The sequence below is a fragment of the Molothrus ater genome, chromosome 20 (genome assembly GCF_012460135.2).
Source record: "Molothrus ater isolate BHLD 08-10-18 breed brown headed cowbird chromosome 20, BPBGC_Mater_1.1, whole genome shotgun sequence".
In the NCBI taxonomy this organism is placed as follows: domain Eukaryota; kingdom Metazoa; phylum Chordata; class Aves; order Passeriformes; family Icteridae; genus Molothrus; species Molothrus ater.
The window spans coordinates 214,990-334,222 of record NC_050497.2 but is presented as its reverse complement, the minus strand read 5'-3'; the positions used below and the strand labels follow the sequence as shown (position 1 = coordinate 334,222).

The 119,233-nt window shown below is 56.9% G+C and overlaps 8 protein-coding genes across 14 annotated transcripts; 5 read left to right on the top strand and 3 right to left on the bottom strand.

Annotated features, from left to right (window-relative positions):
• The first annotated feature begins 13,727 nt into the window (after positions 1 to 13,727).
• On the top strand, positions 13,728 to 36,579 carry NPDC1 (neural proliferation, differentiation and control 1). 2 transcript variants are annotated; one of them, XM_036394131.2, is made up of 9 exons: positions 13,728 to 13,890; positions 26,788 to 26,931; positions 32,048 to 32,155; positions 32,272 to 32,445; positions 32,561 to 32,627; positions 33,584 to 33,668; positions 33,819 to 33,898; positions 33,999 to 34,095; positions 35,046 to 36,579. In XM_036394131.2, the coding sequence occupies exons 1-9, from the start codon at positions 13,797 to 13,799 to the stop codon at positions 35,121 to 35,123; spliced, it is 927 nt and encodes a 308-aa protein (XP_036250024.1). In that variant the 5' UTR covers positions 13,728 to 13,796; the 3' UTR covers positions 35,124 to 36,579. The 2 variants fall into 2 exon arrangements, with proteins under 2 accessions (XP_036250024.1, XP_036250025.1); XM_036394132.2 differs by lacking the exon at positions 26,788 to 26,931.
• A 4,018-nt stretch (positions 36,580 to 40,597) lies between these two features.
• On the top strand, positions 40,598 to 44,957 carry LOC118693457 (POU domain, class 5, transcription factor 3-like). Its single transcript, XM_036394060.1, has 5 exons — positions 40,598 to 41,095; positions 42,639 to 42,750; positions 43,152 to 43,282; positions 43,792 to 43,956; positions 44,706 to 44,957. Exons 1-5 carry the CDS (start codon positions 40,598 to 40,600, stop codon positions 44,955 to 44,957), a joined length of 1,158 nt encoding a protein of 385 aa, XP_036249953.1.
• Positions 44,958 to 48,020: 3,063 nt separating this feature from the next.
• FUT7 (fucosyltransferase 7) lies at positions 48,021 to 49,291 on the bottom strand. Its single transcript, XM_036394111.1, is given in 2 exon segments — positions 48,021 to 48,388; positions 48,391 to 49,291. Coding segments are annotated over 2 exon segments (1,041 nt in total). The 5' UTR covers positions 49,262 to 49,291; the 3' UTR covers positions 48,021 to 48,218.
• A 4,794-nt stretch (positions 49,292 to 54,085) lies between these two features.
• Positions 54,086 to 88,526, top strand: ABCA2 (ATP binding cassette subfamily A member 2). Its single transcript, XM_036393709.1, is given in 50 exon segments — positions 54,086 to 54,268; positions 61,542 to 61,563; positions 61,566 to 61,634; positions 63,901 to 64,012; positions 64,435 to 64,601; positions 64,804 to 64,931; positions 65,100 to 65,204; positions 65,671 to 65,856; positions 65,938 to 66,156; positions 66,786 to 67,120; positions 67,367 to 67,526; positions 67,738 to 67,866; positions 68,148 to 68,315; positions 69,048 to 69,144; positions 69,494 to 69,667; positions 69,748 to 69,850; positions 70,401 to 70,515; positions 70,864 to 71,054; positions 71,294 to 71,444; positions 71,743 to 71,947; positions 72,404 to 72,568; positions 72,880 to 73,060; positions 73,329 to 73,541; positions 73,857 to 74,053; positions 74,134 to 74,316; positions 74,734 to 74,912; positions 75,001 to 75,121; positions 75,862 to 76,149; positions 77,178 to 77,396; positions 77,549 to 77,651; positions 77,995 to 78,320; positions 78,776 to 78,989; positions 79,168 to 79,273; positions 79,569 to 79,680; positions 80,100 to 80,160; positions 80,417 to 80,591; positions 80,677 to 80,792; positions 81,246 to 81,393; positions 81,604 to 81,727; positions 82,556 to 82,688; positions 82,850 to 82,967; positions 83,081 to 83,259; positions 83,566 to 83,707; positions 84,037 to 84,171; positions 84,348 to 84,451; positions 84,718 to 84,810; positions 85,105 to 85,207; positions 85,343 to 85,480; positions 85,690 to 85,896; positions 86,127 to 88,526. Coding segments are annotated over 50 exon segments (7,521 nt in total). The 5' UTR covers positions 54,086 to 54,202; the 3' UTR covers positions 86,163 to 88,526.
• A 406-nt stretch (positions 88,527 to 88,932) lies between these two features.
• On the top strand, positions 88,933 to 91,683 carry CLIC3 (chloride intracellular channel 3). The gene is made up of 6 exons (XM_036394038.1): positions 88,933 to 88,977; positions 89,880 to 89,989; positions 90,340 to 90,465; positions 90,605 to 90,711; positions 91,017 to 91,192; positions 91,522 to 91,683. The coding sequence occupies exons 1-6, from the start codon at positions 88,942 to 88,944 to the stop codon at positions 91,681 to 91,683; spliced, it is 717 nt and encodes a 238-aa protein (XP_036249931.1). The 5' UTR covers positions 88,933 to 88,941.
• Positions 91,684 to 92,559: 876 nt separating this feature from the next.
• On the bottom strand, positions 92,560 to 96,250 carry PAXX (PAXX non-homologous end joining factor). Of its 4 annotated transcripts, none has more exons than XM_036393715.1 (5): positions 96,116 to 96,250; positions 94,468 to 94,502; positions 94,150 to 94,340; positions 93,606 to 93,677; positions 92,560 to 93,149 (listed from the first exon to the last, which is right to left on the bottom strand). In XM_036393715.1, exons 2-5 carry the CDS (start codon positions 94,473 to 94,475, stop codon positions 92,854 to 92,856), a joined length of 567 nt encoding a protein of 188 aa, XP_036249608.1. In that variant the 5' UTR covers positions 94,476 to 94,502; positions 96,116 to 96,250; the 3' UTR covers positions 92,560 to 92,853. The 4 variants fall into 4 exon arrangements, with proteins under 4 accessions (XP_036249608.1, XP_036249605.1, XP_036249606.1 ...); XM_036393712.2 differs by lacking the exon at positions 96,116 to 96,250 and adding an exon at positions 94,749 to 94,948; XM_036393713.2 differs by lacking the exon at positions 96,116 to 96,250 and adding an exon at positions 94,776 to 94,948.
• Positions 94,834 to 96,556, top strand: TMEM141 (transmembrane protein 141). 3 transcript variants are annotated; one of them, XM_036393718.2, is made up of 5 exons: positions 94,834 to 94,982; positions 95,087 to 95,153; positions 95,264 to 95,347; positions 95,507 to 95,638; positions 96,248 to 96,556. In XM_036393718.2, exons 1-5 carry the CDS (start codon positions 94,929 to 94,931, stop codon positions 96,325 to 96,327), a joined length of 417 nt encoding a protein of 138 aa, XP_036249611.1. In that variant the 5' UTR covers positions 94,834 to 94,928; the 3' UTR covers positions 96,328 to 96,556. The 3 variants fall into 3 exon arrangements, with proteins under 3 accessions (XP_036249611.1, XP_036249612.1, XP_036249610.1); XM_036393719.2 differs by lacking the exon at positions 95,087 to 95,153 and having other exon boundaries at positions 94,898 to 94,982; positions 95,154 to 95,347; positions 95,507 to 95,587; XM_036393717.2 differs by lacking the exon at positions 95,087 to 95,153 and having other exon boundaries at positions 94,898 to 94,982; positions 95,154 to 95,347.
• A 1,504-nt stretch (positions 96,557 to 98,060) lies between these two features.
• On the bottom strand, positions 98,061 to 109,708 carry ENTPD2 (ectonucleoside triphosphate diphosphohydrolase 2). Its single transcript, XM_036393710.2, has 9 exons — positions 109,107 to 109,708; positions 103,269 to 103,386; positions 102,628 to 102,778; positions 101,844 to 102,003; positions 101,524 to 101,751; positions 100,940 to 101,206; positions 100,630 to 100,749; positions 100,218 to 100,352; positions 98,061 to 99,221 (listed from the first exon to the last, which is right to left on the bottom strand). Exons 1-9 carry the CDS (start codon positions 109,215 to 109,217, stop codon positions 99,021 to 99,023), a joined length of 1,491 nt encoding a protein of 496 aa, XP_036249603.1. The 5' UTR covers positions 109,218 to 109,708; the 3' UTR covers positions 98,061 to 99,020.
• Between the last annotated feature and the right edge of the window lie 9,525 nt (positions 109,709 to 119,233).

The following is a 119,233-nucleotide window of genomic DNA, read 5'->3' as shown; positions in this document are numbered from 1 at the left end:
CCACAAATCTGGCCAGATGTCATCATATATCTGATAAAAAGGGACTTTTCTTCCCTGAATGTTCATAAGGGCTTCCTGGGTTTAGGCACCTATTCTGCAAAGGTGGCATCCTGCAGCAAGGAGCTTCACTTGCCTCTGCTCTCCCTTTTGCTTGTCATGCTGATTCCATCTTCAGCTGCACAGCCAAGGGCCATGGAAACATACCAGGGCTGGTGGGGACCAGGCTGGTGCAGTGAGGATCAGCCCAGACACAGGGTGCCAAAAACTGATGGAGACAGCAGAAGGGTGTTGGGGCAAAGGAAGTGCTGGGACAGCTTTTGATGGCTGAGGAGCAGTTTGAGACCAGCAGCTGATGGCTGCTGGTGATGCAAGATCATCTCCTCTATTTGTGCTCCTTATGCTGTTCCAGATCTTAAATCTTTGACAAGCCTCCTTGTCCTCCCAGCCTCCCCTCTCACCCTTCTCTCTCCTTCCCCTGTTAAGGACATGTCCCTGCTGGGGCTGCCTGGCCAGACCTGGACCTCCACCTCCCTGAAAAGGTGGGGGTACAACTGAGATTTACATGGAGCTTTGTCCTATTCTCTGGTCTTCTAATATCTCCTCGTGCTGCCCCCTCTGGCACTCACTGCATGTGGATGAGATGTTTTACCAGATATCTGTCAGTCAGCACAGTGACCCCTCTGGGCGACTTTCTTCCCTTTCAGCCACTCTTTACTGGGTGGGTGACCAAGCACTGGGACAGGCTGCCCCGAGAGGGTCTGGAGTCATGTCTGGAGGAGCTCAAAACCATCTGGACACAATCCTGAGTGACTGCTCTGGGGGACTCTGCTTGAGAAAGGAGGTTGGACTGGATGACCTTCCAGTCTAAATCATTCTGTGATTTATCTTAGTGAGATCTTCTTCCCTAACCTATGCCAGCTTGTCCCCTGCGAGCTTTGATAGACTTGCCAGGTGACATGGGGATGTCCAACACTTATGTCTTGTTGACTCCTCCAGAGAGGTGTATTTCTGAGGTGTGATTTTCCTGTGCAAAAGTTCCATTCAGTCTGCCCTGTGTCATAGTTTGCCAAGACATCAATGAAATCTGGCATTTATTGCAGCTTTTGTGAGTATCTCCTACACTGTGAGGGGACCTACTTATCTGTTGTCTCTCTGACCACCTCTGCAGAGCCTGGCACATTCTTCTCATTGTCTGGTGAAAACTAGAAGGCACCAAAGGGATTGTAAGTGGCAGATGGGGTGCTGGAGTGATGTTCGAGTTATTTTGTCTGGAAATGTCATCTCCTCCGTCTTATTACTCACTTGCCCTTCTCCATTGGCAGGACAGAACTCCTGAAGTGTTTGCAGAGGAGATTGTCCATTCTGAGGATCCACCAAAGCTCCTTCTTGGCCAAAGTGGATGCAGGGTTTCTTCACTTTTCTATCCGCTTCTTTTCTTTGAATTTAACCAGCTACTTTCAAATATTTTCTAGTATAAATTCCTGCTGCCAGAGCCTTGAAGAAATTGCAGCTGTCATTTCTCAAAGCAGAGGAGCAAGGCGCCAGATGCTGGCGTCTTCGTTGTCTTACATTGTTGCCTTCAGCTGTCTTCAATAAGTTAAAGAATGTTTATGCTATTTCTAATCAGATTCTTTAAATTGATGCAATCATGCTGGGTTCCATTTAGGCTTCCCAATGTTGTTTAGGGCTTGTATTTGCTAATATCAGCTTAAGCACTCAGAGGAAAGCTAAGCTGGTCTTTCCAGAGAATCTCTGTGCCATATGTGATAGTTAATCCTCTTGACTTCTCATTTTTTCCTTTTTTTTTAAAAAATAAAATGTGACTGTATGGTATCATCTCAGGTTGTAAAAGTAGCACCAGCTAGCACAAGGATGACACTTTAATTTCAGCCTCTGACCCAGGTCCCAGTTGCTGCTTGGGACCTGTGGGCACTTGGCAATCCCAAAAAAACTGAGTGCAAGGGTGCCCAACCAACCTGCCTGGAGCAGTCTTGTGTTAGAGGCTCCTGGATGATCCTTTGCATGTGACGGGTGCAGCACCAGTCACCAGCTGGTGGTGTAGTCACCACAGCAGGAGTCACTCAGGCAGCATGCAGACATCAGGACCAGGCTTATCCATCTGCCTTGGATGGTGCAGAGTAAGACCACAGGGTTCCCCAAGTGCTGCTGGGGTCTGATGGGTGTGAGCCCAGAACAGCCCTTCCTCTTTCAATACACACCCAGGGGTCTGTTGAAATCACAGTGGTGTCCCAAAGCACTGAAGCTGCCAGACATATCTGTTGTGAAGGGAGGTGCAGGAGAGGAGCAGCAGCCCCTCTGGGATCTGTGTCCCGGGCTGTTCCCTGCCCCTCCTGCACAGCCAGCAGTCAGGGCTGTCCTCCTTGTCTCTCTCCTGGCCTGGCAGCCAGAGGAGCACTTGCCTGAGGAGCACTCCATGCCAGCACAGGGTGTCTGGCTGTAGTGAGGTGACCCTGGCTGGACCCCAGGCACCCACTAAAGCCTCTCTATCTCTCCCCTCTGCAGCTGGATGGGGAAGAGAAAATATGACAAAGGATTTAGGAGTTGAGATAAGGACTGGGATAGTTCACTCATCAAATATCATCACAGGCAAAACAGGCTCTAATTAGAGATACTAATTTATTGCTAACAAAATCAGAGCAGGATAATGAAAAATAAAATAAGACCTTAAAAACACCTTCCCCCCCACCCCTCCCTCTTTACCAGCTCTACCTTCTTCCCCACAGTGGTGCAGGGAGACAGGAATGGGACACTGCTCAGGGACAGAAGTCATTCTGCTGCTCCAGCATAGGGTCCCTCCCATGGGGGGATAGTTTTCCATGAACTTCTGAAATGTGAGTCCAGTTCACAAGCAACAGTCCTAGCCAAACTGCTGCAATGTGAGTCACTTTTCCATGGGGTCAGTCCTTCAAGGAACAGGCTGCTCCAGTATAGGTCCCCCACAGGGTCACAGCTCCTATGAGTAAACCTGCTCTAGTGTGGCCTCCTCTCTCCACAGGTCTGCAGGTCCCTGCCAGAATCCTGCTCCACCATGGGCTTGCCACAGGGTCACAGCCTCCTCTCAGGCATCTCCCTGCTCCAGCATAGGCTCCTCTAGGAGCTGCAGGTGGATCTCTGCACTCCCATGGCATCCTTGGGCTGCAGGGGCACCATGGTCTTCACCACAGGCTCAGGGGAATCTCAGCTCCAACACCTGGAGCAGCTCCTTCCCCTCATTGTCCACTGACCTTCGTGTCCGCAGAGCTTTCCTCTCACATATTCTCACCTCGCTCTTATCTGCCACAATTCCAACTGCAAAAAAACCTCTTTCTTTCCTTCTTAAATATGTAATCTCAGAGGCATTACCACTCCTAACTGGCCTAGCCTTGGCCAGTGACATGTCCATCTTTGAGCCACCAGGGATTGGCTCTGCTGGACATGGTGGAAGCTTCTGGCAGCTTCTTGCAGAAGCCATTCCTAGAGCTCCCCCTGCCAAAGCCTGGCCATGCCAACCCAATGCACTGTCTCAAAGCCCACAGCTTCACAGGTCACCTGCTAGCAGCAGGGCAGGAGCCCTGTCCCTGCCACAAACACAGCCTTGCTCAGCTTGCAGACATATGCCTCATTGCCCTATGCCAGGGCCATTCCTGGCAGTGTCCCTGGGATGTGGCTCCTTATGAACATCAAGGCTGTGGAGCTGGCCTGTGCTTCCGTTGAGCCTACCTCAAGCTCACTCGATTCATTAGATTTGATTGTAAATCAAATGCAACTTCATTAGCAGAAAGGCAAACAGTCCCTGCCAATGACTGGCTGATCATTCCCTAATGACTATCAGATCAGCACATGTAATTGCAAAGCCCTAGAGTTATCGAAGAATGAAATGAAGATGCCACTTGCATCCCACTCACACAGCACCTCTGATGGTTTCTCCTGCCCTGGCTCACAAGCAGAGGAGTTTCACGGTGGCAGGACACACAATCTGCTGTACTTCATGACTCTGCACTCTCCAACTTCCAGTAAGGCAACTGGTGCCAGAGAACCCAACCTGAGGAGGCCCATGAGCCCACTGGGGAGAGGGCAATGACAATGCCCTGGAAAGATGCACTGTAGGCTCCAGACACTACTCACAGGGCAAGGAAAGAGGCTTCCCACGCAGCGCTCTGCAACACTACACCAGTTTATCCCAGTTCTGTCCTCCCCATTGGCCTTCCCCACCCCTTTTACCCTTATGTTCATGTTCTAGAGAGTTCTTCCTTCCCTGTTTTCCCATTGGTGTGTGTAACCCCGTCCATCCACCCTGGCATTCTCTGTTGGTCCCTTCCCAGTGTACCACCCCTGAGCCCTCAGACCATTGGATCCCTGATGCTCTCCTCCACCCCCTCTTTCCTGTATTTATACCCTGGACCCTCCTTTGTCTTTGAATTCCTTTAGTATTGCTGCATTATAGGGTGTGTGGGAAGTCTATGCTTGGACCCTCCTGTGTCTTCACTACCAAGCATCTGTGTGTGTCTGTCTGTCTGTCTCTGTCTGTGTGCTGGTGCTCTCATGGCTCCTACCTGCTGGCCCAAGATGCTCTTGGGGGAGGTTGTGTCCACCACCTCCAGAGACCACAACACCAAGCTGATTTTCAGGTAGCCCAGATTGTGGTGCTGTCCTGGAGATACCAGCTCTTTGGTGTGCCCTTGTGTATTGGTTTGACAGGTAATGTGTTTTTTGGGATGCTGTGTTTTTGGCCAATGGATATTCAGACTTTAATATTGGCATTTAACCTGGCCATTGGGACATGGACACGCCTCTGAGAACACGGGGTTAAAAGCAGAGCTCTCCCCTGGGAGGGTTCTCTTGGGTTTCCGGCGGGAAAGAGTTCGGGTCTCTGCCCCGGCCCAGCTGCTGGCTGGGCAGGGGGAGGGGAAAGCCATGTGGCCGAGAGAGGTAGGCCTGAGCCCCGGGGTGGAAGGGTGGAAGAGAGAGAGAGAGACAGCGGGAGCCATCGGGCAGCCCCCCCTGAGAGACACACAGAGAGAGAGAGAGAGAGCCGCTGCCTGGGACTGTAACCTTGAAGCTTGATAAACATGGGCCTGCGCCGGCAGCACGGCTGGGACGGAGAAGAGGGGGGGTTCAGCCGGCCGCTTGTAGGAGCTTTTAACCCCTTTTTGGAGAATGAGAACTTTACAGAACATTGACCTTTCCTAGAAGATAGAGTGGAAGATGAGGAAGGAAATGGGCCAGTGTGAGAGAGGTCTGGGCGAGTGAGAGATAGTAGAAGAATAGAGAAGAATCCTAGTGGGAAGAGATGACGGAGTAGCTTTTGCTGGACTCTTTTTGTATAGCCATGGACAGAACCATGTTCCTTGTGATACAGAGACTGCATTCTAGGGGGAGGCAATGCCTCAGAACCAAGAGAGTTCAGTGTTGATGCCCCTCGGCCCCAGGGGATGAAAAAATATGGGGGGGACAGGTGTCCCAAAGGAGAGATTGTGGGGACAGGTGTCCCAAAGGAGAGACTGTGCCTTTTTTAGATCGGGACAGAGCATCCTTAAAAGACAACCCTAGAAGCAGTTCTGGTCCGTGTTCAGTGGTGAGAGCACTGGACATGAAAAGGAAGAAGTCACGATGGCAGATGTACTCCGGGCAGTGCCACGAGTGACACAGAAACACACGAGGCTTCAGCTGTGTTTCCAGGGGAAGCCCATGGCACAAGAAGGACTCCTCTCCTCTTGATGAACTGAGGATTGATTGTCTAAAAGGTGGTGCTAGACCGAGAGTTGGTGATTTGAGGAACCAAATGTATTGTGTTGGAAATTTGGTGGGGGGAGGAGGAAATGCACTTGTGAAGTTTTCATTTTCCCTGTGTGTGTGTTCCTTTTTATCTGTAGTTGTAGAGTAGTTTAAATAAAGTTCTGGTTCTTTTTCCCTAAGTAAGAGCCTGCTTTGCTTATTCCTGGTCACATCTCACAGCAGAAACCAGGGAGAAGGTATCTTCATGGGGGCACTGGCATTGTGCCAGTGTCAAACCATGACACCTTGGTTATGGAGAGATCACAGGGTACGGGGAGGGAGCTGGGGGTGGGTGGTCTCCCTAGGGGTCTTGTTATGGGTGTGTCTGTGTGATACCTTCCCAGTGGACCAGCCATGTAGTTTTCTATGTCTGCTTCATCAAATCAACTTGAAGGCTCTGTGAACATGGAATTGTAGCTAAAATAAGTTTATACTAGGTAAAGGGAAAAGTTTTCAGTGATGACAAATGGGTTGAGGATCCCAAACACCTCCTGTATTTGCCCCATTAAGTGAGAACTTTGGGCCTCAAATCTCCTGGGAAGGCACCGTGTAAGACCTCAGAGTTTTCCAAGTGCCACTGGCCATGGGATCTGGCAGTTGTGAGCCCAGAAGAGCATTTCCCCTTTCAATATAGACCCAGGAGTATATTGAAACCACACAGATGTCCAAACCCTTGTGCATTAGATCTAAGGAGCTGATTCCTGGGTCAAAGTAAATTTTTGGCACTGAGTTTCAGCTTCCAGCTCTTGCAGGCTTGCCGCTCCAGGATGGCCAACAGCAGCATGCTCGAACAAAGGGCTCTCCTTTCTAATGCAGCCATCTCCCAGCTGGGATTTGCTTCTCCAGGCTGACCATGTTGCACCATATCTTCTCTAATGGACTCTCCACTCTTCAGGCATCCTGACAGCCCAGCTAAGCTTCCTCCTCAAGTGGGTTCCCTGTGCAACATCCAGAAAGGTCTCGCTAACCTAACACAGCATCAATATTTTCCCACATAGTCTGGAACCCTTTTGTCCCCATGGCCACTTTGGCATCCTGTGCCATACTGGTGGCTCCAGATTCCCCTGACTCTCCAGTCAAGGATCCTGCAGGCAGGCAGACTGCTCTGCAGACACAGAGCTCTTGTACCCTCCAAGTTTTCTTTCTTTCCCCTGAAGCTTTGCAAATGTCTGGGATCAGATTCCTCTTCTCCCTCATCACAAAAACACTTTGCACCCTCACTGCTGGAGACACAACGTTCATTCTTCCTGAGTCCAGGTGCAGCCACATTTCCCTCCCTCAGCAAATCTCTGAAGACTCTCCTCCCTCCCTAATGCTTCTGTCCCAGTTGCCTTCATGTTGTCACTGGCCATAAGTTGTCATTGTCCTCTTGGAACATTGGGAGCAGGAGATATCTGACCTCCAGGGTGCTGTACTGAGGACACAGCAGGACTGTCTGTCCCCATCTACATGGCTGAAAGGCAAATACCCCATATAATCTGCAAGCCATTCTCACAGGCTCCCTGCACTCCTTCATCTTCCAGCACAGGATCTTTTCTTTCCTTGCAGACATTCCACTCTTTCCAGAGTCCCTCCTTGGTGTCTGTATGTTGCTTGTTTGCTAAGGGAGAAGCTGTTTCACCAGCCTCTCCCTTGTGCTTAGAAGGGATTTTTTGGTGCCTATTCTTTCTCTTTTATGTTTGAATGCTCAGCTTTCCAAACCTGCTCAGCTGCAGGAACCAGCTCACCTCACTTCTCCTGATTTGTGCTTGTTCTCAGCAACAGCCACCAATCTGCCCCTATTAATCTTCCGATTTCTGCCAAATGGCATCAACTCATGCCTACTGGAGCTCTGAAGTTATTTTCCCAAATAGCTCTTCTAAAAACAACCAAAAGGAACAGGTACAAAAAAAAAAAAAAAAAACCCAAAAAAAACCCCAAAAACAAAACAAAACAAAACAAAACAAAACAAAAAAAAAAAAAACCAAAAAAAAAAAAAAACCCCAAACAACACAAAACAAGCAAAACAACCCCATCAGCTCACTTTACACTGGTTATGTTGTCCTCATATCCAAGGATAACTAGAGTAACTGTTGCAGACAGGTGATTACAGCACCTCTGCCCCTCCAAAGAGCTATTCTTCCTGGAAGGAAGAAACTCCAGCCTAAGCCTAAAGGATTTCTCTCCTGGTAATTTGTCCTCACCCCAAACTGGCTGGGGGATCTGTGACGGGCTCCTAACATCACTTAGGCAGAAATTCCTTTCCTTCCTTACAAAGTCAGTTTAGGTCCAGGAAGATCTTTTGATCCGTCTTTCAATGTCTTGTGCTGGCCTCTTTCCTCATCACACGCTCCTGTCCCTCCTCCTGAGAGCTCCATCACCTCTGCCCAGCTCATACCACCTGCTTCCGTGACTCTGGGAAGATCTGCTCCCATCGGCAGCTCCATGTACTGCTCTGAGTTTCTCTACAGCAGCATTGCACTAGGCTACCATTGCTTGTGATCTTTCCCATGAGCCAGATGTGAAGACACCAGCCCACGCTGCTCTCCCAGCTGCTCTTATCCCTCGAGTTCTTTCCTTCCATCTGTGGTTGCACACTTGTTTACCAGCTCCTATTCCTCATCACAACCCAAACCAGTATGTAAAGTACATGCCTCTCCTTCAGTCTCTATTCCCTTCCTAGTTCAGAGCCTGGCATCACATCACTGCAGGTGTCTCCCATCCCACTGGCATGCTTCCTTGCATTGAAGAGTGTGTCCATGAATGCCATGGCATCCATGCTCAGGTGCCCCAGCCTTGGACTGGCTGCTCACGCACCCCCCACCCAACTGCTGGCCACCAAGACAAATCCACAGCCCCCAATCCTCTGCCTTGTAGAGCGCATCCACAGTTGCCCTGTTCCCTCTTGGAGGGCCCTTGCAACGTTGTTTGAGGGTGCTCAATCCTCTCAGCCTGGCACCCACCTTCTCTTCACTCCTGGCAGATGTTCCCGCTCTTCTCTCTGGAAGGACCTGAAGACAACTCTGTCAGCACCAGTAGGTTCTTACAGACTTGTGTGAATCACTGATCATCTCCTGGCCTGCTCCTCTTGCAAATTCAGTAGCTTTAGTTTCACACTCAAAATATTCTGTATCTCATCTTCATTTATCCTTAGGCTCCAGTTTCTTGTTATACCCAGAGCCTTTCCTGCAGGCCAATGTCTCTGCTTTCCCTTGCCACACTCAAGCCTGCTGGAACCACAGTCACCTTTGGATGCCATTCTGGTCCTCCACACTCTCAGAGGTACCTGCCTCATGTTGTTTTCTCAGTGCAAACATGAGGTGACATCCCCAGTGAAGTATTGGCCAGCAGGCACTTTGTAACATTTAAAGATTCTTTTTTTTTTTTTTTTAATGTCTGCTTCCACAATCTGTGATGGAGAGGGCAAGCCAGACACCTTTCTGTATCTTCACTAAAGGTGTAAAAACAATTTGTTCCCATGAAGGGAAGCAGCTTTTCAGGTAGTGTCTGGCCTGTCACGTTTTGTGGGATCTTTAGACCAATCTCCAGTTGCAGGCCAGGAAACCTGGAAGGAGGAGAGGAGCTACTGCATCTGTTCCCTGATCTTCTCCTACTACTGTGTCTGTTCTTGTTTAACAGTGTTTGGGACCATCAGGAGAGCCCTGTCTATGTCCACAATACAGTCCTGCTATGTTCTCAGATGTTAGAGATGTCCCTGAGGAAGCAGTTGAGTGACCTGAGACACTGAGTGACCCCCACCCTCCCAGCAGCAGGGACAGGTCTCTCAGTGACCTGACACAGAGGAAGAGCCTGGGGGTGCTGGTCAGGCAGTGCTGGTGGGGGCACAGCTGGCAGCTTCTCACTCCCCCTCACCAGCACATCCAGACCTCTTACTGCCTGGGGGGACCCAGGGGCTGGGTCCCTAATTCACAGAATCCTCTCCCTCTGTGACTGAAAGCTCCCCACTGCTGGGTTGGACTCACAGTGCCAGCTCGAGAGAGCCCAGCTCTGCAGGTACAGCCCTCGATGGGTGAGGTGGGTCTCATCCCATCCATAAAGCTGGGTATCAGTGTGGAGCACTGCACAGTTCCTCATCCTCTCAGAGGGATGGCAGAAGGATGGCATGTAGCATCCTCTGGGATAGACTAGGAGGGGATTCTTTAACACTGCTAATTCTTTGGCCACAGGAGGTCTCCCAATAAACAATTCTGGGAACTCTTTCCATAAGAAATAAATACTGCCCAGATGGACAAACTGTGCCGGCTGTCCACACATTGCTTTGGCACGCTGATGCCCTTGGTTAAGCCTTTTTTCTTTAATCATTTATCTACATGAGGACTTTGTCAGGCTCCCTGGGAAGAGCTTTTCTTCCCAAGCAGAGCCCTTTCTGAGGTGAAACAGTGCAAAGCACAGCAGTAATACTCAGCTGTTTGCACTTCTGGTAAGTGCTGGATAATCTTGTCTGGGCTCAACTTGCAGACACTGCAGAGCCGGATGTCTTTCCCTTAATGCAATAAAATATGTATAAGTAGAAAAACCATTGTCAGTGGACTGATCTTCATAGTTTTTGGAGTCGAAAGTTAATCCTGGGAACACGAAGCTGCTTCCACATGTGAAATGGCAATGAAGCAGGAGTGCAAGTGGGAGAGCAGATGGATCTGGTTCATGATGTGCCTTCAGGAGGGTTCAGGGACTCTCAACACATGGAGCCAAGAGGGTACCTGGTGACTGTAAATAAAGGGGTGGAAATGGATGTTTTGCTCTGTGTGTGCAGGGAGATCCAGCCACAGATAAAGTGAAATCTGTCCTCCCCAGACCTCAGCCCAGTGGGGATCACTTTACGAGCAAAACTCTGTAAGAATCCTACTGAGGGAAAATTATGGAAACTGGTGTTTTCTGATTGATGGAGCCAAGATTTCCCAGTGGGAACACAATGTGCTTTATCCCACTCAGGTTAGGCTGCACTACATCCTCCCAGAAGACATGGACAAGGCAAGGTTAGGTAAGGAACCCAGATTTTAAGACACCTACAAAATCAGCAGCTCCTTTGGAAATAAAATGGGAATTTCCCATCCCTTTTTACCCATGATTCCCAGGGCAGGGGTGAGTCAGAGCAATCTGGAACCCCTTTGCTCTCCTACTGCCAGGGAAACATGAGAGTTCATTGGGCATTCCTGCCATGTGTAGCAGCTTTAGTACTGGCTGGGAATGCAACTCTGGAGCTTATGGGTAGAGGGGGAGGATGGAGAATCCTCGTGGCAGGGAAGGGCTGGGTACCATGAGTCCCAGCTGTGTCTGTGCTTAGCCTTCATCAACTCAAGACACTGATGGATGAGACCACACCACAATACAGACCGGTGGAGCTTGCTGAAAGGACCAGCAGTGTCATCAGGGATAAAATAATCATGAATTCCTGTTCTGAGAGTTCAGGGGAGACACCTGCTTCCTCCAGAGAAGCCAGGGTGCATGCAGCTCCAGGGGTACACAGGGCAACCCATCAGGGTGCAGGAGGAAAGTATATTTGGGCAAATATACTTTGGTGTTATATATTTAGTGCAAATATGTACAAATTAATGAACAAAATAAAATAATATTTTGAATGAGTGTTATTAAATCTTTATCTTATCCTTTTACAATGTCTATTCATGTGTATGTTTTACAATCTACATGTATATAACTTATGAATAAAGGGAGATATCCCTGCCAGAGGGCAGGAAGTGCCTGCAGTCAGGGTAGAGGCACGGGTGGTTTCCCAAGCTTTCATCCACCAGGATCTTGCAGGCCCCAGGGTGGTGACCATGGCTTTCGGGGGTCCTGTCTAGCTCTCCCAGGAGATCAGGTCCCACCTTGCTGCCAGCCCTGTTTATCCTTGATGGATCAGTGCTGGAGGATCAGTGCTGGAGGATCCAACTCAGCCCCACTGTGGTTGGGGCACCCATGGCCCCATCCATCTCCCCACCCACCACTTGCTCCCAGATGAAGAAATAGTGCCCCTACCCCATGACTGAGCGTGATGCTGGGGAGTGCTGAGGTCCCTTCCCTAAATTCCTCCCATGTCAAGCTATGACAGGTCTCTACAAAAGTGCTGTGTCCAGTAAATGGTTTTTATCTCAACTCACATTTTTGTGAGTTCTCCAGTTCTCAACTCCATTTCCATAGCAGGAAGAAGGTCATAGAAGGGGGGAGGGGGAGGGGGGCGGGGGAGGAGCAGGATCTGGCTTGGGAGAGTCTTGGGCAGGGGGCACTAAATTGAGGAGTGCCATTCCTAAACCATGACAGCAGCTTTTTCTTGGGGAAGTAAAATCCCAGACAGGGATTTTTTTTTTCACAGTCCCTTTCACAGGAGCAAAGGGCCAAGGAAATTAAGGAATAAAGAAAATTTAAGAGGTAACAATTCTGCTGGGAGCAGATCACATGGCTGGCCCCATGGCATGCTGTCACCCACCTCTACCTGGCACCTTCCTGCTCAGCCATGGTGGCAGGGGGAACCATGAGCAGGTAGCAATTCCTTCCAGAGCCAGGCCTGACATCCCTGTCACACCACACCATGGCAACTCGCTCTCAGCATTCCTTGGACAGGCTTGGAGTGGGCTGACAGCCTGCCAGGGCACCACTGAGGCTCTAATGGGGCTCCCACTGTGAGCGCGTCAGCTGGGGCTGAGCCCAGCCAGGCAGCAGGGCACAGCCACGGCAATCCCTACACTGAGCCCAGCCAGGCAGCAGGGCACAGCCACGGCAATCCCTACACTGAGCCCAGCCAGGCAGCAGGGCACAGCCACGGCAGTCCCTACACTGAGCCCAGCCAGGCAGCACATGCTGGCCAGCAAGATCCCAGACAGCAGGTCCCATTCAGCATCATGTCATTTGTGTTTGAGTCAAGGCCTTCGGTCTGTGCCCAGAGCATGGGGCCAGAGACTGGATGCCAGGATTTTGAAGAGCATCCCCTGACTGCATGGGGGAAAACCTTGGGTGGCCTGGGAGCTCTGCAGCAAACAGGGACAACCTGGCATCCCTGTTGGACATGGCTGTTGGTGTGACTGCGGTGTCCATGTGGAATCTCTGGGCCTTGTGGCTGTGGAGGCAAATCACCACCAAGCACCCACTGTCCTGCAGCCAGATGGGACATTTGTACTCAAAGGGGACATAGGGGTTGAAAAGCAAATCCTAGAGATATGAGACTAATCCAGGATATGGAAAGAGGTTTTGCAAGGGAGTGACCCAGGAATGTGGCTCTGACTGGGAAGGGAGGGGGTGCTTTGGCAGTGCACTCCTCTATCCAAAGTCAACGGCAGATAAGGTCTGACAAACCCAGCACTCAAAGCCATGTGCCACAGCTGCAGAGCAAGCAGGGATGAGATATCTCCAGCCATCAGCCTAAACATTACCCCAGCAGCCACCAGCCACATGACTGACAGATGACATTCCCCAGCTCATCACTCCCAGTGTATGCCATTCATGTGGGACTGGGGGAATAACCAGATCCCAATGTAGCATTACAGACTGCAGTGGGGTGGAAGGGACCTTTCAAGGTCATATAGTCCAACACCCCTATCATGGCAGAGACACCTGCCACTTGCTCAGAGCCCTGTCCAACCTGGCTTTGAACGCTTCCAGGGATGGGACAGCCACAGCTTCTTTGGGCAACCTCTGCCAGGGCCTTTCCCCTCTCATAGGGAAAAACTTCTTCCCAATATCCCATGTAACCCTGCCCTCTGGCAGTGGGAAGCCATTCCCCCTTGTTCTGTCACTGCAGGCCCCTGTCCAAGGTCCCTGTCCAGCTCTCTGGAGCCACCCTGGGCCCTGGGCCGGGCTCTGCGGTGCAGCACTCGGGGAGCCGCCGGCTCCCTGATGCCAGAGCGCTCCCGCCGGGGGCTGCGGAGGCCGGGCCTTGGCGGCGGGGGTGGAGCCCAAACGCGCTGGAGCCCCGCCCTCCGCCTGGCCCCGCCCCGCCCCGGCGCCCGCAGCCGCCGCGGCCCCGCGTCCGCTCGTGTCCGTGTCCGTGTCCGTGTCCGTGTCCGTGGACGTGGACGTGGACGTGGACGATGGTGGCGGCCCGGGGCGCTGCCGCCCGCCGCGGAGCGCTGCTGCTGCTGCTCACCGCCCTCGGATCCTTCCGTCTGCGCCTCGCCCGTGCCGGTGAGTGCCTCCTCGTTCCCCCCACTCCCGTCTCCGTGTCCTCTCCCTTCCCCCGCGGATGCTCATGTCCTCTCCTACGACGAACCCTGGTGCAGTTGCTCCCCTTCTTCTCCCTCATTATCCCCATCCCCACCAGGGATCAGCATCCGTGGGTGTTCGTGTTCTTGGGTGGAGCAAGATAGGAGGTGCCCCCGTCACAAAGCCCCACGGGGGTTTCTCCCACCCCGCAGCGCTCCCCGGGGACGGGCAGCGCCTCCCCGTCACTCTCCTGCCCGCTGCTGCAGGCAGGGGCCTGGCAGCGGGTGGTAGCGCCGCAGGGCCGGTCCCCAGCAGCTGTTTGAGGGGGCTGGAGGGACCCACAGATGTGGATCCTGGAGTGGGGAAGGAGCACGTAGTCATGGGAGCGGCCTCATGAAGCACCTTTATTGGTAGGAAAAAATTAAAACAACATCAAAAACCACAAAGAAAAAAATAAGGGCGCTGCAGTGACCGAGCCATCCCGGGGAGCCTCCGGGGGCTGCGCTGGAGGGAGCCCTGTTTGCCCAGCTGTCTTATTGCCCCGGGAGCGGCCGCAGCACCGCCCCGGTACACCAGTGACGGTGACATTTCTGCTCTCCGCCGTGGCAGAAGGAATGGGTGGCCTTCGCGCCTTCCCGTGCAACACCGCCCTAAGCTGCCCTGCTGTCTGCCTAAGGGTTGTTTCGGGGCGTTCAGGTTTGATGTGTTTGAGTTTCAGGGTCTGGGTTAGGACATTTCCCCTCCTGGGGCGTCTGGCACTGGACATGCTCCGTGTCCTCTTGCGCTGTGCCCACTGCTGGGGCGCGCAGAGCTGTGATGGGCACAAACAGCGGCCCCAAAACCCCGGCCAGCCCCAGGCCCCGTTGCTGCCTGCGGGGAAGGCTGTGGCTGCCCGCCCCGGGGAGGTGCCGTGTTCCTGCCTAGGTACGGCCTGTCTCGGGCAGGTGCTTTCCGCCTGGCTGCCGCAGGAGCCGGGAAGGGCCTCCTGGCTCCCAGCATTGTTTGCGAATCCGATATTGTTTCCCTTCTCGGGCTCCCGGCAGGGCAGACGCCGGGCCGGCGGACGCCGGGCAGGCAGCCTGCTGTCACCGGGGGCCGGGTGGCCTCTCCGTGCTTCTGAGGGACGGCGGGAAGCTGCAATATCAAAACGTCTGTGTGTTTCCACGTCGGAGGGTTGGAGGCAGAGGTGGGGATGCTCCTGCGCTCCCTCTCTTTCCACGAGCCAAGGCTGGGGTAGCCCAGCCAGAGGTATTCCTAACACAGGCTGAGATGAGAGGAAGGAGATCCAGGCTCAGATGAGCCACCAGTGATCCAGCATAATCTCTGCTCCTCCTGAATTTAGGGGTTAGTGTGGGATCATCTGGCTTGGCAGTGCTGGTTGGGCTGGGTCACTTGAGGGGCTGCTGGGGTGATTGTGCCCGGGTGCTGTCAGGGAGTGGTGACAATTTCCCCTTTCCTTCCCCTCCCTTCCCAGCACTAGGAGGATGCTGGAGATGAGGTGAGCATGAGGGGCCTGGCACGACATCAGCAGCCTGTTCCAGTGCTGAGATATTGCATGCTCTTGGCAGATGTGGGATTGGATTTTCAGCTCAACCTCTTTTCCCTGAGAGAAGCTAGGGATGGTGTCTTTGCGCTGTTCCCGACAGCAGCATCCCATTGCCAGGAGTTTGAGGTTGTATGGCATGTGGCAGTGGGGAGCTCCAGGTAGGTTTCTCCTGGGGATGGCGGAAGAAAATATCCCTGGGATGCTGGGCAGGCAAAGGAGTCTCTGTCCCAGCCCTACCACCTTTCTCTGAGTGCACTGGGGCACAGGAAGCATTGGCTGTTTCTTCTCACTTTATAATTGTCTTTCCTGGGCAGATGGGGCCAAGCTTGGCTTTCTCTGGGGGTGACTGCAAGGTGGAGGTGGCAAGCCCAGGAGCAGCTTCTGTTCTGTGGTATGCTGGTGAAACTGGCTCCTGGCAAGGAGGGAGCCAGGGAAAAGGTCCTGCACTACCATACCCATGTCCTCCTGCCTCTGCAGCTCCATCAAAGCTTCTTCAGAAAGCTTCAGGGGGTTGGCATCTCCTTCTCCTCCTCCTCCTCCTCCTCACTTTCCTTGGCTGGCGCTGCGACCCAGAGCCCCTGCAGCAGATGCCATCTCCCGGGATGCAGCTGCACGTGGCTCAGTAACATCCTCATCTTGCTGTGAGCCTGATCCAAGCTGGAGGAAGGGCAGCAGTGCTTTGGAGGTGCTGCAGGTGGTTTAGGTTCGCTTGCTACTCCTCAGCTGGGCTTTTTTCTCCCACGTGTCTCTATGCATCACACCAGGCTTTGGGCAGAGGGCCTGCCTTGCTTCGTTTTCTGGCTTCATTTCCTGGAACATGAGTGACAGCCATATTTCTCCCCGCTTCTTGAGTAACTAGATTGCCAAATTTCATCTATTATTATCCTTGTTATTATTGTAAACAAAAAACCCAGTTTTCCAAATGGGATGACAGGCTAGAACCCCATTTTTTAATAATCCTGAACCCCACTGCCACAGCCATCAGTCCACATCCCAGACATCTGGAGAAGATACTCAGCAAAATCTGAATTTTGTTTCCAGTCCAAGTGACCCATTTGGCCATGTTTGACCTGCTGGCTCTGCACTGCTGCTCCTCCTCATGCCGCTCTGCAGGGACGTGGGTGGGAGCACAGATGCTGGTGTTGATACTGGCTGCCCCTGCTCTGCAGTGATGCAGGTACTGCTCAAACTTCCCAGCTGGGCATGGCTAGGCAGGAGCCATCCCCTGGGAAGTTCCCAGGCTCAGCCTGTGGTGGGACTGTCCATCTCTTAGCTTTTCCTCCTTGCCTGCTTGTCCATCGCTGCACTGGGAACAGGCTTGGGACACAGTGGGTGCAGTAGCCCCAGGGACCCCCATGCTGACCCCTGAAGCTGCTGCAGCTCCAAGCCACTCTTGGGAGCAAGACATTGGGACTGGTGCTGCACCTGTGGTGCTTGCAGGGGCCTGGCTGCCTTGCCAAGTGAAGGGAGTGATCTCAGCCCTGCAGCATTCTCTGATTTGGTCTGTAGGTAGCAGCCCCAGTTTTTTCTTGAGGCACAGGAAAGGTTGTCTGGGTCCCCCTTGGGAGTGGTGGCGGTGGTGGGCAGTGATCCCATTCAGTCACTCCATCCTTTCAAGCCTCCTGCGGTGGGGGGTCCTCTGCTACACTGGTGCAGACCAGGTGTTTCTCCAGGCAGCAGCTAGGGTGCTGCCTATGTAGTTTTATTCTTGGAAATAATGTCTCCACCTTGTTATCTGGGGTTACTTGTGCTCAGCTGGTTCTCCCTGTGGGAAAGGAGCCCTTGTGGGCATGAGGTGTGGAGGAGCTGGGATGTGCAGCACAGGCATCCCACAGGGCTCCAAGGAGCTGGTACCCATGCCAGGGACATGGGCAGGGCTCCGTCTGCAGGCCTGAGGAGGGGAAATGGGTGAAAAGATGTCTGATAATTCCAATTACAGAATCAGCATCAAGGAAGAGTTTATGGAAGAGACAGGGTGAAAATCCCTCATCCCTTTTGCTGTAGCTTTGTGGGGACTCACAAATCCATGTGCACCCCAGCAATACCCTGGGGATGCTGATGCGTGGGGAGCTGGAGCTCAGGGTGGGGAGACTGGGATTCTGGATCCAGGGGCCTGCTTGCACTGTGCAGGGTCAGGTCCTTTGGATCTGCAATTTCCTGGCAGCTCTGGAGACTGTTCCCCCACCCCAGGGATCCCTCAGTTCTCAGAGAGCCTGAGTCTTCCCACAGCTCAGGGGAAGGTGCATCAGTGTTTGCCTGAAATGTCTCTTCTGGGCCATGGGGGTATTAAGGGAGGTAATCGGCTTAGCCCTGCCGGGTGCTTCCGGGGGGGCACAGCATCAGGGGGTGACAGTGTGGTCAGGGCACTGGGGACACGGAGGTTGGTGGTAGATGCTGGAGACTAGAGGAGTGATGGGGGCTATCAGGGGTGACAGTGTGGCAGGGGGAACAGAAGGGGTCACGGGATGGACAGTGTGCTGAGGACAGGAGAGGTGTGGCGATGCTGGAGACAGGAGGGGTGATAGCACAGTGGGGACTCTAGGAACGAGAAAGTTAATGGGTGCTGCTGCAGACAAGAGCGATGGGCATGTTGTGAACAGGATGGATGGTTTGGTGCCCAGGGACAAGAGGGCTGATGGGATGGCCTCTCCCCATGTGCAAGGTGCTGGGTCCCTGGGCACAGGGTACAGAAGCTGCCATCAGTTCCACCCCTGCATTAAATCCATAAACACTATGCCCTGGTGCTTGGGCCCCACCAAGAGCTCTGGGTCTGGTCCCCAAGGGGGGTAGTGGCTCCCCTGGGCCGGCTGGTCCCAAAACACTTGGGCCTGACCCCAATGCTACTGCCAGCACTGAGGTATCTCTCTCCTGTGCCTAGGCATAACCCAGCACTGCTGCTGCTCCAAATGGCAGCTGCAGGCCTGTAATTAGCCACTTTGTGAGCTAACGAGAATTGCAACAGGAAGAAACTGGCCGTTAAGTGCCTGGAGTGAAATTTGAATTGGTGGAAGGAAACGCAGCCAGAGCAGGTCCTGGTCCCTGCCTTATCGTGCCCTGGAGCACCATGGGCTGCAACCGCCCATGTTAACCCATGCACACTGTGGCACATGCTGGGGTACTACTTCCTGCACAGACAGAGGATGGCAAAGCTTTTGAGAGGTATTCCCTGTTTGAGTGGGAACCCATTGCACTAGGTGGGTGACATGAGAAGTGACGTGTCAGTTGAGTGCTGTCAGGGACCCTGACTCATCATGATACAGGGGTTCCCTGGGCTCCTGGCCTCTGTTCCGTTCCTACAGAAAGGAGATTGTGGTGGGGTTGGAGACAGGAGGTGTGGAAGGTGCAGGTCTCCAGTGCACCCATAGCACCCATGGCTGCTCTTGTAGGCAAGGAGCTGCTCTGCCTTGGGGACTTCATCATCTCGCACCTGTCAGAGGGAGTGAGAGGGCCCTAAATCAGAAGAGAGGGCAGCCTGGTGAGCTGCTGTAATGTGACCAATCCTGCAGCAATCATTCCTGGCTTCCTGGCTAGGAAGGAGAGGGTTTCCCTGAGCTGACTCTTCCTATGCAGCATATACCCCAAAATCTCTGGGTCCAGCTCTTTTGGCACCATCTGCAGCCCTTTATCAAGAGCCCTTGGATGCTGCATGCACCAGCACCCCTAGGATGCAGCTGTGCATCCCATGGACACCCAGTTTCTGTGTTGATGGGGCCTCTCAGTTGCTGGGTTCTGCTCCATGGGACACAATGGCCCTGCAGGTCTTTATCACTGGTGGTGGCTGAATCAGTGCAGGCATACCTGTGGGTGCAGCCACAGCAGGGTGGATGCTGCAACCCCCGCATTTCTGCCTGCCTCTGCTCTTGCATGTCCACCAGCATGGAGGGTGCCCACCTGGAGTCCCCTTGATAGCCCTTGTTCCAAAGGCTGTTGTTCCAAAGACTCTTCTTTGAATGGCTGTTCCAACAGCTATAAAGGTTGGCCCCTATTGCTCCAGCACTCGTGGGTGAGGAGCTATGTCCCCAGGCATCTGTTTCAGGGTCATGGGCTGGTGGGAGTACCAGGGCTGGTGCCAGGCAATGACTAGACAAAGGGAGCTGGACAGACAGAATCCCCACCTTGAACAATGCTCCACCTGGAACAGCAGCTCCACTCTGAGCTGCTGGAGGCATCAGCAAAATTTTGCTCTTTCCCAAAGGCTACAGGATGTCTCTGGTGGTGGTGTGGGATGCTTTGGCTTTGCTAAAGGGCATCTTGGCCCTAGCAGGTGCAGTGGTACTGCTGCTCCAGATGGATATTTCCAGCCCAGTGGTGAGAGTGCATGGGAGCCTGTGTCTGCTTTCACATGACTGAGCTATGGTGGCCCCCGGCCTGGCAGCTCCTTGGGTGCTGAGCTGTGGGGTGGGCTGCCCTCTCCCACCTCCCTGCCATCACACAGAGAGAGTTAACCCAGGGCTGTGGCTCTGCTGTGGCTCAGTGGGCAAGTGTGTACCTGTGGGGTGCTCTCCTGCTCCTGGGTCAGTGCCCAGGAATGCCCTTAGGAGAGAGCTGGACCCCACTCCCTTCCTTCCAGACTGCTCAGTGTTTCAGGTGGTGTGCTTGCTGTGCACCACAGCCCTGGCCACCACCTGCTTCACTTGTGATGTGGTGCAAAACTTGCCCAATAAGAAGGGAATTAAAGAACCCAACCCCAGCCCCAGCAGGCTCAGTGCATGTGCAAAGTTCATTGGTATTTACTTGAGAAAAACCTGATAAACAAGTCTCCAAGTGGGTGGTTCAGGCTGCAAAGAGCAGCCAGATGCACTGGGATGAGGTGGCACATTGGTGGCAGCCTGGGGTCCCCAGCGTAGGTGTGCAGGCAGCGAAGCAAAGCCAGCACCAGGTTTGGGTGGGTAGGCCTGGGGAAATGGCATATGGCACCTGGTTTGCCTTTGGATTTTTTTTTATTATTTCTTCTCTTCCTGAATATCTGAAGCCACTTGTGGCTGGAGACCCCCTGGCACAGCAGGGACACAGGGTGGGATGCAGTTGTGCACATCCTGGGTGTGGCAGCCTCTGCAGGGCTGCAGTTGGGGCTGTCAGCATTCAGGGTTGTTGAGGCTGGGATACCCCTCGCTGGCTTGATGCCTTCCACACCAGCCACAGGCAAGGAGAGCAATGTTCTCTACTACCTCCTGGCTCTGCCCAGTCTCTGCTGGGGTCTGGATTTGTGGTTTGCTGGAGCGGTTTCCAACCATCCTGGTGCTATCTCCTGTTCCTATGGCCCTGCCAATCCAGCTGTTTTGTTTGCACAGCAGGCAGGCTGCTAGGGCAAGGAACAGGGATGTTTCTGGCCTAGTTAAGTGCTTTGAGTAGTGATACAAAATTCCATTCCCTCAGCCTGCTGGAAATTGCCTGGTTCTGCCCCAGCCTGGAATCACAGGAGCAACTTGGAATTTTGGGGTGCTTGTAGATGGGGTCTCCTCTAGAGCAGGGACAGACTCTGGAGGAACACTGATGTTTGGGAGGCAATGTGTTTGGGGATGCCGAGGGCTTGGCATCTCCCCACCTCTGCAGGAACCTGGCTCAGCTCCTCCTGGCCCTCCCTTTCCCCCTTGGCATTGAACGTGGAGCAGGACAAGGCTCTGGAAGCCCATCCTGATGGCCTCAGGGCTGCACCATGGGTGCCCACCACACTGTCTGTGCTGCCTAGCCCAGGGCTCTGGGTTGGTGGCCCCAAAGCAGCAGCAGCTAGGTGAGGATGGGGGTGGGAGGTGGGAGTGGGGGGAGTCGTGAGGATGAGGCCTTTTTCCATTCTTCCTGGGGGTGGGGCTGTGTCTGGTGGGACTGTCCCATCAGTGGGACTGTCTCCTCGGTGGGAGCAGGGTGCAGTAGAGGTGTTTGCTGTGCAGGGATGGGGAATGCTCCCAGGGGTTCCCTACAGGTGTTCCCTGTCCCGAGTCTGTGGCACAAGGCTGCTGGCACTGTTTCTTGGCCATGACAGAAACTGTGCTGGAGATCATCTCTGCCAGCTGGGCCAGACTTCAGCACCCACCAGCCGAAGCTGGGAGTCAGGACACAAGCCTGGTGGCTTCAGGGATGGGAGCTGGTGACATGTTGCATCTGCCTGACCAAATCTGCTGAAGCACAAAGAAGCATTTCCAGCTGCTCCCTTACTGGTGGACTAGCATACACCGGTGCTGCTGCAGGATATGGGGTCAGACTGGTGGCTGTGGCTGTGCCACATGCTCTGTCCCCAGCGGTGACGTGATGTGACCAGCATCCCCCCAGTCCTGGTTTGTGGGGTCAGCGCTGCTCCACTGTCTCTGGGGGAGAGGGGGCTTGGCTGCTGCATTTTCAGGGGCAGGGGCAGGAGCACGGCAATGACATGAGCAGCTGCTGGCAGTGGCACAGGGACTGCCCCAGCAGCAGTGCCAGCTGTGTCCAGGAGTGGGCATTGCTCCAGGGGTTCAGCCCAGTCCCCATCCACCTGCTTCCTAGTGCAAGAGATAGCAGGGCAGGTGGATGCAGGCGGGTCAGGAAGCCCACCAAGTTGTGGCCACCAGTGGAGTGTCCATCCTGCAGTCACTCTGTGTGTCACTTGTGACTGGTGTGTGTCACCTCTGCTTGGTGTGTGTCACCCGTGGCTGGTGTGTACAGCATCCAGCCTGGCATTGCTACTGCAGCTGCTGGCAGTCACTACCGCTGACTCACTTCAGGAGCCACATCCCTGGGTGTGGGGCAGTGCAGGTGAGGTGCTGAGGGGGTACCTCAGCAACCCCTGCTCCTGCCTGCTGCGGAACAGCAGCACTGCCCCTGCCCAGGGAGGCTCTGGACAGGGGGAAGTGAGACCTCGAGGACTGAGGTCTGATGGGGGCATCATGCCAGCCTGCCTGCCTGATGCCTGCCCGCCAGCCTGCCCTGGGCCTGCTCCAGAGTCCTCCTTCAGAGCCAGGAGCACTTTACAGAGCTGCGAGGGAGCCACGGCCAGTGCCAGCTGGCAGTGGAAGTACTGGGAGGGCAGGCTGCAGGCAGGGCCCTCAGCAGTTCCCACATTATCTGGCTGGAGGAGGAGAATGAGGAAGAAGAGGAGAAGGAATGACCTTGGAGAGGAGCTGGCAGAGACCACACCACTGCAGGCCCTGCGGGGGCTGCCACCGCTGCTGGGGTTGTGTCATGGCCTTGCTATGGTCTTCCCTCAGCCTCAGCCAGCATGCAGGGGCCCAACGTGGGAGTGAGACCTGCACCCTGTTCCCCAGACACCCCGATATACCCCCTCAGTTGCCCATGTCCCACCAGGGGCCATGTCCTGCTGCCATAGAGGGGCCAGACCCAGTGGTCCTGGGCAGGCTGCTCTGTGCCCACGTGGCTGTGCAGCCAGAGCCCTGTGGGCTCAGCCCATGCCCAGTGGGCTCTGCCAGCTCCCACTGTTGGCACTGGGGCTGGCAGCTGAGAGGGAGGCTGGGTGTTGGTGTTGCCAGGACCTTAAACATTCACAGCAGTACTTGGTGCTAATTAATTATCCTCTTACGTTCACTTTTATCTCTCTATCTGCAGCAGTGACGCAGCGGGGGCAGTCCCTGCCTCCCTGGCCACACAAATGTCCTCCTTGGGTTTATTTTTGTTTCTTTTTCACCTGTATGTTTTGGCATGAGTATGGAAGAGCTGCTCCATCCAGTCTGAGACTGCCAGTGGCTCTATGCCCTGCCTGGGCACCCCCTGTCACAAGCACTCTGCTGAGTGCCACCCTGGATGCCTGGCACAGCTCTCCCCAGGGTGAGTCCTTGGGGATGGAGCTTTGTGCTCAGCTTTTCCCCATGGATAACACATCCAGAGGCCTTGCTGCTCACATGACTGTGTTTCTTCCTGGGCACAGGTCTGTTCCTGCTTACGTGTGTCCCCAGCTCATGCCCACCTGCTGTGTCTGTGCCAACTGCTGTGTCCGGTGCACCCGCTGGTCTTGGGCTGGGGTCCTGCCTGCAGGGAGTCACTCAGCTCCTCTGGCACCAGCAGCTCAGCCCAGGCTTGAGCTCGGTTTAAGGGGTTACCCCAGTTGTGCTGTTCTGGGCTCCCTGCCCACCTGCACAGGAGTTGAGCACCATGGCAGGGCAGTATCAGCAATTGGAGCATCCCCTTCCTCTGAACACCCCTGGCACATCTGGACAGCAGCATCCTGGCTGGGCTGTGTCTGGTGCTGGCTGCACATTCCATATCATCCATTGCTTGCTCCTCTGGTCTGTACTGTCCTGCTGGCAGGGCCATGCAGGGGTAGGGTCCTTGCAGGACCCCAGCTGGACCCCAGCTTGGGTCCCTCTGCCCATCCCACTTGTGGCCAGGCCATGCTGGGCTGCACTGGTGCTAAGCAGGGACCGTGGTTGGGGTGGGGGGATCCCAGACTCCCCAGATTCAACAGCAGCCCTGCAGCTGCAGAGGCAAGACAGGGAGCTGCAGCAGGCATCCTGGCACTGTTAACAGGTGGGTGGCATGGTGGTGACATGGCTACAGCTGGGTGGAATTGGGACCCACATACTGTGCCAGCCCAAGTACTCTGCCTCAAGGTGAGTGTTCATGAGGGGGGTATCCATGGCCAAAGTGTTGGGGAACCCAACGTCTGCCTGCTCGAGCACTGGACTGGTGGCACCAGCCACAGGAATGTGTGAGTGTGCAAGGGTGGGGCAGCATTGGGGCAGTGTAGTTTGACATCACCACAGGGTGGCAGCAGTCAGGGCTGGATGTGCCCATGTGGCACCTGGGTGGTGGCACACTAACCCTAACCCTAACCCATCACCTAGCATGGCACTGAGGTGCCCACTCCCACCAGCAAAGGTGGGCTTTGAGTTGGGCTTTGAGTTGGGCTCAGGGAGTAAAGCCCCTGTGGGCCCCCTCAATCCACAGGGTGCCCACGCAGTAATGCCAGCTCACCAGTCACTGGCTGGTGACACATGGGGAGCTCTGAATTGCAGCCGGTGACAGCTGGGCAAGCACAACTCATTCCTCAAACAGAGATAACAGCCTTCACTGGAATCCAGCCTGGGCTTTATGTACCCAATTGCTGGACTCTGGCTCGGGGCTCTGCACCCATCACTCATCACAAGGTGGCTCTGAGGCTCTTGTCGATGTCTGGCTCTGTTGGGGTGACCCACACTGGGGTGACTTCCTCCGCCAGTGATCAGCTTCTGGCAGCACCTGTTTTTTTGGGAGGAAGTGTTTCCATGAGCCTGTGGCACAGACAGGGGCCCCTACAGGTGTGTTCCCCACTGCCCCACGGGGCTGTAACATGTCCCCAGCCTGAAGCTGCACAGTGCCACGACCTCCTCCTGCCCTGTTTTTTAAAACAGAGTGGCCTTGAGAGTAACCCTGGGGAGGTGAAGCCAGGAGCCAAGTCCAATTTCTGTGCTTAGACATCTGATTATTTGCCCATTAAGCACTAATTGCCCCCTAGCCACATGGCCAAGCCCCACACTATCCCCAGGGAACAAACAGTCCAGCAAAAAACCCAGCTCCCATGGGCACAGTGGACACTTTCCCCCCCTCCGAGCGCACCCCCTCCAGGCAGCTGTGCCTGCTGTGGGGGTCAGCCAGCACTAAAATTGCAGTTGGTGCATCCTTGCCAGTGGCAGCCGAGGTGGGGAAGGTGATGACTTCCTCGTGGAGTGGAGCGGAGTGGAGTGGAGTGGAGTGGAGTGGAGTGGAGTGGAGTGGAGTGGAGTGGAGTGGAGTGGAGTGGAGTGGAGTGGAAAGTTGCCTGGGCACAGGCTGGAGGTTCTTAGTAGCAGCTGCACCCTCTGGGGAGCAGTTTGATGGTGAAATATGGCCATGGAAAAGCAGGGGGTTGCATATCCCACTTGTGTGGCTTTGGGGTGATATCTTTCCTGCACCCTTGCTGGGGGAGCAGAACTGTCATGATTTCATGATTCATCCTCTGCCGGTTCTATCCTGTTTAGGACTCTCAGCTGTGTACTTGGTGCTGCCCCCATCAGTGCTGGAGTGCGCCAGGGCTGTGCCGGGTGTTGCCGTCCCCCGCGGCAGGGACAGGCAGGTGGCCCGTGCATTGCTGGTGCCGGTGTGGGCAGCGAGGGCTAGCAGGGACTGCTCGGGGTGCGTGGGCAGGTGCTGGGAGCCTGTTCCTGCTATGATTCATTGCCAGCCTGGCCCTGCTCCCAGTGCAGCCCCACAGTCCTGCTCCCTGCCTGCTGCTGCCTGCGGGAATGCTGCGGGCGTGGTGAGGGACAAGGTGAGGGGCAGAGTAGGGCAGATATGTGCCACATCCTCAGCCAGCTATGCAACCCCATCCAGCTGTGGCCCCATCCAGCTCTTCCTCCCACGCACAGTTGTGCCCAGCCTGAGTGCTGGGTGCACTGAAGGGCACCTGATTCCACAGCGCCACCACTTGTGAGGGAAAGACACTCCAAGCTGCAGCAGGACCAGCAGTGTCACCATCAAAGCCGGGACCCCATTGTGCCCCAAACAGCCTCCTGCCACAGGTGGTACTGAGTGCTGGCCCTTTGTGTCACAGTTCCAGTCTGTCTCCAGCTCTGCACATGGTTTGCCACCATCACCTGGCCCAGGACTCAGCTTTGTGTAGGACATGGGGACCTTGTGCCTTGTGTTCCCCAGAGAGGTTCACTTCCTGGGATGAAGACCCAGCCATGATGGCACTGCCATGGCACAATGGGTTGGTGAGGCTGGACCTGGGGGACTCATGCCTGTATCCAGGGAGTGGCGTGAGATGCCCCATGAAACTGTGAATGAGGTTTGGGGTGCAGTTCAGTGCCAGGGAGGGCTGGCTCCCACTGCTTCCTGCAGGGAATCCTGAAGGGATGGGAGCCTAAGTCACAGCACTGTCACATCCCGCTGAGGCTTTGGGGGAGTTTGTGACTTTTGATTTAACAGTCACCACACCAGCAGCAGTCTGTGCTGGTTGGATTTCATCTCCCCATGCAGGGCAGGCAGCAGCAGGTGATCCTGGTGCTGCAGCACTCCCACATTGTGTCCCACAGGATGGTGGCACCCTGGGGCTGGGGACCCTTGGGGGGTATGGGCACTGCATGCATGCTCATCACTGCAACTGCCTTGTGAATGTCATGGAGTCACAGACTACCTCAAGTTGAAAGGGACCCATGAAGATCATCGAGTCCAACTCCTCGGTAATTAAGCTCGTGATTAATTCCAGGTGGTAATGGCCTTGTGGAGGCAAAGTGGGGCCTTGGGGCAGCTGTGGTGAAGCCCATTGATAGCCGGGAGCTGCAGCAGGGCAGCCTGGGGCAGCTGGGTCCCACTCCAAAAAGCTGTGAACAGACCTAGGGGTGTGTTTGACCCCTCTCCTCCTCCTGAGCTGTTTTGTCCTGTCCCCACAGCAGCATCGTGTCCCCGGAGCCTGGACTGTGCCCTGCAGCGCCGGGAGTTCTGCCCGCCAGGCTCAGGTGCCTGTGGGCCCTGCCTGCCCCCATTCCAGGAGGACGACCACGGGCGCTGTGTCCAGAGGCAGCTCTCACCCAGTGGTAGGTGCACCCGCCCTCTGCCCCTCTGCCTGCACACCTACCCTGCATCTCTGCAGCTCTGGGAGGTTCTGTGCCTCAGGACAGCCCCCCCACCCCAGCAGCACCCCATGCTCTTCCTTTTTTCCATGGCAGCTGTATCTCTGTGGGGACAGCTGCTCTTCTCCCTCTCACCCCACTCACCTCAGCTGAGGGGGTGGTTTTGGGCTGGCAAGCCCATCCTGCTCTACGTGCATCCTGCTCTGGTGATTGGCCCCGTCAGCACTGTGGGGAGCCTAGGACCTCCAAGGACTGGAGAAGGACAGGCAGCTTCTGGGGATCTCCAGGATATTCATGGTGTGCCTGGCTCTTCCAGGGTTCAGGCTTTGCAGGAGCAGAAAAGCCATCTTCAGCACACAGAGCAGTGACTCATGCTGCCCATGGCCTCACCCATCCCAGGGTGCCAGTGGGATTTTAGTGCCTGATTCCCTTTGGTTTGAGATATTGGTCGGTGGTTCAGGACTGATGTTTCCTCCTTGGGTGATGCCCAGCATCCATGCTGGGAGGACTTGAGTCAGCTGTGACGGGAGGACCACTCCCTGGCTGCACACCAGGGCACCGAGGGCCGTACTGGGTGTTATTCCTGGCTCTGTCCCCTAGGGATCTAAGGGGCTGTGGCAGCCTGGGTGCAGCAGCCTATGGTCAGCCATCCCACTGCTACTGCAGTACTTGAAGGGTGCTCCCAGTGCAGCTTTGGCACCTGTGCCCCTGGTTCAGCTGCAAATACAGTGCTGGGAGCCAGTCATAGGCATATTTTAGCCTGACAGTCAACTCTTCATGCAGCTTGGAAAGCTGTGGCAGAGTTATTTTTGTGCCCCCTTATCATGGGCTCACCTCACAGGTAAGTTAAGACCATAATTATGGCTTCACACAATTATTTATTGCTATAAAGTGGAGTGGCCTCTGTGGCTGGGGAAGAGGCCAGGACTGGCCACACCCTCAGGCTGTTCCTGGTAGGTTCTGCTGGGGACTGCCTGGATGCAAGGTACTCTGGAGCACCTCTGAGTCACCTCCTGATGCAGAACGTATTGGTATCTCCCCCAGCCCACCCTTCTCCACCTGCTCTTCACTCCCGCTGCCCCCAAAAGTCTCCTGCTAAGGGGTTCCCAACTCCTGGGGAGCTTCTAAAAACATGCAGGATGGACAAGCACTGGTCATTGAACCAGGGAAGCAGGTTCCCCTGCATCTGAACTCGATGCAGACATGGAGAGGTCCTCTGAGTTTTAGGGGATTGCTTTGTGTTGTTGAGCATGTTCAGGGTCTTGTTGGGGTGCAGTTGGAGATATCCTTCACCCATGGCTCTGCCCAGGTGGGCACATGGAAGATGTCAGAACCCAGCATGCCTTCAGTGCCATTCCTCCTAACAGGAGAATTACCCTGTAAATCAGAGGGGAGACCCCCAAAGCAAGACCCTTCGGCTGAAATGAGAGGGATGGCTGGGGGGATAAGAGGGATTGGCACAGGAATATGGTCTAGACTTGATGTTTGACAGCAGTCAGTGCCCCTGCCACGGGTTCTTCATTCACTGGCACTGAATGGCTTTAGCAGTTGTTTATAGTTCATTTTTTAATGTGGAGTCTTGAGAGCAAATTCCCCTCTCGCAAGGGCTGCACATGCGCTGGCATCTCCATAGCAACCCAGCTCCTTTCTGAAGGATGTGGCCACAGTTGCATCCTTATGCAGAGAGATGCAGGACCATGGTACCATCCTCTAAGGACCCACCATTGCAGGATGGTGACACCAAAGTCTCTCCCAGTCCTATCCTGTTGTCCCAAGCAATGCTGCTAGCTTGTGGCAGCAAAAGTGTGGGGCTGTGTTAAAAAAAAAAAAGGGGATCTCCTTCCAAATCCTTTGTTTTAGCATTCTGAGGATGGCCAGCTACTCTTGGCAGGGAGGCACCATTTATTTTTCAATGGGGGCTTTCTTTCTCATCCTGCCTGTACCTTTATCTGGTAGCAGCACTGGAGAGGGCTGTGAGGATGAAGAGGGGCTGTGATAGCTGCATTTAGGGGGAGATGCAAAGCAAACAGGGGGCTGCTGTAGCCCAAGGATGCCTTAGCCTTTGAAGGGGATACCCATGCAGCCCTTTTGCTATGTAGGCAGACCCTTTAAAGGGTTACACATCCTTGAACCACTTGTGACTGCTGGTGATGCCAGTCCTGGGATCCTGCCACTGTGCCATTCCCACTGCTTCTGGCAGGAGCCAAGGATCCTCTCCCAAAAGCAGCTTTTTGAGGTGAAAAGCACCATTTGGGGTCTCAGGAGGGCATGTGAGTGTTCCTGCCATTATGTGTAGGTCTTTCGGCTTACCTGGCACAGAGGTGAGATGGGATGTATGGAATCTGGGTACACTGCATCGCACAGCTGGCTGTCTGCACCTGGCTGCTACTGTCTTGCACAGGGCTCTGAGCTCCCCAAAATCCCATTCACTCCATGGTGCTGCATGTGTCTGTGCTGTGATGGGTTTGAGTGATGTGCTTTGAGATAGTTGGTCTTATCCTGCTTCTGCTTGACCAGCATGGAGCCCCACTGGGCTGCAGGAAGCACTTTGGGAAAAGGGGCCTCAGCTCACAGACATGGATGTTCCTCATTCCCTGCCCGCTGTGCTGCCAGCATCAAAGAGGACATCAGCCATCCTGGGCAGGACTATAGAAATTAGTGGATGTATAAGAATTTTGTGCCCTCGTGTGGACACTGTCAGTTACAGGTTTCCTCAGCCCAGGGAAGAAGCCTCATGTGTCTCTTCTTGGTCCCTGTTTCCCCAAACTGTCAGGGTAGGTGTGTGTCCCAAGGTTGAGCCCTGAGGAGAGGCCAGGGGCAGAGCAGAGGGACTGGGGGGCTGTGTGCCAGCCTGGCCATGACATCCTGCTGCAGCACTGGTGGCAACTACCATGAGGGGGCACCCACACCCTACACAAGCCCTGCCTGCACCCCTGAGTGCCCCTGTGCATGGCCTGAGTGCCCTGTCCCTATCCCGTCCATGCCTGGTGTGCCCTCCCTGGACACTGTTCCTCCCCCACATCTCTGCTCCTGCTCCTGGGGCAGTCAGGCAGGAACTGGGGCTCACCTCAGCCCCCTGTTCCCTGGAGCAGCTCAGGGCCAGCATCTCACACACCCACAGTGCCTGGCAGGACCCAGCCCTCAGTGCCCTCAAATGCGTGGTGGAAACTGTGGCATCACTGGGGGAGGTTTAGCTGCCACACAGAATGGGAGGTGGGCAGCTTTTAGCCACTTGAAGACAATGTGCTGATAAAGCTGGTTAGTGCAGGTAAGTGGCACAACCCAGGCCCTGCAGCAACACCGGAACCCCAAACCACTGCCTCAGTTTCCAATGTTCCACTTGACACACCCCCACAGGGTGGGAGACTGAGGGACCTGGCAGCTGCTCTGGCTGCTTTTTCAACTTTATTTTCCTTTTTCCAGCCACATCACATCCAACACCAGCACAGCCTGGTGGTGGCACACATGGGATGGACAGGGTTGTCCCCTATGGAGACAGACTTTTCCCAGAGTGCAGAGGTGAGCTAGAGCCAAATGTCCCCATCCCAGGCATTAGGATGTCCTCTGGCACAGGGCTATCCCAATCCTGGGCACAAGGATGTCCCCCTAAGGCACAGGGCTGTCACACTGGGTCCCATGCAACTCCCTTGCCCATTGGGAGACGTTGGCCCTGTGCTAGCACCTTGTCACCATGGCACTCACCTATTGGGCACAGCACTGGCACAGCCCCATCCTGGCGCTACTTGACCATGGCACTGCTCTGGGATGCAAATAACAGGGTGCAAAGAGCCAGGGAAACCCAGGGCTCTAGCTAAGGGTAGGAGGCTGGAGGCAGTTTGGGGACAGCAGGGCATGGAGGATGTAGGGACAGTGACTCTTGGTGCTTTTGTTTAAAGCAAGAGTGTCCCCCTTTTCAATTGTTTTTTGGCTCATGTGATTCTGAGTCATGGGGCAGCAAGGTGGCAGTTGTGCATGGCTCCAGAGGGAATCAGGGTTTATTTCCAAACACTGGATGTGAGGACAGATTCCAGAGGAGATGTAATTCTTATGACCTTGAATTATGTGCCAGTACCACCTTGCCTTAGTATGTCTGGATTTAGGCCCAAGGGCTTCTCTTAGGGGACAGTCTGAATATGGGCAAAAGAAGCAGGGATAGGATGGGGATTGAGATGGGGACAGGGATGTCTACTGCCTTTGATGTTTGAGTTTAATCCTGTTAAAAGCAGTGGTGAGTGTCAGAGCTGGACTCTGCTTGATGAGCCTGAGAAGAGCGACTCCACTCTTGCTGCAATGCTGTCACCTCAGGCCAGAGTGGGAGTCCTGCCTGTGCCTGATGCTGCAAGAGCCCCCTGAAGAGCAGATGTGTCTGGTGGCCACTGTGCTGGGACATGGGCTTGGACAGCCACCTGTGAGATGCTGCTGGGGCCTGCCCCTGGGGGTACATCCCTTGCTGAATGGGGCTCCCAAAGGAGCTGCATCCCACCAGGCGCTGGGCAAGAACCAACCCCTCTACTGGAGCAAGGGCTCCCATGCTCTGCTGAACAACCAAGCTGAGCTCTGCTCTGGGGTGGCTCCAGCCACTCTGCTCTATAAAGGACCCTGATCTATTTTTGAGGTGAAAACCAGTGTTTGGGGTGTCCCCTGACTGTAACTGTGCTGAAGCTACCCCTCACCCCTGAGGCAGGAAGGCAGATGGGGAGTATCTGTCCTGGTCAGCTCCCATCCTTCCTTCCTTGGAGCTGCTGTGTAACCCCAGGGGCAGGTGCTGCACACTGGGTGCTGGCACCCTGCCCTCTCTCACAGAGTCTGCAGGACCTGCTGCCTCTGGCATGAAGGCAGATGCTGTTGCTCCTGATCCTCCAGAATTTGTGGGGTGAAAATCGCACTGAACGCAGCAAGGATACCCGTGGGTCTCGGGGCCCAGCTTTCAGAGAGCTGCATCTGAGGGGCCTCAGACTGAACTCCACCCGTGTTTGCTGGAGCTGGGACAGGAGCTCCTTCTTGGGGGTACTGGTCTTGCCCTGGGGGTGGGCACACACCTGCACCCCACAGTGCCCATCTCACACCTGTTCTCCCATAGGACGGACCTCTGTTCCCAGCTTGGAGGCAGAAATTGATTTTCTTGCGGATGTGCTGGCCCGGCAGGAGGCTCCTCGCCACCACCCACTACAGGATGGCAGACCCAGGAGTAAGTGCTCATCCCTGTTCCTAGCAGTTCCTTGCAGCCAGACCCTGCACCCCAGGCAGGTTTGCCTTCTGGAGCTGCCTGGACACCACTCACCACTGCTCTGTCTTCTCCTGCAGCCACCCTGGTGCCCAACAGTGGCAGACAGCGTGTGGCCAGTTGGCTGAGAGATGGGCATCTGCAGCAGGGTCCCGCCAGCACCATGGCAGCCACCACCCTCCCTACCACTGCCACTGTCCAGAAGTACCCGGTGGAGGCGTCCCCCATCCCTGAAAATGACAACATGGTGCTCGGTGAGACCCTGGGACTCAGAGGAAGAGGTTTCACATCCTCACCAGGGAAGCATGGGCTGGTGTCACCATGCTGCCAGCTCACCTGCTGTCCCTTGCTGTCCTCTCCACCTGGCAGGGCTGATCGTGGTGTGCACGGTGGCCGGGATCTCCGCGCTGATCGTGGCAGCCATCTGCTGGTACAGGTGAGCTGGGGCTGCGGACAGTCCCTCAGTGACCCTGTGCCCAGGGCAGTGTATCCCCATGCTTCCCAGGCATGAGGGGTTGCAAGAGAGGCACTAGTCCTCCCAAGGAGCAGCATCAGCTGGCTGGAGCAGGAGGACAGTAGTGAGACACCTCTGTGCCAGATGCAGGCTCCTGGGAGCAGATGGCACCTGGTGTGGGCATCACTGTGGTGCTGGGTGCTGACACTGCCAGCACGTTGGTGCCTTGTGCCCAGGCCCCATGGGATGGAGGTGGTTATGCCTGTCATGGTTGCCATCACAGGGAACAGGGCTGACCCTCCAAGGGTCACTGGCTCCTCAATGGAGTCGTCTGCTTCTATGGCTCCCCATATCCTCTAGGATGAACTAGAGAAGTCATTGTGCCTACAGTGGGCACTGGTGAGGCACCTCAAATCCTGGGTTCAGTTTTGGGTCCCTCATGGCAGGAAAGACATTGCAGGTCAGGAGCATGTCCAGAGAAGGGAATGGAGCTGGCGAAGGGTCTGGAGCACAAGTCTTATGAGGAGCAGCTGAGTGAGCTGGGAGGGCTCAGCCTGGAGAATGTCCCCCTGAGCCTGCCTATCATGCTCTGCACAACTCCCTGACAGGAGGGGGCAGCCAAGGGAGGGTCAGCTCTGCTCCCAGGGAACAAGGGACAGGATGAGAAGAAATGGCCTCAAGCTGTCTCAGGGGAGATTTAGGTTGGATATTAGGGAAGATTCATGTAAAGGGTGGTCGGGCATTAGGCTTCAGGAAGGACTGCCCAGGGAGGTGGTGGAGTCACCATCCCTGAAAGTGTTCAAAAAACATGTGGGTGTGGCACCTGGGGATGTGGTTTCGTTGTGGGCTTCGGCAGCGCTGGGTTAATGGTTGGGCTTGATCTTAGAAAACTTTTCCAAACTTTGTGATTCCCTGATTCCAATGCCCCTTCCTGGCAGGCTGCAGAAGGAGGTCAGGCTGGCACAGAAAGCAGACTATTCAGCCCAGCGAGTAGCCAGCCCCCTGCCCTATGACAAGATCTCGGTAAGGCGCCCATATCCCTCCCTGTGAGGTGTTTGGCACACGGGCCTCAGTGCTCTGCTGGAGGTATTCCCACATGGTGGAGGCCCTCCACCAGCCAGTCTGGGGCCCTCCACAGCCCAGTCTCCACAGTTTTTCCTGCTCTCTCCACAGCCTGGGGACAAGACGCTGGCTCAGAGTGCCCAAATGTACCACTACCAGCACCAAAAGCAGCAGATGCTCTCCCTGGAGAAGTAAGCAGCCTGGTAGCAAACAACGTGTCCTGCCATTAACTGGGATGGTCCTCATCATCCCACTGGGTTTCACCGCCTCTCTACATCTTCTTCCCACCAGGCATAAAGAGGAGCCCAAGCTGCCAGACTCAGCATCATCCGATGAGGAGAATGAGGATGGAGACTTCACCGTGTATGAGTGCCCTGGGCTGGCTCCGGTATGTGGGTGCAGGAGAGCCAGGGGTCCCTGTGCCTGTGGGGGTGTCCAATAAGTGCCTGGGACGTGCCCTTCAGTGTGAGGAGCCTTTTCCACATGTACTTCATCAAACTTAGAGGTGGTCCAACCTCTGCCCCTCTGTTGCCCCCATGTCCCTGGCCAGCTCCCACTGAAGCTCTCCAGTGGGCAGGAATGCATGTCCTGGCACAAGGATTTCCTTGGGAGCAGATAATTAGAGCAGCCCTTGGCCCACCTGACCCACCATCCCTCTGGCGACGGGGGCATGGTCACCGCTCCTAGGCATCGGGGCTGGGGGGACTCGTCCTTGTGCCCTCCCAACGTCTGGAGCGCAGTCATGCGACCCCTCACAGCCAGAGGGTGTTCTTGGCTAGCAGGGGACTTTGGGGACGGGCATAACAGCCCTGGCTACAAAGAGCACAAAGGGACGAAGAGGAGCCTTTTACATGGTAATAGCTGCGGAGCGCGGCCATCAGGGCCCAGATCGAGGGTCATCAGTGGGTCTTTACAGGCCCATTAAAGGGCACTTGATCGCAGGCAGGCAGTCTGGACAGGGCATCCCATTCCTGCCAGCCGTGCTGAGGGGCCCATCCTGGGGTCCCCAGCCTGATCAAGAAACTGTTCCTGCCAGCCAGGCTGGGATTGCTGTCCTGGGGTCCCCAGCCTAACTGTGGGGTCCCATCCCACCCAAGACCTTGAGTTTTACACATCACCCCACCTCATTCCCTCCTGCCAGGGAGGCAGCACCTTTCCAGGGTGACGGAAGTCCTGGTGTTTGTCATCCATTGCAGCCCACTTGGTAGCCCACTTCCCCTCCTCCCTGCCGGTCTGAGGTTGAGACCCAAACCCCTTGGGCTGGGGCAACTGAATCCCAACCTGCTTTCTGACCTCCCGCCTTTTCTTTCCCCCATCCCTCCCCCGCCACCACGGCAGACCGGAGAAATGGAAGTGAGAAACCCGCTGTTTGACGACTCCTCCCTACACCCCTCCAGCCCCAAGTCGCAGCAGTAACCGCCCCGTCTCCTGCGCTCCAGCTTGCTGCAGACTGGGCCCAGTGGGGTGGCCGTGCTGGAGGAGCACCCACAGCTGGGTCGAAGGACGCTGCCAGACTGTTCGACGCCTGCCCAATAAACACCCACTAACAGCTATGGGGGGGATCGCCCCCGTTTCCAGCGTCCTTGTCCTCTTTGCTGCTGTGATCGCGTCCCTGCATTGCCGTTTGCTCACAGCTCTCGTGGGCGCAGGGGGGCGGCTGCTTTGGCATAGAAATTGGTGGGGGACGGGGGGGGGGGGGGCTGCGGCACTGTCCCCTGGCTGAAGCTACATAGCAGCTGGGAAGGAGCCAGAGAGAAGGTCAGAAAGCAGAAGAGAGCCAGGAGGGCTGGGCACGCTCATGCCTGGCATCAGGGCTGCCAGCCTGCCCAGAGCACCTCTGCCAGGGATGGAGCCTTTTCCTGGAGCAGGTGGCATCACTAAGGGCTTCAGTCCCCATTCTCCTCCGCCCCAGCCTGGGCAGCTCCTGGCAGCAGGATAGTGCTCCAGGAGCCAACAGCAGGAGCAGCTCAAGCAGGCACTGGCATCACTCCCCAGGCTGCTCCTTCAGATGCTGTCCTGTGTTCTGACCCCATTAAGAGTGCTGGGCTTCAGGACAGTCCCAGTGCTACTGTGGCCTGGGAGCCCACATCAGTCTGAGCGGGCAGAGGATGGGCTCTATCTTACCCCAGGCCTCAGCAGGGTAAAAGCTCAGAAAAAGTGTTCAAGGTTTTGTTCTTAAGCTTATGTGGCTGTGGGGGAGGAAGGAATAGGACTGGAGGGGGCTGGGGTGGCTTGAGAGGGGTAGCCAAGGCATGGGGGCTTTGCTGTGCTGCTTCAAACCCCACAGAGCCCATGCCGGGGCAGCATACCTGTGGAGCCTGACACTGTGCATTCTCTGAGCATCCCTCTGTGGCAGGTGACAGTCTCCACTGCTCCATCCCAGGCACCTCTTGGGCCCCAGACACTCCCTGCACCCCTACGTTGCCCACATCCAGCCTGACAACATGTTCTTGCTTGGAGCCCAGTGCTGCTCCTCCAACCCTCCCAGGTACATAGGCCATGAACCCCTCCAGTGGAAGGTCCAGAACAGGGTTTGGGTTACTTTGCACAGATGTGGCTTCATGTCCAGACCCTGTTGTGGACTGTCACAGGCACAGGTCACCGGTTGTGCTCACTGGAGCCATTGCACACTCAGGCAGGCATGGGCAGGGCAGGCAGCAGTGGCAGAGATGTGCTGGTGAGTGGTGGTGGCATGGGACCGTCCCTGTCCCTGGCGGGGTGGCTGAGAGAGGCCATCACGGCACAGATTCTGTCCCCATGTCCTGCGCTCCCCCTCCCCTGGGCTGCTGCCACTCTTCCCACACCTCTCGTTGTTGTTGTATGAATTGTAGTTCTTTTAAAAGGAGATTTTATTAAACGACCATGTTTGAGACCCATGCGAGTGTGTGGTGTGGGGCCCGAGGCTTGGGGGGCTCCTCTCGACAGCAGGGTGGGACAAGGGGACAAGAAAGGAGGATGCTGTGGTCCCCAAACCTTCCCTAGGGAACAGTGAGCAGCCATTCTGCTTCTGCAGCTGGAATAGTGTTCAAATCCTTCCCAAGGGTTTTCCCAGGCACATAAAGAACCGGGGATAATTTTCTTGTCTTTCAGTATTTGCCAGGTTTCAGCAGGGAAAGGTCGGTGGGAGCCCCCGCACCCAGCCCTGCAGCACCCACCACCCACCCCCCCTCCGCCCCTTGCCCCCAGGGCCCTTAGCACCTCGGGGATGACAGATAAGGGCTATCGAGTCCCCGCATTGTGTGCAGCCCAGTTCCTTTGATCACGCCAGCCCCCCCATCAAGCTGATACCATCTCTCCAGGTTTCAGCAGCCGGAGGTGGGTGCTGACTCACCGCCAAAGCACCCACCCAGGATGCTCCTCTCATGGGAGTCTCCAGCTGCACCCCTGGGCAATGCACACCCCAAATAACCCGAGATGCCCCCAGGGCTCAGTCCTGGGAAAACCCAGCCTAGAACCCACTCCTCTCTGCCGAGGTCCCCAAATTTGTCCTTCCTTTGCTCCCACAATCCAGCAATCTCTCTTGGAGCACATCCAGACATTTTGGGAAGCTCTAGCTTAGAGTAAAATTTGACTGTTCTGCTGGGAAGACCCCCTTGCTCAAGGCATGGAGGCCACAGGAGCCCTGTGTGCCCTGGGAATCCCTGTCCCTACCACACATCCGGGCATGGAAGAGTCATTTGTCCAGGACCAAGGGCCCCTGATGCAGACATCCAAGGCCTTCAGCCCCCACCTCACTTCCCACAGCTGTAACACAATAGGGTGAACTTACTGGTGTGTTCAGGCACTGTGATGGTGTGGGTGACACTCACATTATAGCCCAGGGCCTTCATAATAAGGGGACAGAACTGGACCAAAACACCCTCTGTGATTTTCCCCAGGGCTAGGTGGGAAGCACTGACTCCATACTGTCCTCCTAGGCCAGCTGCAGCCCAGCAAGCTGTGCTGACAGGGACCAGATCAGCGTTCCTCCAGGCATGGGGTTTCTGGAGATGAACCCCCTGTCCAGCCCTCCTTAGATGGTCCTGGAGTGGCCCCCCTCACCACAAGACCCTGGCCCACCACATGCAGGACTGCAGCCCCCCTTCGATGGGCACTCAGGGGTATCCAGCACAACCTCCCTAATGGCCCTTCCATCACGGGCTACAGAAAAGGGTGACCTGACCATGAATAAAACATCATACATGCTCATCCACTCTCTTAAAATCCCAAGCAGCTGGAGCCACACCAGCACACTCAGCAAAGGAAGGATGGGCAGATGTACATCTCAGCCTACTCCAGCCTGCTGCCATCTCAGCGAGCCAGTAAAGCAGATGCATTTCTTTCTGCTCTCATTTTCTTAGTGGGATCCCTGGCTGCCTTAGACAGAGCCAGGCCAAGCCTGGAACACTAGCAGGTTCCAGATATGGGCTAATGGAAGGATGCATCTATCAATCTCCTCTGGAGCAGGCAGAAGAGATGTGGTCACTGGTGCTCGAAGACTCTACACAATAACTTCACACAGCCCCCCCCCTCCAAATCACCCAAAATCATTGAAATGTATGGGGGGGACACACACACTGAGAAACCCCACTGACTCCTTCCACATCCCCCAGCTAAAACCATCACTGCCACAATGGGCCCCCGTGCCTACAAAGGGGCCGGTTCAAAGTCAACGTCTCCCTTCCCCTCCGTCTGTATATGAAAGGACAAGGAATGCGTTTGAGGGCCGGGGGGGGGGGGGGGTGTGGAGGGGGGGGGGGGAAGGGGGGGTGGGGATGGGGGGGAGGGGGGCCTGGGAGGCTTCCCGGGGGATGGAGAGAAAAAGTAGGTTGGCAGGAGGAGGGGTCAAGCCCGGGAACAATAAATCAAAGGGAAGGGGAGTTACTGCCTAGCCAAGGAGCTTCTGAAACCCTGGGCCGCAGCAGGAGCTCGGGAGGAGCAGGGCTGATGGCTGCCATCGGGGTCCCGCAGAGAGATTTCCTCTGCCCGCTGGCAGTGGGGCAGGCAGTAGCATAACAGGCAGTGGGCAGGTCTGCCCGCACAGCACTGGGTTCAGCCTCCTCTGCAGCACGGTAAAGTTAGTCCCTTGGCAGATTGAATCCAGCCCCTGCTGGGGAAGGTGCTTCACCATTCTGGGCATGGGACACCCGAGGTCCAGAAGCCACAGGGCTTACTCAGGGCTGCCCACGTCCGCACTAACAGGGTTTTGGATCCTCAGTTCATTTTCCTGGGGCTGCCCTCCCTCCTGGAGTAGTCTGGCACAGCCAGGATGGGCAGCCTGGTACATGTCCTGCCAGGCATCAGGAACAGACTTTAATTTCAGCTCATCTATCGGGCCATTTTTTTTCCTAAGAGGAATATCATCAGGAAGCTTAGTTGTACCACTTCCCCTGACATGCAGCAGTGCCATGTGCTGGGCCAGGGACTGCTGCTGGCATTGTGGATACCAGTCCCTAGATGCCAGTCCCTGGATGCCAGCTGTGGGTATAAGTCTTTGTCTGCCAGCCCTTGGGTGCCTGTCCTAGGGCATCGCTCCCCGGGTTCCAGCCGCCTCAGCAGCCAAAGCAACTGCTTCATAAACAGCATTAAGCACCTTCCCTGAGTTCCCCCGCCCACAGCCCCATTCCCATCCCGTCGCGGGGGAGGCTGCTCCAGCCTATCTCCTGGCCATATCTTCAGTGCGAGACGGCTGCAGCTCCCGGTAATCCGGGTTAATAAACAGGCAGCAGTGTCGGCAGCGGGATAACTCCCTGCCTTGCTCCGGCTGGGATCACGGGGTGCTGGCAGAAAAAGCACTCCTCGCGTTGCTCCAGCTGAAGTCAGGGGGTGCCCACCCATGCTCTTGGTACCCGCCAGTATGCAGGAAGTGGCATCGGGCAGTGCCAAGCAGAGGCTGATGCCATGGCAGTGTTAAGATGGGGAAGCTGAGCCAGGAGGGAAGGAAAGAGGAAATGACTGGAGCCGAGCCAGCCCTGGTGAAGGCCCATTGTGAAGGGCAGTGTGAAGGGAAAGTCTTTAAGACAGAAAATATGGAGCGTGCTTTAATGTGGAGCCAATGGACACAATAGTTGGGGCTGCAATTCCTTCCCCGGCAGCACACTTTGAGCTCTGAGGTCCCAGGGACAGACATGCTTCTGCAAGCCACAACCCTTCTCTGCAGAGTGAGAAAGAGGAGAGGAATGGTGAGACTGTAAGGGGCCTCGAGAGCCTCAGCTCTGTCCATGCTCCCCAAGAAGCTAAGGCTCAGTAAAGAAGACCAGGCATTAAGAGGAGCAAGAGGTGATGGTCAAGCCCTGGACCACCCCTGCTGCTGCACGATGACACTGGCATCTCGCGGCTTGTCCTCTGTACCGGGGACAAGTGGCTGCCAAAGCTGGATGGGCTGCCCTCACACAGCCCTGGCTCCAGTTCATGCCTCCAATATCTCCCCAAAGCCATCCAGTTTCTTGTCTAGACTCCGCAGCTCTGGGGGTTGCCAGGTGTGAAGACCCGTGGCTGCTGCTGTCCTAACACGGGCGCGGTGCCCTCCGAACAGCATGGGGCCGGAGAGGTTGCGGGGGACGTGGGTGTCCTCGAGTCCTCCGGGATTGGAGAGGGTTGTGAGGCCCCGCGGCAAGATCGGTGTCCTCCCCCTCCCAGTCTCATCGGGGCCGCCCCGTCCACCTCTCCGCCGGCGCTGGGTGCGGGCCGGCGCAGCCCCCTCCCATAGCACCTTCTCTCCGTGCCCCCCGCCCCCCTGGGGGATCAAGTTCACGCCCGACCCACCGATGCGGGGCCCAATGGGGCCGGGGCCCATCTCCATCCGACCAGGCCCGTCCCCTCCACTCTCAGAGGCCCCAGCGGCGCCCCAGGAGTGAGGCAGCGGCCGGCAGCCCCCGCATGGAGCCCTAGGGCAGCGGGCGGCGGGCAGCATGTTCAGCCCGGACGGGGGGCTGCCGGCCGCCCCCTTCGGCCTTCTGACCGATGCCGGACCTCCCTTCCCCCGCGGCAGCTTCGACGGAGCGCCCGCTCAGCCGCTCTTCTTCCCCTTCGCCGCCACCGCCGAGCCCGAGCCCGCCCGCGACCCGCCGCCGGCCCGCGCCTGGCTGCCCCCGCCCGTCCCCGCGCCGCCCGCCAAGGTGGAGGCGCGCCCGGGCCGGCCCTGCAGCCAGCCCGAGCCCGAGCCCCGCGCCGCCGCTTGCTGCGGCCCGGCCTGGCCCCCCCCGCCCTGGGCCGGCCCGGCGCCCTCCGGCCCCGCCGCCCTGCCCGGGCCGCCCTTCCCTGGCCCGGCTGCCCCTGCCTTCCCTGGCCCCCAGCTCTGCCCCTCCGCGCTGCAGCCGGGCTCCGGCGGCCCGTCGGGGCTGGGCAGCAGCGGCAGCTCCAGCGGCGCCGCCAGCGAGGGCGGACACTCCAGCGACAGCGGTGAGGAGGTGAGACCCGACGGGCCGGGGACGGGGCGGGTTGCCCTGCCCCGCTCCCGCCGTCTGCACACGGTGTGCCCCTGGGGCTTTCCTTCCCGTCTGGAGCCGCGGTTCACCGCCCCGTCGGCAGGAGCTGCCCGGCTGCTCTCGTGTACCGCCGAGACCTGCCGGTGCCACCTGTCGGGGCCCGCCGTCGGGAGCCCCCGGTAGAAGCCCTGACCCAGCGCTGGGGCTCGTCCCGCATGTGTCAGAGTCTCCGCAGGGGGAGAGCCTTGGGGAGGCTGCTTTGGGGTAAGATAGGGAGTTTTAGGAACTTGGGAGAGAAGCTTTCCGTACGCGATGCGGCGGGGTCGTCCCGGGTAGCGATGTAGAAGGTCGGCTCCGGCGTGATACTCGGGGCAGCGCAGCGAGGTCACCGAGGGCTCCTGGCCACCCCCCTCAGTCCCCTTCGGTCGTCTGCGTCCCCGGCCGCGGCTCCCGGAGCTCCACGGGCACTGAAGTTTGCTGGGGCAGAGACAGCCCGGAGATGAGGGCGGGAGGAAGACGGGGGCAGCAGGGCTGGTTCCCGGCACGACTAATTTTGTGGTTTGGGCTAGTTTTAATATTTAATATTTTTCAATGTTGACGTGTCACGATCCCGCCCCGGGGAGAGCAGCGGCGGCCGATGACGGGGACTGGCCCCTGACGGGGTTGGGGAGGATTCGCACTACCGCCAGCGGGTCGCAGCTGCGGGAGGTCCCACGCCACGATCGATACGTGTGTGTCCTCGGGCCGCAACCGGCCGCTCTGGATGGGAAGTGGTCATGAATGGCATTTTCTAGCTGCGGGACGGTGATTTGGGACGGCATCCCTCCTCCACGGGAGGGATGCTCTTGAGTTTACCGGTGCTGATTATACGCCAGAAACTACTAGCCGTGGCTCGGTGATAGGAAAAACTCCTGAAGAACCCGAAACCCCGCTGAAAACGTAAATTGGGTAAAAAGCTTCATAATGACCCCGTTGACGCTGTAGGCTGTTTGGCAGGAAGGTGGGAAGCGCCTGGGTAGCCTCTTGCCAGAACCAAAGAGCTGCCTGGTAGCAAAGAGGCGCTTAAATTTAACACGGCTCAGGGGCGCGTTTTGTCTCTCTCTTCACGGGAGTCTTTTCCCTGCTCCGTACGCAGGCGGGAGAGAGACTGGTGAGGGGCTGCCTCAGCCCGAGAGCCATGGGGAAGTAAATCGGACAAACCTGGGACTCGGCCAACGTGATCATTGGTGCTGCCTCTGGCCAGGTCAAGGAGGAGCGAGCCAGAGGAATAAAGGAACATTTCCAAGGCGGGTTGAGGCAGAGCAGGAGCTCTTGGTGTCCTTGTGCTACCCTTGTCCGCCGCCGCGCCAGATTGGGTGGAGCCGAGCAGTGTGCGTGGTCGGGATGGGTCCTGTGTGAGCTCGGTCGGTGTCAGTGCTCGAGGGCTCAGCCGAACCCTCTTCTGCCGCTGTCCTTCGGGAACCCAAACAGACCCCGGACCCTGGGCACGACTTGTCCCTTCTCAGTGTCTTTCTGCCCTTGCCAGGATGCGCCAACCTCAGGAGAGCTGGAGCAGTTCGCCAAGGACCTCAAGCACAAGCGCATCATGCTGGGCTTCACCCAGGCTGACGTGGGACTGGCACTGGGCACCCTCTACGGTGAGGGGTCGGGGGTGGCGGGGGGTGGAAAGGCCCTTGTGTTACCCCACAGCCAGTGGGAAGGGAGAGGCCCGCGAGGGATTTGAAATCACTTGGGATAATGATTTCTGCTCCTTAACGACCTGCAAAGGAGGCATCAATCTCCAGTCCTGGGCTGGGGCTCCCAGAGGGGTATCTCCAGATCTACGGTGAGAAGCTTCGAGCTCACAGGAACTGGTTTAAAATAGCTACAGTGGCTTATTGAGACGTATTTCAGGGCTTTAAATCCCTGTTGAAGGAACAGGGAGAATGCCGTTCCTGGTCTCCCAGGAACAGGGCAAGCTTGGGGGTGGTGATCCTGGGATGCTGCTGGCGAGGGAAGCTATGTGGTGTGTAATGCCCTGCCTGCCTTGGCCGTGCAGGGAAGATGTTCAGCCAGACAACCATCTGCCGCTTCGAAGCGCTCCAGCTCAGCTTCAAGAACATGTGCAAGCTAAAGCCGCTGCTGCAGCGCTGGCTCAATGAGGCGGAGAACACGGACAACATGCAAGAGGTGCAGGGCTGAGGGGGCTGGGAGCCGGGTACCTGCAAGCCCTGAGCCACAGATTCTCCTTCCTCTCCCACGTGCTTTCAGGGAGAACAGAGAGGAACAGAAAGCATCTTGTGGCACAGCACCATCTTGCTGCATGGCTTAAGTCTGGCTTGAGGGCAAACCACTGGGTATCACCTCCTGTCAGGCCTGGGGGGAGGAAGCCCAATCCCCCTGCAGACATGTTGTGGTTGTGACAGCTCCCATTTTGAGTAGCCAGGTCCTGCTGGAATCTCAGATAGACAGATTGTGCGGCTTGCGCTCCCTGGGGGGGATGCAGAAAGATATGTCCAGCCTCACTGCTGGCAGTGCTGGGACACTGGGAATGGCCCCAGTCACAGTGGAATGATGCTCAGTGGAGAGTCACAGGGACACAGTCTGTGCCCCAAGCTCTGCAGCCAGCTACATGTGTTCCAAGCCTGGTGGAGACTCTTCCACCTGGTAACTAAACATATTCCCTCTCTCATTCCCAGATGTGCAATGCAGAGCAAGTACTAGCCCAAGCCCGGAAGAGAAAACGCAGGACCAGCATCGAGACCAACGTGAAAGGGACGCTGGAGAGCTTCTTCCGCAAGTGTGTGAAGCCCAGTCCCCAGGAAATCTCTCAGATTGCTGAGGACCTCAACCTGGACAAAGATGTAGGTTGGGAGGGTGGGGAGGATGGATGCCCTAATGATGCCAGCTCCTGAGAGTTTGATACTTTAGCTCAGAGCAAAAATGAAATACACATGAAGAGATGTAAAAAAACTGCCCTTTAGCTGTGCCAGACAGTTAGGATATATATGGCTCATCAATATGAAAAAGAAAAATCCACTTGGTTCCACAGAAGACTTTGGTTCACAGATTTAACATTTAAAACTTCAGAGAGACAAAAATAGTTCCCAGACCCAACTACAGGCATCTGTGTTTGTGTGTATGTACATAAATATGTCAAAGTAATCGATAAAAGTAATCATTTGATACTAATTTATCTCCTAAGAAGTTGATTTTTGATCCCAAGAACCTACATGGATAGTTACAATGTTTTTCTTCTGAAATGGAAATGTACCAGAAGAGACAAACCACAACCCACTAACAATGCACAAGTTTGCACACTGGCTTCATCTGGCTATGCTACCAGCCTTTGGAGAGCAGCCTTTCTTTTGATTTGTTATCTTCTTTCCTATTTAACATTTGCCATTTTTGTCATCTCTCAACTCTGGAAGCAGTGGGAAAATGGTCATGGCTGAAGTTTGTTTCAGCTGAGCCTAGCTAGGAGTTGTGACAGGGAGGGGGCTACACTGGCAGGTTGGGGTGCTGTGGAGATGCCACCAGCAGAAGGGTCTCCTTGTCACCCACATGGTGTGCCTGGGTCAGCCCTTATCCTTCTCTGTCTCCCTTCCCACAGGTGGTCCGGGTCTGGTTCTGCAACCGGCGTCAAAAAGGCAAACGGCTGCTGCTGCCCTATGGCAACGAGGCAGAGGGGATGATGTATGACATGAACCAGCCCCTGGTGCCCTCCACTCTGCCCATCCCAGTGACGTCCCAGGGCTACAGCCTGGCACCCTCCCCTCCTGTCTACATGCCGACCTTCCACAAAGCTGAGATGTTCCCACAAGCGCTGCAGCCTGGGCTCTCCATGAGTAACAGTGGCCACTGAACCAGGGGCTGTGGGCTCACTGCAGGTGGGCTGGTGCTCTGAAGCAGCCCCCCTTGCCTTTGGCTCACACAGGCATAGCCCTGCTTCTGCTTGCTGGGCTGATGTGTGCGGCTTTTGGGGTACAAGGGGCTGAGAGCCTGACCCAGGGATGGTGCCTGCTCTCTGCAGATGCTCCCAGCCCTTCCCTGTTATATGAGCTTACTGGTCCCAGCAGCGTTGGCCCTCGCCCCGACTTCTCCTGGGGCCAGCTCCTCCTGCCCTACTGCACCCTCTGAAGCCACATGTGCCCAGTGCTCTTGAGCCCGTACCTGGCCCCAGCCCAGCCGCTCTCCTGCAAGACGCAGAAAAAAATATTTTTTAGATTTTGGGAAGGGTGGGGGGAGGTGGCGGTTTTATTATTTTTTAAAAGGTTTTTGGTTGTAGTTTTTAAAAAGCAAAAATTTTTGTAGTGATCTAGTTTCCCAGGTGTCTCCTTCCACCCTGTCATTTAGAGAAGGGCTGGGGTGCCATGCCCAGGGCCAATGGTTCTGGTGGCTCTGCCCACCCTCCTGGGCGGCCAGGATGAGCCAAGGGCTGGGGCAAGGGGAGAAGGGGAGCCCCCTACCACCCCTCACCCTGTGGCACAAGAGAGCTTCGCTGCTCTGTGGGGCAGCTGATAAAGCTTGTTTGGGATAGGGGGTCCTCCCCAGTGCTTTGTGCCCAGCATCACCCCCAGGCCCCCCCCCCCCCCCACTCTCCAGCCGCTGTCCCCCAGCCCAGCTGCCCAGAGATCACCTTTCCCTGGAGGGCCCAGCCCAGGGGGCCTACACCACCCTTTCCATGCTGCTAGCACCCCACGCCTTCCAGCCTGCTGTAGTTAATGATGATTTTTATATTTTTTGTTCTGAATCACATTCCCTCTGGCAGTGAAATAAACCTCAGAGCTCTTTGAGGCAAGAATGAGTTAAACATTTCCTAGCCTTCCTCGCATCCCTGCTCCTGCAGCCCAGCAGTTGAGGGTTGGCTGCATGCAGGGGCACAACAGGGCTGGAGCAAGGCACCCTAAGAAGGTGGACATGTCCCTATCATTGCCAGCAACATTCAGCTCTTGGCTGCCTGCAGCTTGGCCTTCCTCCATGACTGGTGGCAGCTTGGCCCTGGAGTGGTACCAACTTGTCCGGGCTGTTGCCCCTCAAAGCAGAGGGGGTCAAAAGTGAAGGGAGGGGGTCATCTTCCACTCAGTTCAAGCTACTGGTTTGCTGTAACTGCTTCTGGGAAGGTTGGAAGCAGTGTGAGCTTACTTATAGACTGCTCCAGCAGCTGTCAGGGACAGAGAAGGACTGTGGGTGCAATGTAGCAGGGTAGGAAGTGAAGAGGTCTGGAAAGCTGGGGCTGTCCTCATTGTAGTATGGTGCTGACAGGGGAGGGATGGATGTTCCCATATGTGAGGTCCAGCTGAGGCAGTCTCTGGTGGGGTGATAACAACCCAGCCATGCAGGTCCATTGGGCACTGGGAGCTGAACTGGTGAGAGCGGAGATGTCTGGGGCATGACCCTTCACTTTTTCCCACCACACTCTCTCTGTTGGCTTGCTCCCAGTCCATTCTCTCAAAGCCCCTTCCCCAACCAAACCTGTAGGGAAATTTGGAAAGCTCTGTTTTTTCAGCTTGATGGGTGATAGCTGGGGTTTTGCTCTCTAGGGCTACCTGGAATACGGGCAATGAAGGCAGCTGCTCACAGGGCACCTTGGGACCCTGCAAAGGGCTGGGCTGGGCTAGATTCCAGCCTTATGGGGCAGGGCCCCTCTGCATCCCTGCTTGCTCCCCAGAGCCTCCTAGTTGCCTGCCCACAGGGTAGGGGCACAGCCACGTGTGGCATCCATTGGAAACTGCCCCCTGTTGCTGCTGCCCAGTGCTGCCTGGCACTTTAGGGGTGCAGGAAGCTGGCAGGGTCAGGAGCAGAAATCTGAGACAGATGTAATCTCTCAAAGGTTTGCTTCTCTATCTGGTTTTCTGCATGCAGCCACACAAGAGCTGCAGCCCACCATGGGACCCCCACATCCTGCTACCCTGGCACCCCCTGCCCATGAGTACCCAGCATCTGTCTGTGGGCACTCGCAGCCCCTCCCGTTCCGCTTCTGGTTGACCCAGAAAACAAAGCGGAAATCGGAAGCCACAGAAGTCAGAAGAGCACAGTGTGCCCATCCAGCTGTCACCTCACTGAGGCTGTGCCAGGGAAGGGAAGTCCCCTCTGCTGACTCTGGGTGCTGCCAGTCCTGGGCGCCCAGCAGCTGGCAGGGTGGTAGAGATGGGGTTTGGTAACTTAAGGGCCACAGGAAAGAAAACTGGAAAGGAAGCTTGTGACAAAAAGAATTGTTTACATCAAGGGAGTTAAAGGCACTGAGTAGGGGCAAAGAGCAAGGGATGGAGCAGTAATGTCTTGCCCCTTGTCCTGGCGCTCAGCCCTGACAGCACCACCGATCTCAGATGGGTACTTGGGATGCTTGTGGTGCAGGGTGCCCTCTGTGTCGGGTGTGCAGGGTTTCCCCAGTGCAATGTGTGCATGTGCAAGTTGCCCATGAGACTGGCTTTGCTTCAGGGTTGTGCAAGCCTCCGGAGGCTGTCAGCTCACCGGCTTCCTGTCACAGCAGGGAGGGAGTGACAAACCACAGTGTCCCTCTGCCTGCCTGGCAGCACTGAGATTGCTCTGAGAGCATCCGCTGTCCTGTGGCTCCTCACTGGCACAGTGGCACCCATGGCTCAGGGGTGGGGGACAGGAAATGGGTGTTACCAGGAAGAGGGGGATCAGATGCTGTCCTTCCTCCCTGGCCATGGGGTAATGGACCCTCCTGGGTTGATGCCCACTCCTCCAGCCTAGCCACAAATGTCACCACAGGGCCTCTGCTGCCATGACTTTGGCACTCAGCAGGTGCTGGCAGGGACATTGAGGATCACAGGAGAAGGCTAGGGAGCCCTGAACCACCCACCACCCTCCTGACCTGCCCACACCACAAGCACAGCCTCAGCAGCACTATGCCATTTATTTCCAAAGCACCTTCTGGTCCTGCCAGCACCCTGGCAATGCGTTCGGTGTTAGGTTGGGGTGATAAGTCCTGTTTCACAAGAACTGAAGTCATAGGGAGTTGCTTGAGGTCGCAGTGTGACAACAGCTGGGTTAGGAGGAGAGTGGGGGTTCCTGTCCTTGTTTCACATCCTGTGTGCAGGTGAGTGCCTCACACACCTCCCACCCTTGCCTGCATTCATCCCAAGGGTCCCAGCACACACTAGGAGTTGAACCAGCTCTGCAGGTCAGGATAGAGGTGGCCATGGGGCAGGTGGGGGTAGGCCGTGCAGATGGCACAGATCCGCTCCCTCCAGTCAGTGTAGAGTTTCACACTGAACCTCCTCTGCCAGGCAAAGAACTGCTGGTAGCGGCTGGAGTTCATGGTCTTCAGAAAGTGGCCAGCTCCTCCAGGGAGCCAAAGTCGTTGACATGGATGAAGGAGTCTGCAGGAACAAACTGCTCATAGTTGGCCCTGGATGGCCTCAGCACCACAGGCACGGTGCCGGCCAGCAGTGAGTTCCTCCAGAGTTTCTCTGTGATGTAGTCCCGGTGGATGGAGTTCTCAAAGGCCAGGTAGAACTTGGACTTGGATATTGTTGACAAGAGGCAGTCCTTGCAGAGGGGCTTGTTGTTTGCTTTCCCATATATATTCACATGGAGGTACCTGGAGAGGTTTTTGTAGACTTCGGCTCTTTTCTGCGTCCTGTGGTAGTTGCTGATAACCCAGGACACCAAGTTGGTTTTTGCAGGGATGTTCACAGTGGCTGACCGGTTGGGCACAAGCTTGCCATAGGGGATGAAGATGTCCGAATCCTGTCTGTAGGTCATTACCCAGTTGAAGGTCTTGTTCCATGCTGCTAGAGCTCTAGTGTTGGAGGGAGACTCCAGGGACACCCATACCCAGTTCTGCCCTGGTAGCCTCTCCTTGGGTAGTTTGTCCCGGCCAGGCTGGAGCCTGGAATGGGGGAACACCACCACATCGGCCTGGTGCAGGAGCTGCCGCTCTGTGGTGAGCTGGCAGCCTGTGATGCTGTACAGCTCACGGCACACGTCTCTGCTGACATTGGGGACCTGCTTGGAGGGCCATTCCCACACGAGGATCATCAATGGCTCCCTGTGTTTAGACTCTTCTCCAGAGCCCTTGGAGGGGTCGAGGAAGAACCTCAAGATCCAGAGGGTGGTTACAAACACGCCAGCAGTGACCAAGGCTTTCACACCAGGCCGTCCCCATGGTGACCATCGCAACGGCAATGCCCAGGGCATGCTGGTGGGTTGGCTATCGCGTCATCGAGTGACAGAGCTGACACCTGTGAGAGAGGAGAGGCCCCTGAGGACCATCAGCTTGGCTTGCCAGGGACGAGGGGTGATGGGGAGGCACTGTGGCCAGAGGGGGCGGAGAAAGGGCTTCTTCATGAAGCCTGGGTCTCAGCATCACCCCAGGACCCTCTGCTTCCCTGTGCCACAAAGTTCCCCATGTATGTGCTTTCACCCCAGGGCGGCCTTTGATAATGCTTTTGTAGTCCCTTGTGACCTTTGGGGGAGCACAAATGCTGCTGGGAGGTGCAGAGTTGATGGGAAGTAGCCACCTGTGCCCCTCTGCCCTGCCTGGCTGGCCCCACTACAGACAGTCTTTGCTTGCTCTGTGCCTCAGCTTCCCCACTGGACACACAACCACAGTCTCAGTCCTTCTTGCTTTGCCCAGAATAGGTCAAACCTGATATGCAGCCAGACTTGCCTCTGCTGTGCACCAAAGGACAAGAGGGAATGTCCCAGTCCCACCTGAATAGCCCCATGGTGACGCCTTAGCTGCGAAATGGGGTGACTGACTCTGAAGTCCAAAATTCTGACGAGGGCCAAGTTTGGCAGCGCCCTGCCCAAGAAGTGCCCACTCACCCCAGCATTCTCCTGTGACAATGGCAAGGAAATTGCCAAGCTCGAGGTGCCCTCCCCAGGTCAGGATGCACTCCCCAGTCCCTAAGGGCATCAGGAGCCCCAGCAGGCTGGGGCCCAAACACTCATACTTAGGATGTCAGAGATACCCAGTACCCCACTGTGTAAGCACAGAGGAGAGAGAGGACAGGGAGAGCAGGGAGGACAGTGCAGCACTTGGGGCTGCCACTGGTGGGGCTCAGCTTGCAGGCACATGGGCTCCCCAGCTGTGGGATGCTCACCCTGCCAGGGTGCCCATCTGCCTGCCTTGGGCTTCTGTGGTTTAAGCAGCAGCCCTGCTGGGAGCAGAGCAGTGACAGAGGTGGACAGGGAGATGGTTGGCTGCACTGGGGACTAGCCACCAGCTTAAGCCCCCTCTGGAGGGCTGGTCCCACGGCAGGGCTCAGAGCATTCAGTACCACAGGTGGTTTCTCCTTTTGTGGAAACCTCTGGAAACGTGTGGGCTGCCTGAGCCCTGCTGCCAGCTGGGGCTGAGCCAGTGCCTCCAGTATTGGGGTCTCCTGGAAAACAGTGCCCTACTTTCCCACCCACTGCAGCACTGCAGCTTGGCTGCAAAAAAATCCCTTCCCCATCTTGGCCCACTCCATCTGTCCTGCTAAAATGCATGAGCTAAGTTTAAGCTCCAGACAAATCTGGCATGGGAAGCAGAAAGGGATGGGAAAGCATTGCTGGTTCCCTGTACTGCACATCAGTGCTGCAGGTCCCTGTCCCCAGCAGCAGGAATGTTGCTTCTGTTTTGGGGATGTTGCCCCCATTTTGGGGATGCTCTGAAAGGAAAACCCCTGCTATAGCAGTGGCAGGGGCCAACCCATTTCTCAGCCCCTCTCCCCTCAGTGGTCAGTAATGTTGGACTCAGACTTACTGTGGTGGAGGTGTGCGAGGTGCCAGATTCGTCTGCCTGGGTGCTGCTGGGCTGGGGCACTTGAGGGCTTCCTCTTTTTTCAGTTTTGTCTTGTCCCAGCCCCACAGCAGGTCCTTCCTGCCCCATGTGTCAGCTGGCACACCCCGCTCCCAGCACTTCCCCTGCACTGCGCTGGGGGGTGGGTACCCTGTGACTGGGTGGGTGCCCCATGGCTGGGTGGGTACCTTCTGGCCAAATGGGCACCCCATAGCGGGTGCATGGCCCAGAACAAGATGGGTGCCCCATGGCTGGGTAGGTGCCCTCAGCCTTGACGAGGTGCCACCCATCTGCCACCCGCAGCTTAGTTGCAAACAGGATATCAACTCCCACTGACTCATCCTGAAACCATCAACTAACAGCCCCAAAGTGCCACTGAGCTCTGGGCACTGTCCTGTCTGGGATTTTTCCTGCCAAAAGGGGAAGCAGGCACGTGTGAGCCTCAGCAGTGTGTACACAGAGAGCTGCCTTCTCTGCCCCTGCCCTAGTTCTGCTCTGCTCTCTGTCCAGCGCAGTTTTGTCCTTTGCTGGCATTGCTGTTCAGGACCCAAGTCTCCATGAAAGCCCTGGCAGGCAAAATGAGATGGGGAAACTGAGGCAGAGGCAAGAGAGGAGCATTGAGGTGTGCAGCACTGTCCCTGAAGCTGGTAAGGGTATGTCCTACACCTTGGCACACACAGAGCTGGGAACAGGGCTCCAAACTGCTCCCTGGGGGTTCTCAGGCTGCTCCCGTACCTCTGGGGTCTGCACTCTCAATCCTGCTGGCTGCCAACCTCTTGGGATCCCTGTTGGGTACAATGCCATGCCACCATGCCACAGTATATCAGGGCTCTGTGGTTTCACTGACACCCCAGGAATCCTCAAAGGCCAACTGCAGCCCCAAGGGAGGGTGTTCCTTCTTCCACAGCCATGTCCATTTCCTGTCATCTTTTCTCACTCCTTTTCTGCATTTCTTCCCCTGCATGACTGAGAGCCCAGATACTACAGTCCATTCCCAGGGCACCATTCTGAGCCTTGTCTGTCCCAGCCTTGCTGCCTGTGGTCAGTAGTCCCTGCCTGGCTGGAGTATTCAGCATCATCCTGCTGCTGCCCCCTAGCTTGAGAACCCAGGGCCACATGGGCTGGGGCCATTCCCCTCCATGGAGGACAGCACTGGAGACAGCATTTCCATAGGGTATTGAGGATGGCTGGTAGAGCAGCAGGGAGCTTTTCCTTGGCACCCAATAGCTATCATGTGCGGGTGCTGCCCCAAGACACCCTGTGTGCATGGACAATGCCCTGGGAGGACTTGCAGCCAGTGGATCCATACACCGTGACCCTGTGGACAAAGGGACATGGCTCTGAGCCAGGCAGGGAGCCAGGGCCAGTGCTGTCTGGGTGGGTTGGGCAGAGATCAAGGCCAGAGGCCAGGCCATGAGACCATCAGGAATGCTGGACAGCACCAGCACAGAGCAGAGAGAAGTATATGTGTGTGGGTACTGCCATCTGCAGATGACTTCATACAGAGACAGGAGCCTGGCCACCCCACAAAGGAAGTCCCCTGAGAGGAGCTTAGGGGTCCATGTTCCCAGGTCTTCAGGACCTTTTGTTCATGGAGGAGATGGGCCACAAGGTCTTTGGAGCTTCTAGACCAGGGAGGGGTTGGGCCTTGGGCATCAGGCCCTGGGTCCTTGGAGGATTTTTGCCACAGTGTCTCCAGGACTGTGCTGTCTCGTGGTGCACTGCTGGGTCTGTCTCTTGCTGGCTTCTTGGGGTTTCCATGGCCATGCCAAACAGAAGAGCAGTTGTGAAGCTCCCCAGGACCCACCCAGGGGCAGCAGGAGGGAAAGTGCAGGAGACCCAGGTCAGGGCTTTGACCCACCCATGGGTCCCCACACTGTGCCACTCCAAGTTGGGACCGACTCTGCTGCAGGACAGGGGCTTGGAGATGCTCCTTGTGTGGGCTGTGGGCAAACCATGCACAATTCTTTGTGAGGAGTCTAGGGTGACTGCATCCTTCCTTCCCCAGGGACCTAGAAAAAGCCTAGCTCCCCTTAATTCTGGGCATCTCTGCTGCCTGTAGCCCTGCCCGTGCACCCAGCAACCCTCACAAACCAATCACTCTCACCAGAGCAGGGAGCTGGGCACACAGAGCCTCTCCACCACCACATCACCAGGCATCCTTTGTCCTCCTGGACCTCAGCAGTGTTTTGCCCAGAAGTTTGGGGAATAATGCTGCTTTGTGTTGGACAAGGGGAGCTTTTGTTAGCCCCGGGCAGCTGCCAAAGGGCCTGCCCTGAGCACAGGCACCCTTGGCAGCACCACTGCGGCTGGGACAGCCAGAGAGGGATTCACTGCTCCTGGCTACACTTGGCCCATGAAGAGCATGGAGAATGAGATGGTTACAGAGAGCTGGAGGAAAGGAGAGGGAAGAGGGAGAGAAGGCTGAGGAAGAGCAGGAAGAGGGAGGGACAGGTGGGAAATGGAGAGAACCAGAGGAAAAGGAAAAGGGAAGGAAAGAAGGATGGGGGAATGGATGAAAGCAAGGCCAGATGGAAAGAGGAAAAGATGGCAGGAAGGAGGAAAGGAAAGAAGAAAGGATGGAAGGATAGATGGGAGGATAGATGGACAGATGTAAGGAAATGTGAATAAGAGGAAGGATGGATGAATGGCAGGAAAAAGGATGGATGGAAGAAGAGTGGATGGGATTAAGGAGGAGAGCTGGCCTGGTTCAGTCCTTACTGCTGAAGGCATCCAGCCCTGGGTTCAGAGCTGACAGGACACAGATGTGGCAGCAGGTTGGTCCTTCCAAAAACACCCGTGGACGCCCCAGCACATGCCTGTGGGACAGGTCAGGCAGGAGCAGGGTGGGCAGCGTGCAAGAGAAGGGACAGCCGTGGCACCCTGGTACACAGGTCCCGCATCCACGGGCTAGTCCTTCCTGTTCTGGGGGAGCACCAGGGGCAGAAGCGCGGAGGTGATCAGTGTATGGCTGAGGGGCGGGAGGGTGGCGGCTCGAGGGGAGCGAGGATTCCCCGGCCCCTGGGGCAGCAGCTCCGCTCTGCGCAGTCAGTACCGAGGCCACTGTTGCCGGGATAAGCCGGGCCCGGGCCGCGCTGTGCCGGGGCCGCCGTGCGGGCGGAGCGGGCGGGTTCGGCGGCGCCTTTAAGGGGCGGCCGCCGCGGGCCGGGGGTGGTGCTGGTGCAGCGCAGGGTCGGGGCGGGTGCGGCGGAGCCAGGCCTGGGCCGAGGCCGTTTCGCTTCCTTGCAACCCACGGCAAGCAGTAGACGCCGGCTGGGAGGGGATGGCGGTGGGCGGCGGGTGACCCCGGAGCTGAGCGCGACGCGGCCCTTTAGCGGGGCCGACCCGACCCGACCATGGGGTTCCTGCATCAGCTCCATCTTCTGCTCTGGAAGAACGTGACACTGAAGCGGCGGAGCCCGGTGAGCGGGGGCGGGGGGGGCCCTGCAGCCCTGAGGGGCGAGGCCGGGTTCCGCGCGAAAGTGGTGCCGGAGGGTTCCCCCAGTCCCTTGGCCCGGCGGTGTCCGCCTGCCTCGGGCCGCCCGTGCACGAATCCTCCGGCCCAGCGCGCCCCCGGGCCTCTGTGTGGCAGCAACAGTTGGGGCTCTCCCGCTTCGCTGTCGTGTCCGTGAGGCCACCCGGTCCCGGGGGCCGCAGGAGGAGGGGGGCTGGATGTCGCCTCCTCGGGGTGGGATCACTCCCCGAGCCCCGATACCCACCGGGTATAAATAGGTTCTCAGTCCATATGTGGGTCGGAGCCGCCTATCTTCCGTGGGCTGTAGAAAAGGCAACTTCGTGGGGTTAGGGGCCGGGGGGCAGTCCCTCCCGGGCTGGCAGAAGGGGCAAGATGACATCGACCGTGCTGAGGCCTCGGGGCCACTGCCGCCCTGTCGCAGGCTCCCTGTGTGGGGTCATCCATCGGCCCCCCGTGGGATCCTGCACTGTGGGCCGGGGGTGGGTGCGCGGCCCGAGGGAGCCGGTTATTTTTAGCGGCTGGGGGAGGGGAACGAGCTGCTGCTCGCAAGCTGGCATCGCTTTTCTTTTCCCTTCCCAATTATCCCGCAGGCCCGATCCTGCTGTTCCTCACCGGCAGCCACCAGCCCCAGACCCCGTATCCCGGTAACCGGAGCAGCAGAGGCTCCTGTGACAGGACCAGGCATGAGCCTGGCGCTGCAGGCAGGTTTCCCTGGACTGACAGCCCTGGTGCCCCCAAAATGGATGAGGGGGATGATGCTGTTTGGCTGAGTCATCTCCCCTCTTTACCCTTAGCAGAGTTGCATGGCCACGGCAGGGGCTGTGCCGGACCCTTGCCTGCAGGGATGAGCAGCCTGGCACGGCTGGGCCCTGGCACACACCGGCTGACCTGGCCTTGGCTTCCATGGCCATTGGGTTACAGAGTGGGGGTGCACACAGCTTTTGGGGACCCATTTCTCCGTGACCCTCCCTACCAGCCCCGTGGGCAGTGTGGGGGTGCATCACAGGAAGCTGTGGCCAGAGGAGGAGGATGAGGAGCCCAGGCCGCATCACCTCCATCTCTGTGGACTGTTGCTGGAGTGCCACTGCTTCAGGCAGGGTGGCAGGGTATGGAGCAGCCCCTCCTTGCCCACCCAGCAATGGTGTGAGTGCAGGGGACCAGCTCTGAGCCAGGACGAGAGCTGGTCCCAGTGCCGCGGGTGCTCATGGATGGATCTGATGCAGTCCCTAGGACAGCTGTGCCCTGAGGATGCACTTGCCCTGTGTATGTCACCTCCCTCCTTGTGCTACTGCTGTGTGTGAATACCAGAGCCACTTGGTGTCCCTGGTCTGCGCAAGGGCCATCATCCTGCCCACTCTGTGGGGAGCTCTGCCCTCTCGGAGTAGTGCTGGGCTGAGCTGCCAGTGGTGACTGGCCAGGGCAGAGCCAAGCCCTGTGTTGGCTGTGCCTGGCACTCAGCAGTGGGTTCCCCAGTGCAAGTCTGTCCTGGCAATAGCTACAGATGAATGTTTCACTATGAGAAACCAGCTCCCACTGGGGTGATCTTACTGCAGCAGCCAGAGGCTGGGGGACTGGAGCAGCTGCTGCCCCTGGTGTTCACCCAGGGGCAGGCAGAGTTGGGAGTTGCTGGGCTTCTCCCAGCCTCAGAGAAGGAGTGTGGGCACAGCAGCTGCCTTTTGGTCCATCCTAGTGCTGCAGGTGCTCCCCTGGGGTCAGTCCTTGCCACCATGTGCTCCCCTCCCGGCAATAGGTGGAGTAGCAAACCCAGTACTGCAGGGTAGGGTGGGAAGCAGAGACCTCAGGTTTGACTGAGGGCTCTGACAACTGGAGCAGTTCCGTGTTCTGCCTGTGAGTGTTGGTGGCCTGGGGGTGTCCCTATTGTCCCTGGCAGCAGGGGCTGTTCAGGAGCAGGATTGCAGTAGGGTACAGCCATGGTTTTGGGACAGACTTTATTCATAGTTTAGACAGACTTTCATATTCACAGGCAGACTTTATTCACTTATTCATAATTAATATTCATTATTTAGGTGAGGACTTGGCCAGGCCACTTATGGGTGGATGGTGGGTGCAGGGAGACCTGCAGCATGGCCAGGCACTGTCCCTGGTCAGTGGCACCTCTGTAAGGCCTTGTTCCCAGCCCATGGTGGCTTTGGGCCTTGCCTAGTGTGGCTGAGCTGTTCCAGGGACTGCTTTGGGGTTTGTCCATGACTTTATTCTTCCCAGAGCATAACCCTGGGATGATGGAGGTCTGAGCAGAACAGCATTGGTGGCTCTTGGTGGAGGGAAGCCCGAGCTGTGGGGTCCCTTGGAGGTGCCCATGGCAGCCCTGGGGATTGCTGGCTCTGCCTTGAATCTGCTGGGACAGGAATTGTTAAAGGATGGGCTCTCCCATGACTTTGGTATCTGGTTTAAACCTATGTTAGATGTAAGATTTAGCAGGTGTTCTCTCAAAAGTCACCACAGGCACAGTTCAGGGTGTTCACCTTCCTGCCCTGGGGCTCTTTGTACCCATTCATTTGGGATGGGCAGGCAGCCACAGCTGGAGCTCTCAGTGATGGAAGTGTGCTGCCAGTTTGCTTGGTCCTGGGGAAGGATTGGTGGGTAGGTCAAGGCTCTTTTGTGGGAATGGTGGGAGCAGTTCTATGCTGTTTTGGTGCTGCAGCACACTGATGGGGCTCCCTGTGGCACAGGCACTGGAATGAGGGAAGGGAGAGCTGATAGCAGTGTGGCTGTTCTGCTCCATGCAGGATCTGTGCCTTCTGCACTTTGTCCTGAAGATGGAAAACTCTCCACACAGGAGCTGGCAGATCTGTCCTTTCCCCCTGGCTGGTGGCAGAGAGCTGGGGGGAAACTGATGCTGCCAGAAAACTAAAGGCTGAAATTTGGGGTGCTGGGGGGCTGTAACACTGCCTCTGCTGGGGTGCAGTGTCCCTAGGACTGTGTGCCTGTGGCCCTGCCAGCTCCTGCTGGTACTGAATCCTGCAGCAGGAATCAGTTGGGTACTGCCCTGGCTGTGGGTGCTCTTTGCCCTCTCCTTGTTTGCAGCAGGTGTGGGGAGGGGAAGCGCGGGTTTGGCAGGGGTGTGGTGGCCCAGCAGTGTCTCTGTGAGTCCCTGTTGGCATTGGCAGCTGGGGCATACCCGTTGTGGAACACCTTCATCCACACTGGCTGCTGGCATGACCCTGTGCTCAGGTCAGGCATCTTGTGCCAGTGGGAGGGTGGCCATGTCCCAGTGCTGTGTGGCCTTTGCACAGGGCACTGACAATGATGTGCCCTCTTGGCCCAGCACACAGGTGCCTGGCTGACACTGCAGGAATGGGGAGAACCGTGGTGGGTGTTCCTGGGTCCTCAGCTCAAGAGAGCTGTTGACAAACCCCAGCAGGGATTTCTCGCTCCTCCAGCCTCCCCAAGGCAGGACCCCAGGTTGCCGTGCCGGGGCTGTCGGGCGTGGGGATGTGTCCATGCTGGAGGCAGGGGGTAGTGGGACAGATGGACATAACTGGAAGTGACCAGAGGCAGAGGTGAGGGTGGCCAGGCCTTGGCAGGATGGGAGTTGGCAGCCCCTGGACCTGGCCTTGTCTGTCCCTGTGGGGCAGGTGACCTTGAGGGAAGCCTCTCAGGCCCCACCTGGGTGGTCAGATTTCCACTGGAGCTGGGCAGCTTGGCACAGCCTCATGCATTTTGGGGCCTATTTTCCCCCAGAGCTCTCAGTCTCATCTTTCCCAGTGACCACAGCTTTACCTGCCTTTACATTCTGGCTGTGGGCAAAAGTGGGCATCTAACAGTGATTAGAGTGTGGGACCATGAAAATTTAAAGGTATTTCTGCAGCCTTAAAATGCTATTGGAAAAGTTGGATCCTGCAGGACTTGAGAGCCCAATCCCTCAGGGTTCCTGCAGGCCATCACCTATTGCCAGTTCCTGCTGGCACTCTGGGCAGCACTGGCATGGGCAGAGAGGCTGGCATGGAGTAGGCAGCAGCTCCTTCCTCCCATGAGGAGGACAGGCAGACCCTGCCCTGTCCTCTGGGGGGTACGTGCAGGGATTTTGGATGTTGTGTGTAATGCTGCTTCACCTGTGTTGGAGCCAATAAACCCCCTTGCTGGTGCCAGGCTATGGGCAGGGGGACTGACATGGCAGGTGTGGGGAGCAGGGATGTCGCTGGAGTTGCCAGCTTGAGCGTCTTAGTATGGGAGTGCCCAGTCTCTGACTGCCCCTCTCCCACACCATGCTGGCTGGAGGCTGTGGCTTGTGGGCATCAAATGTTGCTGGGGGCACAGAGGAGAGAACTGAGTGGACTTTTGGGTGACAGCCTTGGACAGGAAGAGCTGCCTCTGCCTGGCCTGGCTGTCCCCATGAGGACTGCCCCCTGGGCTACTGGGACATGAGTGCTGCCACGTCCTGGGGACACCAGTGGAGTTATGCAGTTGTTAATGATCTGACAGCCATGTCTGTGCTGACCCTGGCTCCAGCACATCTCCCAGCTGTCCCAGTGGTGGCTGGAGAGTGGGCATGGTGGCACCGTTGTGCTGGGCCGGGCTGTTTACTCTGCTCTGTTTGTATCACTGTCCTGTGGTGCTTGTCTGGCCTTTTGACCTGGCTGTGTGGGAGCTGTGTGTCGCAGCAGGCACTGCTGCCTCCTGCTCAGCCTCCTAGCAGCCTCTCGCTCCCATCTGACAGTGTGGCAGAGGATGGGCCCAGGCATTGAATCACTGTCCCACTGCTCCCAGAAAGACATGTGCTTCTGCCAGGGGCCAGCACCCTGCTGTAGCACCCACCCAGCTCTGCCTCCCTGCTGGGGGAATTGGGCAGGACCCCAGCACCCCTGTCTCCAGCCAAGGACAGGGCTGAACGTGGGGCAACTTACCCCACTGTCTGTAGGGTGGCAGGTTGACACCCAGCACTTGTGCAAGTCTGAACAGCGCCTATGACCTCATCCTGCTCACATACAACCAGGCTGAAATGAACATGTGGCAGGGGATGTGGAAGAAGAGAATGCCACCACCCAGGAGCTGTCCCTGGCCCCACAACCATTGTCGCCTGGTACCAGGGCTCCTGGGACCAGTGTCCCACCCTCAGTCCTGCACCTGTGCCCTTGTCAAGAGAGCAGGGGGGCAGGGGATGGGTGACAGAGCAGGGCAGACTAGCTGGTACACTCATGGCCACCTGCTGGCAGGCACTGGCCCCTCTCTTCTCCTCTCCTTGGCTCTTTCCTACCTACTGGGAAGCATTTCCTTCTCATCTGCTTGTATCCTGGCCTTTCCTCCTTGCTTCCTCACACAATCCCAAAATGTCCCCCTAGTTGTCTTGTGCCTGCACGTGGGGACCCCACCATCCCCAGGCTGTGCAGGTGTCCTGGTCTGGTGCCTCGCTGGAAGTCTGAGGCTCCGTTGGGCCCCACTGCATGCCAGTGCCCCTGGGGACCAGGGGGGGCAGGGTCGGTCCTGGAGGTGCAGCCTGGTAGATAGCCATCAGCTACCATGTCTGCCCATCACCATGCCACTGTGGGTGCCAAAGGTGTGGGACAGCCTGCTGTGACACTGGGATATGTGAGACAAAGGGTGGGGACAAGGGACATCTCTGGGGATGGAGATGAGCAAGAGTCAATGACCTTTGTCAAAAAAATAAATAACAACAAGTAGCTTCCAATAAGCTGTTGCCACCAAGGACAGTTCCCACACGAGCCTGGTACAGGCCAGCATGGGTGTGTGGGGATGGTTCCCCCAGTGCCTGGGCACAGAGGCCTTGTTGTATGCCTGGTAAACAGGCAGGGGGTGGGGCAGGGGCCACGGGACTGCAGTGTGTGTCAGGGTGTCCCCTGCTATCCTGCTTTGTGCAGGACCAGTGACACCAGGGACTGTCCCTAGGACTGGTGTTATCAGAAAGATGACTGTTCTCAGGCACTGCTCCTGGGGGCATTTTCCATCTCCTCCAGCTCTTCTTCCTCTTCCTTCCAGAGTTCCAAAACCAGGAACCTCTGGCATGGCGAGTGCAGCATGGGCAGCATCCACGGGTGCAGTTGTGCTCATCCCACGGAAGTAGCACTGTGGCCATTTGCTGGCAGGGACCTGGGTGCAGGGCTCCCTCTGCTCGCTGCCATTTGGGGCTGCTCTCACTTTTTTGACAGAGTGTTGGCAGCCCCTGAGTGAGGCAGCATGGAGGTAATGTTGGAGACACAGGGCCTGACCCTGTCACCTGTTGGCAGCTGCATCCTTCACATTAAAGTCTGTTCTTGCCTCTCCATGGGCTTGCCCATTGGCACTGGTCACTGGGAGGAGGCCGGTGTGGGTGGTGTAGAAAGCACCTTCCCAGCAGTGGAGCTGGGCCCTGCCATGCCTATGGGTGGCAGCAGTTTCAGGGTCTCAGCAGCTGCCTTGGGTCTGATCTGGCTCTGGATTGAGCCTGAAGTTGGCTCACCTCATCCTGTGCCTCAGTTACCAAGCCTGCAGTGGTTCCCTGATGCTGGGCAGCGGGGCTGTGCCATTTCTGGGCACTCCAGTGCAAAGTGGCAGCAGCTGTGCTGGCAGTGTGCCGGCTGCTTGCTCCTGCCCATAGCTGGAGATGCTGATGCCTATCCCCAGGGCCTCTGGGCACAGAGGCTAGCTGGGACTTCTGAGCCACTGTGGCCAGGAATTCCTGGGGATTTGCTGTTATTTACCATATGCTGCCAGTGGAAATTCCTTGCAGCCAGAACCTTTTGGGAGGGCATGGAATGGGTACCAGGATGGCCCAGTTGCACCTGGAGCTGGTGGCAGGGCGTGGCTGAACTGAACTCTGCTATTGGACTCAGCTATTGCTCCTTGTGAGATCCAGCAGTGGCACAGGTGCTGAGGGGGCATCATGCTGCTCCAGGCTGTGAGGGCACTAGCCTTCAGAACTTGAGGTCTTCTCCCTGGGCAGGTCCAGCTATGGTGGACCTTTATGGCTGAGCTCAAGCCTCAGCAGCCTGTTTGCACTACTGGAAGAGGTATCCATCCCCTCTGTGTACCCTGCCCTGTCCTACAGTGCTCTGGACAGGGTGGTGCAGGCAGGAGGTTGTGGGATGCCCAGGAACCTGTTTGCCGCTGGCTGAGCTGTGACAGAGCCACCAGCCATTTGCAATATGTGGACACAGTGCTGCGCTGCACCAATGCCTGGGGACCCCTGTACTGCCTGTGCTTCTCCCAGGTGGCTGTGTTCTGTCCCTAAGCATCCTGTTCCCTCTGCTCTGTGTCATCCCCAGTGGGTACTGGCCTTCGAGATCTTCATCCCCTGGTGCTCTTCTTCATCCTCCTGGGGCTGCGGCAGAAGAAGCCCACCATCCCTGTGAAGGAAGGTGAGTCCCAACAAGGTGGTGCTTGGGGCACTCCCACACTTGGGGCCACCCTGAGGCCCTGGGGAAGTGCTCCAGCCTGGGGGCAGGGGGGACCTAGAGAGGCCTTTTGGGGGACATTGCACTGGGCAGGGGCTACAGCCAAGGACTGGTGGAAGTAGCAGAGTCTGTCCCAGCCTGGGGAGGCTCCCCTGGGGGTTGCAGCACCAACCAGCCTGTGGCTGTCATCAGCATGGACATTTTGCATGGGGAAAGGCAAACTGGATGGTGCTGGAACAGCCACAGTCCCCCTAAGTAGTCGAGGATCAGCTGGAGTGGCTCTGGGAAGGGCTCCCCAGTGAGGGGGAAAGTGACCTACAGAAAGCCCTATGCCTGGCCCTGGTGTGCTCAGAGGCCTGGCAGGATGATAAACTGTTGGGACTTGAGCTGAGGGCTCTGGGAGAATTCCAGCTGGAGCTTTGGCCTGGGTTGTGGTGGCTGTGGGCTGTGCAGCTGGGAGGAGGCAGTGGAGTGAAGCTGTCAGCTCCCAAGGGCCCACTGATGGCCACCTTGGTGGGTGATCTGGTACAGATGGCACAGCAGGGCCAGGGGAGATGCTGAGCACTGCTGGTGACCCCATGTGACGATGGTTTGAGCCTGTATTTCAGTGTGTCCCGGCGAAGGAGAGCCCAGCTGCCAGTGCTGTGCAGCTGCGGCAGGTGCTGCCAGGGTTCCCGCCTTGGCGCTGACATACACTCTGTGTTGTGTGGTTTTTCATTCGTTTTTTTTGTTCTTTTTTGCTCATGTTTTCTTTTTCTTTCCCACCATTTCCCCTGCCCGCCTGCCCTTCATGCCTCAACTGCATGCACCAGTCTGTAAGTTGGTGGGTTGGGTGGGTGCCTCCTCCCATTCCCTTACCAGTGCTGGCCTCATAGTCTGGGGAGGAAGAGCTTGGTTTAGATCAACTCACTCTGGCCTAATTTATGCCTCTGTAAACCCCTTGCCTTCCTCCACAGCTGGTGAAGATGAGCTCAGGCAGCATAGTATGGCCCCTGCCTGCTCCTCCCCAGGGACTTGATCAGTCATGATGGTGTATCCCCTTGGTTGATGGTGCTGGGTTCCCAGGTGCTGGGGTCACTGGTGGCCATGTCCCCGGCCTCCTGGGCTGCATAGGGCACTCCAGCCAGGTGGAGGCTTGTCTTACTCCTTCTTATTGCCTGCTTCCTGGAGCAAAGTCTATTTGGCTCTGTCACCCATGTGGTTGCCTGTGGTCACCCAGTCTTGCCCAAGGGGTAAGGGGCTGGCTCCCACCCTGGCACCACCACCAGGTCTCTGTCTTGGCCTCTCCTGGCTGGGACAAGCTGGAATGTGGCACTAGAGCCTCAAGGTCAGCAAGATGCCACGCACTGACTTTGTCACCAAACTGTGGCATGGCCACCAGTGTGGGTTCCACCACCCCAAGAGGCTGCTGGCCTATCCCATGCTGCACCTGTTCCTTGTTCCTGCCAGAAGCCCATCTTCACCAGTGCCCACCGTTTGTGGCCTTGTTAACAGCATTGACCTATCTCTAACCACAGAGTCATTGGCAGGGTGGCGAAAGCAGGCTCCCTGCCTGATGACAACCTGTGGTCCCCATCGGGCCAGTGGCATTCTGGGCTTGCCCTGCCCTGGGGAAGGACATGGGAGGGTCCCAGCAGGGATGATGGCTCAGTGCCATTGGAGGGGGCGGGGGGGGAGGGATGCCAGCCCTTTGCTGTTTCTTGTTTCTCTCATCTCCGTGTCTCCATTTCCACTTACCTCCAGCTGCCACACGTTGGGGCAGCTGGGTTGGGGGGGAGGCTGGGGGCTCTGGGAACTGCAGATGACAAATATATTTTCCCTGTTGTATTTGTCCTTCTTTTCCTCTGGAGATCCACCACTGCCTCTGAGGCTACTAACAGGGGGGATCGGGGGCTTGGAGGAGGTTGGTGGCCATCTTGGGGGCAAGTGGTAGAAATTGGCATTGTCATGGGGCACAAGGGAGCCATCACCCAGGGGAGAGTGGGTGGGGGTGAGAGGGCTGGAGCTGCCTGCAGCCCCACAGAGTCACCAGCCAGGACAGCCCTGGTGGGAAAGTTGCTGACTTCTGACTGTGGCCACCAGCCTCCTGTGGGCTCACAGACCCCAGCGTGTGCTTTTCTGAATGGAATGTCTGATTCTCTGGTGGCCCCTTCCCCCTCCCTGCCTCTTTGCCTCTCACCCCTGCTGCCCGCACTTTCCTTGGCCTCTTCTGCCCTCTTACTGGCTCCAGCTTTCTACACGGCGGCCCCGCTCACGTCAGCCGGGATCCTGCCGGTCATGCAGTCCCTGTGCCCCGACGGCCAGCGTGATGAGTTTGGCTTCCTGCAGTACTCCAACTCCACGTGAGTCTTGCCCTCACCATGCACTTCCTCTCCCACCCCTCGTGCTCCCACACAGAGCCCCGTTCCACGCTGACATTGCCACCCTGGGGCTGAGGCAGAAGCTAGCATCCCCCAAAACCGCTTGGGTGCAGACCACCATGTCCTTGGTGCAGAGGACACCTCAGTCTGTTCTGCTGTGGGCTCCCAGGTATTCAGTGCTGGGAGGAGGACAGAGGTGGGTGGCTCTTGGAGACACCATGAGGTGCTGGGGCTCTCCTCTGAACCCTGGCACACTGGATTCAGCGTGCAGGCAAGGGCAGTGGTGCCCCGTTTCAGACAGGACTGCTGTCCCCTGCACCTGAGGGGCTCTGTCCCCCAGAGCTCTGGGGAAGGTGTCTCCATCCCTCTGTCCCTGAAGCCAGGGCGGTGCTGGGCTCTCACAGGGTGACACAGATTCTGGAACACCTCAGCGAGGCAGTAGAGCAAAGCAGCCTCTTCGACCCGCAGCATCCAGGACTGGAGGAGGAGCTGGAGTCGCTGCGCCGGCACCTGGAGGCCCTCAGCAGCCCTGAGCCCAGCTCCATGGAGACCCACTTCAGCAGCCAAGCAGGTGGGTTGTGCTCTGCCTGCCTCCACTACCTCTTTGGCAGGGACAGATAGCACCAGCTGGCCCAGCACCCAGCAAAGCGGTGGTGTGTGGCAGTGCCCTGCCACTGTCCCATGTCTCTGCATTGGGCAGGGCCAGCTCTGGTGCCATGCCGTGTCCCTCCTGCTGGTGGGCTGCTCTGACCTCCCACCTTATTCCTTGGCAGGGTCCAGCTTCACACTGGCATGGGCAGCCAAAGACCAGGGTGAGCTGCGGCACTTCCTGATGCAGAACCTGTCCCTCCCCAACAGCACAGCTGAGCTGCTCCTGGGCTCCAGCATTAACCTGCGGGAGGTGGGTGACCTCTGGGCTTTGCAGGGGTCTGTTCTACCCTGTAAATGGCACCCAGCTTGGATTTGTCCTATCCTGCTGCCCCATGCCAGGGCCTTGCTGGGCAAGGAGGTGCAGCACTGGTGCTCCACTTTTGGCACACCTGGCAGTTGTGCTCTCATCTCGGTGCAGGTGTACCGGCAGTTTTTTGATTCCTTTCCTTTGGTACCTGATGAGACCCATGAGCGAGACCTGTGGGATGGGTTTCGCCCCAGCAAGAAGATGACACAGCTGGAGGTGAGGAGCAGTGCTGCATGCAGGAGACATGGTTGAGTAGAGCCCATCCTCTTGTCCCTTCCATATCCCACCCCAGGTGATCTGGGGGTGTCTGTTCCAGTAGATGGGCCATGACAGAATATTTTCAGGGGGCAGAGAGCAGCAGGGATGGCGGGGTCCGTCCTGGTGCTGGCACCAGCTCCCCCAGTTTTATGAGACACACCAGTACCTATGCCTGGGTTTACCATTGCAGTGGGGGTTGGCACTGCCTGGGTGGTGGCTGTGGAGGGAGCAGGGGAAATTGTTCCCCCCTTGCGTCTGGCACGCAGGGAATCTCTGCTCCCTGCATCTGTCCATCCTTTTTCTTCCCTGCCCTGTGGAGACCATGGATGCTGTGGGGCTATTCATGTATGCTCAGGGACACACAAGGAGGGGGACCTGGGGGGAGCCCCCATCCCACCAGCCATCCCCATTCTTCATCTTGCAGAAGAGTCTCTCCAGTGGCTGGAGGAGCCTACAGGAAGGGCTGGTTCACAGGGTGCTGCGGGACCCAGTGGCAGCCCCACACCATCCAGCACTGCTCCACATGCTCTCCCAGGCTCTGGACCTCACCAGCACTGCTGTGGCACCTGCTATCTCTGATAGCCCCCAGGCCTTTGTCACCGAGATGGAGGTGAGCACCTCATGGGACAATCTGGGCTGCTCTGCCAGAGCAGGCACTGCAGCCCTGTCCCTACAACTTCCTGCCCTGTAGAATGTGCTCTTCACCGGGCCAGTGCTGGAGCAGCTGACTTGTGAGCAGTACCCAGGGGGACTGCACCGCCTCCTGCGCGTGTCTCCCAGGCAGCAGCCACTGCTGGCAGCATACCGGGCACTGGCCTGCAATGGCAGCCGGACCATCCGCCAGGAGCGCTTTGCCCAGCTGGCCTCCGAGCTCCAGAAGCAGCTGGACACCCCCAAGATAGTTAGCAGGGTGAGTGCTGGGCAGGTGGGGTAGGCTGGTGGCAAGGATGAAACTTGGGAAGGATTTTCAAACTCAGCTGGTGTTGTATTGGGATTGGGAACAGTTCAATGTCCTGGCTTCCCTTGGTGACCCCCTTCTCTGACATGAGTACCCCCCTCCCACCTGGCTCCATAGTTAAGATCCCAGGTGGTTTCCCCTCTAGCACTTGCTTGAACACTGCCTATTGGATGGGACTGGGTGTCCCCAGCATCTTCCTAGGTGTCCTTAGGAAGCCAGCTTCTCTCCCCAGGACCAGCAAAGCCCTTGCTGGCATAGCTCAAGCCTGACTCTTGAGGTCCCACTCCTTGTCCCACCCAAGCTCGATGTGTCCTTTGTAGGAACAGAGGACCACCCTTCCTGTCTTGAGTGGTATCTCGTGTCCTCACGCAAGTCTCTGCCAGCATTTGCCACCATTCTCACTGCCTCATAGGCACAGATGCACAGCAATGAGTCCAGGGCCCTAACCTTGGCACAGCTCCAACCCTTTAACCAAGAAAGTGGAGTTGCTACTGCTTGAGGTCCTCGTTGGTCCCTTCCTAAAGGCAGGCAGACCCTGTTGTCCCAGCAATGAGTAACTCCTTGTCCACGCATACTCACAGCTGAAGCTGGAGGAAGTGAACAGCACAGCCACTCAACATCGCCTCCGTGCCCTCCTCGAGGACTTGGTGGAGATGGAGAAGATTCTCCAGGACATGGACATCCTCTCAGCACTGGCTAAGCTGCTCCCCAGGGGAGCCTGTGCCAGCAAGGCCGTGCCACCCATGGCCAACAGCACCAGCTGGGCCAGCGCCAATGCCACGGCTGGCAATGCCACGGCAGAGGAGGAAGAGGGCGCCGGGGAGAGCCCGTCTGGCATTGACAACCCCCAGGGGCAGTTCTCAGCATTTGTGCAGCTCTGGGCAGGGCTGCAGCCCATCCTTTGCGGCAACAACCGGTAGGAGCACTGGGGGATGGCTCCAGGTTCTCCCTGCGTAGGCCAGTTGTGTCACCCCTTGCTGAGCAGGCAGGATGGGTGCTGTACTGCAGCCTTGTCCTGCAGCCAAGGATGCTCTCTGTGTTGGGCAGCACCATGCAGGCACTGGAGTCAGTTTGAAGGCCTGTCACGGGCAGGGATGGGGGCTGCCTGCAGCAAGGGGTCCTGAGCCTGAAGCAGAGTAGAAAGCCTGAGCTCCCTTTGCAGGACCATCGAGCCTGAGGCACTGAAGCAGGGCAACATGAGCTCGCTGGGCTTCACCAGCAAGGAGCAGCGAAACTTGGGCCTCCTTGTGCATCTGATGACCAGCAACCCCAAAATCCTGTATGCACCTGTGGGCACCGAAGTTGACAAGGTCATCCTGAAGGTGAGGATGCATAGGTTGGGACCCCTGTCCTTCTTCTCCCACCATCCTGCTCTGCAGATGGGCTGTGTGGCAGGGAAGAGGTTGACTGCCAGACACAGGGAGCTCCCACAGGCAGTGGGAGGTGGGCAGGTATCTCCATGACTGCTAGTCATCCCAGAGAGCAGGAAGCCCCTGCCTCCACCCACTGTACGACTTTCTGCCTGGCCCCCAGGCCAACGAGACCTTCGCCTTTGTGGGCAATGTCACCCACTACGCCAAGGCATGGCTGAACATCTCCCCTGAGATCCGAGCCTACCTGGAGGAGGGCAGGCTGCAGAGGCGCATCCACTGGCTCCAGCAGGTAGGACAGTGTGGTGAGGATGAGCCTGCCTGGGATTTACTGCCCTGGCAGTGGAGAAGGGGTTGTCCTCCCCCCCACATACCCTGTAACTTCTTCATGGGGTACTCCCTAGTATGCACCTTCTCTTGTGGAGACTAGTCTGGATCCCTGCACAGTGTGCACACTGTTCCTCATCCCCAGGAGGAGTTTTGGGTCCTGCCTGTGTCTGTGGGGGTGGACAGTGACCTGAGAGGCAAGGCATACCCCAGCTTCTCCCTCCCATGTCTTCCTCTCTGTCTCAGTTGACTGCTGACCTCCACAAGCACCCAGAGATTCTGAATGTCTCTGACAGTGATGTTCTTCACAACTTTCTCAATGGCAACTTCTCCCTGCCCAATGCCAGCATCCTGCTCCAGCAGCTGGATACCATTGACAATGCTGCCTGCGGCTGGGTCCGCTTCATGGCCAAGGTGAGGTGGAGCACACCTGTGAGAAGGTTGAACTACCAACAGCCAGGGTCTGTTGGGCTGAAGAGGGTCAGATCCAGTGAGACCTTTTTAAGAGCATGGGACAGGAGCTCTGGGGAAGGTGGTGGTTCCTGCAGTGTCCAGAGCTTTGGGGTAGATGTCTAGGGTGGAGGTGCTCACACACTGTTGACTTCAGGGACTGGGGTTGGCTTTGGGTGATGCATGCTGTACCATCTGCAGGCTCTGTATGCTAGACCTATCCAGGGCCTTGGGATCTCACTAGCCTGCTGGAGCATGTCCAGAGAAGGGCAGTGGAACCAGGAAAGGTTTTGGAGCACAAGTCTGATGAGGCAGGACTGAGACCTCAGGGAGCTCAGGCTGGAGAACGGGAAACTCAGGAGGGATCTTCTAAGTCTCTGCAATTACCTAGAAGGGTGTTGCAGCCAAGTGGGGGTTGGTCTTTTCTCCCAAGTGACAGGACAACAGGAAACAGCCTAACATTGTAGCAGGGCAGGTTTAGGTTGGATTTTATGGAAAGTTTCTTCACTGAAAGAGTGGTCAGCACTGGAACAGTCTGCCCAGAGCAGTGGTACTACCCCTGTGTTCAGAAAATGTATGAATTTGACACCTGGGGGCATGGTTTAGTGCTGGGCTTGATAGTGTTTGGGTTAATGGACTCAATGATCTTGGAGGGCTTTTCCAGTCTTAGTGATTCTATGATTCTCCTCCCACTAGGTCAGCGTGGACATCTTCAAAGGCTTCCCAGATGAGGAGAGCATTGTCAACTACACGCTGAACCAGGCCTATCAGGACAATGTCACGGTCTTTGCCAGTATGTCCCTGGGAACCAGCTGTTCTCAGGGTCCCTGAAGCTTTGCCCTTCTCCAGCTATGCCCTGGAGCCACTGGCTTCAGGATGTGGGTCCCTTGGTGCACATGTTGGGTGGATGAGGGGGCTGAATATGGTGCCCATCCTCTGCCCCAGGCTGCTGTCCTGGCTCTCCCACTGGCACGGCCTGCTGTCTGTGTGCCTTCGTATCCCATGCATGTCCACATCCCCAGCCATGCCACCCATCTCATCCATGGCAACGCTCGCAGTACCCTCCCCATCCCTGCCTGTTGCTGTGGGCTGGCTGATGTGGCTGGCCCCTGTGGACTCCCTGCTTCTTCTGCTGCCCACAGGTGTCATCTTCCAGACCAACAGGGATGGCTCGTTGCCTCCCCATGTCATGTACAAGATCCGTCAGAATTCCAGCTTCACAGAGAAGACCAACGAGATCCGGCGGGCATACTGGCGGCCTGGCCCCAACACCGGCGGCCGCTTCTACTTCCTCTATGGCTTTGTCTGGATCCAGGGTAAGTGTCAGTGCTCTGCCACAGCTGCCCATGGCCCTGGCCTCTCTGCGCTCAGCCTGGCCTCTCCTTCTCTTCCACAGACATGATGGAGCGTGCCCTTATCAACACATTTGTTGGCCACGATGTGGTGGAGCCTGGCAACTATGTACAGATGTTCCCGTACCCCTGTTATACCCGGGATGAGTGAGTAACACTCACCTGCAGGACCTTCCTCCTTCCACTTTGCAGGCCAAGATACTTTAGCTGGGAAAAGAGAACAAGTTTGGGGGCCAGAATGAGATTGGTGACCCTGGGAGTGATGAGCAACCAGTTAAGTCCAATTCCTTGGACTACCAGGCTCAGGAGGGCAGGAGAAAGTAAAGAAATGGCACATGGATCTGTTGGTGATTATGGATTACAGTGGTCTGGAGGCAGCACCTGTAGAAGTCCCAGAGCCACCAACACTCCTGGGCAGGAGGTTGGAGAGAGCCCCATCCACACCAGGGTAGCCAGGGCTTTGGGTGGAGCCCGTGGCTACGACTTGCCGGCAAAGGCCTGCCAGCCGTGACACTGGATTGTCCTGTGGACTCACTGGAGAAGTTCTTTCTTAGGGCACTAAGGAGGAGCTGGGTTAGAGACTAGTTGTCCCTAAGCAGTGGGAGAACCCCTCCAAGGCCCCTTGCCCCAGGGTCCCTGCAGGTCTCTGTGGCAATGCCACCATCCAGTTCTCCCCTCTCTTCCTCTACCCCATCAGCTTTCTCTTTGTCATCGAGCACATGATGCCCCTCTGCATGGTGATCTCCTGGGTCTACTCAGTGGCCATGATGATCCAGCACATCGTGACAGAGAAGGAGCATCGCCTGAAAGAGGTAGGGATGGTGGAAGAGATCTTGGGGAGGAGTGGGCATATCTGCACCCTACATTCTGTGCTGTGTCCCTGGTCACCTTCCTTGTATTTCTGGGTTACATGAACTAGGGCAGATGCAGATCCAAAATTCCTGGGCGGAACTGGTCCTTCTGAGTGTCCCCAGCATGAGATGATCCCTGGCCAGCCCTGGCGGGAACTGAGCTCCTTGGTACCCCAATAGAGGGTGCTGTGTCCTGCCCACTCCCAGCAGCTCCCTTGGTGCTACCCCTCGCCCTCCCAGCCCAGCGAGAATAGAAGCAGGGGTGCACAGGGTTGGGGACAGTCCCGCTGAATAGTTTTGGCCTCACAGGTGATGAAGATGATGGGCCTGAACAATGCGGTGCACTGGGTGGCTTGGTTCATCACTGGCTTTGTCCAGCTCTCCATCTCGGTCACAGCACTCACTGCCATTCTCAAGTACGGCAAGGTCCTGATGCATAGCGACGTTCTCATCATATGGCTCTTCCTTGCCATCTATGCTGTGGCCACCATCATGTTCTGGTGAGCTGCCTGGTCTGTGCTGGGCATTAAAGGGGCATGGGCAGTGCCATGTTCTTTTGCCATGGAGGGAGGGTGCTAGAAGCTGTGTGGGCAAGGGCCAGTGGAGGGGCACAAGTCCCTAAGTCCCTCCAAGCCACTGATATGGGGAGCCAGTTTATTGCCTCAGCACCACCAAAACTAGATGGTGTGGGGAAAGTCCTGGTGGGGTGGGATCCAAGGAGATGCTGTCCTCCTCGCAGCTTTCTGGTGTCAGTGCTCTACTCCAAGGCCAAGCTGGCGTCTGCCTGTGGTGGCATCATCTACTTCCTCAGCTATGTGCCCTACATGTATGTGGCCATCCGGGAGGAGGTGGCCCATGACAAGATCACAGCCTTTGAGAAGTGCATTGCGGTGAGTTGGCTGCAGCAGCTGGGGACACACTCGGTCCCAGGTTTGCCTCAGGTACCTCATGTCCAGTACAAAGCCACCAAACTGTCATCAAGCCCTGGGCAAGCCATTGCCTGTATGAACCAACTCCTTGTGGGGCTTTGGAGGTATCTCCAGAAGGTTTGGTGCCTCTCAGGTCCAGGAGCATTTCCATGGGGTTGGGTGGGGCAGCACTACGTAGGAATTCACCCAAACCTGTTCTTCTGGAGTTGACTTGCGGTTCCTGCTGACCTCCCATTCCCTTCCCTCCACCTCTTCACAGTCTCTCATGTCCACCACCGCCTTTGGGTTGGGCTCCAAGTACTTTGCACTGTATGAGGTGGCTGGCGTGGGTATCCAATGGCACACCTTCAGCCAGTCACCTGTGGAAGGAGATGACTTCAACCTCCTGCTGTCCATGATGATGCTGGTCGTGGATGCCATGGTGTATGGGGTGCTCACGTGGTACATCGAGGCCGTGCACCCGGGTACGTGTGGGCAGAGGGGCATGAGGGCCCCCCAGACCTTACAGGAGCCTCTTTGCTGGGTGACACCTCCCACATGTTCTTATCTGCTGGTGTCAGCCAGGTATCTCAATTCAGGGGCTGGCTGTAGCAAAGCCAGATGTCCACAGCTGAGATACTAATCCCCCTTATCCCTACCCTTGTGGAAGCATCTCAGTTGCTCTGTGATTTTTTCATTGTAAAGCTGAAGCATGAGCCAACCCAACCTGAATCCCAAAGGAATTTGTTTCCTGGCACAGCCCACAGAGCTACCCTGAGCCCAGCTGGCTGGAGTGTTCACAGCCCCCACCCTGCAGTGGTGACCTGACCTGGGAAAACTCTCAAGCCCTTGCCCGTGCCAAGCTCTGACCCAGTCCTCAGCAGCTTCTGCATGGGCCTGGGTGTAGGGTTGGCCCTGACTCCCTGGGGCTGTGGTTGCAGGCATGTTCGGCCTGCCACGGCCCTGGTACTTCCCTTTCCAGAAGTCTTACTGGCTGGGCAATGGGCGCGTGGAGACCTGGGAGTGGACCTGGCCATGGTCACGCAACACCCGCCTCAGCATCATGGAGGAAGATCAGGCCTGTGCCATGGAGAGCCGGAGGCTGGGTGAGGGCAGCTGGGGGTGGCAGTGGGTGGCACAAGGGTGGCCCTGACTCTGCTGCAGGGTCTTGCCTTGGCCATGGACCCCTGTGCTCTTGTCAGGGCAGGATACTGGGCCAAACACTGTGGCCTCTCTGGGAGCTGCCACTCCCACTGGCGTGGGAGGGGGAAAATTGGCAAGAAGCAGAGGGGAAGGGACCACAAGCCAGCAGAGCCACCATGGGATGGAGGCGGGTTGATTCATTCCCAGGGAACCCCACTCAAAGCCTGCCTTCCCTGCCCTCCCCTGGCTCCTCACCATCCTACTGTCACAGCAGAGGAGACAAGGGGCATCGAGGAGGAGCCAACCCACCTCCCCTTGGTCGTCTGCATTGACAAGCTCACCAAAGTCTACAAGACAGACAAGAAGCTGGCGCTAAACAAGCTGAGCCTCAACCTCTACGAGAACCAGGTTGTGTCCTTCCTGGGGCACAATGGCGCAGGCAAGACCACCACCATGTGAGTGCCTGTCCAGGCAGAGAGAGACCATGTTCCTCTGGCCAGCTGCAGGGCGTGAGGCAGGGGCCTGTGGCAGCTGGTAGCATGCCCAGAGGGCAGCAGTGTGGGTGTGGGGCTGGCACAAACATGGGAAAGGAGTAGGCTCGTGGCCCTGTGCTGATACTGCTCTGCCTGGGGCCCAGCAGATGCTCCCAGAGGTGTTGGGACTGGGGCCAGACTGGGGCCAGTATGAGCTCCCTCACACTGTTGCCTTTCTCCATCCATCCAGGTCCATCCTCACTGGCTTGTTCCCTCCAACATCGGGCTCTGCTACCATCTATGGCCATGATATCCGTACGGAGATGGACAAGATCCGGAAGAACTTGGGCATGTGTCCCCAGCATAACGTGCTCTTTGACAGGCTGACAGTGGAGGAGCATCTCTGGTTCTACTCGCAGCTCAAGAGCATGGCAGAGGAGGAGATCCGCAAGGAGATGGACAAGTAGGCACCCTCCAGCTCCTTTGTCTTCATCCATGCCTTTGGCATGAGTGAGTCTCCTTCCTGCTGGCTGTGCTATGGGGGGCGATCTGGTGGCAGTGGTTTCCCATGGAGCAGCTCCACCAGGTGTTTTCCCACCCTTGGGGTGTCAGGCTGTGGAAGTGAGCAGAAGATTCTCATAGCCTGACTGCAGCTGGGCAGTCCCAGCAGCTGAAGGCTGCAGATACCATGTGGGGAAGAGCCATTACATACTCCCCACAGGCACTGGGCACCAGTACAGCCCCCACAGCATTCCTGGTGCTTCTGCCCTGTCCCCAGGATGATTGAGGACCTGGAACTTTCCAATAAACGGCACTGCCAGGTGCAGACTCTCTCGGGTGGCATGAAGAGGAAGCTGTCAGTGGCCATTGCCTTTGTGGGTGGGTCGCGAGCTGTTATCTTGGATGAGCCCACAGCTGGTGTGGACCCATATGCCCGAAGGGCCATCTGGGACCTCATCCTCAAGTACAAGCCAGGTGAGCAGAGCTGGGCAGAGCCTAGCATGCTCCTCTGTGGCAGCCATGGCCCCTCTGCTGAGGCTTTGTGCTGCCGTCAGGGAGGACCATATTGCTCTCCACACACCACATGGATGAGGCTGACCTGCTGGGGGACCGCATTGCCATCATCTCCCATGGCAAGCTCAAGTGCTGTGGTTCTCCATTGTTCCTCAAGAGCACCTATGGTGACGGCTACAGGTTGACAGTGGTGAAGAAGCAGTCGGACACCAGGAATGGCACAGGTCTGGGGAGCAGTGGGACCCTTTGTTAAAGGAGTAGATGGCACCCGCCTTCTTCAGCCTAGCAAAGGAGAGGTCAACACCCAAGTACTCTCATCCTGAGTCTCCTTAGGTCACATGGAGGGCAGAAGGGATGGGGCAGGGATGTAGAAGACCCCATTGCTCAGCCTTAGTTTTTCCCAGCTGGGTCCTTGGCCAGACCTTACACAGTGGCATTTTTCTCCAGGTGCTGGTTCTGTTGAGTCTGTGGGTTGCCCTGTGGGTTGAGATGTCCAGTGTGGGCCACACTGCAGAAGACCATCCCCAGGCCAGTCAGGGTGACAGGGAAGGTCCTATGGCACTGGGGAGTAGGGGAGATGTGGGGGTCTTGGAGGGAGGCCAGGTGTGAACTGACTGATGGGTACTGTCTCTCTGCTTCAGAGGCAGGCCACAGCCCCCTGAGCCACTCCTCTGTCAGCCCCTGCTCTGAGCCTCGTGTCTCCCAGTTCATCAAGAAGTATGTGGCCTCCTGCCTCCTCATCTCAGACACCAACACAGAGCTCTCCTACATCCTGCCCAGTGAGGCTGTCAAGAAGGGCTGCTTTGAGAGGCTCTTCCAGGTACCTGCAGGGGCTGGCAGAGTCGGCAGGCACAGGGCTGTGGCACTGTGGACATCTGCCCTCCTCACACAGCACTTTGCTCCCACAGCACTTGGAGCAGAGCCTGGAAGAGCTAGACCTCACCAGTTTTGGGTTGATGGACACCACGCTGGAGGAGGTCTTCCTGAAGGTGTCTGAGGAGGATCAGTCTCTGGAGAACAGTGACGTGGGTACGGGTGTCTGGGGGGGCACAAGGTGCTGCTGGGGCTAGTGAGGGGCTCTGTGATCTTGCTGGGCTTGGTGGCTGCAGGAATCTCCTATCCCAGGTGGAGGAGAGATTTCCAGCAGAGCCCATCCTGGCCAAAAGCAGCCAGCCTCTGCTCCACTCTGGCTTTACTCTCACCTGGACTAGTGGCTAGCTCTGGTGTCCTCAGCACAGGTCTCCAGAGGACACCATGGAGATGGGAGATGCTCTGAGGGCTGGCGCACCTCTGGCATGAAGCCAGGCTGGGAGAGCTGCAGGTGTTGACCAGGAGAAGAGAAGGCTCCAGGGAGACCTTATGGCACCTTCTAATGCCTAAAGGGGGCTTGAAAAAATCAGAGAGAGGGATTTTAAATGGACAGATAGTGTTAAAACAAGGAGGGAATTGTTTTAAACTAAAAGAGGAGAAGTTTAGATTAGATGTTAGAAAGTTGTTCTCCCCTGTGAGGGTGGTGAGGCCCTGGCACAGGTCATGCAGAGGAGCTATGGGTGCACCATCCCTGGAAGTGTTCAAGGCCAGGTTGGATGGGGCTTGGAGCAACTTGGTCTAGTGAAAGGTCTCCCTGCACTTGGCAGGGGGCTGGAATGAAGTGAGGTCCCTTCCAACCCAAACGAATCTGTGATTCTGTGGTACAATCCATCCCCAGTCGGTGCTATGCTGCAGTGTAGAGTAGCATGGCTGGTGGCAACCCACATTTTTTCTTCCAGACATGAAGGACTCCAAGGATGCCCTGCAGCCACCTGCCTCTGAGCTGGGCCCAAAGTCTGAAGCCAATGGGGAGTCCCTGGCCGAAGCAGCCATGCCAGAGAAGCCCGAGGTGGAGCTCAGCAACCTGGTGACCTGCTCCAAGCTGGCGCAGTCGCAAGCGTCCCTGCGCTCAGCGTCCTCGGTGGGCTCCGTGCGTGGCGATGAAGGTGGGGCTTATTCTGAATTCTTTGGGGATTACGTGCCCCTGTTCGATAACCGGCAGGACCCCGATAACATCAGTCTGCAAGGTTGGTGCTGCTGGTGCCTGGCCAGTGGCAGGGGCCGTGGGCGGCACTTAGCTGGGATGTGGAGGGTTCGCCCAGGGTGGGCAGAGCTGACCCGGTCCCTCAGGGTATCTGGTTGTGACTGAGATGGGTGGCTGTGACTGCTGGGACGAGAGCCCATGGGGAGGGGGCTAATGGGACATCCAGCAACACAGCAACCAAAGAGCCACAGCCTGGGTGGGAGGGCTGGGAACAGGCTCTTTCCATGAGTTTGCACCCCATGCTGGTAGTGTGTGCCATGCGGGTCTCGTGCCAAGGCGTGAAGCCAGTGAGAGCAGCCACTGGCTTCTCTGGGTCTCCAGTGCCACCTTGCAGACTTGCCCCACTAACATGGCCTCTTCCCACACTGTCACCAGTTGGGTTTCTCCTCTTGGTCCTTGGGCACAGAATCACCTTCCAGGTGATGGCTTCACCAGTCATACCCTGCCCCAGGTGCAAGGCTATCCCCACCTGGATGCTAGGATTGCTGGATAGAGAGGGTGCAGGCAGGTGCCTCGAAGTTATTGCTGTAGTCAGAGATCCTGTTCTGGGTTATCTCACAACTCGTGTGACTAATTTAGGGATGTGCCACCTCTTTCTCCCACCAGGGCTGTGGGAGAAGGAGGTAGAGGTGGGATAGTGCTGTGACAGAGCTCCCACTGTCTCGCTGGGACTCCCACCTGTATCTTGTCCCTTGTTCCTGTGTGTGCTGACCCCCCACCAGCTGGCAGAGCTGATGGGCAAATGGAGGAGTCCTAGAAAAAAGCACCAAATTAGGTTGTTTTTTTAAAACTATTGTCTAAATTTTCCTTTTGGGGCCAAGAGGGACCTGCCAGCCAGATACCATGCTCCTGACTGCACTGCTGCTGTGGCTTGGTGGCAGACTTGGGGTTGGGTGCTACCCTTACCCTTGGGGTGGCTGAGCTGGGCTGGGTGTCTGGCCCAGCTTCCTGGGAGCCCAGGCAGGTGTGTGAGCAGCTGTGCCAGAGGGCTGATGTCCCTCTCCCTCCCAGAGCAAGAAGCAGAGGGGGAAGCAGAGGATCGTGACCTGGCAGGTCAGGGAAGCTTCAAGCTGGAAGGCTCGTGGCTGAAGCTGCGCCAGTTCCATGGGCTGATCGTCAAACGCTTCCACTGCGCCAAGCGCAACACCAAGGCCCTCTTCTCGCAGATCCTGCTGCCCGCCTTTTTCGTCTGCGTGGCCATGACTGTGGCGCTCTCTGTGCCCGAAATAGGTGCATGCAAGCCACCTACCTACCTGCATGCTGGGCAACCTGTTCTACCTCTTCCAGTGTGGCCACTGGCTGCAGGAGGACAAGGCCAGCACAGTCTCCCTGTGTGCAGTGGTGCTGTGGGTATGAGCAGGTTCCTGTCCTTGTCCCCACAGGTGACCTGCCACCCCTCATCCTCTCGCCATCTCAATACCACAACTACACTCAGCCCAAGGGTAACTTCATTCCTTACGCCAACGAGGAGCGGCGTGAGTACCGGTGAGAGCTGCCACTGCTAGTGACCAGCACCCTGTGCCCAAGGCCCATCCATGGGACTGTAAGGGGGGCAAGTGGGGAGGGCAGCCCACAGGAGGCCTGGTGCCAGGGCTGGCTCAGGCGTGGAGCAGAGCCTGGCTGGTGCCATGTCCCCTGATAGAAAACAATCTCTGTCCTGGCCAGGTTGTCTCTGGGAGATGTGTGAGCCCTGACACTGTGACTAGCAGCTCAGCCATGCCAGGCATAGGCTGTGTGTGCCCATGATCAGTGCCAAGGCCTCAGGGAGGTCCCAGAAAAAGATGGCCATGGTGCTGAGATCTGTGTTTCCTACTCCTTGCTCCTGCAGCATTAGGCTGTCTCCCGATGCCAGCCCTCAGCAGCTTGTGAACACTTTCCATCTGCCTTCCGGTGTCGGGGCCACCTGCGTGCTCAAGACACCCTTTAACAACACACTGGACCAACCCATGCAGACCCTCAACCTCAATAGCAATGAGTCCAAAATGCTGGCAGCCAAGTACTTCGATGCCATGTGCATCGACTCCTTCACCCAGGGCCTTCCACTTTCCAACTTTGTGCCACCACCTCCATCCCCGGCTCCCTCTGACTACCCCATGTCAGTGGATGAGGACCTGCTCCATGCCTGGAACTCCACAACCTTCTCCACTCTTAAAGGTATTACCTATGCTGGGTGCTCTTGTGTCTGGGATTTGTCTCGAGCAGGGGGACAATGCCTCTCCTCACAGAAGTGGCTCCAGGGACCTCTGGGAGTACCTGTTAGTCTGGCCTGGCCACACAGCAGAGCTCTGTTGGGCAGAACTTGTGGCTTTGACCCTGGAACACTGTCCTCATTGAGCCCCAGCCATGCCAGTAGAGCCCCTTGGATGGTGACGCTGTCACAAAGTCCCATGGCCAGCCTTGCATCAGCTTTGCTGGATGTGGTCCCCAGCCCTTTCTTTCTCCAGCCATGCCTCATGGCCCATCTCTGAATCTCTGTCCCCCCAAAGCTTTTTGCACATTCATCTCTTGGTCACCAGGACCCTGCCTGCTCAACCGCCCCACCCTCATGCTGTCCCCAGCAGCTGGGGCAGGCAGGAGCCTGGCTGTGAGCCACCCCTTCTGCTCCTCAGGGACCGTGACCTCAGCCCCTGCCCTGCCCCACATCATCCATGAGCCCATCAAGTGCACGTGCTCCATGCAGGGGACTGGCTTCTCCTGCCCTAGTGGCGTGGGGGGCCATCCCCCACAGATGAAGGTGGTGACAGGGGACATCCTGACAGACATCACAGGGCGCAACGTCTCTGAGTATCTCCTCTACACCTCGGACCGCTTCCGGCTGCACAGGCAAGAGGGGAGGCCGGGAGGGTCTGTCCTGCACCACAGAGTAGGGATAAGAACCAGGGGTCTGGTGACACCTGCCCCAGGGTGCTGGCTGGATTCAGCAACATGCTCAAGCATGGTTCCACCCCTGGAGGTGGGGGGCACGCAGTTTCAGCTTCCTCAGCAGTGCCTTGTCCCACAGGTATGGGGCACTCACATTTGGAAATGTCCAGAAATCCATCCCGGCCTCCTTCGGAGCCAGGGCTCCGGCCACAGTGCGCAAGATTGCTGTGCGGAGAACGGCCCAGGTGGGACAGCACTGCACCTCAGGGCAGGGCAGATAGGTGGGGAGGAAAGGGGGCAGCAGGAACCCCTGGGACTGCTCTTCTGCATCTCCCCAAGTGCTTTGGGAGGCTCCAGCCACAGGGGAGTGGTCAGCAGGTCTGGCCCAGCACAGTCAGCAATGGCCTATTCTCCCTACAGCCTTGAGCACAGGGTGCCTGCCCTGTGGGTGGCTGTCCATCCCATTGTACCCTTCTCTCCCAGTATATGTTTGGGCCCAGCTCTCTTGCCATGTCCCACTGTTCCTCTCTCCTCCTCCAGGTCTTCTACAACAACAAGGGCTACCACAGTATGCCCACTTACCTCAATGCCCTCAACAACGCCATCCTGAGAGCCAACCTGCCCAAGAGCAAGGGCAACCCTGCTGCCTATGGTAAGGATTTGCAGGTGCTTGAGGGCAGGAGCATGTCAGGAACAGCATTAGGGTCCAACCAGGCTCCAAAGTGCAGTGTCCATCTTGGGCCAAGCCGGCTAGTGTCCAGCTGGAACAGGGGTTCACACACCTCAGCTCTGAGATATGAAAGCTGGGACAAGCTCTTTGCCAGGCCTGGGCTGGACTGTCCCAAAGTGCTGCCTGGAAGTGCCTGGGCTTGTGACATGTCTAGGGGTGCTCTTCAGTGAGGGAAGGGCTTGGCACTGAGGTGCTGAGTTGCTTCAGAGAGCCCAGCTCCTCTTGAGCTTCAGGTTGGAAGCCCATCCTGCTCAGAGCCAGGACCAGGCAGGCTGGGGACAGGGCTCTGTGTCCCAAGCCAGTTTTCATGCTTCCATGTTTCTTCTTGGTCGTTGTTGCAGGCATCACAGTCACGAATCACCCCATGAACAAAACGAGTGCCAGCCTGTCCCTGGATTATCTGTAGGTCCAAGGGGAGGGTCTGAGGGAGGGTGGCTGTCCCATGGGAGGTAGGGGGCTTTTTACTGGTGGTTGCATGGGAAGATGGAGGCTTCTGCTTCACAGGCTGCATGGTGGGGAGGGACAGGGTGGCTGTGATGTGGGGGGTCCCTGTGCCATGCCCTAATCTGTGCACAGTGACTGTCCCACACCAGGGTGGGTGGCCCTTCCCAGGCAACTCAGGGTGATGGAGTCCATGTTCTCCTTGCTCCCCATCCAGCCTGCAAGGCACAGATGTGGTGATTGCCATCTTCATCATTGTGGCCATGTCCTTCGTCCCAGCCAGCTTTGTGGTATTCCTGGTGGCTGAAAAGGCCACCAAGGCCAAACACCTGCAGTTTGTGAGTGGCTGTGACCCTGTCATCTACTGGTTGGCCAACTACATGTGGGACATGGTAAGCAGGACACGAGGCCCCACTGGCCTAGCCTCCGGGGCTGTGCCAGGGAGTGGGCAGTCACAGATGTTTCTGTCTTCTCCAGCTAAACTACCTGGTGCCCGCCACATGCTGCATCATCATCCTGTTCGTGTTTGACCTCCCAGCATATACCTCTCCCACCAACTTCCCCGCTGTCCTGTCCCTCTTCCTGCTCTATGGGTATGTTGCTCAGAGGGAGGTAGTCAGGAGGCACCAGGGATGCCTCCAAAGTCTTATGGGGTGGTGGTTTTAAACTAAAAGATTGCCATTTAGACCAGATATTAAGAAGAAATTTTTCATAATTGGGGCAGTGAGGCCTTGGCACAGATTGCCCAGAGAAGCTATGGCTGCCCCATTCATGGAAATGTTCAAGGCCAGGTTGGACAGCTTGGAGCACTAGTGGAAGGTGTCCCTGCCCGTGGCCGGGGACTGGATTAGATGTCCTTGAAAGTTCCTTTCCAGTCCAAACCATTCTGTGATATTCTGCAGCCCCCCCATAGCTGGTTGGAGTGCAGTGGCTGTGAGGGCTGGCATGGGAGAGCCTGGGAACAGCAGGATGGAGATGGGCAGTGCCAAGGCTGGGGGCCCCTCTGCTGCCATAGTGACGTGTGCTGCTTCTTCTCACCTCCCCAGCTGGTCCATCACCCCTATCATGTACCCAGCCTCCTTCTGGTTTGAGGTGCCCAGCTCTGCTTACGTCTTCCTCATCGTCATCAATCTCTTCATTGGCATCACAGCCACTGTCGCCACGTTCCTGCTGCAGCTCTTTGAGCACGACAAGGTACGGCATTCACAGCTCTGCTGAGGGCCACCAGGAAGGGAGATGCTGCCATTCTGTTTGTGAGGCAGCTCAGGCCAGGAGGGACCTCAGGAGGTTTCTGTTTCCAGCAGGATCAGCCATGAGACCTGACTGGGCTGGATCTTGGGGATCCTGCTCCTACCACTCACTTGGGGTTGGTGGATGGTTGTGTTCTCTCTGCTGTCCCCACAGGACCTGAAGGTGGTGAACAGCTACCTGAAGAGCTGTTTCCTCGTGTTCCCTAACTACAACCTGGGCCATGGCCTGATGGAGATGGCCTACAATGAATACATCAATGAGTACTATGCCAAGATTGGTATGGCCTCTTATTCTCTCCTTCCCTTGTGCCAGGGCATGTGGAGCTGGAGGGGACCATGATGCCAGCACATCCCCTCTGCCTGCCCCATGGGGGTGTCCCAAGGCCCAGAGCAACCTGGACCAAAAAGCCAAGGGGGTGGATTAGATGGGGCACAGAAGAAGACACAGCTGAGGGTCAGCTGTGGCATGGTGCCAGCATTTCTGAAAGTGGTTCCTTGGGTCATCCCAAATAGCAGCCCCATGGGGAGAAGACGGTGTGAGCCCTGACAGAGGTGTGTGGTTCTGCTGCTGCTGCACACTGCCTGTGGTGGGCCATGGCGAGGCTGTGCTGGATCTTAGTGGCAGCATAGTGTAGCTGTGGTGGGCCATGGTGGGTCTGTGCTGTAACAGGAGGGATGGAGGCTGCAGGGACTCTCCATAGAGACAGGGTTTCTTTGGGTCTGCACTACCCAACCAACATAAGCCTTTTGCCACTTACAGCTTCATCCTAGCCTCAGAAGCTCCCCTGCTCTCTGTTTTTTGAGCAGCTTCTGTACATAATCCAGGTGCTGCTGGCATTGTGAGGGACAGTTTTGGGTCAGGGTTTGACAAATCCCTCTGATTTCACTCTCAGCTGGGTTGACTCATCCTAATGAGGTTGAAAACTTGCCAGATGATTTCCACAGCACCCATGCTCTGAGAGGGCATTGTGTTATGGTGAGCCCAGGCAGCTGTGGTGGGTGAGCATGGGAGCAATGTCATTGTCATAGGTCAACTCAGGAGGGACAAGCAAGCTGTCTCCATGGGAAGGTGTCCCCAGCTGCTCTATGCTCTTCCTCCTATTCAGGGCAGTTTGATAAAATGAAATCACCCTTCGAATGGGACATCGTGACACGGGGGCTTGTTGCCATGACAATTGAAGGCTTTGTTGGCTTCTTCATCACCATCATGTGCCAGTACAATTTCTTCCGGAAGCCCCAGTGAGTGTGGCACAGGGCAGGGATGTTGGGGTAAAGATTTGCCGTTGGGACCCTTCAGCTTCAGGCTGCCTTTCTGGCAGTGTTGAGTGGGAGCTGCCTGGTCCTGTCATGGGTGCAGCTCCTGGTCCCACATTCCCCCCTGCCTCTGCTCCCTCCTACAGGCGCCTGCCCGTCTCCACCAAACCCATTGAGGATGACATTGACGTGGCCAATGAGAGGCACCGGGTCCTGCGTGGTGACGCCGACAATGACATGCTAAAGATTGAGAACCTGACGAAGGTGGGGGCTGCATCAGGCTGCAAGGAGACTCCAGGGACCAGCCCAGCCCAGGGATGTGGGTGGGGCAGTGGGTCCAGATGGCTTCTGGTGTGCTGAGTCCCCTTCCCTGCCAGGTGTACAAGTCCCGCAAGATTGGGCGCATCCTGGCTGTGGACCGGCTGTGTGTGGGTGTGCGCCCTGGGGAGTGCTTTGGGCTGCTGGGTGTCAATGGTGCAGGCAAGACCACAACATTCAAGATGCTGACTGGGGATGAGAGCACCACAGGTGGAGAAGCCTTCATTAACGGACACAGGTAAGGGGGGCCTGGGGGCTGCCTGCTTTCCTGGGGATGGGATGGGGTCTGCTTGGAGAGCTCCCAGGATAAAGCAGCATGAGTGAGCTTGTGTGTCCCAGTGGGACTCGGCAGCCTTGTGTCCTCCTGGGTGACCATCTACCTGGGATGTGGGTCAAGAGACACTGGCCCTGTGCTGAGGCTGCCCAGTGGGGTTTTACCTGGGGGAAGATGCTCCAGTGTAAAGGCACGTGAAAGGGGACTTTCAGCAGCAGTCCTCACAAAAAGAATTCTTTCTTCCCACAAGTGCTCAATCCTCTCCCACAGCATCCTGAAGGAGCTCCTGCAGGTCCAGCAGAGCTTGGGCTACTGCCCCCAGTTCGACGCGCTCTTTGATGAGCTGACAGCCCAGGAGCACCTGGAGCTCTACACCCGCCTGCGTGGCATCCCCTGGAAGGATGAGGAGCGGGTAGGGCTCTGGGCAAGCAGTTGGCAGCATCCAAGGGCTGGTGCTGTGCCACAGGGATGGCATCTCACTGGACAGCAGTGGCAGCCTGAGCCAGTGCTGCTGCTCTCGTGGTAGTGCCACCCTAGCAGTGTGCCCACATGGGCTGCCAGGGCCAGGCACATGCACTTGCAGGTCCCCACCAGTGCTCATGGCTGTGCCAGGGGCTGCCATGGGGCTTCCCTGATTGGCACTTGGCTAGTAGTCCCCTCAGCAGCTGATGTGCCAACCCCTGCCTGTTCTGCCAGCCCTGTGGCCTTGGCAGGATGACAGCAGTCCCCCATGCCTTGCAGGTGGTCAAGTGGGCACTGAAGAAGCTGGAGTTGACCAAGTACGCAGACAAGCCTGCCAGCACCTACAGCGGGGGCAACAAGAGGAAGCTATCCACAGCCATTGCGCTCATTGGATACCCAGCCTTCATCTTCTTGGTGCGCCCTGAGGGTAGAAAAATTACTCCAGGTGGGAGGTACCCACCCCCTGCTTCACCACACGCCATGCATCTCCTGGAGTGTGGGATGGTGGCCTGAGCTGGACTCAGGACAGGAAGGGAGTGGTAGGGTCCGTCCCAAGGCTGGCATGTCTGAGGGTGCTGTCTGTCCCCCAGGATGAACCAACCACAGGGATGGACCCCAAGGCACGGCGCTTCCTCTGGAATCTCATCCTGGATGTCATCAAAACGGGTCGCTCCGTGGTGCTCACGTCTCACAGGTCCAGAGGGGTTTTGTGCCCATGATGCCTCCAAGCACCTGGGGTGCTGTGTGGGAGGGAGAGGGCTCCCCAGCAATTGGCTCCCCAGTCCCTGGCATGAGGAGCAAGGGGAGCCTGGGACACCCTCTGTTGCCTTCTCTCATCCCTGGGAGTGGGGCTGCTGCACTTGGGTGATGGCCTGGGAGGCCCAGCTCTCCACCTACCCCCACCATAGCCCTGGCACTGTTCTCCGATGCCCTCCTCTGAACCCTCCCTTGTCACCCCAGCATGGAGGAGTGCGAGGCCCTCTGCACCCGCCTGGCCATCATGGTGAACGGGCGGCTCAAGTGTCTTGGCAGCATTCAGCACCTGAAGAACAGGTAAGAGCCTGGCAAGAGCTCAGAATGCCTGCATGGGGCCCAGCAGCCTGTGTGTGCCACTGGGCAGGAAGGGGCTGGATCCCCATGGTTGGGTGACAGTGTGGCATCTGTGACAAGATACCAGCCCTCTGTGTGGGTGCTGCTTTAGAGGTGGACAGGAACGGGGTCACTGAAGTGCCCTGCCACTGGCCTGGTGTCCAGTAGTGGCTGCCTGAGAGCATCGTCCCCTTCCATAGGGTCATGGGGGAGCAGATGAGGGGACAGGTCCTCATTCGGTGCCTTGTTCCTGTGCAGGTTTGGTGATGGCTACATGATCACAGTGCGCACCAAGTCCAGCCTCAATGTCAAGGAGGTGGTGAGGTTCTTCAACCGTAACTTCCCTGAGGCTGTCCTCAAGGTGAGCTGCCCATGGTGGCCATGCTGTCCCCTGCCAGCCCCCACTTCAGGGCACAAGCAGCCTTCATCCTCCATCGGGTGATGGGAGGGAGTCGGGGAGTGAGGGCTCAGTGTCCCCTCTGTGATCACCTCCCAGGAGCGTCATCACACCAAGGCCCAGTACCAGCTGAAGTCAGACCAGATCTCACTGGCACAGGTCTTCAGCAAGATGGAGCAGGTGGTGGATGTGCTGGGCATTGAAGACTACTCTGTCAGCCAAACCACACTGGACAATGTAAGACTGGGGACAGCATGGGCAGCTGGATGCTTGTCCCCAGGGAGTGCCAAAGTGCCAGGCAGGATTTGCCTTTGGGGCAGGGGTTGGAGCTAGACGGGGGAGCATGGTGGCAGCCACCACACAGCAGGATGCCCTGGGTCCTGACCTGGCAAGCATGGGATGGAGGTGCTTGCCAATACCTGAGTCTCCTGACCCTTCCTCCTCAGGTGTTTGTGAATTTTGCCAAGAAGCAAAGTGACAACCTGGAGCAGCAGGAGACCAGCCCCAGCTGTGTCCTGCAGTCACCCCTGGAGCGTGTGCTGAGCCTGCTGCGCCCCCGCACCGCCCCCACTGAGCTGCGGGCCCTTGTGGTGGAGGAGCAGGAGGACCTGGAGACTGATGACGAAGGCCTCATCAGCTTTGAGGAGGAGAGGGTAAGAGGTTGTCCCCAGATCTGGGTGTTCCTGGTCCCACCTGTGTCTGTATCACAGGCCCTGGGACTCAGTGCTGTGACACCACACACAAAGGTGACAAAATGGAGTGGCTGGGCCTGGGAGGGGTGGGGGCTCTCTGCTCTGCCGCCTGTGCCAGACTCTGGCCCCAGATGCCCTGGGTATGCTGGCTAAATGGGCAGCCCCTGAGCCCTGCCTGTCTCCCTGCTCAGGCTCAGCTCTCTTTCAACACGGACACGCTGTGCTGAGTCCCCGGGGATAACCATGTTGTCAAGCCACCAAACCCTTTTGGCCTCTCCCCTCCCTTTGCCCCGTGGAGTGGAGTTGCCACAGCTGGAGCCACATGCCAGGGAGGACACAGTGGGTACAGCAATGCCTGGATGGACCTCGGAAGCCACCACTGGGGTGGCTATTTCCCCCTTCAGCTCTGGAGCAGCATCACCGCACGGTGCTGGGGACATGGTCCTCAACATGCCATGGATGGAGACTCTGAAGGAAAGGACATGGCTTGCTGCCAGCACTGCCAGCCCCACTCACGTTGGGGCAGACACACAGGCCTGTGAGCAGTGCCTTTGGACACTCATGTTGCACTCACTCTGGGGACCTTTGGCTGTGGGTACCTCCCCAGGCCTGGCCCCATGGAGCTAGAAGAAGGATGGCTGCATCCACATCCCCCCTGGCTGATGCTGCCCTGGGCACCACTGGGCAGGTGCTCTGGTCCTTCACCTATAACCGATTTCTGTCACCAGCAGGATGTCACTGGGAGTCTTGGCCTCACTGGTACATCCTGCCCACCCTGGGGTCTGTTTTGCCCTGGCCCTGCCTGGCCTTGGGCACTGGCTTCGTCCCCAGGCAGCAGTGCTGTTGCAGAGGCACGTGGCAGCGTAGAGGGGTATTTCACAGGGTATTTCACATGCTGGCACCAGCTGTTTCTCCCCTCTGCCCCTAATCATGTCGCTCACCCTCAAGTCTCTGATCCTGCCTCCTGCCTGCCCTCACCACTTGCTTCCTCTATCACAGGGCATTGCTGCAGCTCTGCCACCTTTCTGCTGTGTCCCTTTCCACTTCGCTTTTTTCCTGACACTTGTTCCTCAGTGTCCAACCCTGTACAGGAACCAGCTGCACTAGGTTCTTATTGTTGGGTCACTGGTGGTACTGGGAGAGGGGTCACAGCACCCCAGCTTGGCTTTGGAAGCTGGTGGTGGAGTGGCCTTAAGGTACGAGGTCAGGACAGTCCGGGTGGGTGCCAGCAGCCTGGCAGTGGTGCCTGGGGTGGTGGGGAGGGAAGGAGGGACTGCAGTAGTGGGACTGGCAGTGTCACTGGCCAGCAGTGGGCACCCCCTTAGTCAGCAGTGCTCCTCCTTTTTGCAGAGGGTCCTGCTGCCTTGTCACCCACAGGGACCATGGCTGGCACCTGCAGCTCTCAACAAGTTGCAGCTGTGCCCAGAGGTGGGCCTGTGATGCTGATCCACCCCCCCCCGCTGGGTGCCACAGTCTTTGGCAATCCCTCAGGGTGGCTATGCACCTTCCTGGGGAGCAGCCATGGTCCGTCTGCCCTGTGTGCTCCAATGCCCTTTCTGCCTTCCTGGCACAGGCTTGGCTGGAGGCCCTGAGCAGCACCAGGCACCTCAGCTGGCTGCTATGGGAGGTGGAGGTGGAGAGAGGCTGGCTCTGGCCCCGCTTGGGCACAGGAGCAGGGCCTGACCTCAACTGTCCCCATGCCCCCTGGTCCTATCAGGCCCATATACCACCTGCTATGGATTGTGATACAATATACAGTATTTTCAATAGGGGGAAAACTGGGAGAAGAAGCTCTATTTTCAGATTTTTGAGACCATTTTTTTAAATGGCATATAGGAAACTGACTGGATCTGGGATGGGTTGGAGGGCACAGGGGTGCAGCCCCTATCATTGCCCCCTGCTCTGCCCCTGCTCCTATGCTGGCCACACTCTGCCTTCCCCAGGGGATGCTGGGGGACAAGCCAGCTCAAAGTTTGCTGTTTGCCATCAGGGAGAGGGGATAGTGTCATCTCTGAGTCCCCCAGCTGTCACCTTGGTGGCACCCTGGAGCACCCCAGAGTGGGCAGCAGCTGTTGTGCTCTGGGCTTTATCCTTGCCCCATACCTGCCACACTACGGTCTTGTTCCAGGTTCCAGAAGGGCACTGGCACCCCAGTCACAGTGTCTTCCCTGTCCACCCAGTCTTCCCCCTGCCACCATGCCATCATTTGCATGGCTTCTGAGGGTCAGTGGAGGTGCCCACACAGCCTGGGTGGCCACAGTGGCCTACCTGCCATGGGCTTAGTGCTGCCCAGGCACAGTCGCTGTGCTAGAGTCAGTCCAAGGGTGGAGCGGGAAGGTAGCACCCCAGGGCAGGGGTGGCTGCTGCCTTAACACTGTTCACTTCATTGAGTTTGGCCCCGCTTCCAGCCTTGCCTCCCTCTCCACGTCCTTGGCCACCAGCCGCAGGCATGGCGCCAGTGCCATGCTCAGCCGCGGGTGTGGGGCCCCTGGGGGTGGGGACATCTTGGAGTTGCCTGTATATTGCTACCAAACAAAAAGAAGAGGAAATGTGAAAATAATGACCGTTTTAAATAAAAAATAATAACTGAATCCATTGAGGCTGTGTAGTTGGGCATGGAGGGAATGGCAGGGCTGGGTACCTGGGAGGGCCTGGGCTGAGGAGGAGAGTGGCAGTGCCCAGGGTGGGGGTTCAGGATCCTGCTAGGGACAGCGTGTGCTGGGGCACAACACAGGTCTGTGCCCAGTGCTTGTTGTCATCCAAGCAGTGGGGTGGTTGGGGGTACAGGCAGGAGTGGCAGCAGCTGGCAATGCCACCAGCTGCATTATCAGCCTGGGGTTGGCAGCAGCCACGGTGGCAGGGCCCCACAGCAGGGCGTCCTGTCTGTGCCACAGAGCCAGGCGTGGGTGGGAGCGGGTGCACCCTGAGGAGGAATGTGGGCTGGGAGGGGCCGTGGTTTCAGCTGTGGCACTGAGTACAGCAGTGCAGCAGCAGCCACCGCTCAGCATGGCCGAAAAACCCCAAATCCAGCTCTTCATCAAGGTGAGGGGGGTCCTCAGGTCAGTGCCCCAGGTCACTGGTAGCTCTGGCAACCAACTCTGGCAGCGCTGTGGTGGGGTGGCTGGGCTGCCCCTGTCCACTGCAGTGCCCAGATGTGGGGCACTGGGCAGGCAGGGGGGCAGATAGCGGGCAGTGGGTCAGGCACTGGATAGGCAATGGGGCTGACAACAGACAGTGGGGCAGGAAGGGGACAGCAGGCATGTGGGGGGATAGGCAGCAGAACAGGCAGAAGGCAGCTCGGGCTCTTCTCCAGGGCACACTGCTTGCTGCTTCCTGCCCTGGAGGCACAGGGGCTGTGGGGGCTAAACCTGGGGAGGTTGGACCAGGTTCCCCCTGAAAACAGTGAAAACAGGGCCTAGCAGGCCAGCACCACAGCATCTGCCTGCACCTGCCAGGCCCTTCCCAGCCACCTGGCTAGGGCAGTCTGTCTGGCTGTGCAGGCCAGGACAGAACTCACATGGGATTGTGGCTGGGGTTGACAGGGCCACCAGCAGTATCTCTGTCACCTTCCTCTGGCACATCTTTGCTGCTGGACTGTCCTCTGCTACTGCCACCCCTGCTGCCACACTTGCTCTCAAGCCCTTGTCCCACTGACACTGTGAGGCTGCCGCAGCCTGGAGGTCCTTGTCCCCAGAGGGTGCCAGGGCCAGCACTTGCTGTGCCATGTGGCTGCTCTGGGGTGTGGCACTGAGGCTCTGGGAGCAGGCAGGGGCCAGGAGCTGGCGCCTTGCCAGGCATAGCAGGTGCCATGGACAGCAGCACAGCTTGCCAGGCTGGGCTGGGGCAATGTGCCCTATCATCTTCACCCTGTACCCTCTGGGACGGACCCCACTGAGACCATGCCAGGGTGACAGCGCAGCTGAGCTCTCCTTCTGTGCCCACAGGCAAGTGAGGATGGGGAGAGCGTAGGGCACTGCCCCTTCTGCCAGCGGCTCTTCATGGTGCTGCTGCTCAAAGGGGTGCCCTTCACCCTCACCACTGTGGATGTGAAGAGGTGAGTGGTGGCCCCCTCCCAAGGGGTGCCAGCCTTGGGGCCAGGATCATGTGCAGGGTGGGAGGTTGGTGGGTCCCCAACACTTTGGGAAGGGATGTGAAGGGTGGGGCACTATGGGATGCATGGAGCTTTTTGTACCTCCCCAGGTGACCACTGGTGCTTGGGGGAGGTTGGCAGGTATTTCCTTGGCCACACACTGAGGCAGGAGGGGCCTGAGGGCACTACCTTGTGCACCAGCCCACCAGAACTCCCTTTGCTTGGGACATGTGCACAGTATGAACACACACACACACAGTGCCCGGCAGAACGCTGGACATGCCAGGCATCAGTGGCTTACCCATCTCCCACAGGGCACTGGATGTTCTGAAGGACTTCGCTCCAGGTGCCCAGCTGCCTGTCCTCCTCTACAACGGCGAGCCCAAGACCGACACCATCACCATTGAGGAGTTCCTGGAGGACCAGCTGAGCCCCCCCATGTCAGTGGCTGGTGCTGCCTTGAGAGGAGGAAGGGGCCCCCCTAGAGAAGGGCAGGACAAGCTGAGGGATGAGGGGGCTGACAGCACATGAGCCTGTCAGCCTCTGGTACCTGCCTCAGCTGTGCCCATATCCCCGCAGGTGCCCCAGTCTGGTCCCACAATACCCGGAGTCAAGCCTGGCTGGGAACGACATTTTCCACAAATTCTCTGCCTTCATCAAGAACCCGGTACCTGCCCAGGACGAGGGTGAGGAGCGGGTGGGGGAGCACCCCATGCAACCTCGCGGGTGCCACACCCCAAAGCTTAGCCTGGTCACACTGAGCTTTCCCAGTCCCCCCACCGAGTCCACAGTCAGGTCTGTCCAGGCACTGCCCTCTCTACATGGGCCAGTGTGGCTATGCCAGGTCTCTGTGGGAGGGCAGAGGCAGGTGCCACCCTGAGCCGGGTGGGAAGAGGCTGACAGGTTCTGCCTGGACACCTGGGCTGGGCTGGGCTGGCAGGAGGCCACAGCAGAGCAGGGCTGTACTGTGACCTGGCCACCCTCCCTGCAGCACTGCAGCGGAGCCTGCTGCGGGCCTTGCTGAAGCTGGATGAGTACCTGAGTGCCCCTCTGGAGCACGAGCTGGCCCAGGACCCCCACCTCCGGGTCTCCCAGCGCCATTTCCTTGATGGAGACCACCTCACACTGGCTGACTGCAACCTGCTGCCAAAGCTCAACATTGTTCAGGTAAGCCACGGGCATCCCAGCACCATACCCTTCTCCTTTCCCTGACATCCCTATGCCCTCACTTTCCTCTTGGTACCTACAGCAAGCCCCTGCTCCTTTCCCAGTTGCTCTCAGTTCTGTGCCCCCCAGCATTCCTCTCCCTAGGAGCCCTGCCCAGCACCATGCCCTCCCACAGATCCCACTCCTTTCTGCATCCCAACTGCCAGCCCTCCACTGTGCAGTGCCATGAATGTCCCTGGCTCCCTGCCACCCTTCCCAGCTGGTGCCTGCCCTGGTGGTAGAGGCCTTCTTGGCAGTGTCAGGCAAGTCTCCCCCGTTTGTACCCACAGGTTGTGTGCCAGCACTACCGCCGCTTTGGGATCCCCAAGGACTTGCAGGGCGTGTGGCGGTACCTCAACAATGCCAGTGAAACCAAGGAGTTCAAATACACCTGCCCCAATAGCCAGGAGATTATACAGGCCTATCGTTCCGTGGTCCGGGCACCGCAGTGAGCCGGGCACGTGCCCTGGTGGGTGCTAGGCCAAGGCTAGGGTCAGGCAGGAGGTCAGCACCCACCCTGCCCCTGCCTGCAGGGGCTCAGGAGAGCTCTGCCACTCGCACCCAAATTTCCTCCGCTGGCACACAGGTGCTGGCAGCAATCTGCAGTGCGCTCAGCCCCTCTTGTGCCACTCACCCTTCCTCACAACCAGGACAAGCTCTGTGGCCCTTCGAGCATCAGGATGAGGGCAAAGGGGCACGGCCACAGGCACCATCGGTGCCATAGCTGTGCCCAGCTGAGGGCAGGGGCAGAGTTGGGGACAACAAGCTGCCCTGCAGCCACTTGCACAGGCAGGCAGACTGTGTCACCCACCTGGGCAGCAGGCACCACAGGGTGCCCTCACACCTGCACCAGGTAAGAGGATCTGGCACAGCCATAGAGACCTATGAAGGGAGCTGCCGGGGGGGGGATAGCACAGGCAATGGACACAGGTCAGTTCCCCCCAAAACTCACTACTAGGAAGCTCTCAACAGACTTGGGGGTTGTGAAGCAGGGAAAGCACAAGCTAAGCTTCAGAGTTCCTGGAAATCAATAAAAGCTTTGCAAGTAAGACCAGTGTGAGTCTAGAGTGACCACCCCAGCAGCTCCTCCCTCACAAGGCTTTGTACTGACATCCTCATCCTCTGCCAGTGCCCAGCAAGGCAGAGCCCACCCTCCCAGCTCTCCAGAGGGGTTGACCAAGTTCTAACCACACACCTGTCAGCCCACTTGCAAAAAGCTGTCAGGGAAGGGAACTTTTCTGAGGCCCAGACATCTGGGTTCAGCTGAAACAGGCCCAAGGCTTCCTGAGAAAGGGAGAGGGAGAATGGACAGACGCACCCAGAGAGAGTAGCTGGCTAAAAACACCTTTACTGGCAAGAAGCAAAGCACAGGTGATCTTTCCATTCCATGGTATCAAAGCTCCATCCAAACTCCACCAGTTCATGGTAAGTGAGGTCAGGAGCTGGTCCCTGCCAGCAGGGAAGAGCTGCAGGGGATAAACCCACCATGCTGGTGTCCCCTCTGCTCCATCTGTTCCCCCAAAAGGGGAAAGCTGAGGGTTGGCTGCCAGGTACTGCTGCCTCTGTTGTCTCCCTGGGTTGAGGAGCTCAGTAGGTCCGGAACAACAGGGACACCTCCTCACTCAGACACAGTGGTCCATAGGGCTGTCATCAGGGCACAGGACAGCACCCATCAGGAGTCCTCGAAATTCACTCCAGATGGCACCTTCTTGCTGGAAGGAGATGGAGGAAACATCAGTCACAAGCCCCAAGCCCTGCTGCCACATAACTTCGGAGCAGAGCCCACAGGGTGCCCAGTGAGCAGCACCCAGCCCCAGCACTGACCTTTTGAAACCAGGGTTAATGAGAGACTCCCCCGGTACCTTCCTTTTGCCTGGCAAAGCTGAGCCAGAAGCCTTACTCTTCCTGGGGCTGGGGTCTGCCTCGGTCAGGAACAGGCAGGACACAGATTACAGGTTACCCAGGAGCTCTGGCTGCCCTGCCAGTCCCTCCACGGCTAGGGGGAGCCTCCAGGAGCCCAGCCTGGCAGGACCAGCAGCCACAGAGGGCAAGGGCCAGGCTTGGCCTTCTCTCCCACAAGGAGGCATGGATCCACACAGCCTCCAGTCTGGAAGCACAGGAAAGCCTGCCCTTCTTCTGAGGCTGGCAATGCCCAGCCTTTGACCTGAGCATTCCAGACACCCTGAGAGCCACCACACTAAACCCTGCCCCTGCTCTGCCTGGAAGAGCACCAGGACAACAGGTGGCTGCCAGCAGCCAGAGCTGAGGACACTCAAGAGTGTCCTGGAAGCACATGGATACAGGAGCAGCAACCTCCAGGAGGGAGAAGACAAAAGACTGCAGGAGCAGGGCAGGTGCCCCTAGCAGTGCCTACCTGGCAGAAAGAGCTGCTGGCTCCGGGCAGCGTTCTTCTCAGGACTGCAGGAAGATGCTAACGTCTCCACTGCTACTGAGACAGGAGCCAGAGCCGAAGCTTGTGACAACGCCTCCTTATTCCACATGCAGCACCTTCAAGCCTCCCTCAGTGAGCTCCCTCCACAGCCAAACTGAGCCCCATTCTCCTCTCAGCACTTCCAGCCAGACTGATGCTGCTCCAAAATCTTTCCACCCCTCAGACAAAGATATCTATAAGGCGACTCTGACATTCAGGATGCTAGTGTGGTGCTGCCATGAGAACAAGGGCTGTGTTTCCACACAGAGACATAGCACTGTGTCCTCCCGGCCCAGCCCCAACAGGGAAGTGACGGGCAGCAGCTCTTCTGCTGGTCTACTGGGACCGGTGAGAAGAAACCACCTGGGGTGAAGCCCTCTCCTAGTGCGGCTGAACTGGGGCACCTAGGGCACTTTAGGTCGGGGTGACGATCCCATGAAGGTGGCAGGAGCTGCTAGCCCTCCCCTCTTCTAAACCCACCACGGACCTTCCAGGCGCCTCTCCAGGCTCTCGATGCAGCCGGCCATGCCGAAGACCAGCGCCTGCAGCTGGCTGCGCGCCTCGGCGGCGGGCAGCTGGGCGAGGGCCAGGGCCGGGCACTGCGGCTCCTCCGGCAGCCGCAGCGTGGCCGAACCCGGGCCCAGGCTCAGCGCGGCGGCTCCGTGATCCAGGGCGGCCCTGCGGGGAGTGGGGGTAAGGAGAGCAGGAGAGAGAGGGGCTCCGGGCGAGGTGGGGCCTAGGGTGGGGGGAGCCCGGGGAGAGAGGGTGCCCGTAGCGAGGGAGGTCCCAGGGCGGCGGCACCCACCTGAGCATCGCGCCGTGCTCCTCCGGCGGGCACCGCTGCAGAGGGAGAGGAGGAGGAGAGCGCGTCCAACACGGCTTAGCCTGGGTCCAGATCCATCCCTGCCCCTCCGGCACCCCGGTCTCAGTCCCGGGCTCTCCCGCCTCCCCCTGTTCCCCCCGGTACATACAAAGCCGAGCGCCGGGCAGTCACCGAGCTCCCCGGCCCAGACCTCCATCGCGTCGGTCACACTGCGGGAGGAAGCAGCTCAGGCCAGGGCTGCTCGACCCCCGCCCGCCCCCCACCTGCTCCTTCTCCCGCCCAGCTCTCACTAGACGGCGCCGTCGGGTCCGCAGTAGCAGAGGAACCGGCCTGTCCCGGTTCGGAGCACATGAAAGGGGCCCCTCCGATTCCGCCATGGCCGCGGCGGAAGGGGCGGGTGGCAGGGGCGGGTCCTGCCCCGGACCGGGCCCGGCACCCTAGCCATGGTGAACCTGGGCGTGCGGCGGGTGGAGGACGATGTGGCTGCCAAGCACCCGGTGCGCCCCGCGGGGGACGGGCTGGGGGGCCTGGGGGTGCGGGGGGTGCCGGGACTGAGGGGTCCGGGTGGGCCTCCGGCCCTCGCGCTGATGCCTCCCCGCAGGCGCTGCAGCAGTACGCGGCTTGCCAGTCTCACGCCTTCATGAAGGGCATCGGCACCTTCTTGGCAGGTACGGGCCGGTCCAGCCACCCGGCATCCCCCGGGCTGTCCTTGGCCGCTCCGCGGGGGCAGTGGGGACGTCCCGGCCGTGTCCGGTAACCCCGGCCTCGGTCTCGGCAGGCAGCGGGGCCGCCTTCGCGGTGCAGAATATGGCGCGGCAGAAGCTGCCATACAGCCTGCAGTGGAGCCTGCTGTTGGCTGCGGGTAAGTACCCAGCCCGAGCGGTACAGAGTGGTGTTTGCCACTGTTATGGGGGCTCGTCTCTGGCTCCAGCCACCTCCCAGTGCCCCGGTCCCCAGGGCTCAGGAGGGTTCGTGGCAGCGGGTGCTGCTGGCACTCCCAGGAGCACCTCGGCCTCCCCAGCTGCAGGGTCCCTCGGAAGCTACGTGGTAACCAGAGCTGAGACACAGAAATGCTCCAACTTCTGGATTTACCTGGAGACAGGCAAGTCCCTACAAGAGTTCGCCGTGACTGGTGGGGTGTCTCAACCCGCAGGTACAGTCATATCTTCCTACTGCTTTGCCTGAGCTTGTTGTGCCTGGTTCTTCCCTGATGCAATAATTACTCTGCTGGTGACCGTGTCATTGCCAAAATCTCATTATATAAGTCCCACACTGGCACCCCGCAGCCAAGGGGTGGGAGCAGGAGCACCCATGGTGGGTGGAGCTCCTTACCTAGTTTCATGCCTCCCCTGTCCCTCTGTGCACCAGGCACAGTGGGTTCCTGAGCAGGGCTGGTGATGTGGGCTGGGTGCACTCGCTGCTGCCTTCTGTCCTGCCTGCTTTGGGTATTCACAAAAGCCAGCACAAAAGGCTCATTTGCTGGGAGCGGAAGGAGAAGGTAAGGGATGGAGAGAGCAACCGAGGTGTGGAGGGATTTGCTGCCCAGTAGGGTGGGCAGAATTGGAGGGGCATCAAGACAGCAGCTACTGGACAATTCTCATTGGTGCTCGCTGCTTTCTCCCATACATACCTTGAGCTTCCAAAGCTAGGCCAACTTGAAGAGGCTTTACGTGCTTCACCAAGGCTCTGTGGTTCTTTGCCCACGCTTCGCAAACCATCAGGGTAGTTGGAGGTCCAGGGAACTTGTACTTTCTTGTTGCAGAAAACCTCCCTAGTGCAGAAGACAGGGACGGCGCTGCAACACTGGTGAGGAGGAACAGATACGGTGACGTGGTGGAGTAGCCAGCAGCGCATAGCCTGCCGTGCCCGTGTCCCACTTCACCCCTTCCTGTCTGCCCAACCTGACACTGCCCATGCTGCCTGTGAGGGTGGTGGGCTTGGTGACACTTCTGGAAAGCTCTGAGGACTTGATCCTGCCAGAGACAGCATGGTGGAGGCACCTCAGGGATTGCTGCCTGCCCCATGGCCTCTGCACATTGCGCTCGGGGTACAATAAAAGTTGAGAGCCGAATGCACTTGTTGTGGATGAGGTGAAGGGCAGAGCAGGTGGTGAATGTCAGCCTGAGGCAAGCTCTGGTCCCTCTGTGGTGATGGCAGTCACAGTCAGTACTTGGATTGCTCTGAGACTGCAGGTGCAGACCGGTCTGGTCTGAGTTGTGAGGGTAGAGCTGTTGCTGTGTCATCTTTCCTGAGCCCAGCCAGTCCCCATGTCCCTTCCACCACAGCAGCAAGGCTTTTCATACCTACCTGAACAGGCCTGAGCTAAGTCCCACAGCTGGGTGGCCTCTGGGGTGTCCCCTTCCCCTGCAACAGAGCTGACCATGTGCCCACGGCCCCTCTCTGCAGTGCTCACCTGTCACTGGCTAGTCCCAGGTTGCCCATCCAGATCCATAACTGCTCGGCAAGGTAATGGTACTGTCTCGAATCCCATGCACACAGTGGGGCATGTGGGGTTTTTCCATGTCAGACTCCAAGTCTTGACTAGGTCAATTGTCTGCTTTTGGTGGACGTCCAGCTCTGATTCAGCTGCAGCTGAATTTCTTAGAAGAGGAAACTCAGCCTGAATTCTGGGAGCTGCCCAGGTTCTTAGAGCAGTGTTTCAGCTTCAGGAACCAGTAGTGCCTTCTCCATATGAGATACATAGACAGGCCCTGAACATCACCACAGGAGGGAGTCCCTGTGCTGAGGAGATGAGCTTGGAGAGGAAGCTGGGCTTGGAGGTTCACAGCATCCTCTCAGCTGGAATCAGGTTTGCCCTGTGCAGAGAGATGGGGAGCAGCCAGTGGAAGAGCTGAAAGCAAAGTGCTGCAGGGAACAGGTGTGTTAAGTCAAGCATGGTATTCCAGCTGGAGCAGGGAAGGGTGTTGGGAAGCGAGCAAACCCACGGAGCAGAGTTGGTGCTGCCAACAGGAGCAAAGAGGGCAGTGAGAAACTGCAGCTCCCTGCAGCCATTCCTCTTTAGTGTTCATGGAACGTGCAGGGCAGGGGAAGGCTTCCGAAAGGATTGGAGAGTTTGGACCAGTCCCATGCAGCTGCTGAGCACTGCAATGTGTGTCCTGGTGTCTGAGCTGCCAGTGACTGCAGCAGCAAATGTGAGCTGCTTTGCTGCTGCCCTTGAGCACCAGAGCTGGGCCTTGGCAGTGGAGGCTGCTGGCAGGTTGTTTTCCTGGGGGCTGTGGCAGTGAGGGACAGCTTGAGCTGCCTGCTTCTGGCTTTGGGGTGACTGTACCTCCAGCATTGGGGAAGCACGAGCTTGGTGACTGGCTGGCTGCAGCTCCTCCACCTCCAAGTGGGTCTGGGTCTGGTGTGAGGTTTCCAGCCCACCTTGGTCTATTTGAGGTCATCTCCAGGCTGGTAGAGTGCACAGAGCTGTGACGGTGTCTCAGCACTGGACAGGCTGCAAGGGCTGAGACCTCTGGGCAGAGGCTGACCTGTGGATGTGGCTGAGGGGTTCTGCCCCCATGGGACAGCCAGGCTGAACTGCCTGTTGCTGATCACAAGCCACTGAGCCATAGTAGTGGTTACAAAGGTTTATTTCAGATTATTAAAAAAAAATCAAGCAAAACCAAACCTTCTTTATGTTTGTACATCCCTGTTCTTACTTAATTGGAAATGAAGGTGCATCCTCCTAGCTGCCTGGTGTGGGGTGATGCCAGGCTCAAATCTCAGTGCAGAGCAAAGCCCCACAGTGTGGGAGCCTGTTGGCTCTGTGCCAGCATGGCCATGCACTACAGAGCTGCAGGAACCAGGGTGTGCAGGAGTCTTTGGATGTGGCAAAGACAAGTCTAGCATAGGAACCATGGGGGTAGTGAAGGCATTATGTCTGGTTGTTGAAGTGGGACCTGGAAGCTGCCATCTTCCCACATGTGGTTGTTTCTAAGTCCTTACCCAAAGCTGAGGTCAATGGCCAAGGAAAAGACCTTACCTTCAGGAAGGTCACTGGGGTTTGTACATCAGACAGAAAGACAACATGAGCTTCAGGTGATGCCCAGAGCTCCCCAGGAGGCAGGGCTGATGCTTCAGGGACAGGCGAGCAAGGTTGGCGGTTGGCTATAAGGACTAGTGTAAGTAATATTCCCCATTCATACACATACATATGAAAATTAATCTTGTTGTTGCTTGGGCTCATTGGCTCAGTTCAGCTCAGCTCTGGTGGCAGAAAGATGCCCTAGCTCTGAATGTCCCATTTCCAAGCCTGCTCCAGGGTCCATCCCTGAGTAGTACAGGGAAACATTTAAGCCCTTCTCCCATAGGGCCAGTGATCGTCTTCTTCCTTTCCCGCAGCTAGAGGGCAAAGGGAAGGCAAAAGGACACAGCTAATCTTCTGGGATGGTGTCAGGTTTTGGAGGAGGACATTGCTGCTGAGCACTGCAATGCTGCTGAGCACTTGCCACATCCCAAGCATTCAGAGCATGGAACCTCCAGCAGGTAGGATGGTGCTGGTCCTGCAGATATGGCCCACCCTGTCCCTGCCATCAGATTATGCTGGACTTGCTGTGCCGGAGCAGGCAGATAGCAGTCACCAGGGATGTCAGGGTGGTGACCACGAAGAGCAGGATGAGGAGGACCCAGTAATTGTACAGCATGCTTTTGTGGGAGGAGGGCTTCTCTGCCGGGATCATGTTGGTGAGGTTCAGCATGTAGCCCAGGGCCCAGCCAATGGAGGTTTCTCCTGCCTGTGGAAACAGCATGGCATTGTCACCATCCAGCCAGCCCAGCTGCATGGGCCTCAGGAGACCATGGAATCATGGAATCACTGAAGTTGGAAAAGACAACTAAGATCATGGAGTCCAACCAGTAACACCAGCACTGCCAAGGCCACCACTAAACCATGTCCCCCAAGTGTCACATCTGCACATGTTCTAAATCCCTCCAGGGATGGTAACTACCCCATCCGTGGGCAGCCTGTTCCAATGCCTGACCACACTTTCCATGAAGTAATTTTTCCTAAAATATAACCGAAACTTCCCCTGGCCATTTCTTTGTCCTGTGACATGTTAACCTGCGAGAAGAGACCAACCCCCGCCTGGGTACAACCTCTTGTCAGGGTGTTATAGAGAGTGAGAAGGTCCCCCTTGAGCTTCCTTTTCTCCAGGCTGAGTTCCCCCAGCTCTTTCAGCTGCTCCTTGTAAGACTTGTGCTCCAGACCCTTCTGGGACAGCTTCAGTGTCAGCCCAAGGGAGAAGAGTGTGGGGGAAGCTGCAGCCCCCTTGAGCCTCTGCTTGCCCACAGGTCCAGCCAGCCCAGGGACAGAGCAGTGACCATCTTGTGCAGAACTGAGCTCATCCCCTGGGAGTAAAACCTTGTATGCTCAGGCCAGTCCTGATCTCCTTGCACATCCCATAGCGTGTGCAGACAAAAGTACCTCCTGCCCTGAGGTAACTTCCCAAAAAGCCTCAGCAAAGCATTGTATGGGATGGCTGGCATCTTGAGAGCCAAGGAAGGGCTGAAGGACCTGATCCTATGACCACCCCAATAGCCAGCTCAGCTATTGTTTCCATCCCCTGGGAGATCCCTCCAAAACCTGAGAGTTCCATCCTGCCCCTGTTCACTGAGATCTTCCTTTATTCTGCTTTGCTCTTTTTCCATGAGGGATCATCTCTCCTGCAGGGTTCTTTGGCCTAACTCCAAAGAGATCCCGTGGGATGGGGATGGATTTTGGTGCTACCCACCTTCTTCTGGAAGGCAATGTTGGGGAAGGAGTGGTTGTTGAAGCTGTAGCCTTTGGTGGTGAGCAAATACACAAATGTGCTGACAGCACAGTAATCTGGCAGCCTCTTCTCCAGCTTTGGGGCTTTCAGGAGCAGCTGGGTGGGATGCACAGAGGAAAAGAGAAGAGAGGTCAAGCCAGCAATGGCCAGGCTTGTGTCTGTGGCCTGAAGCTCAGGGTGTTTACATCTGTGAGGCCAAGGCTACCCCTACCCACCTGAGCCCTCTCCCAGTCCCATGTAGGAGCCATCAATTGCCTTCCCCCTACTCCATTGGTGCCAGGAAACCCCGTGACCTCCAAGGGCTTCTCTCAAAGCCTGGGTGATACCCCACATGAAGCAGCCCCCTTCTTCCCATGATGCCCAGGGAGCCCACCTCACTCCAGCTGGTGGCACAGATGGTCTCTGCAGCATCCTTCAGGTTGTTGGGCAGGTGCACAGGTCTTCCCATCACAGTCTGTATGAAATCCACTGTGTAGAAGAAGGCAGAGAAGGCCTGATGGAGGGAAAGGAGCAGCTGTGAGACAGGCCCGGAGTAAACTCTGATCATGAGCAGACACTCTGGCCAATGTGGTGGGCACCAGAAAGTGCTGTTGCAGAGCTGGAGGTCTGATTTTGCTGCCACATGATGCTGGGGAGCTGCCCGGCCAGCAGCCGAGTCACCACCCTCCTCTTAGGGGACTTACAATGAAGTTTCCTGAAATCTTCGGCTGGAAAACACCATCAAAGGAGCAGTGGGAGAAGGAGCAGTTGGTGAAGTCAAAGAGCTTGCTGACATGCAGAGTGCAGAGGTTCCCATTCCCAGTGCCGACCAAGGTAACAGTGGTGTTGAGGGCAAGGCTTGGTCTCTCCTTCTCCGTGCAGGGGCTGTCATAGATGCTGCTCAACAACAGGCTCTTGTTGTAGCCCATAGGCCAGCAGGGATGGGAGACAGTTTCTTGGTAGCGCTCAGCCTGCCAGAGGAGGGACACAGGGGGTGCATGAGCTGTGCATAGCACAGCTTCCCAGAGCTTGAGCAGCCAGACACAGAGCAGTTGACAAAAGTGTCTCAAAATGGCTTGGAGTGTCTTGGCTCTAGCCAAGAGCTGCATCATCTAATGGAGATAGTGGGAGAAAGCCCTGGGAACACAGGAAAGTGTTGGGGGCAAAACCCAAGTTGGCTGGTAAAGGTGTGCAGCTGGTCCAGGGCTGAGGGACAGTGTAAACACGGAGGTGAGGGGGCAGCTGTGGGGTCATGACAGCCAGCATCCACATCAAGCACACACTGTACCTGGAGGAACTTGGAGAGCAGCCTCTTGAGGACCTGGTCCCTCCCATAGCAGAGGAAGCTATGTGTGTACACTTTGTATGCCTGGCCATACAGTTTCAGCATCACCTCATTTCTGGGGTTTTCAATCGTGTCCCTGGTTTCAAAGGTGATCTGTGTGGAAGCACCTCCAAAGTCCATGGCCCCCAGGGTCTTCTTCTGAGGGTGGATCCATTCTCCGAGCCATCCACGCTGAGCCAAGGAGGACAAGAGCAGGCATAAGCATATGAGGAGCTGCCCAGCCACCACAGCCATCCCACTGGATGTCACTATCCTCTGCTCACCTTGATGAAGTTCTCCAGGAGATAGTTTGCAGTGACCCAGCCAAAGACCCCTTCCTCTTCCCCTGACAGGATCTTTGCTCCTCGGAAATCAAAGGGGTACGTCTTCAGTGTGGCTGCTACAGCTCTGAGGACAGCGTCCGACGCCTGTGGGTCCGCAATGCTGTGGGCCAAGTGAGAGGGCGGAGTGACAGACCTGTGCCACAGTGCTGCAGAGCCCTCCCTGTCCCAACGGCCCTTGAAGGCCAGCACTGCCACAGCAGGGCCCAGGAGGAGAGGTGAGCCCTTGCCTGGGTACTCATAGGCATGTCCCAAAAAACCACTAGCTAATTCCCCTTGTCTCTGCTGGAGGAGGCAGGTAGCAGGAATGAAGTGTGCTCCTCACTGCTGGGACAATGGAATCCATCCTGCCTGGGCTGAGTGAGGGGAGCACAACTCCTCCCCCGTGTGCTTTTTGAGGGGTGTTTATTCTCACTGTGTCCCATCAGGCTGGCAGTGGGTGCAAGGGATTTTCCTCCTAGCATCCAAAAAATCTGGGTGGGTTATCCTGGTGCTGGCCCCTCCACCAGCCCCCACTAGCACTGTGCTGGCTGTGCCCTGTAGAGTATATCCTGCTCTGAAAGGCAGGACCACTTCTGCAGGGGACAAAGCACTGGGCAGGTCGGTGGTCAAGAGCTTTGCCCAGCAAAAGGGCAACACTTCAGCCATCCTTCCCCACCTCCACCCCTGCTGTGTGTAGCAAGCTGGCATGTTAGACTGGCACAACAGGGCCCCCCTGAGCACTCACTTGAGCAGACGCATGCCAGCCGTGGCACCCAGGTAAAGCGGCGTGCCTGCATGCTTCTCCTTGGGCACATCTCTCAGGGCCTGGTTCAGGCAGTGCTCCAGGCTTGTCCCAGCCGCCAGCGGGTTTGAGCTGTAGCTGGAGATGCCAGGACCTGTGAAGAGGAAAAAGCATTGCTCCCTGCTGGTGAGGGGATGATGCTTAGTGGGAAAATGCCTGGTGAGCAGCTTTGCCCCTTTCAGGCTGTCCAAAAGGCAGTTTTCTGTAGGCGTGGAGCCATCCAGGGTCCAGCCACATCTCTCTGCCCACGCTGCATCCTCTGCTGGCTGACAGCGTGGGAAAGGTTGATAAATGGAGAGTGAAAGACTGACCCTGGCTCCTCACTGGGCTAGGCAGGGAGCTGGATTGTTCTCTGGTGGTTCAGTACCTGCCAGGAAAGGACAAACCAAAGCATGCACAGCTGCAAGCCTTGGGGGGAGTTGGGGGACATTTTAGGAATAGAGCTGAACCCTTTAGAACATGTCACTACACTGGTGAATACAGAGGGAGGCAGCTGGGCATGGCAGGGGCACTCACACCATGCTGCCCTGCCACAGGGATGCAACAGACACGGCCACCAGCCCCGGACCTGGGCAAGCCCTTACCCTCCACATCACACATGCTGTGCTCGCTGACCACCCCGGTGTCATTCTCCTTGTCTGCAGGCCACTTGTAGATGAACATGGCGGTGTGGGAGGACCCAGCGTCCAGCACGATGCCGTACTGCAGGGGAAAGGCAGTGGGTCAGGCCTGGAGGCTGAAGGTCACCTGGGTACTCCAGCCCTTACCAAAGGAAGGCACTGGGGCTCAGTGCACAACCCGTCCACACTCCGACCCTCAGTCCACACTCCCACCCTGTCAGTGCCCAGCAGCTCTGCAGTATCATCTGGCAGAGGCAGGCTTTGCCCAGCCCAGCCTGGCACTGCTGGGCCCACACCTGCCCAAAGAGGGCACTGCCTGGCATGTGACTGGGGGTGGGATACTGGCCATTCTGGAATGCTATTTGGAACAGCACAGGGACTCTAGCTTTTTGGGTAAGGGGACCCCGTTGAGTGCAGCTCAGGGGCTCTTCCCCCACTGCAGGTTATCATCACTCCTGGCTGCCTGCTGAGCCATGCTAGCCAGTCCCTGGGACTGGTGGTGGAGAGAGACACCTGAAATGGCTCCTTGGGATGCTCTTGGCCAAAGAAGGGCAGCCAGGCCCTTCGTCCCTCCTGCCCTTGTATGGCTGGGCTATTCTCTGGCTATAAATAACCCTGCTCCTCCTGCCAAACAAGGTTACCCAGCTCCCAGGGAGGGGACACCATACATGCTGCCTGCAGCACCCCTGGGCGTAGCCCTCTGCCTGACCCCCGCTGCCCATGGTCTCAGGGTTGCCCATGCTGGCCCCCACTGTGCCACCTCAGGGCTGTGAGTATGGGGGAAAGCAAGGCAGGACCCAGAACCACCCCAGCTGAGCATCTCTGGGGTGAATCCATCTAAGGCTTAAACCTCCTATGAGTCTCTGTCTGCTCCTGCCCTACCCAGATTCAGTACAGCCAAGGGCTGGAGTAGGCAGCTCCTCTCCCTGCCCAGAAGCCACCCCACCCCTGCCTGCCATGGGTGCCCCATGCTGCCCCTGTCCCTATCACCTGGTTTTCACCAGCTCAGGCAACAGAAGTGTCAAGGACACCCGAGGTCCCCACTTATAGGTAGCCTCAATTACACCATGAACCCATAGCCCTGCACCAGTGGTACCTCCTGCTCCCTCAGAGGACCATCTCACATAGGTGACCCTCCCAGACTCACCCAGTGATTTGCTCATGCCCTGGGCCAAAAACTACAAGCCAGCAAAGAATCCCCCTCTGTGGCCAGGCTGGAGCAGTGGAGTAGCTTCAGCTCCTGACAAACACTGCAGAGAGGAGGAAAGAGGCTGACAACTCCCCCCAACACCTCTCCCCAGCCTCCTGGGCTGGGTGCTGGGTGAGTTTTCCAGGCAGGCTTAGAGGGCTCTCAACACCCTCTTTGCCCAGCGTGTGGCATCCCAGTCTGTTCTTGACAGAGCAACCTCTGCCTTGCCTTGCCTCCCTGGGATCCTGTCACCCCTGTATCCCCAGATGAGCAGTCACTGACCAAGCACAGGAGAGTCTGAGGAGGGTCCAGCCCTAGGGGACCCCCTCTGTCCACCTCAGTGACACATGTGCCCACGCCCTCTGTAGTCACCATGCAGATGTCTCCGATTTGCTTACAAGGCACTGCATTACCCCAGATATCACCTGGAGTGACACTAGCAGGAGCAGGGTGACAAGGCTGTCCCCATCAGGAAAGCATCGGTAGGTCATCCCCAAACTTGGGGCTAAGCACAGCCAACACCCCCTAGGAGTAGTCTCCAGTGCGGAGATGCCATGGAGGGGCTGAAGTCTACAGGGAGGGACAAGGCTGGAGACAGGGATATCTACAGGGTGGCAAGGGCTGAGAGATACTGTAGTATGAAACAATAAGGATGACCTGCAGTGCCAGGAATACCTGGTGCCACCCACCAGGAGTGGGGTCAGCCTGGGAGGGCGATGCTGGGGATGCCAGACTCACCCCATGGCAGGAAGGGACATAGCCACATGGCTGGCTCTAGGGTGAGCAGGAGGAGACCCACCACCCGTGACAGGAGGAAGGCTGTTTCCCAGGGTTTCTTCCTGCATTCAGCAGGGCTGACTTGGCTGTGCCCCACTTCCCACCCCATGGAGAGCTGGTACCAGGATGTATGCATGGGGGTACATACCTGGAGTGGAGTTGCACATGTAAAGAGATGCACAAATGTATGTGCACATGTGCATGTGGTCTACATGCTGCAGGAGTGTGCATGTTTGTGTGTGGGTGCATGGGCATACAATGGTGTGTGCAACTTTAGGTGTGGATGCTTACACTATGTGCATGCAGACCGCATGGGTGAGGTCTGCATGCACATAGGTGCGCCAATGTGTGTGCGCATGGGTGCATGTGTCCGTGCACACATGCATTTAGGAGGGCTATGTGCATAGGTGTACATGGGCACACATACCACATTGCGTGCCCAGGGAAGTGCAGGCAATGAGAGGCAGCACGAAGCCTACACCCAGAGTAAGCCCCACACAGACGTGACATGTTGGGGTGACAGCTGAGGCAGGATGCAGAACTGGCTGCGCATGTAGGCACATCCTAGTGCCCTTTGCTGCCAACACCTGTGGGTCTGGGTGGGGGTATCTCCTCTTGGACCCCCAGTGCATTACCACCAGGTGTGGAGTGGTGGGTGAGGTGCATCCTGTGGGTCCCCCAGCCTTGGCGGTGGCAGCAGCAGCACTTGGCCTGGCTGAGGTAAGGTGCTGCAACACGATGGTGCTGCCTCTGCAGAGAGTGCCTGGTGAACTGCTACCACAGCTCACCCCACAGCCACCCCAGCAGGAGAGGAGTCACCGCAGCCTTGTGCCAGCCCCTCCTGAGGGCACAGGATTTTGCACCCCAGCTTGTCCCTGTGGAGAAGACATCCTTGCCTGGGAGTGGTAAGCAGTGGTGAGAATCGTGTGCATGGTGCACAAAGGCACCGAGGCAGACATGGGCAGCCTAGTATGTTCCCAGTGATGAAGAAATGTCATCTCCTCCAGTCCCAAGGGTACCTCATGCCTCCAGCATTCACACAGAAATCATGAATGGGATAACCTACAGTGGTGTGCAATGGTGCCAGTCCCTGGCCCCAGATCCTGTCCCTGTCTTAGCTTCTGTCCCTGCCTAGAGCCTGGGCTTGGGCATCAGAGCCACTGCATTCCCCAGAGCAGAGTGTGCTGCTGTGTGGGTCTGAGTCACGGCTGAGCCATGGACATGGGCAGGTAGGCTTCAGGGGCCCTACAGGTGGGAAGCCCCAGGAGGGAGAATAAAAGCCCACCCCGATAGTGATTTGCAGCGTGAGTGCAGCCCTCAGCTCTGCCAGCTGAGCTGCCCTGTGCCTGCTAATAAGTACACTGCAAATGAGGGCTGGGGAGACACAGGGATGCCCTGGCGCACTCCCACACCAGCACCTGGCTCCCATCACCCCTCTCATCTGCCTTGGCATGTTTGCCTACTGGCACCCAGGGCTTTGGCAGGGCCTCATGCATGTGGGACAGTCCCCACCACCAGCATCTCCTGGTAACACAGGGATTTTTCTAGCAGAACCCTCTGACCAGACCCTGGTGATGCTGCAGGCAGGGGGGACACAGAGAGGTCTCCATTGTGGCCCCACACTGGGACAGTTTTCCAATGCCAGCCCTATCTCTGCTGCCTCCTAGGTCACCCATGGTCCCAAGGGCTCTGCCCCAATGCAACATCACTCAGGCCAGCCCCATTCAGGGCTGCTCAGTCCTGAAGCCCCTGCAGAGGGGGCACAGAAGACAGTCATGTTCCCAAAGGCCATGCATGAGTAGTGCTTGGGGCTCCTGATCAGTGTAGGGCTCTGCCCAGGGGAGGAGGCAGATGGGGACATTGAGAATGCCCCATGTGCTGCTGCCTGGCAGTGTGCTCCATGGCCATGCCCAGGACTCCAGCCCCCATCCCGCAGGCCCTCCAGGCTGTCCCATGTTGCATGAGGGGCTCATCCCTGGCTTCCCACCGTTTTGCCTTTCTGAAGGGTGGTGAGGTCATGCACCACTCAGGTTTGCAGTGAGATGTAACAGGTTTCCTTCCTGCTGCAGTAGCCACAGCAGCCACAGGACGTAGAAATTGCCAGAGGTACGTTTGCCAAAAGAAGAAAGAAAAGGGCTGTCAAGAGCAGGACGCAGCTCAGGGCAGTCAGGCCGTAACCTCCACTGCAGACCCATGAGGGAAGGATCAGTCCCTCAGCAGCAAGATAACAAATCCTGGGTGGTTTTAGGGCTATATTCCATGCAAAGGAACTGGAAAGGAAAATGTGGAGCTGTAGTTCATCAGTGAACAGCACTATCCAGGAGCTAACGTGGACTGAGTCAGCAAGGACACATCTTGTCCAGGCCATCAGAAGTTGTGCCCAGGGTCTCCCATAGCAGGACCGACCTCTAAACCACATGGGCATCTTTTGGGCTGAGTTAAAATAACACAAAGTTCTGCATTGTCAAAACAGCACTGGGCTTTGTGTGCAAGCAAGTCCTCAGCACCTTCCTGGTGCCAGCCTCATGGGAACAGGCACTGCTGGACACTGAAGCACACACCATGCTGGACCTCATTGCACTTGGCATATCCAGGAGCACTGAGTCCCTGGGCCAGGCCTTGTGCAGAGCAGGGTCAGGACCCAGGTGGGTGTTCAGGAATGCTTGGTCCCAAACTGCAGCAGTGCCTGCAGACTAGAAGGTGCTAGCACTCAGAGGGAGAAAAAGCATCAAAAAAGGCACAAGAAAAAAAGTTTCTGGGAATTAATTTGGTTTAAAACCAAAGGTCCATTTTGGAACCAGGGAGAAGAAAGGTTTTCCAGGCTGATCCAAGTGCTACATATGGGGATCTTGGTACCAATCTAATTCCTTCATGTTCAAAAGATAAAATCCACTCTGAAATCAGCTCAGAGTACTGCCCAAGATGGCCCAGCATGTGGTAACAGGTGGACAAAAAAGGTGTCACAGAGAGGGAGTTAAAAATTGGTAGTTATACTAAGAGCAAAAAGGGTCATCTTGGCTAAGCCTGCTTGTCTTCATTACATCTGACAAACCCAGAGAGAAGGCAGCAGCACATCTGGCGTGCAGGCTGGCTCAGAAAGTTTCCAAGTAAATTGCTTGGGATGAGAAAAACGGGGTTTTAGATGGAATACTTTTCAGGACAAGAGCCTGGGACTATTTTAAAACAAAAGACTTGTCCTACAAAGGGAGTGCTTGGCCAAAAAGAAATTGTTCAGGAACCTCTTTCATCATCCGAATTTACGACAAAAAAGGAAAAAAAAAAAAGCAGCTTGTATTCAAAGGAAAGTGCATTTGTCACCCAGCAGCACTGGCTCAGGCAATGCAGTGGAGCCCGGGGAGATGCTGGGGTGCGCAAGGAAGCCCTGGCCCAGGCAGAGCAGCAGCAGATGCTGACTCGGCTGCTCTGACCTGGGGGGCCGCTATCTTTCAGTGTGTCCAACGGATTCCCCTCCCAAAGCGCACGTCCCAAGGCACAACGCATGGACGGCCGAGGGTCCCGCAGCCGGCGGGTGCCGCAGCGGAGATGCCACGCAGCGGGTCTCGCTACTGGGGCAGCTCCGTCCCTGCGCACCCGGCGGGGGCTGCTTCCTGCGACCCTCCCCGCAGATGAGGGACCCCTCAGCCCTGGCGCCTCCCGTGACGCTGGGGATCCTCAGATGCCGGCGTCTCTCCCCCACCAGTATTCCCGCACACCGAGAATGCCGCACACCGACGGCGTGAGAATGCCCACGGCGGCTCCCCCAGCCCCCGGCAGCCCAGCACCTCCCGGTACCCGCCGCCACTCCGCGCCCAGTCCCCCCGCGCCGCCCCGCTCACCTTGAAGCCCGGCGGGCCCCGTGTGTCCCCAGAGCCGAGGAGGAGGAGGAGGATGCCCAGTAGGCAGCCGAGGGCCAGAAGCAGGAGCAGGGCGGCCAGGCGGCGGGCCATGGCGGAGCCGGGCAGGTGAGCGGCTCGGCAGCGGCGGCGGCGGCTCCTGCCGCTCCTCCCCCGCCTCCTCCTCGCCTGCCTCTCCCGGCTGAGTCACCGCCGCCCCGGCCCACCCGGGCGGGACACCGGGCTCCGTGGCACTGCGCGGGGCGGCCCGGGCTGCGAGTCCTGCGGCTGCCCCGGACCCGCACTCAGATTTTCCTGCCCCCTCCGCCCCGGGACCAGACCGATCTGCCTTCCCCAGGCACGGTTCTTTTGCCCAGGATCAGCACCAGCCCGGCCCCTCAGGCACCGCCCCGGCCCTAGAATCAGCTTTGTCCCTACAGCATCACCGTTACCAAGAGGGCTCAGCCCAATCTTGTCCCTCCTTCCTGGGTACAGCCTGTGTCCTTGGGATCGGCCCCATCTATCCCTCCGGGCAAGGTCCTTGACCCCAGGCTCAACCCCATCTTGCCCCCTCCCTAGGGCTTAGCCTTTAGATGGTTTCAGTGGGATGTGGGAACATCCTGAGATGCAGAAAAGTTCCAAGAACCTCTCATCTACAATGATTAACAGCTGTGGTTGCGTTCCTGCTTTTAATCATCACAAGAACTTCGTGACAGCCCTGAGGAGCCCAGATGTATATTGAGTCTGTTTTCAATATGGTCACAAGTGAATAATGTGATGTGATGCATTTGCATAGGGAGCAGTGAGCCAAAGGAGGTTTGGTTCCTTCCTCTGAGAAGGACATTTGCAGCTTGCTTACACAGTGGGATACAACAGTGAGCAAAATAATAAACAAGGAGAGAAGGCTGGAGGTCACAGCTCCTAGAGCAGCTGGGTTGCAGGCTGCGGATCACAACCTCACACTGAGGGTGTGAGCTGAGGCTCCTCATGCCTGCCTCACTCCTCAATACTTTCTTGAAGCAAGGGGCTTTCCTGCTGCTCACAGCTGACCCATGCACAGCACACATTGCACCACTGCACCTTCTGCAGAGCTCTCTGACCATCACTGTGGTATTGGGGCGCAGAGGTGCTCATGGGGCTCAGCCTTTGCCCAGCGCTTGTGGTGCAGGAGCCTCCAGCCCTGATGCACCACTCCATTGCACAGGTTGTGCAGCTGGAGGTCCCACAAAGGATGAGCTCCAGTGCTGTCCCTACTTTCACCCTGGCAGTGCCCATCACTGTGGAGCAGGGCTTCTCTGCAGGACTGCTGTGAGTCTTTGCAGAGGTTTACCTCCTCACTTCAATTCATTAAGCACTTAACTCTGGAAAATCCGTGTTAATCTATTCCATACATTAATATATTAATTGATGTGAAAAAAATATTTGCTTTTGCTGCTGATTATGGCACAGGAAACCACAGTCCTGTCCCTGAGGCTCAGCACAGCATCATTTCTGCTGCCTTTCTGCCTCCCCAGGCTGACTCTTCTCAAGTTTCTATAGGAAAAATACCTGCCTATTATTGACTCTTTATGCTGCCCATCTCACCTTCTGAGGCAGTTGTCTGCCATCCTGTACAGTGCAATTGCACCAGGGATTATCACAGAGAGATTTTTCTGGATTGAACTTAATCCCTTTCTCAAACCTCCTGCTTCACTTTTAGATGGACAGGCAATGAGGTCTTCAAAGACTAAAAAGGAACAAAAAAAATCTCATTTCTGGATGATGGGAAGCAGAAACGGGGTTGGAGGAGCCCTGTGGGAGTAGGGATGGTCCCCTTGCACCTCATCCTTCTTCTGGTTTTGGAGACTTTGGAGCAAGTTCCTATCTGTCAGGTGGTCCTTGTTGTGGTGGGACCCATCCTGGGAGATGTGTGTCCTCCATACCTTGGTCTTGCACAGACTTGGCCATCCTATTCCCGGGCTGTCCATAGGTGGCTTTGAAAGGGGGCTGGCATCCCTTCCCTCCCCAGGGTGGGCTGCTCCTCCTCTTCATGGGGTCACTTTTGCCACCCTCTTTCCAGCCCCAGGGGGATAGGAGCTGAGGTCAGAGGGAGCCTGTGCCATGCCCTGGACAATCACTGGTGTCCCAGGATACTCAACCTCCAGTGCAAACAGGAAGGCACCAAAAGCTTGGACATGCTGGGGTGGAAATACTCCCATTCCCAGGGGAATGTCAGCCAGACATGTTGATGTCCACAGCGCTGCTCTCCATACATTCATCCTGCCTTGACCATTCCCAGGGACAGAGGCACGCCGTGAATTTTTAGGGAACTGCTTTGATAGTGGGAGGGACAGATCCACTCAGCATAACCAGATATGAAAATGGCATTGAAACCTGAAATAACCAGACAATCCACCAGGTGCAGGAGCAGGGTTTGCTGTGGGGCAGCAATAAGTTCCCCACAATTTAATGTCAATTTTTCATTATTATTACAGCCTGTGTCACCACCGTGATGGGGCCACAGTAGCAAGGGACCAGGTTAACCTGCCTGATCTCACGAGAGATCTCTCAGGAGCCCAAACTCCCTGCTGTGCTGGTGTCTTTGGATCACCCCATACCTGCATAAACACAGAGAGCTTAATCTCAGGTAAAGCTGGATGAGGATGCTGGTCACCAGCATGCCTGAGACACCTGAAGACTCTTGTCTGTATTTCTACATCCCCTGCAGCTGGTGTGGACATGGGCTTCAGCTCTGTGACTCAGGGAGACATGGCCTTCCTCCAAGGAGAGACACAAACTCTCAGGAAAGACAGGACATGCTGGCACCCATCCCAGCTGGGCAGAAAAGCTTGTCCCCACCATGAAGCAGGGGAAACAATCCCTGGGGGCAGAGTGGAATGTGAGTACAAAGAGGAGGTGGAGAGTGTATTAGTCACCCAGCAGTGCAGGGGACCTCCATTTCCCCAGACAAAGGAGAGAGTTTTTCTAATCTATCTCTTCCAACAAAAGGCTCGGAGGTGGGGCCACCTGGGTGAGGGTTGCAGGGTTGAATGAGGGATCAAAGGAGACACTGGAGCAGGAGAAGTAACTCGCTGGTGGCTCTGAGAGGTGGAGTTTGCTGGTTGTGGGACTCAGGGCTTCTCAGTGGCTTTGTAAACCATGAGCACATCTGAGAGCTCTGGTGGGCGGCCCTGCAGCTTCATATGTGGTTGGGGAATAACAGGAAGAACACAATGAGCATGTAGACACTGTAACAGGCTGCGGTCCAAAGGGAGGGGTTAGGGGCGGGGTTCTCTGCTCCCATCTGCGAGCTCCTCAGCAAGTGCAGGGGGCCATTCAATCCAGAAACATTCAACAGTTTTGGGATTGGTCCAGTGCAGGCCAGTCCTGAGCAATGCACAAACAATCCCACAACATATTCCAGAGCTGCTCCAGCACCACGTTGGTCTCAGTCCTGACTTGCTCCTGAGGGAGCACTGGAAGCCAGTGGGGCTCCTCTGCAGAGGCACTGTCCTGGTTTAGGGCAAATTTGGGAGAAAACCTCCAAAAGGGGGTCTCCCAGAAAACAAACCCATACGGCCCCACCCCCTAACCCGTTTGGGAAAAATTTCCTCGGAGAGAAGCGGAAAGAACCTGTTTATTTAACAGGGAAAGCACCCCCCAGCACAAAAAATGAACAATACCAGATGACAAAACTCAATCGCCCCTCTGAAGAGACGACAAATTCAGAAAGTCTCTCCTGTGGATGCTTGCTCTGTTATCAATCCCTCCGGCACTAGGAAAGGCTGCTGCCCAGAGTAGGCCCCCATAGGCCACAAAGTGCAAGCTCTCAGTGCTCTCCAGGTCCCAGTCTGGAGCAGGTTTGAACAGTTCCAAGAAAAGGGAAAGAAAAAAGACAGTCTAGGGAAAACTCTGCCTCAGCCAGCTAAACCAACTGAAAAGCAAAGAGCACTCTGTTCTGCTCCGTCAGTGCCTGGACAACACAGTGCAGCACAGAATGTGGAGCAGTGTTGCTTTTAGAAGAGTGAGTGCAGCCTGTGATAACAAACTCCGTACTTCTTCTTCTCCCCACCTTTGCTCTCTGAACCAGACTTGAAGGCAGAGAATATAATATCCAGCATTAACAGAACAGATGGCTGGGGATACAACATCATAAAGTCACCCTAGGACAGGCACTCAGACCAGGAGCCATCAAGGACAGAGATGGGCTGGCTGGAGGGAAGCCTGTAGCAGCCAGGACATTTGGGACAGCATGAGGCTGCAAAGGTGCTTCCAGAAGGAGCACAGCCCCCATCTGCCTCTGAAGCACAGACCAAGGAATAAGGGCAGGGACTTGCTCCTTTGGTCTCAGGTTGGGCTGAGGCTGCTCACAGGTCCACAGGCTGTGGTCCATGGGAGGAATCCCCCAGCCCTGTTCTCAATCTAGATCCCAACTCCACTCCCATTCCCAATCTCAGCTGTGCCTGGGAGCTGCACTGGAGGCACAGCCAGAGAAAGGAGTGGGAAGCTGCTCCCAGGACTCTGTGACTCCAGTCAGGACCCGGACCGATGTACCCTGGGACTCAGCTGAGGCATCAGGTGTATTTTTCAGCAAGTGCAGGCCAATGCAGACCACTGTGCAAGCCCAGAGGTGCCTCTTCCTCAGGGACCCTCCAGGCAGGGTGAGTCCTGCATCAACCAAAGGACTTGGACATCCAGGCTTCCCCAGCTGCTGGGGCTGACTTCCCAGTATCTTGTTGCCTTGCATGGAGGAATCATAACACTGTGTGGGGTATCAGGAAACCTTCCAGCTGCCTGTCCTGCTGTTGGGTCTGTCCTACATTCCAGCATAGATGTGTGAACCTGGACCCAGAAAGATGCTTTTGCTCAGGGTGCATTTACCCACATCTCCACCTGCATGAAGTTGGAGTCAGACAGGACTGGAATGGAAGCAAGGATCTGTCAGGAATTTCTGGGGATGCCCACACTGAGTAAGGCCGCAGCATACACATATGAGGCATTTTGGGGTATTTTTGAGTCTGCAGCCAGTGAAGTTGAAAATCCAATCAATGTTTACACTGGCAGAGTAAAAAAATAAGGGAATGCAACAACCTCCCTCAGACAGGAGTGAGCTCCTGACTGAGTGCAGCTCCTGCTGAGCCTCTGCACCCTGTGAGTGGGAGCCCACTGATGTATTCCACCCTCGGCTCCAAGCCCAGATCTTGTCCTCTTAGAGACATTGAAGGTCTGGAAGGATCTTGGTGTATCCAAGGCTATAATCCCCCTCCTGGCAAGGATCTTTGCCTGGAAGGAAAATCAAACCCAAGTACAAATCTCTATTCTTGCCTCACTTTCTAAACCCTTTTTTGTCTCCTGTTTTCCAGGACAGTGTCTGTGTGATGCAAGCCCTGAGGGGGTCCACGGGCAGAGATCCCGGTTGTCCTGGCATTGAACCAGCCAGGAAGTAAGTAGCTTTTACAGAAAAGCCCCATTGGTTTCTCCTGGTTGTTTTGCCCAGAGCTCTCTCCTGCCAGGACAGAGGGTCAGGAAGTATTGAGGCACAGGGCAGCCCCTCAGGCTGACAGCCATGTTCCCACAGCCCTGGCACGACAACTGACGAGCTCTCTCCCCAAGCTTGTGACATGAGCCTGTGGATGCTGGCACAGGACAGGACACCTGCCAGCAGAACATCTGTCCCCTATGCTGTGGCAGGGCAGAGGTGTCCTTGGCACATGGAGGCCCAGGGTCATGGTCACATCCTGTTGGCTCCATGCAGCCACTGCAGGCTCACCTGTCCCTAAGCCTGGTGGGACAGGTTGACTGAACACGAGCGAAGCATGTGACATAAAGGAAGGGACCACCACATGCAGATCCTCCTGGGCAGCCTTGTGGCAAGGGGCTGATCCCCATCCTCAGTGTGAAGGAGTGGATGGTGGTCGGGTGGGGACAGAGCTGGCAGGATGGAGGGGAAAATAATCTTCTACTTGGAATAAAGCAGGGAACTGCTTGTCACTTTTCTTAAACTGGCAAACACTACCCACAGGCTCCAATTCCGAGTGAGAAACCATGTTTTGAACAATCTCAGCTCATCCCCAGAAGCACTAATGCGGCTCTGGGGTTTTCGGGGTCTCCCCGACCCCGGCTGCCATGGGTGTCCCAGACAGCGAAGTCCAGTTAAGCACAACCTGTCCAGGCCCCTCATGCAAGCTCCTAGCCGGCAATCTTAGCAAGCCCAGCTCTTAAGTGATTTTAAGAGATCAGCTCTTAAGAGATCAGCTCTTCGGTGATTCGCAGCTCTTTAGTGATTTCAGCTCTTTGCTTGCTAAGTGCCTTTGGCAGACGTAGGGAGAGAGAGGAGAAGGCTGTATGAGGTTCTACAGAGGTGTCTTTATTGGTATCTTCTGTGAAGAGTCCCAGTGACAGCTCTTCTGCCGAACTGGGCAGAAATAGGGGTTTATATAGGGCATAGGAGTTTTGGGAAACAGTCCAATAGTAAGGGTTGAGGCAAAAGTGACCCATCGTTTTACAGAGATAACAAGGGTCTGAGGGTGGAAGAGAGGTTTCTTAGGTCCGGTCAGCATGACTAGGTATTTCCTGTCTTAGGCAACTGACTGCCAGGGAGGCCTTGCAGGCCCTGAGCCTGCTACAGCACACCAGGTAATGACCACGGTGAGCAGCTGGGCCATGCAGAGACTGAGACCTTGCCTGGCTTTCAGGGCAACAGACTCACTGAAGCAGCCCATGGCCATCACCACAGACCCATGGAGACCCACAGCAAGAATGAACTCCCTGGGGGAGGCTGGGACACCCAGGCTGTCCCCATTGAGCCCCACCAAAGCATCAGGGGGCTCTGACTGAACAGGGTGCAGTTGGGGGCAGCTGAGAGGCTCTTCTGCTAACCCTGCTACTCATCACCCAGAAGCCTGAAGTGAACACGGCCTTGGGATTCTTGCAATGGTCCGTAAGTGACAAGATGACAGGCAGCAGGGCATGGGGAGGTAGGCCACGTGGGAGTGTCTTCCCTTCCTGAGGTGGGTACAAGCACTATTGTCCACTGTCCGCCAAAACCCAGATCCTTTCTGAAATGAAGTGGTTTCTTATTCCCCAGTTATCTACATTTAACCTGGCTATATGAAAGATTTGTGTCCCTTGAAGCTCCAAACAGAACCTATTACTCCATGCTCAGCTATTGTACTGATCTGCAAGGAGAATTCAAGTAACCTGAAAAGATGTGGTTTGTATAGGCATCTCTGCATCAGCTCTTCTGTGCACTGAATTTGCTCTTTTCCTATTGCTGATGCATGGAGAAATTCTCTGCCCAGAGGTTCCCTCAAATCCCTAGAGTTGTTAGGGAAAAGCAAACATTTTAGGAGGGCTCTGAGCATCTCCCACCCTCGCACCGTGCCATAGCAGCAAGTTCAGGAGGGAGGAGCATCTCTGTTAGGGCATAAGCCACCTTCCTACTGCTATACTGTAGCTGCAGCTCTCCAGCAGCAAGTCCCAAGCCAACCAGCTGACACTGCTCCAGCACCCCTTTCTTGAGCTCTGAGAAAGGATACAGGAAGGGGTTCCATTTTGCACTGAGTAAAATCATCTTTCTTCCCTCTGATGCTGACAGTTGGCTTGAGGACCAGTATCCCATGGAGGGCTTGATTTGCCAGTGGCAACATTCTGTCCCTCCATGCTGCAGCACAGCATTGCAGCGGGAGAAGTTGTCCTGTCCTGTCCTAGGGCTCCTGCAAATCTTTGGCATCAAACTATGCTTGTTTGATCCAAGACCTCATACTGGAAACTCAGCCTGTGGGAATGGAAAGGTCTCTTCTCTTCTTTGGCAGGACTTCAATAAAAAACAGGCTCCCAGTACATCTGGGGCTTCCTGGTGTGCCCCCCTGCCATGAGGTGGAGAACACCAAGAAAAGCTGTCCTGCAGCATTCCCTCTCCTCCCTGCCCAACAGTCCTTATGGGGAAAGCTCTGCATCACAGAAACTGTCTGTCTTGTCTGGACTCCTTGTTTTTGCCTCTCTCTTTTCCCATTGTTTTCCATCAGGAGCCATGAGAGCAGCCCCAGCACACTGGCTCAGATCTCCCCACAAGCCTGGAGCAGTCCTTTGTCAATACAGTGACTGTCTTAACAATGCTAAAGTTAAATTTGTGGCCCTGATAATGGATTTTTCTTGTGACAGATGGTCACTGCCTCCATGCAATGGTACACAGCCTGAAGGACACCCCTCCAGCCAGCAGGCTCATTTCCAATCCTTTAGACATCCCAAAATGCAGTAAGAAATCTCAGGAGAGCCATTTCCTTTTCTAGAGTTGAGGGCTCCGCCATGGCTGACACAATGTGCACTGTCTTCCCAGCCTTAGTCCAAATAACATTTTCTCATCCTCTCCCCACCAACTGGACAGCCAGATCCTTCCCTCCCTATTGGCATTCCAGTGTGCAGCCTCAGCCAGCTGACTGCTGGAGGTCAGGAGACGACTTGAATCTACCCATGCTGGACCCAGACTGGAAGAGCATCTTTTGTTCCTGGACAAGGACTTCCAGGTGCCACCCTGGTGACAGAGCCAAAAACCAAATGCACTGCCCAGGGGCTCCAGCTCTCAGCTCCTACTGCCCTCGGGAAGTCAGTGCTCACGTGCTCCCAGGCCTCCCAGGACTCCCAGTTGTTGGTGGGGGCAGAGGAGCCCTTCTGAAGGGAGCAGTGAGGATGTCACAGGCTGTTGTTATTCCTGCCTTCGGCTGTAACTGCTCCTGGTACTGGAACAAACCCCTTGTGTCCAGCAGAGCAATGCCAGCATGATGCATAGGCAGGGCAGGTGGTGGCACACTCAAGTGAATGATGGCATAGGCAGTCGATGGCATGGGCAGACAGTGGCACACAGAGCACAGATTCATTTCCCACCACTATGGCAGGGAGGGCAGTGTGAGGTGCCCAAAGCAGCCTGGAATGCTCCTGACTGGCTGCAGGAGTCCTGTTTCAGGGCTGGCAGCAATGGACCTGCTGCAGCATAAGGGCAGGAGAGCGGGTGCTGTGACCCTTTGCAAAGGCTCAGCCAAGGGATCTCTCCCTCTCCCATATTGCCTGTCAGCCCTGGGTGCTTCCTGGCAGCATCCCTCCCTGTTCCTGATGCCCAGACCCTGCAGGATCCCCACCCAAACCTGCTGACATCTGGGCAGATGGAAGAAGATCCTCCCAGCTGCTCAGAGCTCCCACTTTGGGCAAACACCACTGGGACCTTGCTTTCCCGGAGACAATCCCTTAGCATCCACCTCCTGGCAAACCCTCCAGCAGCCAGACTTTTCTCTTTCCAGCAAAACTGAGGCTCTACAGGGCTGCCCAGAAACAGGGATGAGCTTTGTACAGCTGCAGCAAAATCACCTTTTACTGCTGAGCTAAATCACACCCTGGCCAGGAAATTATTCAGCTTTAATCAATTTATTAATCCCATTTTTTCCCAGATTTAACCCTCCTGCTTCACCACCATTGCCCAACCCTGAGCCTTTTGTATGAACTCTCCTCCTGAATTCCTGGTGCACCCCAGGGGCCCCAGCTATCTTAAGAGCTTTTTCTCAAATAACTCAGAACTCAAAGATGGAAATCAGATTATCCAAAATCCTGACAATGAAAAACCTCTAACATTTATAACTGGCAGAGATTTTCACAGTTATACTTTTCAGGTTTTGGACATATCTGCAGAACTGGACTTTTATTTGTCTTTCAGGAGAAACTCAAGCTTCTGAGCTGATTGTGGGATGCCACCACCTTGAATGTGAGAAAATCATGAGTTGTGGAGATCTTAAAAAGCCCTGAGGAGCTTCATTCATTTCCTCCTCCTCCACATACTACCAACCAATGTGACTGATGGGCAGCTGGATGCTCCCAAGGATGCATAGGGGTCTCTCCTGCTGCAGAGGGACACCCTCAGACATACCCCAGGGCTGCAGTTACCTATTCCTGTCCCAAAACAGACACATGTCTTTGGGTCTCTTAAGGCCACTTCAGGCAGGTCAGCTGGCTTTGTGCAAACTTCTGGAAACATGAAGAATGTTGCTTCAGCACGAAGCAAGTCTGGGACAGCTCCACAGCCCCCCTGGCACAGCATCACAGTGCTGGGCAGGGTTCCAGTCCATTCTGGAGTCCAGCTCCCTCCTTCACTAACACTGGTCCAG

Bases quoted from the DNA above. Each gene is read 5' to 3' on its own strand.
- NPDC1 (XM_036394131.2), top strand. From the start codon at position 13,797: ATGGTGGCGGCCCGGGGCGCTGCCGCCCGCCGCGGAGCGCTGCTGCTG. The intron at 32,156-32,271 runs GTAAGTGCTCAT...CTTCTCCTGCAG, and splicing joins ACAGGATGGCAGACCCAGGA to CCACCCTGGTGCCCAACAGT. The intron at 32,628-33,583 runs GTGAGCTGGGGC...CCTTCCTGGCAG, and splicing joins GCAGCCATCTGCTGGTACAG to GCTGCAGAAGGAGGTCAGGC.
- LOC118693457 (XM_036394060.1), top strand. From the start codon at position 40,598: ATGTTCAGCCCGGACGGGGGGCTGCCGGCCGCCCCCTTCGGCCTTCTG. The intron at 42,751-43,151 runs GTGAGGGGTCGG...TTGGCCGTGCAG, and splicing joins GGCACTGGGCACCCTCTACG to GGAAGATGTTCAGCCAGACA. The intron at 43,957-44,705 runs GTAGGTTGGGAG...CCCTTCCCACAG, and splicing joins ACCTCAACCTGGACAAAGAT to GTGGTCCGGGTCTGGTTCTG.
- CLIC3 (XM_036394038.1), top strand. From the start codon at position 88,942: ATGGCCGAAAAACCCCAAATCCAGCTCTTCATCAAG. The intron at 90,466-90,604 runs GTCAGTGGCTGG...ATATCCCCGCAG, and splicing joins GACCAGCTGAGCCCCCCCAT to GTGCCCCAGTCTGGTCCCAC. The intron at 91,193-91,521 runs GTAAGCCACGGG...TTGTACCCACAG, and splicing joins CAAAGCTCAACATTGTTCAG to GTTGTGTGCCAGCACTACCG.
- PAXX (XM_036393712.2), bottom strand. From the start codon at position 94,862: ATGGCGGAATCGGAGGGGCCCCTTTCATGTGCTCCGAACCGGGACAGG. The intron at 94,503-94,748 runs GTGGGGGGCGGG...CTCCCTCTGCAG, and splicing joins CTGGGCGGGAGAAGGAGCAG to CGGTGCCCGCCGGAGGAGCA. The intron at 94,341-94,467 runs GTGGGTGCCGCC...CACTCCCCGCAG, and splicing joins GAGCACGGCGCGATGCTCAG to GGCCGCCCTGGATCACGGAG.
- TMEM141 (XM_036393717.2), top strand. From the start codon at position 94,963: ATGTGGCTGCCAAGCACCCG. The intron at 95,348-95,506 runs GTAAGTACCCAG...CGGCCTCCCCAG, and splicing joins GAGCCTGCTGTTGGCTGCGG to CTGCAGGGTCCCTCGGAAGC. The intron at 95,639-96,247 runs GTACAGTCATAT...TTCTTGTTGCAG, and splicing joins TGGGGTGTCTCAACCCGCAG to AAAACCTCCCTAGTGCAGAA.
- ENTPD2 (XM_036393710.2), bottom strand. From the start codon at position 109,217: ATGGCCCGCCGCCTGGCCGCCCTGCTCCTGCTTCTGGCCCTCGGCTGC. The intron at 101,752-101,843 runs GTGAGCAGAGGA...TCCTTGGCTCAG, and splicing joins TCCTGGAGAACTTCATCAAG to CGTGGATGGCTCGGAGAATG. The intron at 100,353-100,629 runs GTGGGCTCCCTG...CATCCCACCCAG, and splicing joins GTGCCACCAGCTGGAGTGAG to CTGCTCCTGAAAGCCCCAAA.